The 144179-nt window shown below is 37.0% G+C and overlaps 7 protein-coding genes and 1 long non-coding RNA gene across 15 annotated transcripts in view; 7 read left to right on the forward strand and 1 right to left on the reverse strand.

Moving 5' to 3' along the window:
* The window catches only part of LOC116176107 (zinc finger MYM-type protein 1-like), a 2655-nt gene extending 1648 nt beyond the window's left edge, over positions 1-1007 (forward strand). Inside the window, exon 1 of the mRNA XM_031494581.1 lies at positions 1-1007. This exon is cut by the window's left edge and continues 1648 nt beyond it. Coding sequence (XP_031350441.1) covers positions 1-1007 — 1007 coding nt within the window.
* A 42195-nt stretch (positions 1008-43202) lies between these two features.
* LOC116176789 lies at positions 43203-44230 on the forward strand. The gene is made up of 3 exons (XR_004146522.1): positions 43203-43753; positions 43805-43898; positions 43946-44230. It is a non-coding gene; the product is annotated as an uncharacterized LOC116176789 (long non-coding RNA).
* A 19040-nt stretch (positions 44231-63270) lies between these two features.
* LOC116176108 lies at positions 63271-65887 on the forward strand. Its single transcript, XM_031494582.1, has 2 exons — positions 63271-63687; positions 63719-65887. The coding sequence occupies exon 2, from the start codon at positions 63740-63742 to the stop codon at positions 65885-65887; it is 2148 nt and encodes a 715-aa protein (XP_031350442.1). The 5' UTR covers positions 63271-63687; positions 63719-63739.
* Positions 65888-67678: 1791 nt separating this feature from the next.
* LOC116176274 (pyridoxal phosphate homeostasis protein) lies at positions 67679-69013 on the forward strand. Its single transcript, XM_031494760.1, has 4 exons — positions 67679-67973; positions 68023-68380; positions 68435-68676; positions 68852-69013. The coding sequence occupies exons 1-4, from the start codon at positions 67884-67886 to the stop codon at positions 68918-68920; spliced, it is 759 nt and encodes a 252-aa protein (XP_031350620.1). The 5' UTR covers positions 67679-67883; the 3' UTR covers positions 68921-69013.
* A 1731-nt stretch (positions 69014-70744) lies between these two features.
* LOC116175784 (myosin regulatory light chain 2) lies at positions 70745-72119 on the reverse strand. Its single transcript, XM_031494081.1, has 4 exons — positions 71986-72119; positions 71543-71722; positions 71233-71492; positions 70745-71179 (listed from the first exon to the last, which is right to left on the reverse strand). The coding sequence occupies exons 1-4, from the start codon at positions 71986-71988 to the stop codon at positions 71014-71016; spliced, it is 609 nt and encodes a 202-aa protein (XP_031349941.1). The 5' UTR covers positions 71989-72119; the 3' UTR covers positions 70745-71013.
* A 6204-nt stretch (positions 72120-78323) lies between these two features.
* Positions 78324-82866, forward strand: LOC116175783. Its single transcript, XM_031494079.1, has 14 exons — positions 78324-78563; positions 78807-79695; positions 79744-80012; positions 80060-80234; positions 80282-80618; positions 80665-80921; positions 80972-81146; positions 81195-81452; positions 81506-81631; positions 81684-81770; positions 81816-81950; positions 82001-82275; positions 82326-82606; positions 82661-82866. Exons 1-14 carry the CDS (start codon positions 78518-78520, stop codon positions 82753-82755), a joined length of 3405 nt encoding a protein of 1134 aa, XP_031349939.1. The 5' UTR covers positions 78324-78517; the 3' UTR covers positions 82756-82866.
* A 7599-nt stretch (positions 82867-90465) lies between these two features.
* Positions 90466-101689, forward strand: LOC116175621 (DNA-directed RNA polymerase II subunit RPB2). Its single transcript, XM_031493838.1, has 10 exons — positions 90466-90681; positions 90737-90960; positions 91014-91218; positions 91268-91916; positions 91966-92085; positions 95858-96359; positions 96407-96865; positions 100001-100462; positions 100509-100727; positions 100951-101689. The coding sequence occupies exons 1-10, from the start codon at positions 90663-90665 to the stop codon at positions 101617-101619; spliced, it is 3528 nt and encodes a 1175-aa protein (XP_031349698.1). The 5' UTR covers positions 90466-90662; the 3' UTR covers positions 101620-101689.
* A 40205-nt stretch (positions 101690-141894) lies between these two features.
* Positions 141895-144179, forward strand: part of LOC116176019 (uncharacterized protein K02A2.6-like) — a 4325-nt gene continuing 2040 nt past the window's right edge. The window contains exons 1-3 of one of the 8 annotated variants that reach the window (XM_031494445.1): positions 142516-142625; positions 143198-143220; positions 143277-144179. The exon at positions 143277-144179 is cut by the window's right edge and continues 2040 nt beyond it. In XM_031494445.1, coding sequence (XP_031350305.1) covers positions 143315-144179 — 865 coding nt within the window. In that variant the 5' untranslated portion in view covers positions 142516-142625; positions 143198-143220; positions 143277-143314. The other 7 variants (XM_031494450.1, XM_031494449.1, XM_031494443.1 and 4 more) reach the window with 7 other exon arrangements.

Here is a 144179-nt window from a genome sequence, read left to right on the forward strand (position 1 = left end):
AACAAGGTGTAAAGAGGCTCGTTGACACACGCTGGAGTTCTCGACACGACGCTGTTGCAGTGATAAAAAATCATTTTGAAGAAATTCTGGAGGTACTGGAAAAGTTGAACGAAAACCACAATGAAAACGCCAAGACTCGTTCAGATGCTGGAATATTGCTTTGCTCCCTTCGAACTTTTTCGTTTCTCGGGTATCTCAGCCTTTGGAGTACTGTTCTTTCAGAAATAAATGATACTCAAAAATACTTGCAAAGGCAAGGTCTAAACGTTAAAAATTGTGCTGAAAAAGTTGCAGCTTTAAAAATTTACTTAGAGACAAACAGGGAGAAAATCGTTACCAAAGCCGCCGAATATGCAACCTTGATGTGTGAAAAGTTCGATATAAGCGTTACTTCTAAACGTACAAAAAAGAGAAAGCAGATTCACGGAGACGGATCCGAGGGCGTTTCGCTCACCCCAGCACAAGAGCTTAGTCGAGAAATGTACGGAGCTGTTGATAGAATTATTGAAGAAATAACGACTCGATTTCAGCAGTTGGACGAAATTCGACAAAAGTACAGCTTTCTTTTTCCGGAATCGCTGCTGGACCCGCAGAAAGAAGACAATTTTGATTTTGAGCTTCCCGATGATGTGAACAGGGAAGACTTCAATGTAGAGCGTGACCGCCTTCGAAATTTTTGCAACGCTGCTAATCACAAAGTTGAAACGTTTTCAAGTGATCCTTTAAGTCTTTTGAAGTTTATCCAACGTTATCAACTTGAAATTTCCGTGCCGAACATTGTTATCATGCTGAAAATTTTCCTGTCTTTTGCTGTTAGTGTTGCATCGTGTGAAAGGAGTTTTTCTAAGCTGAAGCTTATTAAAAATTACCTTCGTTCGCAAATGTCTTCTTTGCGCTTGCGAAATTTAGCGATTTTGTCAATTGAAAGAAAGTTGACAAATGAAATTGACTTTGACGACCTTATTAAGGAATTCGCAGCAAGAAAAGCCAGAAGAATTAATATTTAGTTTTAAACGTTAACGTTTGTAATTATGATGACTTGTACTGGTACGTAATACTCTAAAGTTTGTTTCTTGAAATAAATAAATATTTATTTCTGACATATTATTTCCGTGCACTATTAATAATTAAATTGTAATGTTACGTAATATAACCTTAAGACAAAATTCCAAGAAATCCTTGAGACGAGGGGCGGCAAAATCTTACTTCCGCACCGGGTCAAAATCACTGACGCTACGCCGCTGTACCTAAGCAATAAAATCGGAATTGCACAAGTCTGCGCATGCGCACACCCAATTTTTACAATATGCGACATGCTTACCTTTCAAAAAACAAGAAAGATAGCATTTCACAGTGTGCGCATGCACACATCTGGTGTTTACAATATGCAATATGTTTGCCTTTTCTACAAGCCTCTTTGGTTAAAATTTCTCAATAACTAAGACAATTTACATTGCGCAGTCTGCTGAGCAAAGTTAAATTTTGACAAATGTTTGCACGTAATCGTCTTCCCATTTGTTTTTTGGTAGGCGAAGACCTACGATGATAATCACATGGTGAGGCTGGCTATGGGGACAATGTCCTCCAAATGTGGAATAGTGCGCTGGCGTAATGTACACCTGAACGCTGGTGTTCTGTCGTTAGGCGACGATCGTCAAACTAGAGAAAAGATGCGCACTGAAAAAGTTATTATTATGCTTTAAAGAAAACTAGGAAATTCCGATTACTTCCCAAGATATGCCAGAAAAACCGAAATTTGCCGATTTCGTTTTTCTTTTTTTCGGATATTATTTGAACAAGTATACAAAAAATAAAAAATAGTAGTTACTTTTTAAGCTCTACAAGGCACCGTTGAGATATTTTAAATACAACGTTTCGTTTTCGTTTGGGCGTTGTGCGCTGTTGCACTATACTATTTTTTTGTATGTTTTTGCATGCGCCGTATCTCGTTGTATTCGTGTACAGTACGTATTTTTTTACGGGCCATATAAAAAATTAAAATTAATTATGGTTTCTCCTAAACGAAACGTTGTATTGAAAATCTCTCAACGGTGCTTTGTAAAGCTTCAAAAGTGGCAAAGAGAAAGTATTTTTTAAACAACATTACCCATAAATAAAAATGAAATCAGTAAATTTCGGTTTTTCTTACATATCTTCGGGAGTAATTGGAATTTTCTGGATTTCCTTAAAGCATTTTACTGTTTAATTGCGCGTCTTTCCTCTAATTTGGGCATAGTCGTATCTTCTATGGTTTCAGAGATCCCCGACATCCTTGTCTTGGACACAGTGTATATTATAAAAATTGAAAACGTTTCAACAGAAAACTGTCATCATGAAAATAAATTAAAATGACTAATTATAAGTGAAAGTTGGCAGCTCTGATTGATCTAAAGAACCTCCCTCGCCAATATACCTACTTATTATGAAGCGTTTACCAGTCTCCAAACTTTCATAACTATCTACCACTTTTACTACTTACCTGCTTAACCAGAAAAATATGACTATTTTGAAGAATATTGAAGCAGATTTATCCCAACGATTCAATTAAGGGCTAAAAGCAGTTCCAGTTCTTCCAGTTGTTTCAACGTTACATTTCATTTCATTGTAATTAGGAATTAGGATTAGTAAGCATTCCACGAACGGTATGTCAGGTGAAATTTTTAAAACCATTTCGCATTTCGCGGATTTTCAAATCAGCTGTACAAAATTCGTTCGTATAAACCACAAAACTTTTCGACTAAATTACTTCCTAGCCTACTTTGCCTGAGATGTGTGCAATAATCCTATTACATAGCAAAAAAAGTGTACTTTCTACAGTAGGTATATATCGGTACTGAGATCCCAAGCTCTCTACTACACGAACAGACCAACGAAATTCGCACAGCATTTTTTTCATAAAAAGAAAGCAATTATTATTTGCAAGTGACCAGAAAATCCTGTAATACCTAATGCTAGTATGCCCATTAACTTTTTTAGTGGCGCTGTATAAAATTAATAAAAATCCCCACTTCAGAAAACTATTCCGGAGAAAAGAATGATTAGGAAACCCCTTCTCCACATTTAGAGTCAAACTAACTCGAGAATGACGCATTATATTAACCATCATCAAGCTTATATTCCTATCTGCATACGAGGGGATGTTGTATCCTAGCAACCTGGCGTCTCTTAGCGACGCAAGTGATCAATATCGCCTCTTTGGGACTGAAAATGGAGGAATATTAACATAAATGCACCCCTATTTTGTGAATCCCACCTCCCTTTTAAAGCTATTGGCGCGACTTAATGCTTCAATAATTATCGGCGGCGATTACAATGAAAACAAATGAGTCGGGCGAAATTAATTTCGAAATGTTTACTGTGGTAATGGATTTGATGGGGAATTCGTATATGGGGAAAATTTAGAAACGTACCTAACATACGCATTAAGAAGGAATTCCATATACTAAGTTCACATGCTTTTCTCGCGTTTAAGACCGTCTCATAGTCGATATTTAAATGATGGTTTGCGTATAAACATCGGTATTTTTTGCGGGGGTACAATAAAATAGCTATTAATTAATCACATTTGAGGTAAATATGTATATAAATAAATCAGAAACATACATATAAATCCTTGAACCTTGCTTGAATTTTTAAATCCAAACCAAAGTCAATAAATTTTTAAATTTGCAACTTATATTTAATATCAGAAATTTAAACATTTCCTTCAATGGAAGATTTGTACGTTAAATTTTCTACAAATTCGTTTTTTACATTATATCATAAGACTTGAGGACATTCAACATTTACTGTAACAGCTTACACAGAACTAAATAGAACTAACCCTGGACTACTATTGTATCGTTCATGGAAGTAGTTGTTCTTAACATCTAGGTACAATTGGATAGTATAATAGAGACGTTACCAGATGTCTTCTGTCAAGAAAATGTATTTGGAAACTCGCCGATAATGCATTCTTCAAGTAATGATTACTTCAAAACGAAATTTCTTTCCTGATTACAAAGGGTGGTTATTTCCGCTTGTAAGTGGAAATTTACTACTCAGTAAGCACTAGAACCAAATTGCGGTTATAATTACCGTCTCTAACAATAAGGTCAATCGAACTGAATTTATTATGGTAAAAATCGACTATTTTTAGTTATAATTTCTCCACTTGAAAGGGTTTTATTAAATCTCGCACGATTTATTTACTGCGTCATGCATACATAAATAAATACATAAATACGACGAAAAGTTGTTTATCCCGTATTGATGAATGCGTTCGGTCGGCGCATTCACTTCCGTATTCAAATTTCCGTATTTGTTTAAGTATACAACTCTTAAAGAATTTAAGTTACTTGTACAGTTTAATTTATAATAGGTACCAATCCTTTGTAGGTACACAGTGCGTAACTCTGAACATACAAATTTCTTGCATACATATATAACTCCTATGTTCAATCGTAAAATATACATTTCAATGTTTCGCAGATTTAACTTATATCAACTGTAAAACTGTCTTCGAAGTGATTTTAGGAATTCTAGGAACGTGGACAAGAAATAATTTTTTTCGCTTTGTTCTGATTTTTAGAAGCTTGTACAGAATTTCGGAATTTATTCATTACAATCTGTAAGTACTCGTTGTCTTAACTCTTCTGCGTCCCCTGCAATGTATGTATAAATTTTAAATTTCGGGTAACCCTAACGAAAGAAGTCATTTGGTGACAAATCAGCTGATCGCGGAGGCAACGTATTTCACCACCAGGCATTTCTTGCCTATGTTTGTAACGATTTATTTTTTCCATTATGTAGAACTCATAATTATTGTTTTATGGTATTTTTATTTGTCGGAGAACCCCCGTAACTTCTAAAGTTTTTTATAGGGAGCACCACTTGTCGATGCATATTATTCGCGTAAGCGCGCGCTGGTCGCAAGACGTTGTTTGCATCCTTTCCGGAATGTATTCTCTTTCAACAAGCATGTGAAGCGGAATTAGCGGATTATTTAATAGCGTCTTTAGTATTTGACCTTTTTCGTTGTACTCAGTTCATTGTTACTTGGAAGCGAGCTGAGGCACTGATCTCCATTTTTTTTTAGAATATATTACCCCATTTACTAATTCCTGAGCATTTCAAGAATGTCCGCTGTACACGAATATCAACGTGAGTCAATCGTCGCTGCGTATTAGAGTTTTACGAAACAACCCTCTTATTATTTTGAGGTTTGATCATTCCTTGTGATTCGGTTGCACTTTACATATGATTGTTTGCAGAGTTTTTGTTTCCTGTTGTATCTTTGGTTTTATCTTTTTGTCGGGATTTCTACACTAAATTCTTAAGTACGAGGGTAATCTCAAATCCAAGTTAAAACGACGCCTAAAATCAAGTTTGACACCAGTTCCTTATATTACATTATCGATCCACTTGGGCGATCAGAAATTAGGGCACTGAGTCAATCGAAATAACCGGAAAAATGGAATATAGGTAATGCATAACATCCAGTTTTGACAAATTTTGTACTCGTAATATTACAGCTACGAAGCCGTGCGTCCATCCCACACGAATCCCCGCCGGAAAATATACACTTCAACGTCACCATGTTAGATAGCGCATGGTTGGTTGCCTAAATGGCAGTAAGCTCCCGATTATCATTACTTTAGTCGGTGGTCGTATATTGTGATATAACCAAAAATTAGTATTTTGATGACTGTAATAGGGTGTCACGAAGAATATGACGCAACGAATAGGAGACGAAGTACCATCCAACTATACATCAATAATAATGTGTTAAGCTTTTGCTAAACCCTGTACACATATTCTTCAACAACAGTACAACGAGAAAATTTGAAATCCGCTCAAAAAATATTGAAATACTAGTAGGTACTACCATGTGGCGTCCCCTACTAAATGAACAAATCGGTATTTTTTAGAAAATATTCACATCACAGACGTTACCCAAAAAATATTGAACTTTCAACATCACAAAACAAGCAAGGTTTATAGCAATTTTCCGGTGAAAGTTATGGCTGTTTTTCAGAGATATATGAAAGGACAACGGACATTTTTGGTCTGTCTGTCTTGTAACGGTCCTAGTGGTTACAGGCCACCCTTTGCCTCTTCGTAACCCAAGGACCTCTAAAATCACCCTTTTAAACCACCTCCTGTTCGCCAAGACAATGTGTATGGTCGGTGGCCTACGTTTCAGGATTACCGGGAGTTGTTCTAGGTAGCACCACTAAACCCTGGTATAATACAAGAAATATATGTACACAAATTAAATAAATATTTACACTATTGTATACATAAAACTAAATAAAAATTGCTGAATGCGGCCCAATTGGAAAAGTCAAAACGGGTCCTTGACATTCCTTGTAGTTTTATTTATCTGTAATTTAACCTGGTTAGCATCCAGTATCAAAAACCAGCAGGTAGTTTCAAAGACAATTTTTTTTATAATTTAACTTGAACGGGATCAATACAAATCAAGTAGGTTTTACATTATAAGAGAAAACTAAAACATTATCCAGTGTTTATTACAGGAGGGACTGTTACGGGCAAGCGCGAATGTACATTCGCAGCGTCTACCGAAATTTTACAACAGATATAACTTAATTATGAGCGCGGTAATACAACCGACACATGTGCTTTACTGGAGGGACAGGTTCACAGGTAACCTTAATTAATGGCACGGCTATACGGCCGTACACTTTTAATTCACGGACGGTAACTGGGCAAGAGCGCGGTAACACAACCGACACGTCTGAGGTACTTTTCTCAACAGGACTGGTGTCAGAGCGCGATTTACAATCGGTAACGTCTGACCAGGTAACAGGAAGGAAGTGCTTAGGATCAGGAAAACAATTCTGAGACGAGTCCCCCTTTCTGGTCTGGTTTCTGTTTATATAGTGTTTGGAAGAAAGTGGTGGGAATGTCAACAAACATGATGTCTCCGAAACTACCGCCCTCTCCTGATAGAAATTTAGATTAATTCTAGATTCCTACAGGAGTCAAATTAAGAATTAATCTTATTAAATTTCATATCATTACATACCACCCGTTCCTGGGACTAGAACGGTTTGGCTATACCTAGTTCCACCACATCTTGTCGTTTCAGGTACAATCTTTGGTCTGGTGCAACGAGGATGGCTGTTCTTCTGTTGATCCTTCTCTCCTTCCGTTTCATTTTCCTACTTAATTTCTCCGTTTCTCCATTTCCAATGACCTTTCTTATCGACGTTAGTTTACCCCTGATTTTTAACATTCTATGGTTGTATTCCTAAACTTTCCATTTTGGTCCCCTCGTTTTCGCTTTGTATTTTCCCCCATTCCATTGTTGCTTCCCAAATTGCCTGTAGTTCTTTCTCAGAAGTGGGTAGTGTTGGCCAATCTACCATTGGGGATGGAGTGGAACCATGGTTGCTTGGAGATTTCTTGCCCAATATCTCTGGTGTTTTCCACTTTTCCTTTTCGCCTCCTTATATGGGCTGTAAGGGCTCCCAAATAACCTTTTCATCTTCTTGTTTAGCTCTTCTAAATCCACCTGTCTTTTAGGATTGCATTAATGGTCCACATTCTTCTTATATCTTTCTTTGATCTTCTTACCGGTTCCATCTCGACTTGGCCAACTTTTCCCTGCTTTGTTTCCTTCTCTTGTACTGTGTTCAATGCCCCTCCTTCTACCTTCTTCTGTTGCTATGGAATCTATCAGATTATCATCAAGGTCTTGACCCATAACCCTAATATCTTTAACGTGCACTCTTAGATATTCCCCTCTTTTCTTCTTAGCAATTCCATAATTACAGGAGACAGACAGTCTGTCCGTCTGAGTCACAAAGGCTGCGGAACTGCACACACCACTTACAGACTTGGTATTGTATTGTAAAAATTATTTCATTTTTGTATTCTCGTTAAGACATGAAATGTCCATAAGGGCTATTAAAATCGAAAAAACAAATTTGAAAGTGCACTCTTCGTCTCTTGTTCACAAGCGCCTTAACGAATTTGTTTCGTAATTACGATTTACGAAACAAGTACCTAACTATATTTGGTACCATTAGGTAGATATACCCATGATAAAGAATAGACTAGACAGTGTATTTCAACCTATTTACCGAAAGCTGTACCAAAATATAGTGGAATTGTGGCTATACATAATTAAAGGTGGAAAATAGTAATAAGAATGAAAGAATACAAATTTACCGTCTGGAACATAGGTACTATTTATGCTTATAGCTTTATAGAGACGTTTTACATGTAATACAATAAGGAACTTGAGAAGATGTGGAGACACAATAGCTTCATTTGCTATTTGTGGTCACTTACTGCCACTTATAGGCATTTGGGGTAACACATTTACATGGATAAACATAAATCTTATTGAAAGCCTCGACAAGCAGAAATCGGTTTTGAAATAATGCGGTTAGCTGTGATATTTTGGAGAGAAGATCATTTCGACAAGTAACTAAATAAAAAGGTCGTTTACATACATAATACGTATGTATATTTAAATCTGTCACCATAACCTGCGCTTGACGATCTTATTTACACCTATAAGAATCTGGGTTCGAATAGAAATTTTATGTTTTGATGAAATCTTAAAAACGTTTAAAGTGCGGAGTGTTAACTGACAAAAGCCGATACAGGTTTTTTGGTTGTCGGCGATTTGTTAAAGGTTTAATTAATTTGATTTGTATAGTTGCATACCAGAAAAGCTTTCCCAAAACAACGCCTGATACATCTCTGTTCACAATTTAACATAATTTATTTAAACGCGACCGATCTTCACGTAACAACATTTTTTAATAAGGATACGCGCAAATTATTCCCAAACTAGTTCAGATGATTGAAATTCATGTAGATACAAAAAACTCGTAGAATATAACAGATGCGCTGTAATTAATTTAGGTTTACTAATGAACGAAAATATTATGGTCCATCCACCGTCCCACAAATAACTTTATTAACTCAAGCAAAGCATTTCAAAGTACTAATAAAGCCTCAAATTAACTACCAACGAACAAAATGAACAAAATTCTCGTCCTAGTGACCACTTAATCACCAGGAACGTTTAGTTTTAAACGCTTAAATGGTTAGTTTTTTCTCGGAATCACGTGTAATCTGATATCTCAGTGGTTTAGTCGTGCTGTTAGGTTAAAATTAATGTTTATGTCCCGCTCGCATCGTCCATCTTGCCATAGCGCTCGACTTTATCAAGATGTTCACTTGTTTAATGGCTCTTGTTGCCTTTCATTTGTTCAAACTCTCTTTACCTACCTTTTCTATCGTAAATGTATAATGCGAGGCAAAATAAATGCCTCGCCCTTATAGACGGATAGGTATAATAATCTTGACTTTTGAAGAAGTTATTTATATTAAAAGAATGCGCGTTTTATTTACTTTTATAGTATATTTAAATCTGTGCTTTTAGGTTTTTATATCTTTCATAGTCGGCAATTTAGAAAATTTATGTTCAAATATTTTATCTTAAAAACATACCTGTAAATACTTTAAAGTTTATCGTTAAACTTATTAATTCACGGACGCTTAGGTAAGTTGCCAAGATTTCGTATGTATCCAATTGGCACTTATCGAAACAAGAACCCTTCTTGTAGGTACTTACCGGGCATAGTTTTAACTGCAACCGCGTTCAGAAATGTTGATCTGTGTTGTGTTAATCCACATGGATTGATGAAGATTAGTATTTGAAGGAATTTATCTTTAGTTGTTTCTTATTTTCCGTTTATTAAGAGTTTCTTTGGTTATACCGTAATCGTTTATATAACTGCATCAGTTGTAGGTAGGTTGTACATCATCTTTAACGTAGGTACGTTTACTCTTGTTGGTGCTCGGAATTACGCGTATTTCACTTGTTAAAATTAGGTATAGTTTACTAATGAGATCAGTATCAGGAATACGTTTATTACTATGGTTGATTTACAAAAAATTGGAAAAATTCGTAATTCAATAAATAATAGAAAAAATAGAGAACATGAAATCGAGCATGCCGTGTGCTGTCAGGATGCGCGATGTCTGTTGTGTTACACGCGCATCGTGCAAAAGTAAATCTTTGAAGGGAACCATTGGGCAAGTTAATGTATTACTCTCGCCAGGAAAGATTACCGGTCACAGCACACTTTGTGTCGATCTACAATCTATGTTTTTCTTAAGATGCGAGCGACTTCCGGAATAGCATCGTGCCAATGTTGAACGAAAAGTCTTTTCGTTTAACATTGACACGATACTATCCCGGAAGTCGTTCACATCTTTAGAAAAACATAGATTGTAGATCGGGATCAAGTGTTCTGTGACCGGCAATCTTTCCTGGCGAGAGGTTTAGGTCTTTTCTGTGTGATATGACACACGGCTTGCTAGATTTCGTAAGTTTTCTACATTTTAAATTTTTCCATTTTTTGTGTATCTCTATTAACCATATTATGCACATTGTATACCTATTTATTCAGTCGTACAGAAAATTGATTGCTCTAAAAAAAGATAGGTATTGCATTTGAACATTAAAAATTGTATCTACACACTTCCGGTCACGCGGGAAGTGAAATCGGAAGTTGCAATATGCGATCGGACAGATCGTAATGTCACATGTCAAATTATGGCTCTATTATATCGAACGCACTGTATCTATTGGGTTCGGGCGCGAGACATAAGGGCGCGTGGGCATAAGGGCAAGATGAAAAAAGGACGCGAGAATTACGGTTGTGATAAAGCCTCCTGCCAAATTTCAAATAGATCAGTAATATGGTCATACGCATAATGGCGGAGGATTACATACTCAAATCCATCATGCAAAAAATAGTCGAAATAGATTATAATATTGCCAAACTGCTAAACGGCTAAATCCGGTTGTACCTCTATTTTTTTTCATCGCTGTCACATTACTTTTCCTTACCCTTGGTAAATGGAAAAGTAAAATGTTACATTTTCATCTTTTAGCGAATTTTTGCAAATTCATTTGTAAAAGGGTAGCTTTTAATCTCACTTTGGCCGGCCGGCTAACGGGCTGGCTGGATGGCAGCGAATGCGGTACCGTAGAAGAATTATGCATGTAGAAAGACGAGGAGCGTACGTGTACCTACCGGGGCCGTGTAATTAATACTTTAGAGACGGGGCTACATGATATACCTATAGGTCGGCGACATCTGGGCGCCATCACCGCCCGTGTTATACTAACCTGGAGATTTTTCAGTTTTTTCCTATCTGCTTCTACAGTTTTGGTCCAATTGTTTTCAAATTGGTCGCTCAGTGTTTTGTATGTCGATGTTTCAGGGTCCAGCATTAGCCGATTAATTACGTAAGATAGCTTGTAACGCCAGATTAGGCAGAGTTAATGGGTTATACGTGTCAGTTTCTGATGATTTAGATCCGTTTCGTATGGCAGCCTGGTAACCGTTTACTCAGGTTTCTGGCTAATGACTTTCAAAACGTGGTATTGGTCAAAAGGTATGATGCTTATTGGTTGAACGAATAAAGATGGCCGCTGAAATCAATTAGTCGCCATTTTGATGGTGTGGTTGTAAAAGAAGAACTTATTGGGCCCTTAGTTAATTTGTGAAAAAAATTGATTTGGTCTTCTCTAACACATAAGTTTGGATCCGTTAATTTTATGATTTAAGATCACCAGGTACGATACCCATTTTCAATAGGCTTGTTATATGTGGCATATAGGTCAACTGTGCAAAGCGTTTGATACTTATCGTGTTCACGGACGGACAAACGGCTCTGCCGTGCTCTGCCGTTTAATAAATATATTTCGCCCACAACAAGGCGAAACCAGGGGAAAACTTAGTTCTGGACAAAAACCCCGGCCCACACAAATACATGAAATAAATCATCTACGGCAACACAATGCAAGAGAAAATACACAAATAGGTAAGTGGAAAACATGATCAATCAATTCAGTACAAATCTACGATCACTTTAGGCAAAGCAACTCGTAAAGTAGTAAATTGCATTTACATAAAAACATTAAAATGATGTGGGTCTAATCCAGCCTCGAGTACAATAAATTTAACACGAAAAGTACGTGTGACAATGTCACTAGTAGGTATTCATGTTAAGGTCCATTATCGCCCAAGCAAAACATATTTTACATAGAGGAAATGTTCATTAGAGGACCCCTTCTCGTATTGCTAAAATGCCAAGAGCTGCGATCCGTACCAAACGAGCAGGCAACATATAGAGCAAAGAATCGGACTATGCGGTCCTTACTCCAAGGAAACAGTTAAACCACTCATACAGAAAAACGTCAAATTAGATAACCCTCCCCTTCTCGTATACCTTACGCACCCTCCGGCAGCGCGCCACGAGTAAGACAGTAACAGATACAGCGAAGAATCGGACTGTATCCCATATAGCACACGACAACATCCTATGGATGTACGTTTAAGGCCCATTATATGTTCGAATGTCCATGGACCTAAGATGAACATCCATAAGATGTTCTTCACCGTTTTGGGCATGTTTTAAATATACGTTCTACGAATGTCCTTTAGTGGACATAACCATTGAATTTATAAACATAACTCTAGCAAAATACTTTGTATAAGTTCAAAGTTAAGTAAAAAAATTTTCTGTTAGAATTGGCAATACAGAAATGGTTGAGACGATGCGATGAACGTGCAAAGAATGAAGACAAACATGTGACCGTGTAATGTACAGATATGCAACTTTTTATAAATCTGACATGCCCGTAGTATTTTGTTTTAGTTTCAAGATTAATAGACGAATTGCTAGACAGAATTTATTATGCACAGTACATTAAATGGACATCTCTGAAACGCCCATTAAAGACGTCCAAGCAATGTTGAATATGGACATATTTTGGTTGTCTTATTTTGTGCCAAAGTAACATCCTGCGATTGCCCATGTTACATCCACTGTACTGGACATGGACAATATAACAAATTGTGACATAAAATTCAATAGTTAATAGTTAGTACCTACAAGCAAGAATAAAATGATCACTATCTGTAAATACACTTTTTAAACACAAGCACAACAAACAAAATAAACGCTAGACTCGCCATTATACTCCTATTTAACTCCGCATTAGAATCCCGTTACCCGCCGCTAATTTTTTTCCCAAGCTCCGCTATCAAAATCCCCTGGTCTTCGGCATCTCCCTATAGAACGGGCGAAATCGAAAACGTACCACGATGGGTGTCGGTGTATACAGAGAGTATCTTATTTTTGTTTCAAATGTAAAAGTGTGTTGCCTAACCATAGGGGTAGGTTATCACAAGTTGGCATTTTCGTAAAAATCACTCAAACCGTGAAATTATTAAACAAAAATTCGATTTTTACTCAAATCCTACATTTAGTTTATTTAATTATTCCGGTTTCCCGAATTGAAAAATAATAAATGATGGCATTAGCAAACGCAGAATTTTTCAAGCTACAATAAAAATATTAATTTTACTGTAATCCTCTCATTAATTACCTATATGGCCAATTGGAATAGTACCTACAACCAAAGAATGCGTGTAGGTATAGTGAAATCTTAAAATTAAATTCGGTGGTTCGAACCCAATTTTAAATAAATTATTGATCGCCAAATTATTTGCAGAAATACCATCCCATTAGTATTCGTGGGTAAGAAAGGTAAGATATTCAAATTACGCTATCAGGGGCCAATCGAAATGCCTCAAAAATACTATCGAAAAAATGCGACATAACATTGGAATCCTAATACCCCGCTTTTATAATTCCTAAAAACGGGTTGAATACAATAGTAAAAATAAAAAAAATTATGTACAATCAAGACGGCAAAAAATAAAGCAAAATTTTACATTCTTGCGGCATTCGTTTGTTTCAGGGAACGATGTTCACCTTTTTACACTGCCGTCTGTTTTGTATCAATCAAAACGGTTTCGGCTCAAGTTTTATTCGTATATATTTTATTTTGTCATTGTAACTCGTTTAGTTCGCAACAAAGAAATCATCTCAGCCGCTATTCTGACATTAATTAGATGTCTAATGGGCATAAGCTAGATTTTTGAGCGTTTTTCGTCGGCCATAATTTTAGTTAAGGTTACCGTATTACTGATTCAATTAATCCTTCGGGTTTTTTCTGTAAAGCGAAATTGCCTTTTTATTTGCTCTGTAAAATAACACCCTATCGTATTATTTAATGTTTTGATATCAGATCCAATATCGAATAAAGCAAATACTCACCCCGAGAAATTTTCCGCACAATATGTCGCCATAAACAAGGTCGATAAACTAAACAAAAATCATCTGCGAAACGATATTTTCACGATATAACCCTAGTTTGCCCCAAGCAAATCATAATAAAAATACAGCGGTCGCGTTACGTTTCGATGGTAGAAATTATTTGACTTCACAGAAACCTTAGAAAGGAACAGGAGCCATAACTATTTCTTATTTTATATCTCCCAATACAATACTTTCCTAAAATCGAACCGCATAAATTGAATGCATCGGGTAGACGAGCATCCCGGGACCGATTGCCGTTTTGAAACAACAGAAACCGAAACAAAACTCTGTGACAATTATTTTCAATCGGCCATCTTCTTCTCCTGAAATTTCCGTCCTGACTTTCTATCAAGCGGAAATTGGACTCTGGAGTCGATTTTACACCTTTAAAATAAATTCGACCCCGTTTAAAATGTTTTCAATTTATTTTTATTATTTTATTTTCTAATCCTGTTTTTCCCAAATTAAAAAGTTTGCGCATTACCTAATGCCACCAATAATAAAGTAAATCGTTGGGAAGTTTTTAATAGCTTTATTAGTTTGTTTTTCTACGCCTTTTAACGAAGCCCGCGCGGTTAAAAATTAAGATTATAAAATTTAATCATCGCGCGAGGATGTAAAGTCTGCACGGCATTGCCCTAAAACAACCCCTTACAGACATGTAAGCAAATTGCCAGAATAAACGGAAGCTAATAAAGTCTCCCAAACTAGATTCACTAAACGGATTACCGTCGAGCTAATAGCGTAGAACAATTACTTAAATAATAGCAACCCGCTAGAAAATGGCTACCGGATCTTATTTCCTCGGGGGAAAATCATCAGTAAACATCTACCCCAATAGTCTAAGACTGTGCGTTTTCCTCTCGTTCTACTTATAGAGTCCAATCACAGTCTTATAAACCGCTTAGGATAGTTTAACAAAGGGGTTGGTAACGAGCTATTACATCGAATCTTAGAATGTGAAAGGTATCAGTTAGTGGATGAACGATTTAAACCCGTCTCTTGCGTCTACGAAACATTCTCTTTAAGAGGGGTAACTGGGAATTGCTTGTTTAATATTATAGGGTGATTTTGTAACACTAACTATTATCTACAGGATATTTTGAGATGATGCATTGTTATCTTCCTTCTGAAATCGATAGAGATAATTTAGATATAATCGTTTGTTAAGAAACGTTTACAAGAGCTAAATTTGGATTTTTTTATTATTCTGATTACTTTTTTATCCTATAGTTCTTAGAAGAACATCAGCCTAAAGTATTTGTTGACTTGAACGAAATTGTTTATTAAGAATGTTGCTGCATCAATATATCGATGATAATATGTCACATAATGCTATATCACAAATTGATGTAAGGTGCATTCTTTCTAGTACTAGAACTATTAATTTAATAAATTGGCAACTTCTTGCTTCAGAAGTTTGTGGTCGTCATGACAACTCTCACGTTTGGTGCTCTTTATGAGTAAAGTTAAGACTCATACACAACATATGGCTTATTTTCTTAAAATTAATATTTGTTAGGGGAGACAAGGACCGTTTTCACTTAAAATACGATATTTCTTCATATTCAGCTTGCACTCCGTGAAAATGAATCGAACCTGAAATTTTGACAGTAAGGAGGCAATCAAAATGTATAAAACTCGAAAAATATGCATTTAAAAAACTGTGGGAACAAAATTGTAGATTGTAAACAAAAAAAATGTTTTTTCAATGACTACCGTATGGGCAATGCGGACCGAACTATGGCTTGTTAAAGGTAAGCTCTTGTTCATTTTCAGGCAAAACAAGATCATAAAAAAGTTTTACAAGGCCACGCCTACTATGGATTCTATACCCGGTTCGTGTAATAAACCTTACTTCACCGCAGGTTTATCACTTTTCGCGTTATGGAAGGCAACAAGCATCATAAACTATTTTATTTATTTGTTACTCAGTTGTAAACGTTGATTAACAAGACAAAACGCAAACGGGTAAACGTCATGTTTAAACGCTACTGACTTGTAAAACTGACAGCAGATATGTAAAACTGACAGCAGACCTGTAAAAATTTTACAAGTTAGTAATCTAGTAATTTCATTGGCCAGAATGAATGCGAAGTCTCTGTTACATGGATAACATGATATTTTAGACATTTCTTCAAGATCAATTTAAGAACTAATTATTTACGTTTACTATTGTTTACAAATGAGTAACAAATAAAATATTGTACATTATACGCCAGGTAATAGTTTTTACTGGCTCTAGGAGATGACAAGCTCGCCTAACGGCTCGCTAGTCAACTTCTCCTATCGCCAGTAAAAACTCACTTACCTGGCTAATAATGTAAAATACTATAACTTTTGATAAAGCCATTTGTTTGTCCTCATTTGAAGATATTGGATTGATACAAATACTAAATATTGTGGAGAATATTTTTCAATAAAGAAAATGGAGATCGACACATATTAAAAAAAAATATACAAATGCCATAAAAGAAAAATATATTGACTCTAGACAAATTTCATTAAAGATTTCTGATAAATAATAAAATAGTGCCTTGTACATCATAAACACTTGAAGAAAGTAATAATTGTCTAGTTTACTATTGTTTACAAATGAGTAACAAATAAAATATTGTACATTATACGCCAGGTAATAGTTTTTACTGGCTCTAGGAGATGACAAGCTCGCCTAACGGCTCGCTAGTCAACTTCTCCTATCGCCAGTAAACACTCACTTACCTGGCTAATAATGTAAAATACTATTAACTGCAGAATATTGAAAACACATATATGTTCAAGTGCTATTTTCTAAACTTATGTAAAGACGAGTTAACCAGCTACTCGCGATTTTGTATCAAACTGGTGCCTACCAATTGCCCACAGAAATTGTACACTTGCCCCCAAAATTCCTTAAGATATATTAACATGTCGCCCAATTTTTTCATTGTACAGTGTGTTTACGAAGATACAATCAATTTCCTTTTAGTACGCGATGGTCGATCATTATACAGTGTTTATTTTATTTACAAATAGAGTTAAACATTTCCTATCAATAAATACAAAGTGTGTTTGTATCAATGCATTGTAATATATCCTGTAAAGGTATTAAGTAAAGAACCTCTCAGTTTGAATAGTTTATTAATTATCGATTTAGTTGACAATCACTTAGGGAAGGTGCAATAATGTTAAGCCAACAGTTTGACCTCACGTTTATTGCACCTGCAATATTTCGAACTGGAACACATTACGTATTTTTTATATTACATTTTCGAATAACAACTAAACCCATAAAGAGCGAAAAAAAAGCGGCAGAGCACCTCGGTGTGACCCCACGGAGTCATTAGATTTGACCCATTTTCAATTGGCTTGTTACATGTGGTATATATGTAAGGCGGATTCCCACTACTCGCGGCTTGGCGACCCTATGGCTCGGCTCGTGGCTTGGCGAGTTAAAAGACGAGCCGAGCCATTCGTTCCCACTACACGTGTCAATACACGATCTTAGGTGGCGGATACTTGTTTTTTTAAAGAACTTGCAGTGGCGTAGTTAGTCTGTTCGAATATGCCAAGTCGACGACAGCGCATTGCCGCGTTGGCGGCGGCTTATTATTAACTTGCCGCTTTAAACGTCTTGAAAGAGAAGCGAAGCGTCGTGTACGAAATTTCTATTTTTGTGCTGCGGATGTCGTGGGTTCCATATCACTAGTTCCCCTTCGTACAACTCCAAAAGACTCGCCAAGCCACGGGTAGTGGGAATCCGCCTTTAACTGTGCAAAGTTTTAACCAAATCGGTCCAAGCGTTTGACAGTTATCGTGTTCACGGACAGACGGACACCATGGACTCCCCTATAAAGCTTGCATCGCTTTGCTCTGCCGCTCAATAACGTCACTACAGGATGTCTAATCCTTTACTTCACAGGGCTGCTTCGCCTTAAACCCCCATTTACTCATTTGCATTCTATTGCAGCCAGGGTAAATCTTAAAGAAAATAAGTTTCATACTTTAATAATAGCTTTTTATTATACAATTATATAAGACGATAAAGTGATATTTTAACCATTGAGTGAAAGATGTTAACTCCCGAGTAGCGCAGCTGCGGGTGAATTAACTTTCGCGAGATGGTTAATTTCCCTTTATCGTCGTGTATAATGTATATAATACAAAACTTTATATTATAGTAGAAGAAAATTCTGAATTTAGATTAATCCTTAAATATAGCAAGCTTAGGTTCTGACGTCGCCGTCGTTTCTATAGAAACAGCGTTGTGATATGTTCGTCATTAGAATGCATACTCATCTGTTTCACTGTATCTACCCTTGCGGTTATAGTGATCACATTATCTACCCTCACTATTAAAGAGCGACTTAACCTACTCATTCAAGACTGTTGGAATATCAATTTAACATCGACTATAAAATAAAGATTATTTACTTACCTTTATCCTTTTCCGTAATAGGCCAGAAGAAGATTAGAGGCTGACTCCTAGCCAAGGCACATTTACATATAATTGCATAAAAGAACCACCCCAATTTAGTTGATATATATTAAGACTAACGAGAAGTAGGACGAAATCGAATTAATTATAATGTCTCCGTTACATTCCCTACATTGTTCAGCAAAAACAACCGCCTAATTAAACCCTAATTTAAATTATTTGGTATTATCGTTCTAGCTAGAGGTTTGACTAGTTTACAATACTTAAAACGAGGTAGTTTTCACCCCTAAAAAATGAAGAGCGCCCATCAACAGAATATATATAGTAATTATACAGGGTGTCCATTATATATGGAATATACTACATTTATCGTCGACTAGCTCATTAAAGGGGATTGTTAAAGCAAACCTTTCCAGGAGAATAGTACCTTTTCCTATGCTTGAAAAAATCATAAATCGTCGTATCTCTGTTTCAGATCACTTGGTCTTAAATAAGACCGAAAATCACTTGGTCGTTCAAACTCGGAGTACCGATTGATCCACTATACTGATTCAAATGATTGAAAAGTACAACAGTCGATGCAAATACCTAGATCTCGTACAATGAAAGGCTCCTTTGATTTTGAAGTTCAAATACGATTACTAAAAATTAGATGATCCTAAGTCCCTTGTTCTAATTTTCAGTGTCACATAATTTAAATTTGGCGCTTTTAAAACTTCCGCTAGTGTTCGTATTTACCGTAATAGTTTCTAATTCGTAAACCATCTCTGTAATTTGAGGGTCACCAAACTTTAATTCACGCGTTTAAAATATCCGCTATAGTTCGTGTTTACCATAATACCTAGTTTCTAAACCGTAAATTATCCTTTAAATAAGGGTCACGAACTTTAACTTTAATTCGCGTTCAAATATGTACTCGTTTGTCTGTACCTATTTGCAACCATATATCTTTGAGAATTGTCCATTAACTTGTTACAAGAATTTACATCTCCGCTGCCTTCTTGATATGCTCAACCATTTTATTTTCAGGTTGAACCGAAAATAGCCTGGCTTTATACCCGATATTCACGTTTACAACCCCTTTTAGGCTTTTACAACAACCACTATTAGCATATTTTCTTTTCTTTTTGTACCACAAGTAGCAACACGTGGCACAAGCCGAATTGGGCTGCGGATTTTCTGTATCGTTTTGACATGCTAAATATTTAGAGCCGATGTAAATTATTATTTTTGTACTATTCTCCTATTAATATTCAAATCTCTTCATTTCTAATATTAATCAAAAGGATTTTAAAACTAATAAGTAATGTAGATTTTGTAATTGACACATTTTAATATCTTTTTGTTTGGTGATAAAATGTGAACTAAAGATTCCGCCACGCTATTAAGTGAATTAAATGCGTTAAAAATATACAATCATTATTCAATTCATCAGCTTTTGTCGAGACTTTGGAACGTTAGCAGCATTTATATATTACGTGCTCACTTTTTCCTTAAGCTTTGATGTATAACCAAGTCCGCTTTATTCGGAGACTTGGTATTTGCTGTGAAACGTTTTTTGAATTGTTTCGCTTTTGATGGTTCAATTGTAATTTAGACACGCTATTGGATATTACAAATGTTTTAATATTCAAGTCTACTGGGAGAAGCAGCAAAATAGCAACCTCACGTCTGAGTCTGACGATTTTAATACAGACAGAAACACGAGTTTTCTCACGAAGCTACAGCTGGCCATAAGTGTATAAAAACAATTGACTTGCCGAATCTGCGGACAAATGTGTTAAAATCACGTCAGCCTTGATATCGAACGCTATAGTTGCCTTAAAACAACATTCGACTGGTCGATTGTTTACAAGTGTCTTATTTAAATTTCGAATTTATACACATCTTTTCGTTCGCTTTACCGCCATTTTGTCGCCAAGAATGTGTTCGAGGAGTTTGAGTTATAAACGCGACAGCATCACAGTCGTAACACAAGATTTCTGTCAATCTTCTCGGAAGCGAACACATAAATTTGTGTCAACGCAAAATCGGATAAAAAACGATTTATTTGTTAACTCGAGCAGGTTTCCTTAAAGAATGTAACTCTTTACCACCATCGGCACGAGTACGTAAAAGATTCAGCTCAGTATGGTTACAGTCTAAGACCAAAAATGGAATTAGCAGCATTTTGCACTTTTATTTAAATAGAAATCGTTGTAAAAACGGCTAAGGTGCCGCTGACATTTGTTTTTACGCGATCTTCTCATGTCTCGTCTGCCTTTTGTTTCAGTTAACCGTCAATTGTTTACGCAGGTGTATATGATATTCATCTAATTTATGGAAGAATCTTCGTTTTGAAACTACAACTTTAAACTGTCATAATTGTTCTTAACACTTTACACGTTGTGATGTTCGCCATCCATGAGGAACTGACCAGCCAAAATTAAAGTTCATGCAAATAAATTGTCACCTGCCCAAATACAAAATATTCACTATTCATATTTATTTTTAAACATTTTGACATTAACACTATTTAGAGTTGCATTTTAATTAGATAAAGTCACAAGCACTTTTACTAATTTGCAAATGCAAACCAAAATTATGAATGAAATAAGATTGTGATCGCACTCGTAGCGATTTCGATGTTTTGGTGTGTTTCTTAGCCAGCAACCAGTCATGAAAGGGGATTAAAGGGTGTAGTAGTTACATTATACGGTGAGTTTTGCAGCATTGTATATTCACTTAAAAAACACGTCAACCTAATGATGTTCATAAAGTATGAACCTAGCAGAGCAAGGTCAGCAGAACACAATCAAACATATTGCATAATTAAGGTGCTAAAATAGGTGCTATATAAGTGCCCTAATCCCGAATTAAATGCTCCTTTTTTTTAAATTATTAAGTTCATGTTTTTCCAGGTTCATATGAACTCAGCAGAACACTACCTCAAAAAACCAAGAAAATGATAAGTGAACTAACTATAATTAGGTGCTAATTAAGTGCCCTATTCCCGAATTAAATGCTCCTTTTTTTAATTATTACATGTTCTGCCAGGTGCATATGAAGTCATCAGAGCCCTACGTCAAAAAACCAAGAAAATGAAAAATGAAGTAACTATAATTAGGTGCTAATTAAGTGCCCTATTCCCGAATGGAATGCTCCTTTTTTTAAATTATTGCATGTTCTGCCAGGTTCATATGAACTCAGCCGAGCACTACCTTACAAACAGAAGAAAATGAAAAGTGAAGTAGCTAATAATTAGGGGCTGATTAGGTGCTAATTAAGTGGCCTGTTTTCAAATTCTGCGCTCTTCCTTTTTTTTATTTTTACTTCTACTATTTATATGATTTAAGCAGACAGGCACTGTGTTTACAAAAACAAATACGGCTTTAAGTGTAATTTGGTGTATTAAATGGTGCTAATTTATTGCCTTAAATGCAATAAGTTACAAAAATTGTTCTTACAAATGTTACAAAGGCTTACTTCGAAAACAAACTGCTATATTGTGCGTTGAATTATGAAAAGTGCAAGCGTAGCACGGGCACGGGACGTAGGATGCTATGTGATACTTGATAAAACTAATTATCAATTAGTTCACTTTTCATTTTCTTGGGTTTTTAAGGTATTGCTCTGCTGAGTTCATATGACCCTGGCAGAACATGTAATAATTTAAAAAAAAAGAGCATTTAATTCGGGATAGGGCACTTAATTAGCACCTAATTATCGTTAGTTCACTTTTCATTTTCTTGGTTTTTTGAGGTAGTGTTCTGCTGAGTGAACCTGGAAAAACATGTAATAATCTTTTAAAAAAAGAAGCATTTAATTCGGGAATAGGGCACTTAATTAACACCTAATTAGCACCTAATTATGCAATATGTTTGATTGTGTTCTACTGACCTTGCTCTGCTAGGTTTATGGGCATAACCTAATGTATGATTTAGTACTCTTAGGTTAGCTATGGTACTAGTGCGCACTGAGTTTAACTGAAGTTCCTTGGACAATTCTTGAATTCAAAAACACAACACAAGCGACAAGCACAATTTCAAATTAATTAAAAAACTGTCATTAAAGTTAGGTGATTTATAAGTTTATTTCTTATAGTTATATTAAGTTCGATATGGACACAATAACAAAATGCGTGTAACGTGAAATCCACGAGTCGTAGCCGAGAGGTTTTTCTATTCTATTCCTAAGGGGAACCCGACGAGGCAGCACTTAGTCACACTGAAGGCCCATTGTTCCCATCCCACTCCTTTTGAAACTAGGTTCAGAGCCCGCTCTCCTTAATAAAGTATAGGATCCTGTTTAGCCTAAGTTGCTTCATCCTCCCGGTTCCAGATAACTATTGCCAAGGAGCTGATGTCTGTTTCTGATCAAACCGTCACAGTTACAGACCACATACTCACACTGCTGATCTTCCTAATCTGGCTTCTATTCAGTCGATCTGGCTAATTCCACTGATCCTGGACCCAGGCTTTAATCCTGGCCCTAATGACGGAGGGAGCAATTATTCCTATAGTAGGACCATATGCCATATGTGAAGATTATTATTATGATTATTATTTTGTATTATATTTATTAATCTTGTGTTCTTTGTTCGGTACATCCCAAGGTCATTTTAGTGTGTCACATCACATCATTCAAACTTTTGCATTGTTTTCAATCCAAGGGTCTCTACAAGCAAAGAGTAGGTATTACTTTTGCTACAGGTTGTTTTAATGTAGGTAAACAGCACTTGTTGCCATTTGGTACACGTCTATACATGCATCTTTTTCTCGCCTGGCAACAAAAAATCTTTAGGGCCGTTGAAAATTTCAAAATCATAGCGATTCTTAAAGGGTGTAGTACCTAAGATCACTCGGATCATAACTCACTTACCATAAAAGATACCGAAAAAAGTCTTAGAGCAAAATTGTACACAATTGCCGGCATGTTTCTAAAATATGTTGATACCAGGGGCGTGCTGCATTCCAGTGGCGTATCAAACTTGCATTTTTTTAAATTGAAACCACATATTTTATTACTGATTTGGAGAGTACAAGAATAGTACTTATTTTTTTATGCAATGACATTTTTTTAGAGAAACTAAATGGCGCAGGCGGCTAATTTTTGGACTGAAGCACAGGTTAAGGCCTTTTCCACAATCATATAATTTTTTTAGGTACTTTATCGAAAAAATAAAATTCGCTAAATGTCAATATTTTCAAAAAATTTCAAATGGCACCCCCCGTAAACAAATTATACCTCTGGGTAGCCAAAACTACAAATTTTCCACTGATATAAACAAAACCACATATTCCATAAAAAAAATTTCAGAGAAAACCAATTTGTAAAAGAAATTTTCTTTTCCGAATAAGTGTGCCATGATAAAACAAAATATATACAATTCTCACAATTAACAGTACACAGCCGGCAATGTATGATTGTTTTTTAATCAGCGCTTCGAAAATGTTCCAAACACAAACAGAAATGGTTTAATTGGTGTTTATTCTTGGAGACTGTTACCGCGGAATTGTTTGTTGACGTCACAAGCGTACGCTGGGAGATATCCTGGCAGAACACATCCAGATCCGCACGCGTTTCAAAAGGATAAATTTACAACTACTGGGAGTACTAATTTCACGCACACTAATTTTGGCGATTGTCAACAGCTGCTCCCAGAACTTGCAATTCACAATATTCCACCAAAACCAGCGTCCGTTTAATTCTCCTTGGTCGTTTTACATTCCCTGTAGCTGTAAATCTATCCAACACCTTTTGAACCGCACGTGAATCTGAATGTGTGCTGCCATGATATCTTCCAGCGCACACTCCTGCCGCCAGCAAACAATTCCAGTAAAGGTCTCTAAGAATAAACACTATATATCAACCATTCCTGCTTGAGTTTTTGCAACGTGGATTAAAAAACAATCATACACTGTCGACACTTGACTGTTAATTGTGAGAAGTCAACATCTTTTGTTTTATCATGGCACACTTGGGTTCGGAAAATAAGTTTTTTTTTACAAATTGGCGCTTCGACCCTTTAGGGGGGTGCCATTTGAAATTTTTAAAAAATGTGACATTTAGAGAAGATCAATCAACAATTTTATTTTTTTCGATAAAGACGATAATGTACCTATAAAAAATTATGTCATTATGGAAGAGGTCTTAACCGAGGTCTTAAAAATTAGCCGCGTGTGCGGTTTAGTTTCTCTCAAAAAAATTTCGAAAAACTGTCAAATTTTGACGAATAAAGATTATAACAGCGAAACCGTTAAAGTTGGGGGTATAACATGTTATATCAAAAAATTAGTACCTACTTTTCAAGTACTCTCCAAATCAGTAATAAAATATGGGGTGTTCCATTTAAAAAAATGCAAGTTTGATACGCCACTGGAATAAAACACACCCCTGGTGATAAAAAATTTTTGGAAACATGCCGGCCGTAATTGTGTACAATTTTGCTCTAAGATTTTTTTCGGTGTCTTTTATGGTAAATGAGTTATGATCCGAGGGATGCTACACCCTGTATAACACCTTGGTCTTTTAGCTCTTGTTCAGTTCTCCTATTAGAACATGCCTCGAATTCCATGTATGATGATCGGTACAACTCCCACCTCTACACCTTCCCTTAGGTATACAGGGTGGTGACTTGCGTCACGCATCATAGGGATTTCAATGTAAAATTCATAACATGCGATTATTGGCTCCCCAAATTATTTTAGAGCAAAAATGTATAAAGGTTTTTTGTAGAAAAAAATTTTTTACGTCAATAAACCGTATTAATTTTGAATTTTTTACATAGTAAAGACGGAAAATTGAGAAAATAAAACCCGCATCTTTTTGAATAATCTGCGATGCCATGGAATTTTCTAAAACAAAAAGATGTCAAGTTGTCAATTAGCAGCTGGATTTTATGATCGACTTGGTTACTGTCTTGCAGTTAATGGTGACTTATTCGAACATTTACTGTCAATTGTTGTATTAGCAAACCGTTTTTAGTAATTTGGTCTTTCTTTATGTTGAATTCGCTGTTCTAAATATAATACTTTTTGATAGAATTTGATTTGTTTTATAGCAGACATTCCATGGCATGACGGATATTGTAGTTTTTGTATTATAAAATTCCATGGCATCACAGATTATTGAAAAAGATGCAGGTTTTATTTTTCCAATATTCTGTCTTCATTATGTAAAAAATTGGAAACTAACGCGGTTGATTGACGTAAAAAATGTTTGTCTATAAAAAACCTTAATACATTTTTGCTCTAAAATAATTTGGGGAGCTAATAATGGCATGTTATGAATTTTACATTGAAATCCCTATGATGCGCGACGCAAGTCACCACCCTGTATATAAATAGGTATATCTAACTTCTTAGGACTTATTCTTTAGTTTTTACGTTAATTGCTATTAGTGGTCCTATACCTACCCATTTTCTTTATTTTTTGGAGTTCTTTTTGTTGGTATTGAACTTGGCCTTTTTTTATGGGGTGTGTCATCTCTTATGTTTTCCATTGGACAATTGACTTGAAAAAGTACTATTTTAGTTTCTCAAAGTTTTTCAAGAGTAAACACATTGGTTTGGTCCACAGAACGAATATTTTTTAGAGAAAATCCCGTTACTCTGTTTTAGAGAATGTACATGTTTCGCCCCTTTGCGCTTAGCATGAACTGAAAACAGTGTCCACCTCGCGGTTCGCCATTTTCGTTTAGCCACATTTATGAAAAAAAATGTTCTTAGTTGTCTTACTGATGTAGCAGCCCGTAATTCTCCACCCTGTCCAGTGTCCACTACAGAATTAATAAATCTATTGCTGCGCTACCTTTATTATTATTACTATTAATGCTCGATGGTTTACATTTTATACTTGCGTTACGACAGACAGCGGTAATGAAATGATAAAAAGACATCACATATTGAGATAAAAAAGTAATAAAGCAAATAATTTATCTGGAATCAATGTTTTATAACTAATTAACAATACCCATCAGTCTTAATCTTGAAATTCTGTTGTATGTCACAATTATACAAGTGTATTGATGTATCAACGATAAGCAGTGACAGGGATGACGGCTACAGATAATTAATGCGGCAATTGGGATTTTACTTAATTAGGAGACAACGGCTAAATAAGCACATTTACTAACACGCTAATCGGTTGTTCAAATCTGACCACTAATTTAATGGCCACTAAAACTCGAAAGAAGGATACACTGTTAAAATTTTATAACCACAAACCTGTTCAACTCGCATTATTTTCGTATTACTTAAGGTATAGATAGAAGAGACGAACAGTTTATCTTTTAGCTGAGGGAAATAATTCTTATTAAACTCCGTATATTATTCTCGCTGCCGCTCTCGGCGAACCTATCGCTTTCACGAATAAATGTTTGCAATTATAAAAATTCGTTACATACCAACAATGGCAATAATTTGAAAATTATTATTATAATGGTTTCCTGTGTCGAATAGGTAGAATGAGAAGACAAAATAGGACTATTTCGTCAGAAGATAGCGGTTAATAACAGATAATGACTAAACCTTTCAGAGATGTGTCATAATTACCTATACTATAAAATGAACAATTGAAAAAGAAGATTAAATTGGTAAGAATTAATAATAATTGGGGAAGTTGAAGCACGAAGTCGGAGAAGCACCCCGTTGAATTTTCGTTACGCAAAATAGCTTTGCCTTTTTAGCGCACTTTGACTGGCTGGCTGGCTGGCTGGCTGGCTGGCTGGCTGGCTGGCTGGTCGGCTGGCTGGCAGCAAATGTGGGCGCGTAGAAGAACTCTTGTAGAAAGGCAACGGGTGTACGTGTATCTACAAGGCCGTGTAATTTGTAAACCTTGGGACAGGGCTACATGATGTGGGGTTGGCGACATCTGGGCGTCGTCCTCGAGCGTAGTATACTAACGTGAAGGTTTTTCAGTTTTTTCCTATCTTCTACTACAGTTTTGGTCCAATTCTTTTCAAATTGGTGTCGTCGGAAAGATGTTGTAAACTCGCACAACTCCTGCGTGGCGGAATTTTGTTTTTTGGTCTAGGGGCGAAATTAACGACCTTTTGCATGGCGCGCGCGCGCGTCTTCGAGAGGTAGTCAACTTCGGGCACCTTTTACCTTCCGTTGCGAATTCTGTCACGCGTTTTAACGTTTCTCTCGAATGGCTGTCTCTCTTTCTCGTGTCGCGAATAGAAGCTCGAGCAATGAGAAGTGCCCCCAAAAATTAAGTACTATCTTGTGGAAGGTTTTTAGCGAGATCCACCAAAATGTGGGTGTAATATAAGTATGCACCGAAAAAGGAAATGTGGTAGCCTCCGACAAGATCTAACTGATGGTGGAGAAAAATCTTCAAACGCGAATTGCGGGTGAACGGGACGTCGGAAGTGGGTACCGTCAAAGGGAATGTGGTAGCCCCGACACGATCTTACTGATGGTGGAGTCAAATCTTCAAACGCGAATTGCGGGTGAACGGGACGTCGGAAGTGGGTACCGTCAAAGGGAATGTGGTAGCCCCCAACAGGATCTTACTGATGGTGGAGTTAAATCTTCAAACGCGAATTGAGGGTGAACGGGACATCGGAAGTGGGTACCGTCAAAGGGAATGTGGAATCCTTCGACAAGATCTTTTATTCATGGTTGAGTCAAAAGTGGCTAATAGAATACTGATCTGCCACACAAAAATGCGCTGAACTCCCTTCGATCTCACACGAGGACTTTGATAATTTGATGTAAGGAAAGTATAAATAAGAATCAAATCGGAACAAACTATTGACACAAATATCACAACAATAATTTAATACTTTCCTCCATCTGCGAAACCTATAACGCTTACTGAGATACATTACACATACACATGTTGATTGCTCCAACAGAGTAAATAACGTTTCAGGTTGCAGCCATCCCATTCTCATGCTTTTTACTTTCATAGTTTCATCCACTTTTCGGCTAATACCTCCGCAAAAACGTTGTCCTGCGGTCCAAAAACTCCATCCACTGAGAATACTAGATTTATTTTTTATTTATTGGCCCTCTCTTGATCTGGGCCCTCAACAGGCTTTCGCCCAATTACAAAGTGACCCCCATAATGCTTGAGATAGCTCATTAAGGCCATGGTAGACTTGTTGGCCACCAGGGTGATGTGAGGCTTCCAACTCCAAGTTATACGTAAGTTGTCCAGCATGATTCGTAAGTATTTGCATTCTGGAGTATACTTACTCCAGCTCCTGCATGCCCAATCGTACCTTCGGAATGCTAAGTCTTGTTCTCTTCGCAAAGCTTACTGTTTGTATCTTGTATCTTGTCCAGGTGCACTTGTAGCTCTCGAGCGATGTACCGTTCCAGCACTGTAGCGAGGGCATACTGCATTCGTTCACACAGAGTGGCCTTGTGTTCGCTTTTCACCGGAATTGCTAGGTCGTCTGCATACACTATGAGTATGTACTCAAGACCCAGACCGGCCTAGCGATTTACCAGTCCATCCCATCACTCTGTTCGCGGCCACAAGGGCTGTTTCCGATCCTAATCTGGTCTAAATCGCTCTGCTTTCTAACATGGTTTTTGTGAAACGCCTTGTGCACAGGTCGATATCTTTGTCTCTTGCTGCTTGATTGAGGGAGTCATATGAGGAGTAGTTCCCCTCAATGTACGTAAAGATGTCTCAGGGCTATTCTTTGTCCAGCATGCTTTTGTCAATCTTAGAAATGATGGTACGAAGGGCGGTCTACGTAGAACGTTTTGGTATGCGTGTTGATTGTTGTGAATGGGATTCTCTTATGAACTCTTCCCTTATGTATTGCCCTACTTTTCTCTCCATCGTTTTAAGGATTAAGGATGATAGACTAATGGGTCGGTAAATCTTCCTCCAGTCCTTGGGAAGATAGCTTAGGGAGTAGCTCCGCCTAATAAGTTTTACTAGAATGGGCATTATTGCCTCAGTCCCTTCTGCAAGGTGAATGGGGAGAATCCCATTTCCTCTGATGTTTTGTGATGTGACAGCCTATCGTCGAACGGACCCTGTTTGGTGTGAATATACGGTCACTAAGACCGTAGTCAAATTTGTTGGCAGAACGGGAAGATAACTGACAGATTTCAGAAACAGCAGTGGCCAACTTAAAACAGGCAACACTGAGCTCCAATGTGCCATAAGATTTACATATCCATATGCTGTCTGTACTGAAAGGTCACTGTGGAATGCACTATAGGTGACTGAGAGCACCATTCCTGCTTATTCCAGAACCTACGCCGTTTTGCCCTGACTTTTACTACCACCCCCACCCACCCCAGAACTTACAAAATGGAATTGAATTGCATTAGTATGTTAAAGATACTCAAGAAGACTAAAAGTTTGAGATTTAGAATAAATGTATAGGGATGTAGTACAGTGTGGTGCAATTTTGATGGGATGAATGGGTAACTATCTTATTAGCGCAGATAAACAACAAGTTAAAAAGTAATCGTAAACGATTTTCATAAAGCGCATTTCCACTTGCATTCATTTCCCATTTGTAAGATGCAACTTCTGTTAAAAACGTAAAAATCCGGCCACAAATATCAAAGATAGCGTTGCACAAGGGCAATTCATTTTTGACGTGCTACGGTGCTACTTAAATTTCAGTTTATAAGAAGAATTTCATTTCAATGCTTTTCTAAATAAGAAAGTTGGAACTGCGCATGTGCAAACTTAATTTCGATACTAATGTTAGATTTTCCTTTGTTCCAAGCGCCTAAGTATCAAATTTCACTTAAATGCTTCGATAGATAAAAAATTTGGCACTGCGCATGCGCAAAATAAAATTTTGAAACTGGCGTTAGATTTTCCTTTAAGTGCCTATGTATCACATTTCATTTAAATTCTTCCATAAATAAAAAAGTTGGCACTGCGCATGCGCAAAACCAAATTTTGAAACTGGCGTTTGATTTTCCTTTATTCCAAGTGTCTATGTATTAAATTTAGTTTAAATTCTTCCATAAATAAAAAAGTTGCCACTGCGCATGCGCAAAACCAAATTTTGAAATTGGCGTTAGATTTTCATTTATTCCAAGTGCCTATGTATCAAATTTCATTCAAATACTTTTGTAAGAAAAAAAGTTTGCAATTCGGTTTATAAATGGTCGAGATGCGAAACGGGCACTGTGAATTTTGAATCGATTCGACTCAACTTTTGGCATTGTGTATTATGCGGCTAAGGCTATGGCCATATTGAATTTCATGCAATTCAGTTCATAACTGACGGAGATGTAAAAGCGATGGGACATTTCTAAACAAAGTTATCGTTCACACGGACAGATAGAGGGACAGACAGGCAAGGAACAGACGGACAGACCAACAGACAGACGACAGACGACAATACAAAATTATAAATAATCTCTAGGCTCGTTAATAAACGGCAAATTTATGGAACATGTAAAAAACGGTTTCTTGGTTTTTTTACAATAACTTTTTTAGCAATAAACGCAGAAAAAATTCCTTCCTTGGTGCAAGCCTCGACACCATAACGAACCAAATAGCGAAAAAAGTAGAACAATAGCTCTTAAGATAAAGAACTAGTAGCGTCTCAAAACGAGCGGACGGACGGACGGACAGACGGACGGACAGCCGGACGGACGGACGGATGGACAAAGTGGCTACAATAGCGAATTTTTTTATTTTGGAAATGCGCTAAAAACGGCTTTGGTACTCGTGACCTTTTTTTTCATGCTTATTCTATTGCCGTTGCCAGAAATAAGCTGCCGTCTTTTGTTTTTCTCTTAGAGTGAAAATCTAAAACATGGCCGATTCCTCCAATTTGCTGCAACTCCTTCATTTTAGAAGCTCGTTAATATGAGCGACAAAAGCGAGTTTTGTTATTTGTTCCTTTTTGTGTGCTCTTTTTGCAGATTTTGATGTTTTGCAATTTTTTCCCTTAGAACAGTAACTTCGCGACAACGGCAATGCCTCGTTGAAAACTCCGGTTCTCGTCAGAAGGCATCATATAATTAATAATTGTAATTAGAAATAATTTAGTTTTGGTGAAAAAAAAATTTTAGTTTTTTAACTTTTTTTCTCAGTTTTTTTGTAATAAAACCTAGCATAACACAGTATTTGTACCCTAATAAAACATTTAGGTTGCTTTTTGAAAAAAAGAGTTCGATGCCGTTGGGGCGCTCGAAAATTTTGTTCCAAAAATCCGGACCGTTAGTTTCCGTTTCCGTATGCCTAATATATATATCCAAAATTTGAACCGAATCCGTAGATCCGTTACCTCGGAAAATTGCCAACATACGTACGTACGTACAGACGGAAAAAAATTATTCTTTTGAAGTTGCTTAAAATGATGTAAAACGTCGATATTTAATAAAATTTTGATATGTCCAAAAAACATCGATAGCTGATAGCTTATGCTAGGAAGCTAAAACTTCCCCTATACTGAAAATCGTATGCGATTCTTCGAATCCTGTATGTACACACCTCCACCTCTCGTGCTTGTAATTCTATCCTTTATTATAAGCTCATATCCTACATAGTATATGTCGACAAAATCATCCTGAATTAATTTAAAAAGTCAGTTTCGATAACTTCCTCTATCAACACATGATGCCTTAAATCAGAAAACATGATACTTAAAAAGAGGGCACATTTAAATGTCACTCCTTCAAAGTATTATACCGGGTGGTGCCTAGTGCGACGCAGCATAGGGATTTCAATGGTAATTTCTTTATAGTCAATTACTAGCTCCCCAAATTATTTTAGAGCAAAAGTCTAAATAAGTTTTTTTTAGAGAAAAAAATACTGAATCTGTTCATGCTATTACTCATAATTTTCCGTTTTTCAAAACCGTAGAAATCGACAAAATAAAAAGGTCCATTTTACAATAAATCAAATATGCCTTGGAATTACCTAAAAAAACAGCGATCACGTTTCATTATAATTTGCCTTTGACGTATATTAAATTTATACTTGTTTATAAATTAGTTAAAAAACTGCAAGTGCAATAACGTTCAAAATGTCCGTCAAAACCATCAGGAAAACGAGAATACATTCAACATTTTGGCTGCAGTAGCGGAAAATCTGAATATAAGTTTAGGAACAAATCTTCTTCAAATCAGTTTTTTTTCTTCGATTATGTAGGTAGGTACTCTGATTCCGGAAAATAATAAACAAATAGTATCTGATGCAGATGCAGCATACATTCTCTAAAATAACACTTGCCGCTTTTTCTTGCATCGGATAGTTGTAACAGAATCATAGAACAAGTTTTTTGTTCTGGGAACAGAATTAAATATGAAAATCGTTCAACGTCAAACAACGATAACTTAGATGCGATGCGCTTGTAGTTTGTTATAAAGATTGCAAAGCATCACTGATTTATAAAAATGTTTTTTTTATTTTATCGATTTCTACGGTTTTGAAAAATGGAAAATTATAACTAAAAGTATGAACAGATGCAGTATTTTTTTCTCTAAAAAAACTTATTTAGACTTTTGCTCTAAAATAATTAGGGGGGCTAGTAATTGACTATAAAGAAATGACCATTGAAATCCCTATGCTGCGTTGCGCTAGGCACCACCCTGTATATAGACACTACTATTAGTACAGTAAAGTTTGATTTTGACTTTTGATGGCGAAGTATACGGGTAATGTGGCCATAGTACTTCGAAGATAATTCCTGTAAAACCTTTTGGATACATTTGAATGTGTTTGATTACCTCCACAGCCATGCACAGTTATATAGACCTTTTTGTAAGTATGCTGCGCGTTAACGCATTACAGGTGAGTAGGTATGTACCTTAAAAAATATTACCTAATCATAAATCATGTGTTCTAAATAGTAAAAGAAGTAGAAAAACTTGCACCATCATTTTCATAATAACTGTGATTAGACGGTTTTGATTAATACAAGATTAATCTGCATTCTGCAGCCCATCAAGAGTTCCTTCATTTAAAGCTAAAAATAAAAATTTCATCACACCATTTGTAAGAACCAAAATACCCCTAATTAATAACATTCGAGATATCACATTACCATAAATTATTGGACCAATAAATTTACACGAGGCCCAAACCTTTTGATAAACAAAATGTCTCGTGTTGTGTTAAAGATCAGATATGATTTATGCCTTGTAACTTATAAAGATATAATTTCCTCTAAATCATTGTAGATAAAGGATTTAAGAAGAATAATGATCATAACGTAAGCATGGGGTGGTTAATTTTTTCTTGCTCAGATATAACCCGGTGATTATTAAATGGTGATTAAATGAATATTAAGATATGAGAAGATTACTTCACTTGTCATGTTAAAGGTTTCGTGTTTAAACACAATTAGTAGGGTGTGTAATCATACGACCTCATAAATTCCTTTGTAATCTATTTAATTATAGTTAAATGTCCGAAATGGAAGGATTAATTTTAATAAGAAACCTAGAAATTTGAATTTACACTCGTAACGGCGGTAATTAATCGTCCACACACTTTCACGTGTATACAAATTGATTGGGAGTCAGCTGCGCCGCCCCTCCTTACAGGAGCCGTGCAAAAAATTTCCAAATAATGTTTGTAAGACGCCAGTAATTTATGTTGTGCCAACACTCGCTCCACAGCGGGACAAGTTAGAAACCGAATGGTTATCTATTACTTCCAATTAAAATCGGAGTTGGTGTGACTATAAATCAATCATTAAAATTATTTTTAAGTACCTTCTGGGATTTTTTCACGGCACGCACGCTGTCTTTTAATTGATAAAAAATGCGTAACATCTGCAGTTCCATTTTAAAAAGGGAAACTAGTAAATTACGATCTCCTTAAAATTGTGTTAAAACGTTTTATAAATTTTAAAGCGTATTGATAAGATAAGATTTTTGCACAGCCGGCCGACGGATGTTTAGCGTTTTCGTGTGGGTGGTCTGACTGGACGACTACAAATCATTCATGTCATAGCCCCCTCGAAATTTTGATTTAAAATTTTTATGTATAAGTATATTAGTGACATTCAGATAAAGAGGTGTTATAGAGCTGAGCTCTTTCAGAATTAATTGTGTCGCTTGGGTAACATGATTCATAGTATTAATAATTTGCAGTACTTGGGACGGTATCTTTTGTTCACTACCCCCAATCTCTAACAACGTTTGTCGCAACTCGTTCCCCTAATGCACTTTTTCTTAGCTATTAAATCCACAATTCATCTATTTAAACTTTTTTTATGTTATTATTCGTTCCACTCAAACACCCTGTGATATTATCGTGTCTGAAACAATAATAAAATGGAACTGTTGATGCACAAACACCAAATATAACGAATTGGGGCATTATAGTCTATAGCTATACGAACAGAAACCGCTAGCAATTACGATATACAAGAAACTAGAAAGTAAGTTAAAAGTTTAAAACCAAATGGAAGATTTGCATTTAACAATTAGGGGAAACTGGCCTAAAATGGTATACCTCAGTTTATAACTGCTGTATAATTTTTCTGAGGCGATTGTTTTAAAAGGGGCTTGCCGTTTGATCTATAGATAGCTTATTGTTTACATTATTATATTTGCAACAAAGAAGACATCAGCTAACAGCTTGAATTTTTCTTGAACACGATTTTTTGAAGGAGTTGATGCTTTATTCATTTTACCCATACTAGTTTTCAAATTTGGTACCGTCTGATATTTTTCCTTTGGGTGCTTTTCTTCAAACACAGTACCACCTACACTACGAGTAGCTTCTAATAATGAATGCGGCATAGTCACTGAAATACATATAAACAAAACGAATCGTCCGAGCAACGTTGTAAGGTAACAATATGGACGTTACTTTATTTGTAGAGCATGTGAACGCTGTCCACAGAGTTGTATACCGGGTGGTGCCTAGCGCGACGCAGCATATAGGGATTTCAATGGTAATTTCTTTGTAGTCAAATACTAGCTCCCCTAATTATTTTAGAGCAAAAGTCTAAATATGTTTCTTTTAGTGAAAAAAATCGGTTCATACTTTTAGTTATAATTTTCCGTTTTTCAAAACTGTGTGGTGGTGTGGTAGTGGCTATACGTCACATTTTTGTTTGTTCATTTCAAATAAACAATGGTCACACCCAATGTACCATTCGCATACTACCACTGACACTGACGGGCCGTGTACAGAGTTGGACTGGGTCACTGGGTCACTGGGTCAACTGGGTCACCTGGGTCACTAAATTAAACTGGGTCACTGGGTCGCTGGGTCACGTCATACTCTTTTCAGTTAGACCCAGTGACCCAGTTGACCCAGTTTGACCCAGTGACCCAGTGACTTGACCCAGTGACCCAGTTTGACCCAGTGACCCAGTGACCCAGCCCAATTTCACCCGGGGACCCAATTCGACCCAGTCACCTAGTTTGATTGAATAACGCAGTTAAGTCAGTGCCCTCGGTTCAAGTGTACAGATTATGCAATAAATGAAATGCTGGTTTGTTGAAAATAATACTCGATTGCTTGACAACTGCCATTTCTGTGATGTTTGCTTTAATACTGCCGTAAAAAACTTTCCATGTCCCGAATTGTATTAGAATAATGTTATTTCTTTGCTTCAGGGCTTTCCAGTTTGCTTACAGGTGTTCATTCACATTTAATTTTTTTCTACTAGTTAGCTTAATCCAAATAAATCTTTTCTCTAAATACTTTCATTGACTACTTGACTACAAACTATAAACAAATGCATTTGATTTTTTTAGGTATTAGTTCTCTTGAATGAAATTGGGCTACGTGCTTGTTGCCGAATATTATTGAGGAAGTTTTTTTTTAATTAAAAGTTACTTGAAATTGTTTTGGATGATAACTAACAATAATTTAATTACTGGGCTACCGGGTCAGGACGGGTCACTGAGTAAAGCTGGGTCAGGATGGGTCACTGGGTCAAGCTGGGTCACCGGGTCAAGCTGGGTCACCGGGTCAAACTGGGTCAAGCTGGGTCACCGGGTCAAGCTGGGTCACTGGGTCAAACTGGGTCAAGCTGGGTCACTGGGTCAAGCTGGGTCACCGGGTCAAGCTGGGTCACTGGGTCAAGCTGGGTCACCGGGTCAAACTGGGTCACCGGGTCAACTGGGTCACCGGGTCACTGGGTCACTGGGTCAGTAAACTAACTGGGTCACCGGGTCACTGGGTCACTCTATGCTTGACCCAGTCCAACTCTGGCCGTGTATGTATATAAAAGTGGTGATTTCATCCATATACAACACACGGCGTTACCCGTTACTTGATAACATATACAGTGTGTCCCAGATCGCCTGGGATTGCATGGGTAACTTTCTTATTATCAAAGATAGAGAATTGGTTAAATGGACAATGTTTTACAGTTGTAGATGCTTATTTAAAATTGCCTTGTGGAAATTCAAAATGCCGAATAGCTGAGACGTCATCGAATCATCGAACGTATAAAAGATCTTTGATACGCTTAATTTAGAATTCATGTCAAACAAATTCAAGATGGCTACTTTTGAGGAACATTTACCAACTTCCTAAAGTTAAACCCCCTTAACCCCCCAAAAATTAAAACTTTTTTATAGTTGAACGACGGTATTACATAGTACTTCGATTGTGCTCAATTATGCTTTTATGTTCACGGCTTGCGGCTTTTTCGTTTCGGGGATATTTGTAAAATTCAAATTTTAACTTTTGCTTATCTTATACAGTGCAGAATTTACTATAATAGTACATATTTAGCTCTTGTTTTGATACTCACGATTAGTGCCATTTTCTTTCCTGATATACTTGCCAGGTTTCTTTCTAATGATGATAGAAACGGTAACCTATTTAGGATGTTACGTTACCGCAAAAAAATGTGAGTATTAGAGGACCAAAACAATCATTTTTTTCAAATAAACTGAGGATGGACAACGTTTCGTCTGGGAGCTACCTTTGAAAAAATGCTAATTTCTACAAAGAAAATTATTAGAATTGCACAATTTTTTTTATCCAGATTCATTTTAAGATGAGAAAATAGAATCTCATATCAGACCTAAGTCCCAGAGCATATGCATCTAGAAGCAAACATATAATATAATTGATATAAAACTAATTAAAGTTAAACTTAAACCGAAATCAACAAATGAACAAATGAATGAAGCTTAAGAACTGTAACAAAAATCAAAGAAATGCAATTGGTATTTTACCTGGACCCTGCAATAATACAAATTATTGTTTTTGAGCAATAAAAGCGACTTAAATTGTAATGCGTAACAAATAAACAAAGAAACTGCCTACTTACAATGAGAAAAACAAAAACAAGTATACCTACCTGGCAATTTGCATTTCTTAAAATAGTATGAGATAAGAAGCATTACTTATAATTCTCATTTCTTCAAGAAGCGTGAATACGATGAGGTGGATTAAGTTAGCACCCCTAAATCGGCACCCCAATTTGTTACATTGCTAAAATATTGTGCTCATTTGTGCGCCAATTACCAAATTTTGTGCGCTTCTCGTTTACGAGAAAATCAAAATTTTCCATTAGGGGTCCAACTTTATGCTTGTTTGGTGCTTGTTTTGTGCTGATTTGTGCGCCAAGACTCAGGTTTCGTACGCCTTTCGTTTTATACAAATTTAAAATTCTACCTAGGGGGCTAACTTAAAGCAGCACCCCTCATAATTAGAATGACTTGAAACCTATGTCATATAGTTTTGTCATAAAATCATAAATGAACTACCTTATAGTTGTGTATAATACACGTTAGTATCAATTATTGGGTGTCTGGAAGCCGATACCCAATAATTGATACTAACGTGTAGTAACCTAACGGCAAGTACTCCTTGTGGTGGTTGTGTATAATGTATATTATGTTTCAATCAAAACCATTTCTTACATTACACGTTCGATTGTACTTCATATAGAAGTTGCACCATCTATCACAAAACTGTATATCCACTCCATAGGAGATTGGCAAAAATTGTTTCAACACGACGGTCCTGCTTACCTTTTCAAAGACCACAATCAGATGAAAATAATCATGATCACAACTGCTCACTTTAAATCACTATCAAGTCACTATTCAAATCGTATACTGTGCGATCAAAAATGAGATGCTGTCGAGTCACCTTTGGAACTTTTGTTTACATGGGAGATCGTATTTAACTTGAACTTCCAAAGGTGACTCGACAGCAACTCATTTTTGATCGCCCGTTATTTACATTAAGGCTGTGGAGATAGGGTAGGCAACGCCAAAGATGGATAACTTATGACCCATACTACAGCCCCAAAAATTAATTTGATGAAAATTAAAAAGCAGCCTTATATTCCATTTAATAATAATCAAATTAGGCGTTGGCATTTTGATTTTTGAAACTACTTTTGAAATTTGTAGAAAAAATGGTTAATATTTTCTCTATTTCACGCAATATTGTGCTGGCAGTAAATAAATGTAGGAAAAAATGCTCCCGCCAGATTATATTTTCACACTGAAATAGACACGGCTTCCCAAAGGAGTCCGTCTATTTAGGCGCAAGCGCAATAGTTATTTACATAAAAGTCGAGGCGAGGAAATATTGAAGTGCGAGGCCCCAAGGGCCGAGTACTTTAATTTCTTTGTCAAGTATGTCATTTTACTGACGAGTTTTGTATTAAATTTTACCCGAAATCGTATTTTAATATAAAATTTCAATTTTTATATAGAACTTTTGATTAATGTCAATCTGTCAGTGATGACAGGAGTCATTATAGACATTTGGAAATGTCAAAAATGCGGCCGGTAAAGTCACAAGTGCGGTCAGTAAAGTGACAAGCGGCAGGAAACTCTGCCTCTGTCATGGAAACTAAAATTTCCTGACAGAAAGTAGGCATGAAAATGAAGGTTTCAGAACGATTTTGGATAAAAGTTTTTTTTTTAATTTCTGAAATTGGTGTGAATCAGGCCCACAGGGATCCCACTGGCTTTGTTGTAAATCAAACAAAGGTAAAATTCCATCGGCTATTAAAGAGGCCAAACGTGTTGGTAACCTTTATTACCTATAGAAGTACGTAATAATTAATAGTATCTATTGTCAATTAATAAACAAAACAAAAGCAAAAATTAGGTGTTATATTTTTGACAAGCGTGCATGATCTAGTTAGGTCTCCGAAACGAAAAAGGCACAAACAGTGAGGCATAAAATCACAATTAAGAACAATCAAAGTACTACACAAAACCGCCGTTGAAATATAAAAAAGTTTAATTTTCGGGGGGTTAAGCGTTCACTTAGCCCCCATTGGATTTTTCCTATGCTCTCCGAACCAAAAAGGTACAAACGCTGAGCGTAAAGGCGCAATTAAGCACAATCGAAGTACTGCGCAAAACCGCCGGTGAAATATAAAAAAGTTTAATTTTTGAGGGGGCTAAGCGTTCACGTAGCTCTGATTGAATTTGTCCTATATTTATCTTCGAAACCAAAAAGGCACAAACGGGGAGCATAAATGCAGAATTGAGCACAATTGAGGCACAGTACATTAAAAAAATTGGTTCATTTTTGAGCTAATGGGGGGCTAAGTGAACGAACCTAAACAAGTTTGTCATTTTAATTGATGCACTCTAGTATTCAGGATTTCTAACATTTGTAAACGTGCCTAAGTCAAAAAGTCACAGTATTACCACGAATTCTAATAATAGAACATTAATGCCAATTTAATATTGGAAACGGTAACGAAATGACATAATGGACCTATTTTAAACGGCCCCCGACATAATTATAAAACGAAAACTAGGGCATAGTCACGGTAATAAAAACCGATGCGCTTAAATTAACAATACCAATAGCCCAAGTCGTTGAATGTGTAAAATTTTATCGTGATGGTATCCCGATGTGTATTCCAACACATGTTCGCCATTGTAATATATCTCAGATTAGATTGAGTTAAGTGAGACTTTTTAAGAACCGATATTTATGGCACTACCCAAATCACCGGTTTCTGGAATGCTTAAGTTTTAGTATTTAAATTCGTTTGACGCGGCAATATATTTTTCGGCAAACTTCTCTTTTCGTGCTTCGCACCTTATAGTCAGTTTTAATTTAGAATGGGCGGAAATTTGACACTTATGACTCTTTAAAATCACTTCTTAGGATTATTTGTTCCGCCCCGCTTAGGTATAAAGAAGCGAAAAATGGCATGTGTGGTGTCGAATTTGTCACGTATCGGTGACGGTTTTAAATTTCCGTGAATCGCCCCGAAGCAAACTTGAGCGGTTATATCTTATACGGTTATAAAGCTCAAAATTTTGTTAACTTACTACCTTTAAAATATCGTGGACGTTGAATGAACGATTGGAATGGAGAAAGTGACGTTATAACAAAACGGGGGAACTCTTGGGAAATATCTTAGATCTCTTCCCATTTCCTCTCTATTTACTATTTGTCAAGCGAAATTGACTTCAATATAAAATAAAACGATTGGATTTTGCATAAGATCAATAAAAGACAACTTCCAGATTTATGCTCCGTATTTCCTGATCATACGCAATAAAAATATTCGACAGGATCGAACCCTTATATATACAAAGTTTATACCCTCACTTCCTTATGCTAAAGGATGTAATATGAATTTTCTTCCTGCACTCGGAGCCTGCTTCCTTTTCCCTAACGACAGTTTATGATATTTATAAACTGGCGTTCATCTTTATATAAAGTTTATGCCGTCCCATTCTCAAAAGTTCGAGGTAGAATGGAACATTTCGGAACTTAACAGATGCTGTTGTTGAAAAGTTGGATCAATAAAATAATGAAGAGTGACATTTTAAACGACCTTTATATGCTGATAAACCTGAATTACAAGAAAATTTAACAAAGCTCTGCTATATGCACCCTATTTTAATATGACGAAATGTTTACTATAACAGTCAGTACCGGTCGCATCTGATGATAATCTAACCTCAACTCGGATTATATTAACATTCAGGACACGAAACAACAAATTTTCGGTAGAAATTGTCATATAAAACCAGTTTTATGTGTTGTAATAGGTAAAAATGTAACAGCTTCTCGTTAAATCAAAACATTTGGCATTCTTAAACCGGTGGACACGTGTGTAATCTATGTACCTACGTTTATTTTCGCAAGTTACATAACGACGAGTACGTAGTACGCTCGTCGCTCATTAAAACTAATCGGCTTTGTAATAGAAAGAGGACGACCTCTTTCGTAATAAATTATCCTTTGCGTCTAATCCCGGTGTCCACGTACGTATCATCCGATTTTGTGGTATAGGTACCTGCATATAGGTAATAATGTTAATGATCTTTGATCTGTACGCATGTATCACAACTTATGTACAATGAAGTGTCTTCTTTGAACGGGTTTGGTACGGACAGGATGTTTTCATGCACACCAAGTTTAGAGAGATATGTCTTGAATGAAAATAACAAAAAAGATACCCTGAAGTGCGCAGGACAAGTATGAGATCATAATGATTCAGTGTTTAATTATTTTGAGCTTTTCAACGGTACCGTTTGCAATTTCCAATAGTTTAAATTTTTAAGCAATGCTCTGCTAACTTCACGTCAACTTGATAAGTACGAGCTCAAAAATTATAATTCGATCAATATTTATGAGTGTTTTTTGTGCATATCAACGGTTCAAGTTTCAATTTCTGAGCTCTCATGGTCATTTCACAAATCAAATTTATAAATGACCTGCCAAGTGGATCTATTAAAGCGACAGAGCACCTCGGTGTGACCCCACGGGGTCATTAGATATTACACATTTTCAAAGGCCTGTTCCGTGACATGTGGTATATACAGTGCTATTTATTAAGAAGTAGAAATAGGGATTTATGGGTATTGTTTTTCCCTATGTCTACTTTTAAATGACGAAATCCCTTCTGAAGGGCGCCTAATTTTATGCAACCAAAATAACTTCTTAAACCAAATAAAGATCTGGCTGTCACATTGATTAATTTGAATATTGCTGCTTGGGCTTTCGTATTTTTATCTTCGTTCGTGCGCGATGTATTCAACTGAAGAAAAAGGTGATAATGTCAATTGATATACAGAGTGTCCCTAAAAGGTCTGTACAACGCGCTACCAGGGGTTCTTGGTATCAAAATAGGACGATTTAACCCAACTTACCTCTATCCAAAAGTGCTTCGGTAAGGCGCTATCTACCGCCAAAGATTAAAAAAAAAACATCACAGATAGCGATATTCATCAAGAGACAAAAAATGCTTGCAAGTAAACTGTCTATCAGTGTCTAAAAATTCAGAATTGTCAAAATAGTAGTTAAAAAGTTTTAGACCTCTTCAGATGTGGATGGTCAGTATTTTACCACCTACATAGCAACTACAATCAAAACGATGACATCACAAAGACCCTTTTTACATTAGACATTCACATCCCGAACTTCATTTTAATCGGCAAAACCATTTTCCGATAAAATAAAAATTACGATTTTTTTTTTAAATCTTTGGCGGTAGATAGCGCCTTACCGAAGCACTTTTGGATAGAGGTAAGTTGGGTTAAATCGTCCTATTTTGATACCAAGAACCCCTGGTAGCGCGTTGTACAGACCTTTTAGGGACACCCTGTATAGTGCCAGTAACAGTTTAAGGAGCGTAAGAGATTTATTTTCTGTTAAGCCAAAGCAACAATATATTCAAACTAATTAATATGACAGGTAGATGTTTATTTGTTTTGAAATAGTATATTCTATAACGAGTATGGAATAGAGTGTATTCCGCGCGAGTGGAAAGTTCGTCACACGAGCCGAAGGCGAGTGTGACGGTTCCACGAGCGTTGAATACCTATTCCTTACAAGTAATAGACATAATTTTTTCTACTACTACGACGAATTTTTGCAAAATATGTAAAACAAGCAGGGTTAACGATAGACAATTCACACATTAGTAGGTACGTCTATGTACGGTGGGTTGGTATAGCAGATCCCTGTGGCATATTTGACAGATTCTAAATGGCTGTATAAACAATTTCCTCGACAATTTCTCTTCGCTCAATATTATCCCAGAAAAGGGATACTAACTTTTCTGTGATATTAATTACAAATGTGCACATTTGTTGAATGTGTCCTGTCCTGCGCAGTGTATGAATCGGCGTGGATCATTTAGATTTAGATAAACGTAAACGATAAACGTATTCGATGTGTGCGACCGGTATGTAATTCATGATGTGCATTCAAATACAAAATGCTACAAAGAGGACGTTATGGATGCAAATCAGAAATAAACTCCAAAATTTGTATGTAAGTATATCTACGAGTGTAGGTAACATTTTAGTGAGCATTATATTTTAGGTTAGTTTTAAAACTTCCTGGAGGAAATGTGTTCTCGATGACCAACAACGTTAACTGTTTGGATCTGGATGTTCTTTTTGTATAGTGCAGTGAGGTATATTAATTCATTGTAGCAATATGCAACTTGATGTTTGGTTGTAGGTATACCAACGTGGGTCCCCCGTAATTGTAAACTTTCGTTGTACGTTAGTTTTCGTATTGGGTATTCTAATTACAGTTCTACAGTTCCACCTAAGTCTTGTATGTGGTCGATTTTTATGTTCCACGAACACGATTCGTGCTTACGACAAGCACCACTAATGCCAACTATAAGAGCAACCTTTAAATGTAAAATAGATATGATGTAACGAGTAACGATTTGAATGTGTAATGTTATAGTAGATATAAACTGTCGAGGGGGCTTTTTGAATAAACATTTTTACTTTGCTCGTTGATAGAATTTTTGAGCCGCTGGATTGCATTTTTAAGGCCTGCAACTTAGCATGCATAGCTGCTTATATCTACATAAATTGTTCAAAAGTATCGTAGACCTCACCATGGAATACGTTTTCCACAATGTGAATGCTTTAATTTCCTGTGATAGTTCGCTAAAGTAAATTAGCACTACGTTCTCTGAAAATGAGTTGGTTTGTTCTTGATCCTCCACTCCAAAAATTTGCTGTATGTATTTTCCTACACTTTTGGTTTGTCAGGAAGTAAATTTTTTTGCGTGTTCTGCTTCCGCGGTGATTTCCGGGGGAGTATTTGAAAGTTCCATTAAATCCTCACTGGCCACTGCTATTCATTTTCGTGCTACCGGCCCTTAAAATTCAAAATCTGGCGCAAGCGTAATTAAAATTTTGACAGTTTAAGAATTGTGCTTTAGGATGTCCTGTATTAGATGTCGCCACATGTGCTCATTCCATCACAAGAGCTAGAATGAAATTATTCCACTTTACTAGCAGAGAATAGGCGATATTCTGTTGTTCAAAATGAAGCAAGTATGACGTCATTCTAAGGTAGTAGTAGAAAAAGTTATTTTGGATGCATAAAATTAGGCGCCCTTCAGAAGAGATTTCGTTTTTTGAAAGTAGACTATAGGGAAAAACAATATGCATAAATCTCTATGACTACTTCTTAATAAACACTGTATATGTCAACTGTTGAACTGTTTGAACCGAATCAGCGCAAGCGGGTGGTGGTTATCGTGTCACGGACGGACAGACAGACGGACGCCATCGGCTCTCCTATTTAGCTTCCATCGCTTTACTGTGCCGTTTAAATACTTGCTACATGAATACGAAACATTAGTCCGGTGGCAAAGCGAAAATGGAAATATCGAAGGCGCACAGTATTAGTAGAAAGAAATTTGCTGTGGCTAGCACAGATACCACCTACACACCTGCGCATGCGCGATTCTGCCTGAAAACTTTTCAGCCCTTCCGTTTATGTCTAAGCAAATGTGGTTCCAATCGGCTGTTTACTCAGATATGAGAGTACAGATAGACAGACCGAGAGACTTCATTTAGATTTTGTTTGAATCGGATTCCTGGTGCTCTAAAACGTGTATTTCCTACAATAAAAGTGGGGGTCAGTTTTTACCCCAATCCAATATCTCCCTTACTAACGTGAGGGTGGTAAAAATGACTGCGTTCCCAGACCGACAGTTTCAGGACAGCGCCGCTGGAACTATCTAGCAAAATGACAGAAAATCTAAAGGTAGTCATCTAAATCGTTAAACTGGGGGGGGGGGGATATTTAATTTTTGAGATGCGACCAAAGAAAAACGTTGCATAGAATTAAATCGCAGTTTTACTATAACCTGATCACCACAATATTCACAGAGTAGCTTCAAAGTGACTTGCGTTGCTTGCAATGAGATGTTGCTTTGTCTTGCTGGAAGTAATGTTGCTGAAGTTCATCATATAACTCTTCGAGAAATGGTTGCACGATACCTTCTGGATAGCGGAGCGTATTGAAGTTCCTTAGAACCTACACACTTTGTGTTGATGTTAAATAAAATTTAAAAAATGTATTGTTATTGTTACCATAAAAAATATGAGTGTCTGGATGTTTTTCCACTAACTGCTGTGCAGAGACCTACTTTTCAGGATGTCCAGATATCCCATGGCGATGGCGGCGCTCAATATCCTCATATTGTAGCAGTTTATGTAGCCTCGCTTAATGTTACGCCCAAGAGAACGCAGGGGAAGATCTGGTGGTTTCAACTCTTGCACTGCTGTCATCTTATAGGCATGAAGTTTTCTTTTAATCATGATATGACAAGCCCGCAAGAACATTTCCAGAGAAAGATGGCGAACTACTGTTTGTTTTCACTTCTCTAGTTCGCTCAATGTTGAGTAATCACCTTACAGATCTCCCATCCAGCACTGCAATCGTGACTTGCCCTCTACTTACAATTGGCCGTATAACGGGTGGTCGCTTTAGAACTAAAAAAGTATTTTTTCGTCAAATTTGTATTTTATTGAGCATGGGAAAATTTACACATGTACCGCTTCATAGAGAACGTGAGCGAAAGTATGTCTGGCGATAACCAGCGATAACAAAAAACGTATTGCGAAAAGCGAGCGCGGTTGCCACGATCTCTTGGGACCTAAAAGTTTCGCTGCGGACATATTTAATCGTTAATTCGTTGCTTAATATTAAGAGACAAAAGTCTGCAGAAATCAAACGACGTGGCCAAGAAGAGCTTGATTTTCACTTCCTTTATTGGCAATTCTAATTTTCATACCCCTATAAAGTTTCTATGATATATAATTTTTAAACTACTTTAAGCTCTAAACTGCCAAAAGTTCTAACTTCACAATGATATTTTTTATAAAAATTAATGCAAATGTAGAGCTACCGTTACAATCCGGTATTTCTTTGTTTGTTCTTCTTTCATAGTCGCCATTTATTTTCATTCCTCCATATACCTACTCGTATTCTTCTTTCCCTCCACTTAGCGCATTTTTTAAGAATTAAAAAAATGTGCTATTGTTTGCGTTTTGTCCGTCCGTCCGTCCGGACTCACTTCTACCGTTTTGAACTACTTCTAGGGGAATAGTCCTAGAGTCTTGGAATTGTTTGCAGTAGGTACCTTGAAGGTGTGCCAGACGGCCATCAAATTTCGCTGTCTAAAAGGGCCCTCCCCTCACGAATTATTTCCTGAGATGCTGTTTTGGAAAGTAAAACGGGCACAGCTTTTAGATACGACAACCAATTGGTCTCAGATTTTGCATACGCATGCAGTGGTGCTAAGTTAAACTTTAGGAAATGGGAGGGGGGGGCATGTTCTACCCTTCATGGTATTCTAATGAAAGGTCTCATCGAAATAAATTGGTTTGTACAAACTATAACTTTCCCGCGCGACTCTTTTTCGAGATCAGTGAGCGACGGGGCCTGAGGGAGGGGGGGCTTATTTTGTAATCATTCTTTCCCAATTGGTAGTCTTCACCAAATATTTTGCAAACGGAGATTATACACAGGGAAGAGAAAGAGAAAGACAGATTACACTTTGATATTACCATTGTATTTATAAAATGCAATGATATTACCTAGACACTATATTGAATCCTAGGATAAGGTGCCACCCAAGAACAAAAACTTGCGTTTACCATTTCATTAACAATTCCTTTAGATTTCAAAACCGAGCGCATTTATTTTCACACAATTCATCTAATCATTAGGAAAAAACGCAGCACGTGCAAATATTTAGGAGAAGTGTATGTACAAAACATACACGCAAGCAAAAGGTATCGCTGCGATTTTAAATTTACCAAGTTTGGCGTTACGTAGACAGAAATACAGCAGCAAAGATAGCAATGATTTTATTGGTGGCCCTTAGAGTACCATATTCCGAACAGTTCAACAGTGCAAAGTACGCTTTCAGCTTTTTAAAGTGGCCCCCTTAGCCCCAAATGACGTTCGATCTACCGCTAAATCTGTGAAATTGCTCAGGGCTTTTGGGAGATCGTTTGTTCGTGCTATTTTACGATCGGTAAGAAAGCAAAAATACTTCTTTTAAGCCGAAATTTGATTCTAAATTACGTGCAAAAGGAAGCGAGAGAGCGATAAATAATCCGTACATAATCGAAGTGTAACAAAAAGTTTACGGTTGAAAATGGGAGAGAGTTTGTTGATTGTAAATCATAAAAGTAATTACTCAAATGTCATAACAAATTCGGTATTTTAGTTGTATTTTTGCTTCTTTAATGTATTACAAGTGTTTATTGACGCGATATTCTCGAACTGTCATCACATAAGTAAAGTGGCTCTGCGTTAAAAATAGTTGTAACTTTAAGCTTCTGTTTAATGTTGATTATTAATACAAATAGATCTAATTCGCGTTGCTTACGCATTTTCCAGGGAAAGGAAAATAAACCGGCTTTCTGTTTATTTGATTACTTTAATTCAATTTAAATGGAATGTCGGTCGTTCATCTACTTCAGACTTTTTGAAGGAATTTGGCAGCAATTACTTTTTTTATTATGTAAAAGTTGTGATTAGACAAACAATCACATCTACAAATAGCAATAAGCTTTATCTGACTTCTGGATAAAAGCATATATTAATGGCTTATGGTCAATGGCAATTTTAATTTGTGAACCCTCAACGAAATGCCGAATGTATTTCAATGCTTCATAACTGGCCGTGAGTTCTCTTTCTTGCGATGAGTACCTACTAGCGAATTTTATGGAAAAGTGCCATTGTATTGCGTTTCACAGCATTGTTCGAGGAGAGCGCCCATGGCTGGATCAGAAGCGTCAGCGCTTATTCGGATCATGGTGCCAGGACAAGGGTGTGCTAACCGGGACGTGTGTCATTCTTCTTTGATCCGATGAGATACACGCCTAATAGAATATGAAGAAATTAGAATATCATCAATATACATTGATATTTATTAAGAAGTAGACGTAGACGTATGCGTATTGTTTTCCCTAAAAGGCAAACTGCATCCAAAATAACTTATTAAAACAAATAAACATCTGACTGTGATATTTTGTTGCTTACCGGCACTATACCAATTGACAATATCAACTTTTTCTTCAGTTGAATACATTGCACACGAACGAGAATAAAAATTCGGAAGCCCAAGTAACAATATTCAAATTTTAGTGTTGCCGCGAGACGATACGAGACGAGACTTTCGAAGGTCTCGTCTCGTCTAGTCTCGTTTGGTCTCGCGTGGTCTCGCCATACTATCCAAAAATGGTGTAGAGCATATAAAAGGCACCACGAAGGCATGACAAATAATAATGATCTTCCTTATCTATTTGCTAATCACGAAACATAGTTATGCGTATTTTAAGGATTTTCTTTACCATTCTGCAGCTAAAAAATTAGCTTTCATAAAATGTATCTGGTAATGTAACTAGGTAGGAAAGTCTCACTGAATTGTTACTTAAATACTTAAAGATAATCTGTTATTTTGTAAAATCTTACTTTTATGGTCTTAACTACGCGTAGATATGTACCTATACCTACAGTCACTGTATTTGGATATGTCATATGTCCACAATATACATTTTACCTTAAACCGCGCCTTTATTCACAGAATTTCACAAAAACACAAAGAAAAGTGTAAACTCATACGAAAGTACCCAAAGCATTTTAGCCCCAATATGGCGACCAGAGCGAACTACCAATCAAAAACGAGAGACCCGGTTGTAACCACTGTTCTAAATTGAGTCACTGCACCTATACCTAGAAACAATAAATGGATGTAATGCCATACACTTGTGAAAGTACAATGAGAGCATTAAGGGCTTTTAAATTTAATATAAAGGAATCCGCGAGATCATCCTATTAAGTATTATAACCAAATCTTGTTTTTCCCGCATAGACAATTTCCATTATTTCAGTCAGGTATTAATACTGCTATTGATGAGAGTACAGGTTTAATAAATCAATTGTCCGCCAATAAAATAAAATAAAGCTGTCGAAGGCTTCCTAGATTTAAGAAAATAGTTATTTGTGTACCAAGGCCGTAAAAGTGATCTTTTTTGGCCGAAGCTGCTGTTTGTGGCCGAGGCGGTAGCCGAGGCCGCAATTCAGATGAGGCCTAACAAATCACTTTTGGCCAAGGGGCACACAACATTTTTTAGGCGATCATCAAAAAAGAATTCAAAAATTTGCTCATAAACATATTTTTTCTGAAAATCATAGTTATCTTAGACAATTAAAAACAAAGCAATTCCTGTCATATGTAATAAATTATAATTAGCATCTTTGCGTGTGTTTTGTGCGTATCAAAATGGGTGATAGCGACAGTTCAGGATGAAATTTTGGAAGCTGCAAGCTTGCGAACCTAAGCCATATACCTATGATATAAGAGCTGGCGTTTGAGAGTAAAAGTACAATCGCAACTTCCTCCATTGCACAAGATTTTAATAATGTCAAATGCAATAGGTCCTTCGTAACTGTGGCTTCCAAGACCTTATAGTTAACATGCTGTACAATTATTAGAAACCTGATTACCTACTTTGATGGCAGGTATAGGTAGCTACTTGTGTTCTCGGTTAATTATTGCTGGTGATTCTTCGCATAATAATGTAAGCAATAACATCTTCCTCATGTTTTGGTTCTACACTTCAAAAAGGTCTGCAAGCAGCAAAGATTGAAACGTCAAACATAATTTTAAATGTGAACGTTGCGATTATGCAAAATAGTGTGAAACATTCCTACAAGTCCGAAAATGAAAAAAACGCACGTGGATGGCCCAATCCTTGATGGGGCTAGACCAGATAGACGCTTTGTATTAAACAGATTACTGTTTCTCAAACATCAGTTTCAAATAAGTAGGTACAGTTTGACAGATGTGTACAATAAAGTAAAGTTTGACAGAAGCGTACAATAAAGTTAAACTTTATGGCCGCAAAAGCGTCCACAAAATCAACGTTTTTGTGATGATAGCCTAAAAATTACAGTTGTATATAACACATATGGTAATTAAGTCCTAAATCAGTAAGGTCAGGAACGGTTTATGTAAACAATTGTAATTCGTGCTACTTCAATGGACTTTCTTGATTATAATTTTAAAAAAACAGTACAAATAAATTCAAAAAAAACTTCGAGACCAAACGGGCGTCTCGTCGAGACTGATGGGTAGTCTCGCCGAAATGAGACAACGTATAGTTATAGCACAGATATACGACGTATATCTGTGGTTATAGTGTTGCAAGGCAGGGTTATAGATGGCCAGCAATCTACTAGGAGACGAGCAAATCCTTCGTGCCGTTTTGGAGCCTTCATAAACCGCATATGAAGGGGTCAGTACAAGTCCAAATGAAATCGAGAGCACTCAGCCAGTATCAGTTATAGGTTATAGAGATACTTGTGTTAATTATTAGTATACGAATAATGTACCCTAATTAGATTCGAAGAGAAGTTTGGTTGTGGAACAATTTCACTACAAAGTTATTACTCGCCGAGTATTTCAAATTTGACATTCGTCAAAGGGAGGCTGAAGTAATACTGTTAAAATATATCTTCTTTTTTTGTCTGGCAACTTTGTCGTGGGCAGTGTACGTTCGCAGTTTCTTGCGTTTTTACGGATTAACAGCACCATTTCTTGATAGGAAAAAGCTCTATCAAATGACACAAAAAGTAAAAATGACTTCCATAAGAAAAAACAAAGCTGATGATGGTTAACCGGAGACGAAACGTCAGACTAAAAATTTAAAACTAGCATCTTGTATATGGAAAAAAGTGGTCACAATTATGTGCCGTTTATGTTGAAATATCCTTTTAAATAACTTAGGTAACAAATAAAAACGATAGAATAGAAGATATTCTGTCATTTAGACATAGGGAAAAATAGTACACATAAATCCCTATGTCTACTTCATAATGAATAGCACTGTAGATAAACGCGAAAGGGAGGTCTCCGAAAATATTATTTGTTGATCGAACGTTTAAACGTTTGACTGGTATTTCAGAGTCCAAATAGCATGAATCAGTATTCAAATAATCGGCAAGGCGTTATAATTGCTGTCTTTTTAATGTCCTATACAGCGTTTTATTATCAAGGGTGTGTTAGTGTTTCATATACGTATGTAAAAAAAATTGGGGTGGTAGACGAAATTTGGTATCTGGTGGTTTTTGAATATGAAAACCACGCATCTGAAATTAGTTTTTGAAAATTCGAAAAAAAACAATTCCACTGCAATTCTTGGCCGGACAACGAAAATGGAGAGAATTCCACGAACTTTGTTGTATACACACTTGATGAGTTAAGGAACAACATTGTCGAACAAAAGTTATACTCATTTGAAGAGTGGGCCTTCGGGTCACAAAGTGTCCCTCGCCTACTATAGAGTGATCTAATTTCGCATGTAGTTAATTGAAAATGTCGCAAATAACAAAACAATAACGATTTAACTTGATGATTTTCATGTTCAAAAATCCCCAGATAACAAATTTCGTCGAAAGCAGAATCTTTTTTCGCACACACATTTAGGGGAAAAAATCGGAAAGGGCATACCAGAAAACCTATTCAAAGACGTGCCACCAGTCTTTCTAATTCTTATGATTGCTAAGAAAAAAAATTATCAAAGTCCTGACTTCAGCGCATTTTTGTGTGGCAGATCAGTATTCTATTAGCCACTTTCGACTCAACCATATAAAAGATCTTGTCGAAGGCTACCACATTCCCTTTGACGGTACCCACTTCCGACGTCCCATTCACCCGCAATTCGCGTTTGAAGATTTGACTCCACCATCAGTAAGATCGTGTCGGGGGCTACCACATTCCCTTTGACGGTACCCACTTCCGACGCCCCGTCCACCCGCAATTCGCGTTTGAAGATTTGACTCCACCATCAGTTCGATCTTGTCGGTGCATACTTATATTACACCCACATTTTGGTGGATTTCGCTAAAAACCTTCCACAAGATAGTACTTAATTTTTGGGGGACACTTCTCATTGCTCGAGCTTCTATTGGCGACACGAGAAAGAGAGACAGCGATTCGAGATTTACGAAAGTTAAAACGCGTGACAGAATTCGCAACGGAAGGTAAAAGGTGCCCGAAGTTGACTACCTCTCGAAGACACGCGCGCGCGCCTTGCAAAAGGTCGTTAATTTCGCCCCTAGGACAAAAAACAAAATTCCACCACGCAGGAGTTGTGCGCGTTTACAACACCTTTCCGACGACACCAATTTGGAAAGAATCGGACCAAAACTGTAGTAGAAGATAGGAAAAAACTGAAAAACCTTCACATTAATATACTACACTTGAGGATGACGCCCAGATGTCGCCAACCCCACATCATGTAGCCCTGTCCCTAAGGCTGTAAAATTACACGGCCTTGTAGATACACGTACACCCGTTGCCTTGTCAGCCAGCCAGCCAAAGTGAGATTAAAAGCTACTTTTTACAAATAAATTTGCAAAAATGCGCTAAAAATTACACCATTTTTTTGGGGGTGGCTCCCAAACTAAACACGTTGGACCCTCGGTTAATTTGGAGAAAAATGCTTGTTTTGATCCCCTGTACCACCCAATTTTTATTACATAGGTACTTATATGTAACACCCTGTATCGATTTGTGGAAAATCAGGTAAGTGTGGCGTCGGGTAACGATCCGGCCCAATAATCGCATTTAACCCCCTATAACCGCCACATACCCTCAGAGATCCGTCTTTCTTTTCCATAAACAGTATTGGCCTGGCCCAAGGACGACAAATGCCAGTCTCACATAAAGTTTTGAACTGTTTTTCAGCTTTTAGTTTCTTATGACTTAGACGACGTACGCCGTACACGTCCTACACGGGCGGTTCTTTTGCCAGTATGTGATGTCGAACGCCATTACCTGATAGTGTAGGACTTGAAGAAACGGCTGTGAGCTTAGGGAATTTGTCAGTCAGTCAACAACGTAAATGAAGAGGATGGAGGCCTGACGGAGAACAGTGGAGACCGTGCAATGAAGATCTGGCTTCTACTAATCTACTAATAATCCAAAATGAGAAAACAGGCGTGCTCCTATTATGGGATATGGAATATCTACAATGCAGAAACCCCAAGAAAAATCACAACGCAAGCCCATGTTCAGTGTGTAATAGTGCATTCGTTGGCAGTAAATAGTTTTAAGTCAGCCTGCTTCCCAGGAAGTTTATTGTCCACTGGGAATAATTAAATGTCAGTGCCAGAACCAACAAGAAACCACAACCGAGAGTTTTTGTGAAAGATATAGTATTTATAAGTACATATATGATACAGGAAAATGGCAAGTCTCACAAAAATATTGATTTGACTACTATAACTCACACCACGATTTACGGTACTTATTCCCAATCAAGCTTCCTCCTTCGAATTGAATTTTATCCGCTGAAGCAATGATGATCAAATCGAAAAGGGAAAGCATCAAGAAGAAGATCGTGCGTGCTTACTTTAGGGTTAGAGTTTTAGGTTAATTTTTCATGAGTTTAAGGAGTGGTGAAATAATAAGCATTGTTTATTAAAGTTAATGTTTACATTAAAACTTTATATTCTAAGTTGTTAAAGAAAATGTACATCTTGATGGATACGAATTAAAATTAGTACGCTGATATAAACAAGAGTCGATTAAAATTCATCGCATCTTTTGTAAACAAAATTTAAATTAACCGTCCAAAAAATTTGCTACTAAAGATAAATTTAGTGGGATTATTATAGAAAGCGTTTTCCACTTAACGTTAAGTGCATCAATTTCCGTTCATAAACACCCAAACTGATATCTCCATCCATCCTCTTTTCACCTTACAATTTATTCAGTGGGAGGGAGATGTTGATTTTCATCGCGGCGACACGTGCAGATGTTGTTAGTTCATACTTCGACACTAGATTTTTTAGAAGCCATAAATTTATTATAGGGGTTGATTATTTGTAAATATGACAAAGTGCACTCTATGTTTTACAAGCCGCGAAAAGTTTTATCGCGTATTTTATGTTAAATTTATTTCGACCCGCCTTAACAATCAAACATTTTTGCAGAAAATTAGACCCTTTTAATGGCATCCCCTTTAAACGAATAAACGTCAAAGGAATTGTTACTATTACAATTTAATAAAAGTTGAATTGTATTTAATTTCGTATTTCCTACGGGAACCGACCGCATCGCATGTTATTAAGTTATAACGAGGGAAACCAAATTTAATGAGGTTTTTATGCAGGCAATGACAGTCTTTTGTTACAATAATGAGTTTAGGGCTGTCAATCGTCTGGGGTATTGTTGTTCTCTTTTGTTATGCTTGTATGTAACACCCCTAGGGTTTACGCGTGGCGAAACCCACCGCTTTTCATGCTCTCGATATAGAGGTTACTTTTCAAAGCTCCCACGATAATGGGTAACGTTGTAACCTTTTGGGTATTTATCGGTGATGGCCGTAAAATAAAGTACTTACTGTACTCTATTTTATTCATACAAGTTTCATGGCTCTATTTCAGTATAAACTTTATGGTTTCTTTATCTTTATATCCCTCTTAAAAGGATTCGTTCACTATGTGAGGAAACAGCTAGAGTGTGCAGACATTTGTAATTTGATCTACACTTTCGATGCTTTTGGTATTTAATTAAATGTACTTACAACCCTTTAACTCTGATTGCAAGCCATTAAGAATTTAAGCGGAATTATTCTGAATCCATTAGCGAAGTGAAACGCCTTTTTTAATTGTTTGGAATATTAATTCTGAAATCTATACAAAACTGTCATCAGGAAATAATATTTGGAACGCATTCTCCTACAAAAATGATGGACTCTAATTTTTCGCAATCGAACACTATGCTCACGATACAGTATCGATTAAGAAAGCAGCTAGTTAGTTAGAACTTCCTAGAGGGAGACTAGTATCAATCCGGTACAAACAAGTATGAAGGATTAAATCCATGTCTACCTCCCACCCCTTCACCCCGTCAGTCACTGAAATCGAATAGGAGTCGCGCAGGAAAGTTATTGTTTGTACAAAACAATTCGATGGGGTCTTTCATTAGAATACCATGAAGGGTAGAACATAAACTCCCCCCCCCCTCCCCCATTTTCAAAAGTTTTACTTGGCAACGTTAAAGGCATGCGCATGAAAAATCTAAGATCAATGCTTGTCGCATGTCAAAGTAGTTTTACTTTCAAAAACAGTAAGTATCTCAGGAAATAATTCAAGGGGGGGGGGGGCTTAAAATACCAAAATTTGAAGGCCGCCTGCGGCCTGACACCTTCAAGATATAGGCTACCTATTACAAAAAATTCGAGGACTTTAGGACAATTCCCCTAAAAGTAGTTCAAAACCGCAGGCGTTGGTCGGGAGGACAGACCGACGGACGGACAAAACACAAACAATAGCACTTTTTTTAATTCTTAAAGAATGCGCTAAAAATATAGAAGTAAGAGTTTAAAATTAAAAAAATAATACGAAAACAAAAACAACAAACTCTTGAGCTTGATACCAATGCGCAACTACGTAAATAAATTTTTCGATAGCTTCACCAAATGTGTTGACATCAATCGTCGACACACAAATGGTATCTACAATACAAAATACTACAACAATATACATGGAAAACAGAATGGGCTCCAAAACAATCCCCTGTGGAACCCAAATAATTATTGCTCTCATATTGAAAGTAATGTTACCAATCTTGTATCCATCGATGGGCTCAAAACTTCAAATTGGGATATCTCAGAAGCTGAATGTCAGAGGAGGGTAAGCAAGGGGAAAATAGAGGTCTGGACAAGACATTTCTGTCGGTTACCGAGTTACCTTGATTATAGTGTTTTCTGGAATCGATGATTTGCCTATGATAATAGGCAATATAGAACGAAACCTTGATCTCCGGAAGGAATACTGCTGAAGTTTTTGAATTTCTCGTACGACTACCCCTTCTCGTACAATTGATAGGGCAATAAACCGTCCATTTTTGTATCGTCTGCTGTCAAACAGCTTTCCGCTCTCGCAATATAATTTTAATAGCGTATTGCAAGACCAACCCAAAAATGATTTAATTTTTTTCTTAAAACATTCGCTTTCGAAGTGGAGTTTTTAAATGATTAAATGCGCCACTCTAAATTTCTGATTTATTCGTTGAAAAAGTCCGCCAGTACTTTTATAATTTTCCGATAGTTTTATATACTAAATCGATCGCACGTTGGTTTAACCAAAAAATTTTATTTTTACTGAATTTCCACGATAATCCTTTCTGAGGGATTCACGAAACGTCCGGGTAATTTACCTTCCAGAATACGTCGGTGTCTCCATATCCCTAATGTGTTACTTAATCTTTCGTAATGTTTATTCCACGACCTGAAATGAAGTTTCGTGCACGTTATCAATAATATGGTCTTCTCTCAGTTTTGATGGTACGAAACGGCACGTATTTGATTTTGGTTTAATCAGCGACACTTCCGTATGGAAAATTTGCGCGGTTTTTTTCGAATTCGCATATTTACAGTCCCTCCATTTTGGACTGACACTAAGTAATAAGAGCGTGCGACCACCCAATTTTACAAATAGCTGCTGCCTGTCAAAGAAGCAAATCAGTTGTTACTTAGAGAATATTTTAATTAGTCGATACCTAAATATAAGTTATAATTAAATTTTTATATTGTATCAAAATAGGAATCGACTGTTTTTGGGTATTTTGTAAGAGAAATTTACACTTAGTCATTTAGACATTCCTAAAAAGGTCGATTTCCGCGGATTTATTCCGTGAACAAATTGGTGTATTTTTTGCGATTGTTAAGGGAACCCGGCCAGACCAAAGTACAGTTTTTTAAATCATTAATTCTGAAAGTGAATCTTAAGATCATTAATAGGTACCATTTTTGTGTGGGTTTAATTTTTGTATTTAGCAACCAGAGTAAATTTAGAAGAAGGCAAATTAATATTTTAGAATTTCGGCCACGTTATGACATAAATAGCAGGTTTTTGTTTCCTATGTTCATTTCAAACGAGCAATAAAACTGCAAGGTCATGACCGTTTACGCCGTTATCAGTTTGATAGCCCCGACTCCGCCGGTTGATCCCAACATTGAAATTAATAACAATGGGTGTTAACTGGACCACCGATTTTAGAAATTTCAATCCGACCAATTAAATAAGTGAAATTAACAGTAGCTAAATAAATGTGTTGCAGTGAAAACGTCATTTCACATAGTCGTGTGAGGTGTCAAAGGAAGCGTGCTTAATTAATTTGAAGTTTGGGACTAATTTACAGATTTTTAGGACGTCAGCAGGCCTCTCAATTCTTTAAAGAAGTTGTAATTTTTTGAGAGATTTAACTTAATACTCCGCATAGCCCGGAATTTTTTATGTTCCCTATCCGTGTTTTGGGAAGTCTATAATAGGTAAACGCTTAGTTTAGAGGGGATCTTTTGCATTTGGTAGTTAACCGAAACGTAAAATCTTATGCATCTTTTGAATTTGATGTTTGACCTTATCTAAATTTTTTGCTTTCTGTCTACGTTTTGTAAGTACCGTAATTTTGAGCTTTTCCGTAAATTTATTTTGAAAAAATGGGAAAATATCTCGCTTTCTTGTATGTGCTTTTCCGTAGAAACAGCTACCAAATCCGATTATTCACTGTTTTCGCGTAGGGGAATTGCTGTGCGTTTGTTTTACCATTCACCAGTAGCCGCCCATCGCTTGCCCTTTAGAATTCCCGGGCCTGCCGTTCTCCATTTAAGTTACCTGTAGCTTACCATCGCCGACCGCATCTTGTCCAGATGCAAGAGAGGCCGAAAACTTCTGGTGGTCCCCGAAGCACTTCCGTTCCGCTGTTTTCTGCCACCGTTCCGCCGTCACCGTCTACAGATTTTCACTTGTAAATTACCGCTGGATGTTCTCACCATTGATTCTAACACACTAGTCAGCATTTATGCATGCTAAGCACTTTTTCTGGAAATCTCATTGAAAGATATTCTCGAAAGGTTCTAGAATTATGTGCAGGGGCACCATCCTGCTCTATCCAACAGTTGCACTATCGCTAGGGACATGGTATGGTGGTAAATAAATGATCGTATAATCCTTGTACCGAAAATACCAGCCCACATAATTATTAAAACCGTTGAAACCAACAACAGTATGTTGCACTTTGGTTTTTTTGTGCCGTAAATCTTTGTGTTCGTAATAAAACATGAGCCATACGAAAAAATAAAGAAATCAGAAAAATATAAAAACAAAAACCGCAAATTTGGGTTTTTCTGGCATATCTTCAGAAGTAATAGGAATTTTCTTGATCTTTTTTTAATTTGCAGCATGTTAGTTACCCTAATTTGACCATCGTCGTATCTTCAATGGAGGTTTCCGAGATCCCCATGATAGATATTCTTACCTTGGCCACAGTGTATAAAAATAATTTTTAGGTGATATTATTTTCTTTAATTTAGTTTCTGTCATATTGAACAAAAACAACTTTGGGTACAGAAAATCCACCCTGTGTATAAGTACATGTATTATGACGATTAACTCTTTTCAGAACTAATAAGTTTTTATAGCAAAAATGAAATGAAATTTTAACATTGTTCTCAGGCGAATTTGACATAATGAATTCTGCGGCCAAAAGTAGAAATATTTAAAAGTATTGGTATTGTATAGATGTTGGTGATTGGTAGTGTACGCACATCAGTTAACAATGCCTAATGGAAAGCAACGTCAATTACAAAACACATTACATTGGTCGCAGACAAACAGACTAGGTACAGTAGATACGTAGAAAGCAAGCCAAATCAAAATGATATAAATGCGTCCATTAACTACCAAATAAATTTATATTTCACAAGCGATTAATTTCGGAGCGTACAATATAGCGTATAATGTCAGTGCATTATCCAGTCTATTATATGGTAAGGGCTGCATTGTGTCGCTAAGTTGCCTATAATTGTTAACAACAGATGACTTCTTCACGCACCGTTGAATTCCATTGGCATCACTAACCCTCCACATACCACATGATAATGTAAGTTAGGCGCAAAGTAGTCCACATTATACTTTCGCAAAGATTTCGCAGTAAACTGAACGTGAAACGATCGATGATGTATATTTCAAAACACAAAAACAGTACATCCGAAGGCGACCTGCAGCAAAAATGTTAAGCAAAAAATTGTAATTTAATCTAGATACGAAATCCATCCCTGTTCGAATGGTTATTACAGCGATTCGGTATCAGTTACCTATATATTTCGTTGAAATAATCTTGCGAAGGGCGGTTTCATAATGTTTTTACAGTGCTTTCGTGGTAAAAATGATGTCTTTACAAATGCGTTATCGCTGTAAACGCTTTTGTTATAGCTTTGTTTTCTGGTTTGTATAGAAAATTAAAGGGCATTTAAAGTTATGTTTTAAGCTTTTCACAATGCTTTAACAAATAGGCACCCTTTGCCATCTTTCATGCATTAGCAAAATTTTCTCTGAATTTGCTCCAAGGGATGATTGGTAGGTATATAGACTTTCATTTCCTATCAACGAGAAACCGAAGGATTGCTTTTGCAAGACAACATCAGGTTACATTAAAGACGCCTTCATTTTTAAGCGAAAACTTCAAATTTTAATGTGCAACTTTCAATAACTACCTACCTACTTAATAAATGATCTCATTTTGTATTCATGATTAATACCCAAAAATTAGATTCGTCTCTAAGTGGTCTTGCGTAAAATCCCACCGTAGAATATTGGATTTCAACTACATCTGAGCGCACTCTATGAATGAATAGTGTCAATACTAACTTTCCCATGAGGAATACCTACCTTTGCAAAGAAAAGGATGTTGTTTTCGCTTCTTTTAACATAGGTATCTTTTCCTTTGAGCTACTAAAAATAAATGGTTGTCTTTTGTACAGTAAAAAAAAATACAACCGGCTACGGCTGCTAGACCTAGTTTCCAGGTTATACCATAGATGTATGTAGCTGTATTTTCCAAATGAATTTTCTGAAAGGCTTTGAATATTGTCAAGATTATGGCAAATTGTGTTGCTTTCAGCCCTACGTGTAACCAAAGAATATTAGTTACTTGAATTTGGTTGTAGTTATTTGTTAGTTTCACCATTGAATTTATAACTATCATTTCAATGGTTTCACTATAAATGTTGTTAATTTTATTTAATGTTACTCATTTAGATTGATTAGTAGGTAACTTCAATCTTTTGGTGTACGAATCTGCTTTTTTCGAGTGTTACTAATTATATTCTCCCTTGTAGAGGTAAATACCGGAGTTCTAAAATATATCTACTTAGCGGCGGCCATCTTGAAATATAACTTTAATCTAAGAGCACAGATTTATAAATCTGTGCTAAAAGTTTTACCATATCCAGGACCTTGGTACATTCTGGATTGGAGAAGATTCGGTTAATTAACAATTGATTGATGTACTTCACAATCTATAAGTGGGAAAGGACGTAGACTTTTAATTCTATTTGAGTGGGCCACTCTTAAACCTCTTAAATGTTGTATTAATGTTAATGTTAAAAGTATTCAAAGAGTGATATGCTATTAGATTGTTCATTTTTGCATATTGTAGGGTAGAGGTGATGTTGAAGGTGTTTCGCGTTGTCCTACAGTTAGGTACATCTCTTTCTCCATATTTCCACGATTCTGGCAAATTATGTCAAAATTTGCATTTTAACAAATTGTTCAATAAACGTTGTTGATTTTATATCAGATGTTAAATTAATATTTTGATAGGTTTGGGTAGTCGCTCTTTAACCGTGAGGGTAGCTCAGGGGATCGCTTTAAACGCAAGGATAAATTCTAATGACATTTGTCATTTTTATTTCAATTGGGACGGGGAGCACGCTATAAAATGACGTTCAGAACATATGACAATGCTGTTTGGACAGCGACGGCAGAACTTAAGTTTGCTGTTTTTGACGTCTAAATTAACTTAAGAATTGTCAGAAGCTTTAAAATCATTTATATGGGTTCTGCTATAAAATAAAGTGTATTATCATTGAATAAGTATAATCATACTTATTCAATGGTATTATACACGACGCGATAAAGGAAAACTAACCACCTCGTGAAATTTACTCGTGTCTGCGGTACTCGTGATTTAACATCATTCACGCAATGGTTAAAACCAGCGTTTTATTTGCATTTCATCTTTCCGATAGTAAGCTTGGGTGAGATGTGTTGCAGATCATCATTTTAGCCTTGACTGTTAAATAATTGCATTTTTTATTAATTTTGTCAGCTGAAATATTTAACGTCAAATATTGAGCTTTTTTTTGTATATTGGTGAACTGGTTTTAAGGGCACCAAATTTAAATAAATCTTCCCTTACTTTGACATGGTGAATATTAGTTTGGGGGATTAAATTATAAACAGTGCCACCTGAACCAACCAGTACCTAATCAAAACGACGACTGGTCGCGACTACGACCAACAACATTTTTATTCTTAAATTTGACATTCTAATAGTCATTTATGCCAAAGAAGAGTGAGCGGTTGAATAATGGGCGTCCACCACCTTACCTCGAGGAATTTGTTACTGGAAGTTTATCTGACGATTCAAACGACGACAAAGACTTGGATGTAACAATCAAAATGGAAGATTCTATGGTTACGTCACTTTTGGAAGGACTTACGAATCAGATTACATTGATGCAAGCACAGCTGATGCAAAATACAGAGGTACAGACAAGGATGGAAGAGAAGAATAATGAACTTCATCAGAAGCTGGAAGCTACAAATCGACAACTAGCTGAAGTTCAGCGAACGATGAAAATTGAAGTCCCTACTACAACTCGATCATCAGCTATACTGAATAATACAGTCCCAGTAACATTACCTGCACAGTTTGATACGCCTTCGCCTTCGATAACTCCGACAAGAAATTCTACGCACCAACAGTCAACACTTTCATGTTCAATTCCTAGTTTTTCTGTTTACCCAAATAACCCTGTATATTGGCAACAGCATCCATCGTTACCTGTCAGAAAGTATTTAGTAGCATTGCCAAAGTTTGATGGAAATCCTTGCGACTGGCTGGTTTTCAATGCAGAGTATAAAAGAACTACGACAGAGTTTGCAGATACTTCTTCAGAAAATACAACGAGACTAAACAGTAGTTTGCAAGGGAAAGCTCGGGAGCTTGTTGAATGGTTATTAATTCACGACGACATGGCGGAGAAGATCATGGAGAGATTGTATAGCAGGTTTGGTCGACCAGAACTTTTAGTGGACGCACAAATTACTATGTTGAAAAACATTCCCGGAATCTGTGAAAATAGTGTGGGACAGATTATTCCTTTTGCTGACAAAGTGATAAACTTTAGTCACTTTATGTTGACTTGTTCTAGTCAACATCAGCTTGCCAATCCCACACTGCTTAATGAGTTGATCCTAAAGCTCCCAATGAATATGAGAATTGCATGGGCCTCTCATATTAGCTCACTGACTGGTGTCCCGTCTATATTAGATTTTAGTAACTGGATTGAAGTTAAAGCCGACAACATAGCCAGAGTTCCTGTGTGCAATTCTTTGATTTCTCCGACAGAGAAAAAGACGACACCCAAGAAATATCAAATGCTTCACACTTCCAACGTTACAAGTAAGAAAGAAATGAACTGTGTCTTATGCGAAAAGAACCATTTCATCGCTAACTGCCCGGATTTTTTGAATAAATCTACAGATGATAAATGGAAGTTAGTAACAGAAAAGAAATTGTGTTTTTCTTGTTTGAAATTTGGACATTCTACTAGAATGTGCCGCATTAGAAAGTCTTGCAATAAGAATGGATGTAACAGAGTTCATCATCCTCAATTACACAGTGAATGTCAAGATAATAAATATACGCCAACGGTTTTAAATATGGAAGTATCCTGTCATGCTGCGTTGAAAGCAAATCAATCCAAGGTGTTGTTTAAAGTAGTTCCAGTAAAATTATACAATAGAGGAGAAGTTGTTTCCACGTATGCATTGATTGATGAGGGATCAAGCGTAAGCCTTATCAAGAGAACCGTAGCTGTACGTTTGAAGTTGAAGGGACCTATGCGAAAGTTGAATCTCCAATGGTTCGGAGACCACTGTAGTTCTGAAGAAACTGAAATCGTTAAATTTAATATATCTGGAGTCCATAACAATGCCGAAGTGTTCGAGATGAGGAATGTGTGTACTGTAAACAATCTTTGTCTTCCAATGCAAACTGTAGACATGAATCAGCTTCATTCCAAATATGACAACTTACAAAATCTTCCTATTGCCAGCTATACTGACGCCCGACCAGAGCTATTAATAGGATTGGACTTTTGTCATTTGGGATTATCGAACAGAAAGATTCAACAAACATCAAATGGACCTATTGTTGCAGAAAGTCCTCTTGGTTGGATAATTTATGGAAGAACAGTTGACAATGAGATACAATCAAGTCCAGGAAGAATGTTTCATGTGAGAGGGTATTTTGACGACATACATGCTATTGTGAAAGAGTATTTTACCACTGAAAACTTTGGTGTTGAACTATCAACAACACCAAGAGAGTCTTCTGAAACGGTTCGAGCGCGTCAACTATTGGAATCAACAACAAAAAAGGTCAAAGGTCGTTACGAAAGTGGTCTATTATGGAAAAACGATGACATAGTTTTACCAGATAGTTACCCAATGGCAGTCAGTCGATTGAGAAATGTTGAAAACAAGATGAAAAAAGAACCTGTTTACGGTATGAAGTACAAGGAAACTATTGTCAGCGACGTGCAGAAAGGATATGCTCGTAAATTGTCATCTGAAGAGGTTGTTGAAATTACTCCACGGACTTGGTATTTACCACATTTCGGTGTACTGAATCCAAATAAGCCTGGAAAATTCAGACTTGTATTTGATGCCGCGGCTAAAGTTGGAGAAACATCCCTTAATTCATCATTGTTGACAGGTCCAGATCTAAATCAGCCACTCCTCACGGTTTTATCTAAATTTCGTGAAGGTCAAGTTGGGGTATGTGCTGACATCAAGGAGATGTTTCACCAGGTGATAATTCGTGAAGAAGACCAAAACTCTCAACGATTTTTATGGAGAAATGATAAAACTGGCGAAATTGAGGTATATAAGATGTTAGTTATGATATTTGGATCCACATCTTCACCGACAACAGCTCAATATGTCAAAAACTTTCATGCAACACAGTATCTAGAAAGTCATCACGAAGCGGCCAAAGCAATTATTGAACGACATTACGTTGACGATTACGTTAATAGCTTTCACACCGATGAACAGGCAATAACTGTATCCATGATGGTTAAAAATATTGAGATGGCTGGTGGTTTTGAATTACGAGGTTTTATATCAAATTCAAGAAAGGTTACTTCGATCTTGAATCAGGAACAAGATGATCAACTATATCAAGTGGATATGAACTTGGACAAATCCCCTACATGTGATAAGATACTGGGCATGGTATGGGACACATCCACTGACGAGTTCAAATTCGACTTGAAGTTTAATCGTTTAGAATCGACAGTGATCACTTGTGAAAGAATTCCAACAAAGAGAGAATTTTTAGCGATTGTCATGTCAGTATATGATCCGTTCGTATTCTTAGCGGATTTTCTTGTATACATGAAGGTACTCTTGCAACCTGTATGGAGGTCTGGTGTAGAATGGGATCAACCAATTCCTACACATCTTTACGAGCGATGGTGTGCATGGAGTCGAGAATTAACAAAGGTTAGCCAATTTCGTATTACACGTTGTTACTCAAAGGGACTGCCGATGCCAAAAGCTGTTGAACTTCACATATTTGTAGATGCGAGTGAAGTCGCTTTTTCAGCAGTGTGCTACCTTCGAGTTACTTCGCAAGATGAAGTTACAGTATCATTCGTCATGGGGAAAACTAAATGCGCACCTGTCAAATACCTTTCCATCCCAAGGCTCGAATTGCAGGCAGCAATTCTTGGAGTTAGAATGTATAAAACTGTTTTGAGATCTCACAGTTTTGTTATTTCAAAATCGACATTTTGGAGCGATTCGAAAACGGTACTTCATTGGATCAAGGATGACAGAAGAAAATACAAGACATTCGTTGCTAATAGAGTGGGTGAAATTTTGGATTCAACAGAACCCACTCAATGGAACTGGGTTTCAACACATGAAAATGCTGCTGATGATGCGACACGTGACATTTATCCACCTCAGTTCTCGGTTTGAATGAAGAAGATTCAATTTATTATTAACCGCGGCGGGAGGCAAATTTTTAGGTAGGTACCTAATCGATTTGTCGCGCACAATTTCACAGCGAATGCGAATCTTCCGATTATTTGGAGAAAACGGCGAGAACAATTTCCAAATTGCATCATATCAAAAAAAATTGCTGAGGTCGGCATAGATACCACCCGCATGCGTGATTCTGCACAACAGTTTTTCAGCTCTTCTTTTTAGGTACCTATGTCTAAGAATATGTACACCAAATTTGGTTCCAATCGGTTCATCCGTTTAGCCGGAAATAAGAGAGACTGCAGATCGACACCATCGAGATTTTGTTTCATTCAGATTCCTGATGCTTTAAAACGTGTTTGTCCGTCAAAAAAGTGGAGGGTTATCTTTTACTGTTTACTCCAACTTCCTTACTAACGTGCGGGTGGTAAAAACCATGATAGTGAATGGCTGCCGCGAATCCGCGATCCCCACCCAGATCTCTTAAGCTTCTTGACTATCTGAAGAAAAAGTCAGCATCAACAAACCTCAAACTTTAGAGGAGCTCAGAAACAATATTCGAGCAGAGATTTCAAAAATTACAGCCACCACACTTAAAAAAGTCATGTAAAATGTTATGAAAAGAGTCATAATGCGTGCATGAATTCTAATGCTGGCCACTTGACCGATGTCATTTTTCAAAACTAATGTAAAAATTCCAGGGATTCGGACCGGACCGAAAAAAAACCGAAAACCGGACCGAAACCGGTATTTTTTTCAGGGCCGAAAACCGAACCGAAACCGTTATTTCTTCAGAAATTGAATCTTATTGAGAACCGGAACCGTTATTATTTTTTTCGGTTCTTTTCGGTTTTTTTACGGTTCTGAACAGGTTATTGGAAGTTGAAGGACGCGCCGGCCAACGCGTTCTGAAAAAAGATAAAATATTACTTTAAGCCGTAGCCAGAAAGGGAAAGGAAAAAGGTAGCCGATAATTTAGCCACAACCATTTTAAAAATAGATTTGTTTTGTTGTGCAATGCTGTTAATGCGATTTGCGAAGTAGAAAATGGGACGAATATCATCAAACAATGCACATAAACATTTTGTTTATGATATTAATAACAAAATATCTACCTGCAAAATATGTGATGCAAAACTAAAAGTAGGCGACTTAACCTGAAAGGTCATTTACGATATGTTTGCTTTTACTACAAGCATCTGTGGTTAAAATTTCCAATAAATATCTTAACAAATAAGAATGTTGATAATGCGCAGCCTGCGCATCGCACATTAATCGTCTAGATTTTTCTTGGCTCAGGTGCTAGAGCCATAAACTACCAAATGCAAAAACAATGAACTAAATATCTTTAAAACTGTAGGAGTAGTTAAGGCCTCGAACAGAGAAAGTGGCTACAATAGCGCCCCCTTTCCTTGGAAATGCGTTAAAAAGATTGAACACAATTACGTTTAGAACTAGAACCGTTATAAATGTGAACCAGAACCGTTATTCCAATTGGTCCGGACCGTTTGAACCGAAAAAAAAAATCGAAACCGGAACCGCAATTATGTTTAGAACCGGAACCCGGACCGGAACCGTTACAAATATTTTCCCGCTAAAAATGTCAGAACCGGAACCGTTATTTGCAATAGGTCCAGATCCCTGAAAAATTCCCCATAAAATATACTGTCATTTGCTCTTTTTGTTCAAAAGTTATTAAGGATTTGCATAAGAAACTTGTGGACCACTCAGTATATTAATAAACAATTACAAAAAGGTGTAGAGTGGAGGACCGGGCCAGTAATCACGACAATGGTTGGTCGGTTGTGGCTATGATATCTACTTATTAATTTATTTATGTTGTGTTATTAATTTAACGACTTAAATAAACATAATAGCTCTGTTATCAGGAACATAATGTGAATGCAGACTATTACACAATAGATTATGACCACAGCGATAATTCACAGTAGCAGTGACAGGAACACAAAAGTGAAATACACTGTAGGTTATGTTAAGAAGAATGGCTGATATTGATGTAAAATTGGGGTTGAGAACAATATTAGAAAAAATAGAAATAGCAAGCGGAAAGCGAATACCCGTAAAACACCCATTTCACACTTATCCAGTTTTATACGAAATTGTTGTAGGAGTTACAGTATGCGAAACCTCAATTGGTAGCAGTGAGTAAAACGAAACCAACAAATTTGATAATAGAAGCATACGAAGAAGGTCAAAGACATTTTGGAGAAAACTATGTGCAGGAATTAATAGAAAAGTCAAATAGCACCGATATATTGGAGAAGTGTAAAGAAATCAAATGGCATTTTATTGGACACGTGCAAACAAACAAAGTGAACAAAATATTAGCTGTTCCGAACTTATACATGATTGAAACTGTCCATACGAAGAAGCTAGCAACTGCTTTAAATCAGAAATGGCCTGAGTTTCGTAAAGATGATGGGAAACTTAGAGTTATGCTTCAAGTTAATACAAGTGGAGAAGATGGTAACTGGTCATTGAGTATGTTTAATACATAGGTTTATGTGTAATTTGTTTTAGCCAAAAATGGGGTTGAACCTAGCGAAATTGTTGATCTTACAAGACATGTTAGTGACAACTGCAAAAATTTAGAAGTGGATGGTATCATGACGATTGGACAGTTTGGTTACAATCTTGATAACGGGCCAAATCCAGATTTTATATGTTTGAAAAAATGCAGAGATGAGATTTGTCAAAGTTTGGGATGGGATTTTAAAAATGTAAACCTATCGATGGGGATGTCCGATGACTTCGAACATGCGGTAGGTACACGCCCTTATACTGGGTGTCCAATATGTTGATATCCCAAACCACGACTTAGGTTAAGTTTTGGTGGGAAACTTGTTTTTCTACCATCTTACCAGTTTGTGACAGTTCCATATTGGATGTCTATATTTATCACCCTTTAAAGCATAGCTTTAAATTTTGATTTTTCAGATTGAAATGGGAAGTACAAACGTACGAGTCGGTAGTTCAATTTTTGGATATAGGCCGAAGAAGAATTGAATGTTACAGTGGTCAGTTAAATCAATTTACTGCAAATGTTTTGTTAACATTTCATTAGTTACCAATATATTAAGGACATGAACTTTACCGTTATTAGACAATAATTCTTTTCATATTGTTGTAACTAAACCAAATAGGAGCCTATCACGTTCCTGTACCCTGGCCCTTAAGACCTATTGTATCCTCTAGTATTAGTCTCACTAGGACCCTGCTGAGAATGCATTTTGGTATTCCTGGGTGCATCCTCATTTCGCAAGGAACCTGTGCTTCAACCTGTTATATGCCACCCAGTACACAGAATATGCAAAGGACTCCTCGCACTTTCTGCACAGTGAGGGTCTTTGATGAGGTGTCAGTGACCCATTAGGAGGCCTGTCAATTATTGTTTCCTTATTAAGTCAACAAACCTTGGAATTGGTGTATGACAGTTCTCCCTAAATAGATTAGTTTATAACACGAGGACAAATTTTAACATTTATGACTTCTGCATCGATATTGGAACTTCTATTAAACAGAATTCAAATTTCTTATATAGCAAACGCTTCTAGAGTATTTTAAAGTCAGCATACCAGTCTTCCTGGAAGGAACACGACTTGACTTGATCGCGCATTGATATCACTCTGAAAATGTGCTGCAATAAATTTTATTACGTGATTTATTTATGTAGGTAGGTACAATTAAATAATTAATAACTTTTAATCGTCCCTAAATAGATTAATTTATAACAAGCGCAAATTTTACCATTTATCACTTCTGCATCGATATTGAAACTTCTATTAAACAGAATTCAAATGTCTTATATACTTAACGCTTCTAGAGTACTCTAAAGTCGGCATATCATTCTTCCCGGAAGGATCACGACTTGATTTGATGGCGCGTTGATATCGCTCTGAAAATTTGCTATATAAAATAAAAGAAAAAATATGTAGTTTATTTTATTGGTCAACATTAAAATCTTTGCGTTCAAAATCTTCAAAAATAATTCTACCTTAGTGCCGAGCCGGAACCTATGATTAAGTTGAAAAACAGACGGCGGTAGTTTCCGATGAACTGAAATTCGCCTTGTAGAAGTTAATTATTTAATTTTTCTTGCTCTGCGCTATAATGACCCCAAGGGTTCCTCAACGGACACTGAAAATTATTTCCATTTGGCAACTCTGGAGGAACAATTGCAAGCAGCGCCATCCAACTTGCGTTGTCAAAAATGTCGGGCGTTTCGCGCCCTTTGATTATTCGCACCACTTTCTAATCTCGGTAGGGTTCGGTTGGGACGGAGATGCACGAATGAAACTCCTACATTGTGTAATCGATGCATGTTGGGGCGTGAGAGGGTCGAACATTTTTTGAAACTTCCCGATATCTTCCCTCCCATACCTCTGCAGCAAATATACCTAAATTCGTGATAAGCTCTAAACATCATCATTGTAGCTTTGATTCAAAACGGTCTACCAAATGGCCTTTTCCGACTTTAGCCTTCTCTTTCAGTCTTCTTCATAGTGTTCTTGTTGCGAAGATGACTCAGATGGCTGCATACCTCATTTAATAAATATTCAAAGCTATATACTATTCGTCTTTGATTATAAAATAGTAGTCTATATTTAAAGCTACTCTTATATCATCAGTAGGTATAGGATGGATATAACGATTTGAGACCTGTAAATTTGCCGGTCTAACGCACATTTTCTTGTGGTGTGTATAGGTATAAGCAAAGAGTAACCATAATTTACTCTTTGGTATAAGTACACTTTTCTATAAAAGAAAGGAAAAGCAATAACGACTCAAAAAGATTGGATGCAGTTGATGTACAGTAAATTAAAAAGTAGCTAATAATAGATGTAATGCTTTTTTAAATAATATACAAACATATACAGTCACTTGGATGGAAAGGACCAAACGTTTACATTAGTTGCATTTGCATATTATGATGGAAATTTCATTTTTAATTAATAAACAGTTTCGGTAGTGAAATTAATATTTACTACACAAGTTCTTCGAAGAACTGCATTAGACCTCGCGACAAGTGTATCTTATGATGATGATATTTGGTTATAATGGACGATAAAAAATGATAAACTATTGAATGATGAGATTGTTTATGCGGCCGCTCCCTCTTCCTCTTCTTCTGGCGCAGCAGTGAGAAGTTGGATAAGCGCCAACGTGTCAATTCTTCCTTTATCGTCAATTTCCATGGAGTCAAATGCATCATCCACTTCCTTGGCGGTGAATTTTTCTCCCCACGTCATTAACGCGTGCCTGAATCTGAAACGCCTATCATAAGCATCTGTTACGTGTGATCAGTATAAATTGCAAACCTTTCGCTGTCAATTGTGCCATTTTCGTCGAAAGATTTGAAGGCGGCAATGACAACATCATCATCGTCGGTACCACCGGAGTCTTGCATACGAGTGCCGAATAGACCCAACAGTTGCGTAAAATTAATTGGTCCGGGAGCCTCATTGAGCATCTCGTCTAATTCTTTTTCATTGGCTAATTTACCGACGGCATCGAACGTCGCTCTCAAATCGCTCTTGCTGATAATACCATCTTTGTCTTGATCCATAAGTTGGAAACCCTAAAAATGCGTTTAGACACACTTGTTCACTAAAAAATGACACTGTATACTTCTTTGAACTCAGCAACTTGGTGCTGCGAGAACATGGAAAATACATTAGAGCCGGAGCGTTTTGCTTTCTTGGAAGAGCCTTTTGAAGATGTACGGGTATCTGCAGCTGGTGCAGGGGCAGCGGCCGCCGCTGGTTCATCTTCCTTCTTCTTCTTCTTAACCTTCTTCTCCTTATCAGCCTATATGCGAAAAATTAGATTAACATTGGTCGAAATTGCATTGCATCGAATTTGAGACGAGGTTAAACTTATCACTCTGGCCAAATAAGGCATCGCCGCACTGATTTAAAAATAGAACTCAGTTGGCGCGCGAAACTTTCGCTCACAACTCATACTAAATTTTTTCAATATAGAATATAAGTACGGAACGGAACGAGCGACTATTAATTATTACTTAAATAGGTAATATTATCACATCACATTTTTAATTTTATTCCGCTTACCATTATGTCTTACGATGTATGAGGCTCCAGAAAGACACACTCGCGACTGACCGGGATAACGACGCCTGCCGTCTTAAATAACTTCGTGTCACAGATTTCCCAACCCTTCCCCAAACCTTATATAGAGAGCGCTTATAATTAGATTTTGCTCTCTTCAACTTCGAACTAATGAAACATTATAAAGGAACTTAAATACCATAGCCCAATTCTTGGGGCGAGGAATAGGTGACTAATGGAGGTCAGAGGATTGAAATTGAAAAAAAATATTTACTTACCGGGTTATTTGTTTTTGTGCTATGACTAAGTTTTCAATATCAAGTTATGTGGAAAACTATCGCTATTTTGAATAGAAATTTACACATATTCATAATGTAGCTTCGGTATAAAACTGGCGTTCATTCTGACCATTTTAAAGTGATGGGTATAGGTCGTTGGTTACTTAACAAGTTAGGAAATGAATGAATGAAAATGAAACTGATTTTGTAAAACGGGCTCTCAACCAAGAATTATTGTTCCCATTTAAAATAATACCAAACGCCATTGTGTCTCAGTCTGAATACAACGAAGGAAATTTTAATTGTCCACGGAAAACCCAGAGGTGGAATTTGGTCATTGGGTCACGCGAAATACCAATTTCCCGTGTGACAGTGATCGAAAATTCTGACAAGAAAACCCAATTTTGTCCATGGAACCTGCCTGGTCCACCCGCGAACACAACTTTAACGGTGGTTGCGAATTGAGGTATTTTGACATACGACAGAAAAATGAATAATGTATGAATTAGTTATGTGCTAGTTTTGCGCCGTTTTGCGAAAAAAATGAAATTTTAGTTCTTTCATTTTTAAAACGTGTGTTGAACTTAATGGATATATCTAACTTGTTAAATAGACCTAAACAGCATGCTACACCGGGTGATCCAAAATAACTGCATACAGTTTAAATTTGGCGCGTAAAGTTTGTAGTGTTTTTTTACTTAAGGCACTCGCAAAGATGTTTAAAAAGTGGTTTTATGCAGTAATCGCCATCCATTGACGTCGTTTTTATGTGAATTTTTATTTTCTTGTCTGTACCGCGATGGCGTATTTCCATGTTTATTAAAGCAAACAGTTGTTTTCAAACATTCAAAGGTTCTTTGCAAGTGCAACAAAGGTAGGTACGTACCTACATTAAGAGAAAATACTTAATAAGGATCATGTAACTTTACTTTTTAAAGAGGATGGATATTGATTTATTCATTTTAAAAAAGTACTACCAAGCACCACACGTTTAGAAGATACTCATAAGTCATAGTTGACTTGGTTGTGCATACAGCAATTAAACGAAAAATATGCTAGGTAGCTGTTAGTAGACGTTATCGAAAATGTAAGAGAAAGTAGCTCCAAGAAATTAATACGGAAATTATCTATACAAGTTGGTGGGTATAACTACAGATTATAACATAATACGCACGATAACTATTTATTACTATTACCACATAATACGGAATATCGAAATGTTTTAATGTAGTTTCGAAGACGAAGCATGGATTCATTTATGAGAATAAGTTGATAGTCGGAACTGAAAAGAACAGTGATTGTTTAATTAGCACCACAGCTTTTAAATAAATGACATTTGGTATATTACCAACTTTACAAATGTTTAATTTTGCGTTTCCTTCAAACTGTCCGTCTAGTCATTTTCGATCGCCCGGTATTACAGCACAATATAAATTACGGATTGTGCTATTACGGATTTGCGGGAGCGCCCTTTTGTTGTTGTCGTAGCAATGTGGATCCGGACACTTCGGCGCCGCCAACTCGGTTCCGGCGCCAGGGCATCTCGGTGCAAGGACAACTTCGCGCGGGAGCAACTCTGCACGAAGAACTCGGCGCGGGGACAAGTCGGCTCTTTTGCAAAGAAATCTCCTCGTAAAACTACTTGTACAATTACAGAGAAACAATTACTACCTGATTCTGTTGGCAAACATTCATTAACCTATTAAATTAGTTTTAATTGATTAATTAATTAATTAATTAACTTATTTATTTATTTATTTATTTATTTATTTATTTATTTATTTATTTATTTATTTATTTATTTATTTATTTATTTATTAACTTATTTATTTAAATTAGTTATTATCCCTCTATTGTGCGCCCAATTACAGAGTGACCCACATAATGCTTTTAAGATGTGCCCCTGCAGAATGGTCTTAAAGTGTTCTATACTACTCCCATCTCTGTCACAGACGAAAAATTCTTACCACGACCCAGGTTCGAACGCCCGACCTCCAGCTATGTAGCCGAACGCTCTACCACTGAGCTACATAGATGTGATAGACGCAAAATAACACAAAAGCATTCTACTCTCAAACTGCGCGAACAAATCCTTTATTAAAGGCACCAATCATGCCTCTATCCCTAGATATTACATATATTATATGTATAATAATAATAATGTATACAGTGCGCATCCAACGAGAAACCACTCAACTACGACACAATAGTAACTCAAAAAAGAAGATTGGTCATATTCGCCAATAAATAACTTAAGACTGAATATATAAATTGTATGAGTTCGTAAGTCCCGTCTGTCCGTCCGTCCGTCCATCCGAGACCTTAACTGCTTTTATAGCTTTAATATATTTAGTTCGTTCTATTTGAATTCGGTAGCTGAGCCAAGAAAAATCTTGACGATTAATGTGCGCATGCGCAGGCTGCGCAATATCAACTTTCTTATGTATCAGATATTTTTTTAAAATTTGAATCACAGATGCATCCGTTAAAGGCAAACATATCTCATATTGTAAAAATTGGATGAATTTTGACCATAAATGCTGTTTACTTGTTTGAAATTTTACCCACAGGGCTGCGCAGGTGCGATAGCATATTGCAAAAATCAGATGTGCAACTTTCTTACTTATGGAGACATTTCTTTGAAATTTTAACCATAGACACTTTTCGTAAAGAAAAACATAGATTACATAGTTATGCCATTTTGGGAAGTACTCTAGTCAATGCATGGAAAATGCGCTAAAGTCACTCGCCTATAGGGCGAAAACCTTTATACTTGTGGTTACAGCGTTTGTTATACGTTTTGGCGATTGTGTCGTTCAAGCAATTATTCCTAATCTAGAAAGTTTGTTGCGAGGTTAGTAATTATAACGCATTTTTGCCATCAGCAAGGAACAACTTTATTTTATTAATTGTCTGGTTATTCGGGCGCTTTTTAGGGCATTTTTTAAGAATTACAAAAAATGTGCTATTTTTTGCGTTTTGTCCGTCCGTCCGGACGTCCTTCCGTCCGGACCCATTTCTACCGTTTTGAACTACTTCTAGGGGAATGGTCCTAGAGTCCTGGAATTTTTTGCAGTAGGTAGCCTATACCGTGAAGGTGTGCCAGCCGGCCATCAAATTTCGCTGTCTAAAAGGGCCCCCCCCCCCACGAATTATTTCCTGAGATGCTGTTTTTGAAAATAAAACGTGCATAGCTTTTACATACGACAACCAATTGGTCTCAGATTTTGCATACGCATGCCTGGTGGTGCTAAGTTAAACTTTAGGAAATGTGGGGGGGGGGGGGGACATGTTCTACTCTTCATGGTATTCTAATGAAAGGTCGAAATAAATTGGTTTGTACAAACTATAACTTTCCCGTGCGACTCTCTTTCGAGATCAATGAGCGACGGGGCCTCAGGGGAGGGGGGGGGGTAAAAATTACTTTTATCTCTCATGTATTCTAATTAAAGGTCTCAACGGAAGGAACCGTTTTCTACCAACTACTGCCCTTCTTTCTGTCCCTTATCAAAGTACGGGGTGGAGGGGGAGGGGTGGAACTAGTTTTATCCTTCATGGTACTCTAACGAAAGATCTCAACGAATGGAATTAATTTCTAGCAATCATATCCCTCTTATCGTGATCGAGTATATTCCCTCACACCTCAAGAACGGATTGTCGGAAAAAGGTACTCACAAAGGGCGATTGAGACGTCTGCAAGAAATATATCCATTGGTGATGTCAAAACAAAAGCTATTTCGGTTAAAAATGCGCTTTATTTGCACAACAGTTGTACACAATTTATACTTGTTATAGGTATATTATATCGCATGAAATCTCGGCAGCGCAACATCGTAAAGCTTTCGCATTTTCAGTATTCGATTCGTATTAGAGTGACGCATCGCCTAGTTTGAAACCTACCGACCACGTACGTTTGAGAAAAAGGTAACAAATCATTATTAATCAATTTCGTTGGGGGCAGGGCTCGGAATGGACCGGAACGAGCCGGAACGCTGTTCCGGTTGGTAAAAAATATTACAATATCGTTCCGTTTCGTTGAAAATATTTGTACACTGTTCCTTTTCGTAAAAGGGCCCGCAGCGTCAGATCCTCTCCGCTTTCACACAAAGAAATTTTACAGAACCCTACATATTGTAACGGAAATGCTCCAGACATGACGTCGCCTTTGGCGCCCTGGAATTTTCTACGCGCGCGATTATTCGAGAATGTACTGGATTTACATTGCTTGCGTGTATAAATGGTTGCGGACCGAACATCGCGGCAGTCTACTACCGAACGAGTACGTAAACATCGAGCACGGAAAGATAAATTGCGAAGTGTGAGTGATATAAATAATCGATATAAATTGTACGGATTTAGTGTTTTAGTTCTGTTTAATAAATATTGATATAAATCGAACCCGAATTTATAAAACACGTTACAATATTCTTGGATTATTTGTAATTAATGCGATAAAAATCACATGGAAACGATCATACGTCTTTCAGATCATACCAGCACACGGAACCTATTAGTATCCACTGGTGTCCACACCAAGGGAAACAATAAAAATGAAACATTTAATTTTTGTTACGTTTTCTCGTTATTTTTATGTACGTACTACATGTTTTCTATGCCCCCCCCCCCCCCCTTCCTCCTGATGGGCTGATGCTTGCGTTCCGGCTCGCGAAAATTTCCATTCCGAGCACTGGTTGGGGGAACTTATTATCGTCACTTGTGTTTTGACGGACCAACAGCTGATCATTCGTTCTTACATGTTTCTGTATGAAAACCTACAGACTACTGAGAAGCTTGATTCAAAGCACCACTGGAAGCTTTACTGAAATGATGCTCTCTTAGTCTACGTTCAGACAGGAAGCATGCAATTAATCGCAAGTTTCTAGTCATATTTGCGAAAGTAGGTAGTCGCATGTTAGCCTCTGTTTTAATCCTGGTTTTAATATACCGAACTTCGAAGGCACATACCTACTACCGGAAAGTTCTCTATTAAAGTATATGGTAGTATCCGAGGTTGTATCCAAATTAACTAGACAAAAACCTAAATTGGTAATATTCAAAGCTTGGGGCAGTTTTCCTGTTCTACAATTTTCATTATAGGTATTAATTAAAATTAAACAGTTTTAAAGAGTAGCGATAGGACAAACATTTATATTTTTCACGCATCATTCTTGTCAAAAGTATTCATCGTAAAGAATTGCATAAATTCCATTCAATATACTTATTCAATAATTCAAGGTGTTGGAACATTGCCAAAACTTTCCAAGATTACGGTGATCTGCTACAATATTTGGTCTGGAAACCTAACTTTTTCACTAATCGTATCTATGGGATAGCTTTTGTCCTATTTTCTTAATTTTGTACCAAAACCAACGCATTTTGGTGCGTACCCAAGAAAGTTGAGAAAAAGTGACCCAAGACATAAATACAGTTTTTCTACTGTACCTATAGCATTGTTTAACGGTAGGTAGGTAATATAAGAGTCGGAGACGAGCTGAATCAAAAAGTTTGTAATAGGTACCGAATTATCATTTTGGAAAATGCACTAAAAACTACTCATAAACGGCTTTGGTAGTATGATCTTTATTGAGTCATTTTATGTTTTCACTATGGTAGGTAGGTACTTATTTGGGAGACAAATGACAATGCGTTTGCTCTCAATTCTGAAAGGTTCACTCACACCTCATTTTAGTTTTACCTAATTACGTGTGACTATTATAATTGAACATAGAAAAAATTGATAGATAGATTTCAATATGAATCGGTGTTCATTTGAGGTACCTATTAAGCGAAGCGAAGATCTTTTCGATAGACATTTACACGCGGGATACATTTCTTGACAATAAAAGAGTAAATTTAAAAACTAATAACTGTACCATTCAACAAGGAATGCGCCCCTAAACCCTAATGCCAACAAAGACCTCCACATAAATGATTATAAACTACTTGTAAAATTACCATTCTGAGCGATATTCAGGTAGCCGTTGAATTCCATCCTTGTCCAACACTAGTAAAATACTTCGCCCAGGTAACACAGGTATAACGGACACTCGAGGAAGCAAGTATAGCCTTCATTGAAAGTACTTTCCATTCACTTTCCATTCCGGTTCGTATCAAATTTTCTTTCGATGTTTTCAAAGCAATCCACTCACTAACAATAAAAGCATCTGGACAGTTGCATTAAAGAAGTGAAAACGCGCAAAATGTGATCTCAGTTTGTTCTAGTTTACCTACCCTTAACGTAAACCAAAGATATCATAATGGACATGATTTGTTTAAATATTATCTTGATATCTATTTTTATACGTGAGTAATTTAATTTTAAATGTCTAAGGTATTTCCCTCACCTTTAATTAAAACTGCATTATTTTCCATTAGATATTTCAGAATAATCGTCAACCTATGACCAATAATGCGCTAAAAGTTTTAAATGTTGGTTTACTTTTAAAAACTTGAAATTATATTAGAAACGTTCTAGTTAAACATAATTACCTACCTACATCCTTGCGATTTCTTTTCTCTAGCTGCTGTAATAAATTATAATTCCAGATTTTTCGACTGCCTCATTTGAACTCAGGGCCTACATATCACAAGAAGGGCTTCACGGAACAGTAACATTTACCAAAGTAAAGGATGCCATAAAAATTAATACTAATCTCAATGCGACACTGCAATATCCAAACCAAATATGGTCATGGTCCATTACAGAGTTTCCGACAGATTATTCTCATTTGGAAAATCGATGCGAATCATCAAAATTGGGCAACACGCTGGTGAACCTGGACGACGTATTCGGATTTTTATACATCCCCGAAAACATGACCGCCGAATTTCTGACGACAACTTTAAGGGTTGGCGGCGAATCTGGCATTTACGGAAAATCGTTGTTACTTCGCAACACCGAGTCGAACAAATTAATTTGCGCTTCAATTGTACTTCTTGATAAAACTATGGAAAAGGTGGCAGTGGCGAAGTTTAGATCGCCAGTTAGCGGATCGGTTTTCTTTAAGTGGTTCGCAACGAAAGATAATGATCAAGAAATGCTGATCACCACCGACCTGTACCGCGTGTCGAAAACGGGCGGTAGCTTCGGATTCACGCAACACTCTTGGAAAATTTACGCCACGGATCTTTTGCACCACGACGATGAGCGCATCGAAACGAGCTGCAATATCCTACAACTCGTGTTTGACCCCAATAACAAAGGGGACGGATTGGCCTCCGGTGATATCGACACCAGGGTGGGGAAAGTTAAAGTAGCAACAAATTACCGAAGACAACAATATAAAACACTGTTTCGAGACGAAGAGCTGATCTTACTTCCAAGCGATTTGACAGGACCACAACGCCGACTGTATTTGGTCATCTTCGACGACAAGCACGAGAACTCCTTTTTAACGTGCGCAAAAATTCGATATGAAACTCCAGTTACGGCCAAGTACTTGCTGTTGTTCTGCCCAAGCATACTCTAAATCAATTCTTTCAGGATTATAATCCAATCCGGGGGAATTAAAGGTGAACTGCAGCTAACCCAGCGCACCCAGTTCGAGCCCACGTTCCTGAATTTTAATTTAAGTACAGCAAAAGGAGATCTAGAAACAAGTTTAGTATACAGCTCATCCGTCGCTGGTTACAGAATTCATGAACTACCAATAGCTGCTGCAAAAACCGTGGGACAAATGGAGAATTCGTGTCTAACCACTAAATTTTACTACAATCCCTTAAAAATTAATGTCAACATGCTTCCACCCAATGGTACGTAATCGTTAGCACTGTCAGTGGGTTATTAATCGATTGTGTAGGATATGGAACCCAAGACCAGTATCCTGTTGGTGATCTGTCTGGAAAGCTTCTTGGTAGGAATAAGTTTGTCAGTTTAGTTGAAGGAGGACAAGAACTTAGTGGGCAGTATTGGGATGTATTTCTACCGTTGCAGGGACAATTCTCTGTCATTCATAGATCTTTGGTCATATACAAGTATGTATACCCGATTATGGCGTGGTTTCCCTTAACTCAAACTACAGGAACACCCAGTATCCAACGTACGCCATCATGCCAGAACCTTGGATATGTGGTGCCATAGTGCTTTATGAACAAAACTTTAAGTACCAGAAGCAGATGTTCACAGCAGAAGTTCTAATCCGCTACCCAATTGTTGCCAAAATCCTATTTAGGCAGCCAAAAGATGAACCGTGGTCAGACACCTCGATTTTAACCGAGTATCTCATACACGCCGATGGCTCTCAAGTTAACAACTCACTCGACCACCGCTGGGCGATTCACGAATTTCCACCTGGCAAGGATTTCTATAACTGGACCGCCAGATGCGTCAGCGCAGGTTTGGTGTACAATCCATACAAGGTTGTTTTAGCCTACCTTTTCAATGTCTAACGGTTTCTACTTTTAGGTCGATTTCGACAACAAATCATCAATTAACAATTGCAGCACGGATACGATTGGATACTGCAGGGCGGGCGATTTATCCAAGAGACTTGGCAATTTGGACATCTCCGGAACAAAGGCGAACAGCGAAAGGATCTCGAGAAAATTATTCACTGACCAGCTTCTGCCGCTTAACGGTCCCAATTCAATTGTGGGAAAATCAATCGTCCTATACGATGACTTCGGGCCGAAAGCAAGAGGCGAAAGGCTCGCTTGTGCAAAGTGTGTTCAATTAAATGGTCCTGATTTCTAAATAACGTCGTGTTTTACAGAATTGGAGCAATTTACAGGCGGAAAGCTGTGGCGAAGGATTGGTTTTCGAACGGGGACGTTACGGCAACAATTCAAGGCAAAATCGAGTTCTTTCAGCAAACTGAACATGACATAACAAACGTTGAGGTTTCACTAGCAGGTCTGCAAGATAACAGAGGTTACCATGTGCACATTGTAAGTGAGAACCGCATAGTTTTCCCTGCTCATTAGTTTTCGTTACAGACTCCAATACAAGAAAATTTGCAATTTCCGTGCGAAGCATCGACCCTTTATGATCATTGGAATCCTTTAAATGTGGATTCCAAGTCATCACCAAAAAATTATTACGGAACTCCCGATCAGTATGAAATGGGCGATCTCAGTGGAAAGTTTGGTACTTTAGATAATCATACAATTTTCAAACAAGATTATAATGACACTATGTTGCCACTCTTTGGTCCGCGGAGTATTTTGGGACGATCTATTGTGGTCGAAAAAAGGGTATATGATGCGATTATGATTGAAATTGACGAATTGCTGAACATTCTGTGCAGGTTAAAGGTAGCAGATGGGCTTGTACAACAATCGAGCGTGGATACAGTCCCTCCGAAGCAAGGGAGATTAGGGCAATTGCGTCTTTCCATCACCCCCAAGGGCATGCGTACGGATACATGCGAATGGTTTGTGTAAATACATAAGTATCCGACGGTTAAATGTAGAATTCCATTTCAGAAGCAACTAATTTACAGTGACGGCAGCCAAAGCGATACCATAATTGAAATCAATCTACGACACCCAGGAAAGCACGACAGCAATATTGTATGATTCACTAGGATTGATAACGTTTACATCTTGATCTTGCAGACTCGAGATCATCACTGGGCGATTTATGTCAACCCAGTGGGCGTTGATGCAGCTGTGAAAACTCAAAACACCAGATGCGTGGCTGGAGGATACGTGTGGAATCCTTACTACACACAACTGGCAGATCCTTTAAATGTAAGTTATTCATCAGTCCACTAAGTTCCTACTAGCTGTTCCTTTTATAGACCGAATTATATCGCCAAGAGTGTGGCCCGGATAATCCACTAAGGTGTTACGTTGGTGACGTGTCAGCCAGAGTCGGCACAATAGACTTAGGGCTCAGAAGGTCGGTTGTGGTTGATACCAATTTTCCTTTAGAGGGCCAGTGGAGCGCAATCGGCCGATCCATTGTAATTTTAAGCCCAAATAAGCAACCCGAACGCTACGCTTGTGCCAACATCGAACCAGATTATGACATAATCAAATACGCCAACATTGACAAACCCCCAAGATTTGTACTGTAAGTCCCCCCTTATCACCGCTTTACACGCGTCAAAATAACCCTTTCAGAGCGCAATTTATAGAAGACGTTTGCAAAGTAATGGGCATTCCAGAATGGATGTTAACTGTAGATTCAAGACAAACGAAAATATTACACGGAGGAGCCTGCATGCAGATTCTGTTGCATTTCAAAGGACCTATCGCTAATAAACTGGAGCAGGACTTTAGCAGGCTAATTTCGACAGGTAGATTGGATTCCCCATCGTTGTATATACATGGATTTATTGATACAAAACGAAAAGTGAAGATATCCTACAAACAGTGCGGCAAGAAGGATCCCAACGACAACAGTAAATATACATTAATATCAGTGTCTGCCCAAATAACCAAATATTTTCTTCCAGAATCGCGATTTGGGTGGTTTGGAAGTGGTTCCTATAAATTTTCTGCATCACAAATTAGTTTAGTTTTTGTAATTTTAATCCAGTCTTGTGTTTAAGGTTTACGCAGTTTTTAAGTGTAACAAATTGTAATTTTGTACATAATTTACAATCTACCTACCTTAATTTATTATAATGCGCTAAAATATACCGTTTTGTTATCAGTAAGAGTCAAAGTAGGTAAAGTGTTATTATTTTCGAAGGTGTCAGATAAAAAAAAGCATCTCTCATCAAATTGATTTATCTACATTTGCACAGAACCACCTTCCGTTAATGTTTATGATCCTCGATTTTTATTGTGCCTACATGATGTATGATTTTCATAAGTAATTCTTGTCGTAAAGATAATAAGTGATTCTCTACTTATTATTTTATGGCATAAGGTAGCTGCGCGCACACGTATCCTAGGTACAATGTAACCCAAATAAAGATCCACCATGTAATAGCAGACAGCACCTCAAAATAAGCATAAATTGTTCCATAAACATATTACTTTGTTTTCAAGTTATAGCAGCTTTTGAAGGTAAAAAAGTGTCATCTCTAACCTTATATTGTTCAGAAAAAACTCGTGGTTGATCCATACTCTAAATGGGGTGATGAACCATAAATAAACAAGTCAATTCCTCAAAACCTTCCCCATGGATATTTAATTATTGACGAACAGATATTATTGTGAAACGTTACATGTTTCAATTGTTAATCATCTTCAGGTAAATTATACAGAGTGGTGCACGGTAAGTAGGAACTTAGGGATTTAACATGGCAAATTAGTTTTATTCAAAATCCTGCTCTCCTGTACGTTTTACAGAAAAAACTGTAGAGTTCAAACTTGTTCATAATTAAAAGATGCATACAAAACTGTTACATGTTTTATTAAGCTTTTCGTATACCCGCAAACTTAAAAATAAGTTTCAACATTTCTGTTATTAGTTGCAATAGCCATGACATTTGTTGTTTTATGAATAGGGAATATGCATGTGGTTTAAATTTACTTGATTCTTTCTCCAGCAAATATTTATTGTCCTGACATTATACTTAAACCATTAGTTTCTTATTTAGTTTGTTTTTAATTGCTAAAAATGTTAATTCAAAAGTGCAAAATAAGCGAACGAAATTCAAATTTGCGAAACGCTTCACTATTGGACGAATGAAAGTAACGCGATCGCAATTTTGTTGTGTCATTATTCATAAGTACTTAGTGCAGTCAAATTACAGTTTGGGCAGATTGAGCTGGGTGTTGTCATTTCACTCAACGAAATAATGTGTCTTCTATGTAAAAAGATCCGCTGAATCCGAAAACCATAGTCCCCCTAGCCGAAAACTCCCGGAATATATTGTTATGTATAAACAAAAACCGATGAAAAAATGGCAAGATGTCGTTTCTTGTGGCATTTGACTTCAATTATCTCGTTAACTATTACTCTAAGGGAAAAAATGAAGAGAAATGAATTGGTTTAGAATTGAATTTTCTATAAGATATAATGGGTATGAAACGTTCATTTTCAAATGTTATTGTTTTTTATGGAAAAATATAAAAAAAACAACCCCGAAGATGATCAATTGGTTATTACTAAGTAAAATTCATCCGATCTTTTTGAAAAGCCGTATTTGGTCACTTCTTTTGATAACAAAATAATATGACAAACCCGATCACCGTAGATTTGATAGTTATTGCATAATTAATAAACAAATTTACAAAACGATAGTCTTTAGTCCTTTAAACTGGGTGACTCCCAGAGCGTTCTACATTTGTTTACAGATGGTGGAATCCTAAGACAACCATTTCCAAAAATTGTCCCGATGATTCTTGCAAATTGATGGACTGTGGAATTTTTTTTAGTTATAACTAACAAATTGAATAACTCCCGAAATACAAGGTGGCGCAAAAAGAACGCATGTATTTGAGTAACGTAGTACCAGTGGAGGGGAGCGGTCAGTGACCGCCGAGCGACTCCATTTTGTTGGTTGGAGCGTCCAGTTTTAGTAGCAGTGGAGCAGTGGAACGTGCAGCATCGAGTGTTCGCTGTTGAACACTATTTCAAATCAAATGAATCTGTCATCACTGTTCAACGAAAATTTCGTTTACAGTTTAATGTCGCGCGTAATGATTGTTCGGTACCTGATCGCAACACAAAATTAGTTAAGTGTTTTATAATTATTAACACCCAACTCTCAAATTGGGTTGTTTGATGATTGTTTTGGTGTAATTAAAATTTTGGTGTGATTAAAATTAACCAACTTATAGCCGTGATTTATGTAGAACTCCATGATAGGCTTTGTCGTGTTAATTAATAAATCAAAGTAAAATAAAAAACCTATAATTTTTATTGTTTTTCTATGGGCGAAATCGATAGCCCATAGAAAAACAATAAAAATTATAGGTTTTTTATTTTACTTTGATTTATTAATTAACAACTTATAGCCATTTAAAATCCATGCGTTCTTTTTGCGCCACCCTGTATAACAAGGAATTAGGAAGGTAACTCTATAATAGCCCCTTGGCGTTCTGATTAATAAAAATCATACATTTTGGTAAAATAGAAGCATTAAAAAGCTCACCCTTTAAAGAATCGTTCGATGCGACCCGATTTGCAAAATTGTGTCGAAAACAAGTCGGAAGTCAAAAGATGATTCCCCGTGAACTCTGATTTGGACGTATTTGTTTAATGTAGGTCTTTCCGAGAGCTTTCCATTCGCCTACTATAGATTTACATTTCTTGTGGTACCTATAGTATTTTGGAAATTATTCCACTTGTTAACTAAGAAAATTCATCGGATTTTGAAACAAAATTGCATAGTCCGTCGATTTGCAAGAATCAACGGCACAATTGTTGAAAAAGGTTGTTTTAGGGTTCACTAACTGTAAAAAAATTGAGAACGCTCTGGAAGTTGTCCTTTTGGAACTGCAAAATACACTTTATCGGGAATATTTCTAATAGTGTGTAGTGTACTTAACCCCCCAGGTTCTACGCTAACTTCACACTACAAGAACACGGAAATAAAATAAACCTGGCAACGTTTAAAAATGGTCACCCGAATGACTATACCCTCTAAAACTAAACAAGATCCCGCTTAAATTTGAAAAGTGGCACGTGATAAAACATCTAAGGCAGGGCCCCCCTTACGTTAGTTATAGATAACGCTTTGACCTGAAGCACAGTAGGGAAGGAACGTTAAATAAAACACTGAAATGGTAAAAAGTTTGTTTAATAATGATCGTAATTATCATGATTGTGAAAACCCGGAAATTTAGTTGATGTACATTAATATAAACAAAACAAACAAAGCCAAAAGGTGTCGTACTCTCGCAAAAGACACTGCCAAGGATAAAAAGAGTACGACGTAAGAAAAACCTTGCAGTTTGATTAAAACAGTCCAAAAGTTAATTAATAAAATATTTTGTAAAAGTTTAAGCAGTAGTTAACAAAGATAGTAAATGCATATACACAATGTTGGTTACACTCAAGGTTAAAGCAAGTTTTTGGGGACAATGGGTCAGGTAGGAGCAGGTACCAAGATTCTGAGAAAGGGTGAAATACACAGGATGTGACTCATCTTTGGTGCAATAAAGTCCTTTTGTTGAAAGCAAGATGGAAAATTACATGGCAAATTTGACTAAAAACATATGTGGAAATTATTGAATCGCCACTCATTTAACGCACATAGATTCTAAACTGAAGAGCTTTGATTAGCGTAATCTCGCTCCTGCAAGATGGGTAGTCCGCCCCTGGTTTCGGGGTTTCGAACCTACAGTTGGATGTCGAAGACAGTGCACGGAATTAGGTGCCCTAACACATAATTATAGACTACAGTTTCTTTTTCCACCTCCCGTGACTGCTTCATTCACGGAGAAAATTGTTAGTAACAAACAACAAGTCAGTACATACATCAAACGAATCAGCAATTTCCACATATTAAAATAAAATGAAAACTTACATGAATGTAACTTCAGGGACAAAACCAAGTAATCAACATCAATAAACATAAATTAAGCAAACATTACACCAAAAACGTAAACAATTACAAACAATAGCATAACGGTATCACACATATGATTGCATTGCGGTTAAACCAAGTAAATTTCAAAAACAAATATTGAAACACACAAAAAATATAAAATGAGGCAAACAAAACACAAATACGATATAAAGAAATGCAAAAATTACTACCTGCATTAAATAACACAAAATAACAACAAACATTTATGGAGCGAAACGTTCGCGACCGCCATTCAAGACAAGATGCCAAACGTAACTCCCGTTCGTGCTCTCTAGGTGGCGCATGCAACTTTTTTCCCACCTAGAAATTGCATGGTTGCCAACTCTCCAAAATGTATGTATCGTCGTAAGTTGTATATACAGGGTGGAACCTCTCAAGTGTTTTTGCACTTTTGTACAAGACAATACCTATGAAATGGTTTTTTAGCTTTTTCCATGTATTTGAATAGCTATTACAACCTCAGAGTAAGAAATAAACTCTGAGATTACAACCGAAAATCTGTTTAAATAAATCAACACTAAAAGTAAACAAATACAGCTGGTCGTGGCTTGTGACGTCATCCAAGGCCCGCTGAAAATGTGGCGGCGTTTAAACACATCGAATAAAGTCAACGTTTTAAATATTATTTTACAAGTTAAATTGAATTGTTCTAACAGTATTTACTCTTTTTACTATGTTAGAACGATGTAAAAAAGCGATTAAAAAATTTAAAAAATTACATGTATATTCCCTATTGCCATTAATAACAGAAACGTTGAAATTTGAGGGTATACGAAAAGCTTAATAAAACATGTAAAAACAGTTTTGTAGTCATCTTTTAATACTGAACAGAAACTCTACAGTTTTTTCTGTAAAATGTACAGGAGGGCAGGATTTTGCATAAAACTAATTTCCCATGTTAAATCCCTATGTTCCTACTTTCCGTGCACCACCCTGTATGTACGGTGCGTGAGAAAATTACATTAATGAAAAGTTATTTTACATCAACTATATGTTATTCTACGTTTAAATCTATCCTCCTCACCATGGTCCGTTAACTCAAAATCTAATTTAAATAATTTAATTTATTACTTATAATATTTCAATGTAACGTCAAAACTTCAATAATGTAACGTCAAGATTTCAACAACTTTTCAATAATGTCATTTTCTCACGCACCGTACATATAATTTGTTACCTGCAGATGATTAACAATCGAAACATGTCGTAACATTTCACAATCTGTTCGTCAATAATTAAATATCCATTTGGAAGGTTTTGAGGAATTGAGTTGTTTATTTCCGTATATTGTTTTCAGTTTAGTGCAAAATAAACATAACCGGTGGGGTGTATACTCTGTTTCTGCTATTACAGGGCGGACCTTTAAATATGGGATACCCTGTATCCAGAATACCAGTTTATTTGAATTATAATAGGTGGATAATTTATTAGAGATTTGTCAATCATAAATAAATCTAAGACACAAATTTTATATTCTATTTGTCAACGCCATCCAAGGTCCATACGCCATAACACCACAGTAATTAAACCGCGAGGGGCCTAGGGAAACAATAATGGTCATTGGTCTTTAGATTAAACGAAGATATTCATGGTGTAATTGTGACTCAAATGCGAAAAGGATGCATAGCAAAGTGCCTAACATCTCTTTGCTAACGTAAGACCTTGTGGAACCCCACAATAGCCATACAGAAACAGTTTTAGATTTATGATCAATGTTGTCATTCTAAGAAACTTGATGATCAATCAATAATAACATATATAATCTTATAATTAGAGGAAAAATTTAAAAAAGAAACAATTACCTACCTATCCAGTCTGTAAAAAAAATTAGCTTCATTCATCCAACCGTAACCTAGTTACCTATATCGGTAGAAAGTTCGTGAACAACGGACTAAGATTTGTTTTTTACGGAGTTTTTTTAAATATTTTTTTAAGAACTATTATCATCATTTTCATTAGGTGTATAACTTATTTTCTCAAAAAACAACAATTTAGAATTGGTACAGCAGACGGCCGTTGATTTAGCATACTCTGATATGGCAAAGTGGAACTCCATCGGTTAAAATTTTGATCACTCGTTCAATGGATTTCGAGCTAGCTCCCCTACTAGTAGTACAAAACCTCAATTACTGTTTGTTTTTTATTTTGTCGTTTAATATTATTACCTGTTTCTGTTTGTTATACAGGATTCTTTTCATATATTTAGTTTTTTTATTATACCAAGTATTTAGTGAAACTACCATAACGAATCGTTAATAGTAAAAAGATTTGTCTGACAGGTCTACTAACGCTTTTATTTCAAAGCGTCCTTGGGAAATGTTGCATAACGGTTACAATTTTAGAAAATCTAAAATAAAACGGAAAGCATAACAGATAGGTATAGAGAGTGTAATTTAATGATCAATGCAGAATTTTTTTCCACATTTGAAAGTGCAAAAAATAAAACACGTTTTATTGGAAAAAATCCACCTCAGTTTTTAAAATTTTAAAACGCCCAAGGACGATCAAAATTTAAATCATTTTCATGCAGCCGTCAAGTCGGTTTTGTTGATTTTGGAAAACTTTTTTTTGAAATCCAAGTTAACGAAGTCATAGGGCAGGACCACTGATGTATATTGTTACACTTATGAAATAAAATACGAATAAGTTTCACTCCAATCAATTTATTACGATTTACAAAATAATCGGTCCAACTCTATCGTGGCTACAATTAAGACTAAACTCTAGTTTTACACACCCTTCCGATCCTGCTACCCAGACGGGTTTCATATAACATTTAGTTAAAACAAAGACAGTAAATAATCCCTTATGTCAGTATTCTAATTAAATTACCCTTAACGAAAAATATAAAATGCCTAGACGAGAATAGGTCCTTTGTTAACTACTTACATTCTAGTTTCTTAACTGCTATTTATTACCTATACTAATACTATACTTATTTATATTAGGAGGGCCCAGACTAGTAATACTATGTATAATTAGAGTTGAGTGGACAAGACTGAAAAGAGGAAAATGCAATAAAATACAGGGTGTTCTATTTAAAATAAGAAAGTTGCTATCCATATCCGGTAGAACCGGAAGAGAAACAATATTTTTTTCAATAGATCGTGAAAAACTATGTTGGTAATTTGCTACCTATGCAAATTTTCAGATCTAAATTATCAATGATAGCCTGAATACTTTTAGGTAACGGTTTGCGTAAAAAAACCTGTATAAGTACCATATATTTATCGCAGTAACAATTTAATAACAATACAATTTAATTATGTTATAACAATCACATAGATGGGTAGGTACCTACTATCATTGTTTAAAATATTACTATCAATTTTAGTACAGAATTTGTGCTAGATAAGCCATTACAAATACAACATCGTTCGACTGGGAGCGTGGCGCACTCCTGTAACCTAGCGTCTAGGGGTCAGGTTTAGTGGATGACTTGCGGTGGGGAACCACTATCGCAGTATTCCTCACGTTGACTGGATGTCCGCACTAAGCTTGGCATCAATATGGAGACCCCGAAGAAGTTTGGGGTGTCCAGGTTGCATAATGAGGGGCGCACCGGGCCAGGGGGGCAACCCAGCAGCCAAAAGTCCCCGTGTCGAACAGTAGTGGGATCGCATCCGGGAGTGAGAATTCTGTGGTAGCCTTACCAATATAGTTAGACCTAAATCTTTTTTGTCGTTTTTTTTAATAGCTTGATATTTTAGCATTGTGGAACAATCACCACCAGTCGGCCACGTTACAATTGGGGTTAATTTTAAAATATTATTTAAGTAAAGGCAAAGGCGTCATTACCACTTCCATTTTTCATACAGAGGGAGCCACTTTTATATTTATTATGAGTTTTGACATGTTTTGATGAGGTTGATTCGGTTGGACAGTAGAAGAAGTAGGTGATTATTTGTCCAAGATACGGAGGAAAATTAGCTCATTTAACAAGATTTAATTACTTGTAATAAACAATATGTATGAACAAGATGAAGGTAAGTTTAACTAGCAGTGTTAAGGAACATCTCTCAACGTAACCTCAAATTTTAGATCAGTTCGAAGATGAGGACGCCGAAGAAATCAGTTCGGAATTGTGGCAGGAAGCCTGCTGGATCGTTATTAACGCATACTTTGACGAAAAGGGCCTGGTTCGACAGCAGCTTGATAGTTTCGACGAATTTATTCAAATGTCCGTACAACGGATTGTCGAAGATTCGCCACAGATCGATCTTCAAGCAGAAGCACAACACACAAGTGGTGAAGTCGAAAACCCTGTACGCTGTTTAACTCAATTTCAACTGATTTACTTACGTGTATCGTATTTTAGCCTCGGTACTTGTTAAAGTTTGAACAAATTTACCTTTCTAAGCCTACACATTGGGAAAAAGACGGTGCACCTTCGCCTATGATGCCTAACGAAGCCAGGCTACGTAACTTAACCTATTCTGCCCCTTTATACGTTGATATCACAAAAACAATAGTAAAAGATGGCGAAGATCCCATAGAGACCCAACATCAAAAAACATTCATTGGTAGGATCACCCATTTGCTTTCGGTTGTATATTTGTACTTTCATTTCAGGAAAAATTCCCATTATGTTGCGTTCCACATATTGTCTACTAAGCGGATTAACTGATCGTGATTTAATGGAACTTAACGAATGTCCCTTAGATCCTGGTGGCTATTTTATTATTAACGGCTCAGAAAAAGTCTTAATTGCGCAGGAGAAAATGGCAACAAACACTGTTTATGTATTTGCAATGAAGGACGGGAAATATGCCTTCAAATCGGAAATTCGCTCATGTTTGGAACATAGTTCCCGTCCCACATCGACACTTTGGGTCAACATGATGGCGAGAGGTGGTCAGGCCATAAAGAAGGCGGCCATCGGTCAACGGATCATCGCAATTTTACCGTATATCAAACAAGAAATTCCGGTCATGGTCGTATTTCGTGCACTCGGTTTTGTGGCCGATCGAGATATATTGGAGCATATCATTTATGACTTTGAGGATCCCGAGATGATGGAAATGGTTAAACCGTCTTTAGACGAGGCCTTTGTTATTCAAGAACAGAATGTCGCTTTAAATTTCATCGGTGCAAGAGGGGCAAGGCCGGGTGTCACTAAAGAGAAACGTATTAAATATGCTAGAGAAATTTTACAGAAGGAAATGTTGCCACATGTTGGCGTTTCTGATTTCTGTGAGACAAAAAAAGCTTATTTCTTGGGGTAATTAGCTTTTTTTTTGTTAGAATCTTATATTTTACCAATGTTTTAGGTATATGGTTCACAGATTGTTACTTGCTGCTTTAGGTCGTCGTGAGTTGGACGACAGAGATCATTACGGCAATAAACGTTTGGATTTGGCCGGACCTTTACTTGCATTCTTATTCAGAGGGTAGGTGATGGTATAATTTTAAATAACGTGTTTTTTACTGTTAGCATCCTACACTTTTCTTCAATCATAGTTATCCACCATGGCACTCTTACCCTCCAAAACGTTCATTATATGCTCCACCCCCATGAGTCACCAATACCTAGAGTTACATGTGTACACCTGTTCTAAGTTCCATAATTTTAATGTTTTAAGTGTGGTTCAACCGAAGTCACTAGAATTAGAGACTCGACTGTAAAGGAATACTTGGGTGATTTGCAGGAGTAACTGCGACTCCCTCTTTATCACTTTTAATAACTTGTAAGTGAATGCAGTCGATGGGTAGTTCCAAACTTATGTATGTCAATGTTCCTAGAAAGTTGACCTACTTTTAAAATTCTGCAGTGAGCATTGTGTCACCGTTACTTAAAAAAATATAAATTAAAGTAACATATGCAAATAGTCATTCATTTGGTCGGTTCTATGTGAAAATCGCTTAGGAAAAGTAGCCATCTCACTAATCACGATTATTGGGGCTATCAACGCTACTTGGGACCAACTGCACTGGTTACATTTTTGTTTACAATGTATTTCTTATGGCAACAATTCCAGGGACGTGTCGAGGGTGACTATGCGAGACAATAAACGAACGAATTTGGTTTCAATCACAATCAGCCATGGAATTATTGCCATAAGAAATACATTGTAAACTTCGAGGCAAAAATGCAAGGTTGATTCCCAAATGAAATACTAAGTGTTTAGTATCAGTATCACTGGTTTTTGTCTATCGAGTGACTTAAAAATCCAATATGGCGTCCATTTAAAATAAGGAAATTGATGTCAATATCTCGCAATCCGCCATTTTGAAAATTTTATTTCTAGGTCCATTGAATTTATCCCATCGGATCTTGCAACTTTTATTTGAAACTTTTTTCGATAGCTCTCTTTGTTACTGAAATATTTGAACTTTTTTAAAATAGCAATTTTCACTTTTTTCCAATTATCTACAAAACGAATTACTTTTTTCAAAATATTGTATCGGAATATCCATTAGCATCAAAAACTACACAACTTTGCCAATTTAACCGAATAATAATAATAATAATACCGTTTATTCCATGAGACTTGTATACAAGCATTGGAACGTCAAAATTATAAATTACAAATTATATGATTAAGTATAAATTATAAATAAGTAAAAAATAAATAAAAATACGCTGTTCAAGTATTCGTCTAACCTATAAATGCACATCTTTACCAACATGTTTTTTATACTTTGTTTAAACCTAGATGGATTATGGATACATTTTACGTTTTCCGGTAGTTTATTCCAAAGTTTAATGGCAATGGCGGAAAAATGATTGGCAATATAAGCATGGTTGTGCTTGGGTATTCTCAAATTCCGCTTGTTTCTTAGATTAACATTATTAACTACCGAGTCGGGCTGATGTAGATCTTTCTTACTATGTATGAATACAAGATTGTTAAGAATAAATAAAGATACAGCTGTAAGTATATTAGATTGTATAAAGAGTTCTCTACATGAATACCATGCTGGTTTACCATGCATGGCTCTTAAAACTCTCTTCTGGCTAATCATTACCTCGTTCATTCTGCAACTAGTACCCCAACAAATAATACCGTAATTAAGAGTAGACTGGACATGAGCATAGTAGTAAGAAGTCAGACAGTCATAGTGAACAACATCGTCTAGTTGTTGAATTAAGTAACAATGAGTAGCTAACCTCTTAATAACTGTGTTTATTTGGGTATTCCAAGAGAAATTGTTGTCCAAGTGGAGTCCCAAGAAATTTTATACTATCGCTTTGCCTGATAGTGTGATTATTTAGTCTAATTGGGAGACTGGTATTAAGACCACTTTTTGAGAATTGAATCGCTTGAGATTTATTCCAGTTCAAGAAAACCCCATTATCTGCACAATACCTGCTGATTTCCATGACACTCTCGTTGGCACGGCTACACAGGGTGTCTGGCTCGTTACCGGTGATTATACTAGACGTATCATCAGCAAATAACGTTAAAAAACTTTGATTATTATTATTAAATATATCATTAATAAAAATAATGAATAGAAGGGGTCCCAGCGTACTGCCCTGAGGAACACCATGTGACACCACTTTTTTGTCTTAACCACTCCTCCTTGCCAAACCATTTTCACTTCCTGAGTTCTTCCTACCAGGTATGAGCTTAACCAGTCGGCAGCGATACCTCTAACAGCATATTCATACAGTTTGTTTAGTAGCAATTTATGATTGACAGTCTCGAAAGTACGGGTGAAATCGTAAAAAATACCAACTACTGATTCATTGCGATCCGTGTGCTCTAAAATATAAGAGAACACATTCAATATCGCATGTACAGTTGAAAGGTTCTTGCGAAATCCAAATTGGTTTCGAGACAGTATCTTACAAGCGTTAATAAAACTAAGAAGCCTCGTATAGTACACTTTCTCGAAAATGTTTGAGAAAACTGAAACTATAGTTATACCTCTATAGTTATTGAGCATATCAGTTCGACCTTTTTTATGTATGCGGATAACCAGCATATGTTTAAGAAGGTCGGGAAAGATACCTTCCCTGAGTGACTCGTTGCATAGGTATGCGATAGTAGGACTGATTGACTCCTTGATTACATACAATAATGAGCATGGGATTTAGTCAAATCCAGCCGTGTGTTTACCCTGTACATTTTGAATGATAGCACGGATTTCAACGTGGTCAGTTAGAAACAGAAGCAAAGAATTAGGATTGGTGGACAACCTAGGTTTAGATTGATTGTCCGAACTAGCGCCTGTGAGGTCATGTATTGATTCAATGAAGAACGCATTAAACGCTTTGGCAGTGTCTACTTTATCAACTAAAGAACCTCCATGTGCATCTTTAAATTTATGGGGGTACTCTTTATTCTGATTATTGATTTCATTGTTTATAATTTTCCAAGCAGCTTTGCTTCTATTTTTGCATCTCTCAAAGTAATGACTATAATAGTTACGTTTGGCAGCAGCTATCCGTTTGCGCGGTGCCTCTTTCGTTGATCTTGGTAAAAAGTACGTAGGTCATGATCATTGGTCATTTTTATTGTATGGTAACTTTCCATAATATCTGCGGTTATCCAAGGTTTATTTGAATTTATATTTCTACCTTTTTGTTTAATAGTGATTTTAGGGAATGCCATATAAACAATTTGTTTAAATCCGAATCTGTAAGTATAATAATAACAAAGATAGCCATGTTATCCTACTCAATTTAAGACACCCTGTATATGGGTAGGTAAAGTATTGTTTTCATCACAGAAAAAAGTCCTTTGTTGTTGTGCAGCTTGTTAACCAAATTGCATACATTTTTGCAGACACACCTATTAATTTTCAGACAGGTGTGGGGCATATCCTTCTGCGCATGTAACTTTCTTATTTGTAGACCGATCCTGAAATTTCAACAGTAGCACCTTTTAAAAGCTCACTATAAAATAAAGGCAAATTCATCGATTAAGTATTATTAACATGTGAAAAACCAAGTGCGCGCATATGCAGAAGTAAATCTCTTATTTGTGGACTAGACACTTCGCTAAATAAAACGCGAAGCGATGTGTGAGAAGTAAAAAGATGGTTATCATTATTCCAATCGGTACAAGTTTTGAAGAAACTCATCTGTTCTCTTTTTAGTAGATTATTTTTTTTTTGCCGAGATTAATAACACTCGCGGTAACTATAAGTATTAGTGGCTAAAAATATTTATTGATAGTGACAATTGTGCCTACCAATCATTGTGTTTTACAGGCTGTTCAAGAATCTTATGAAAGAAGTGAGAATGTACGCGCAAAAATTCATTGATCGTGGCAAAGACTTTAACCTAGACCTTGCCATAAAGACAAAGCTTATAACAGATGGGTTACGTTACTCTTTGGCTACCGGCAATTGGGGCGATCAAAAGAAAGCGCATCAAGCGAGAGCGGGCGTATCTCAAGTATTGAATCGTCTAACCTTTGCCTCCACCCTCTCTCACTTACGACGCGTCAATTCGCCCATAGGAAGAGACGGAAAGTTGGCGAAACCGCGTCAATTACACAATACACTATGGGGAATGATATGTCCCGCCGAAACGCCCGAAGGTGCCGCCGTAGGTCTGGTGAAAAATTTGGCCTTAATGGCTTACATTTCTGTCGGGTCTCAACCATCGCCAATCTTGGAGTTTTTGGAGGAATGGTCGATGGAAAATTTGGAGGAAATTGCACCGTCGGCAATTGCAGATGCTACAAAGATTTTTGTGAACGGCTGTTGGGTGAGTGCAATGTTTTCTAGTACAGTTAGCTATTTTTTAGGTTTTAGGTTGGTATTCATCGAGATCCTGAGCAATTGATGTCAACTTTAAGAAAATTACGTCGCCAGATGGACATCATTGTGTCCGAAGTGTCAATGATCCGTGATATTCGCGATCGGGAGATTCGTATTTATACAGATGCCGGGCGAATCTGTAGACCTTTGCTAATCGTCGAGAATGGGCAGCTTTTGTTGAAAAAACGCCATATTGATATGTTGAAGGAGCGCGAGTATAACAACTACGGTTGGCAGGTGTTGGTGGCACAGGGTGTTGTCGAGTATATCGATACCCTTGAAGAGGAAACCGTTATGATTGCCATATCCCCAGATGATTTACGGCAGGAGAAAGATTACGCTTACTGTACTACATATACACACTGTGAAATTCATCCGGCAATGATTTTGGGAGTGTGCGCTTCTATCATTCCATTCCCGGATCACAACCAAAGCCCGAGAAACACTTACCAAGTAAGTAATAGTATGCTAACCTGATACTGTGTCAAAGAGTAAAGATGTGGTATGAACAAGGAATGAAATAATGTTGAATTGAGAGTCTATTAGTATATGCAACTACTCTTATCTTTATGTTTGGGGATCGGATTCTTTTTTTTTCTGTTCTTGCTGTATATTAACAAAATGATTCTTATTTTCCTAATTATCCTGCTGGAAGAAAAATACAAGTTAGTAAATGGGAATGAGGCATCTGAAATGGATAAGTGAACATTTATTCCTTTGTTATTAAAGTGGGGAAATTTCCATTTCTTGCCGCTGAATCGGCAACAGAGAGCGTTAGTTTCGCGAATTAGAAAATAAAATCTATAAACCAGGCAACAGACAACGTTATCACTTGTGTTGATAAATCCAACCAACAAACATTGAGAGGGAACATAGAGGCGGCGAGTTCTCGTGTGATATCGACGGGGCTTCAGCGCATTTTTGTGTGGCAGATCAGTGTTTTATTAGCCAATATTGACTCCACCATCAATAAAATCTTGTCGAAGGTCACCACATTCACATTGTCGGTACCCGCTTTCCATTTCTCGCGTGCATCCGCAATTCGCGTTTGAAGTTTTGACTCCACCATCAGTAAGATCTTGTCGGGGGTTACCACATTCTCTTTTTCGGTATACAGTTCCGACGTCCCGTTCGCTCGCAATTCGCATTTTGGTGGATTTCGCTAAAAACCCGGCACAAAATAGTACTCAATTTTTGGGTACTAAGTACTCATAGCTCGAGGTTCTAATGGCGACAGGAGAAAGAGAAACCGCGATTCGAGATTTAAAAACTTTTGGGCGCCCAAAGTCGACTACCCCTCGAAGCGCGCCGTACAAAAGGGGGTTTATTTCGCCCCTAGGAAAAAAAACAAAATTTCATCACGCAGGAGTTGTGCGCGTTGACAAGATCTTTCCGACGACACCTATTTGAAAACAATCGAAGAAAAACTGTAGGAGAAGATAGAAAGAAACTGAAAAATCTCCAGGTTAGATCGATGGCGATAGGATGGCATTCAGTAGTCGCCGACCCCACATATTGTAGCGCCGTCCCTAAAGTTGTTACTATATGGGTCCGATATAGGTACCTCACACTCTTAGGCTCTTTACAAGCGTTCTCCTACGGGATCGCATTTACTGCCAGCAAGCCAGCCGAAGTAAGATTAAAAGCTTTACAAAAATGCGCTAAAAAACGGGACGTCATAAAAAATCCATAGCTTTTGGCTTTTCATTATAGAACTTTTGTATCTGAAAGTACAGGGTGAGTCAACGATTGCGCGGAGTAACTTAATGCCTTGAAGATAAGATTTTTCGGTAGAGCGCATTTGTATTATGATATGGTTGAATATTCTCCACATTTTAAAAATATTTGGAATTATACAGGGTGCGCCCACTAAGTAGGGCGCCAAAATGGTACCTATATTGCGCCAAAATGGTTAATTTTTTTAAATAGAACCCCCTGTATTTAAATGCATTTTTGAATTCTAAGTATAATTGTACGCCTTTTTTATTCTATGGTTAATATCCGAAAAACTAGTAGTTTTAAAGATAATTCGATTTGTGAGAAAAATTGAGCGTTTACAAGCGTCAGTATATTGTCAAAATTATTACTTAAATTTTGATTCCAGGCTTTATATCTTTTATCCTGGGTTAAATAAAAGTCAAATAAATACATCTATACTATGAAACATTAAAGAAATAGTTTACAGGGTATTTTTTTTGTAGATCCAAAGTTACAAAACTTCATGTTAAAAAATCTCACTTTTGTTAAATGGAACACCCTGTATATTTTTCTGTTTTTTTTAATGTTTCATAGTAGATCTATTTATATTTATATATTTATGTTAATATATTTATATTATTTTTCTTACAAATCGAATTACCTTTAAAACTACTAGTTTTTCGGATATTAACCATATAATAAAAAAGTCGTACAATTACACGTATAATTCAAAAATGCATTCAAATACAAGGGGTTCTATTTAAAAAAATGTACCATTTTGGCGCCCTACATTATTCAACCATATCATAATACAAAAGCATTCTATCGAAAAACCTTAGCTTCAGGGCATTAAGTAACTCCGCGCAATCGTTGACTCGCCCTGTACTGTGCGAATTGTTTTATGGGCGCATTTTAATGAGGGTGATTTTAATTTGTGAAATTATGGTGGGGAGGTATTACCTTGTGAAGATGTCCAAAATTGGTCCACCAGTATACAACATGTACAGCGGAGTCGCGGGGGCCATTTGGCTGAAATTATTTTACATACATAATGTCATCGAATATCCTTTAAAATATTATAAAAATTGTGGTAATATCACTTAAAACAGGTTGTTTTATTCTTTTATTTAATTTTCAAGTTCGAGCACTCTTAATGAAAAACCCTTTATAAGCTCCTTTTTGAGAATCATAAATGCACTGTAAACGTTACTGGTAGCCGTTATTACCGAACGGACTCGGTTCATTTTCATATTTCTTTGCGTGAAATTCGGAATAACCAAACACTTTGAAGGTTATGTTTTGGATGTATCGGGCTGTATCTACTAATGTAGCTGATCCATAAGTTGTGGATCTGATACATGTACTGGATACATTCGGTATAATTGCCGAACACGGGTAGATCTTCAAACTTTAATTAACGAACGCATACGATACATACCGCTCTGGAGCGCTCCAATTATCGTAAACGCCTAATGTGTCGTTGAATACCCATCTGTGAGATAGTAGTGGAACTAAAATTGTACGCTAAAACCATAAAATCTACTATTTCAGCGCAGTAAATTTAAAATGCCCATTTAAATTAAAATTCAACTCCCACTTCTAAAATTGATAAATTTTTAGTACTTTTTCTTGGTGACCCTTAAGCAACAAATTCTAAGAATCGCACAAATAAAGAATGTTAATACGTCTTTAAAGAAAACCCGTTTTTTGTACAAATATTAATGTAGCTTAAATGAATATTGGCCTTGGCAGTCAAAACAAACAGGTTTATATGCCAGTAAGGTAAACAAAATCTACTACGCAAAAATATTAACTACGCGGCAGACTACAACGCCAAAATTATTCCGCTCTTACATTGCTATTTCACAATTAATGGAATTATTTTTTTAGAGTGCTATGGGAAAACAGGCCATGGGTGTATATATTACAAATTTCCACGTTCGTATGGACACTCTCGCGCATGTGTTATATTATCCTCACAAACCACTTGTTACAACACGCTCTATGGAGTATCTACGGTTTCGAGAGTTACCTGCTGGAATTAATAGTATTGTCGCGATCGCATGTTACACGGGCTACAATCAAGAAGATTCAGTTATTTTGAACGCCTCCGCCGTAGAAAGAGGCTTTTTCAGATCTGTCTTTTATCGTTCGTACAAAGATTCAGAATGCAAAAGGATCGGCGATCAAGAGGAACAATTTGAGAAACCTACAAGACAAACTTGCCAAGGCATGAGGAACGCTCTCTATGACAAGCTCGATGACGATGGCATTATTTCCCCTGGTATTCGTGTGTCCGGAGATGATGTTGTAATTGGTAAAACTATGACTCTTCCTGAAAACGACGACGAGGTAATTTAATTTTATCGGCCTTGCAGTGTAAACCTTTTCATTTTAGTTAGACGGAACTACGAAGAAATTCTCTAAGCGGGACGCGTCAACTTTTCTACGTAACAGTGAAACTGGTGTTGTTGATCAAGTAATGTTAACACTGAATTCTGAGGGATATAAATTCTGTAAAATTCGTGTGCGATCAGTGCGCATTCCACAAATTGGAGATAAATTTGCGTCGAGACACGGTCAGAAAGGTACCTGCGGTATTCAGTATCGCCAAGAAGTAAGTGAACCGCACTAAAACTTGTTTTTTTTTTCATTTTGAGGTAGTAGAATTACAAAATCTTTTTATATAGTTACTTAACAAATTTAGGGTTTTTAAGAAATAAGTGTTCTAATGTTACATGCACTGGAAGAAATGTATAGCATAACTGTAGAACTTTCCTCTTGCGTTTTAGCTATCAATTTTCAACTGAAAAGGTCTAAATACTGATATCTATTTCTAGGATATGCCGTTCACATGTGAAGGTATTACGCCTGACATTATCATTAATCCTCACGCTATCCCGTCCCGTATGACGATTGGTCACTTGATCGAGTGCATTCAAGGAAAGGTATCCGCAAATAAAGGCGAAATTGGTGACGCGACACCTTTCAATGATGCCGTAAATGTACAGAAAATTTCCACTTTGCTTCAAGAGTACGGGTATCACTTGAGAGGAAACGAAGTTATGTACAACGGCCACACAGGTCGCAAAATAAACGCACAAATTTTCTTGGGCCCCACTTACTATCAACGTCTCAAGCACATGGTCGACGACAAAATTCACTCGCGTGCTAGGGGACCAGTACAGATCCTTGTGCGTCAGCCTATGGAAGGTCGTGCCCGTGATGGTGGATTACGTTTCGGAGAGATGGAGCGGGATTGCCAAATTTCGCATGGTGCTGCACAATTTTTAAGGGAGAGACTTTTTGAAGTATCAGACCCATACCGCATTCATATCTGTAACTTCTGTGGATTGATTGCCATTGCGAATTTGAGAAATAACACATTTGAGTGCAAGGGATGTAAAAACAAAACTCAAATATCTCAAATCCGTTTACCCTATGCTGCTAAATTATTATTCCAAGAACTGATGAGCATGAACATTGCGCCCCGATTGATGGTTATGTAATAAGTGTAATTAGTTATTTCTGAAATGTAATGTAAGTACTAGTATTATTTGAATAAAGGTTTTACACAAGGTTGCCTTATATGATTTAAGACTTGTCAAGGAATGTGTTTATAGAGAGCTTAAAATACAATTATTAATGCTACCATAATAACTTCTCTCCAGATTTTGTTGGTTATTGAAAGATGTTCTCATTAATTGAATTGAATTGGAAGTGAAGGCATCTAACAAGCTGGAAAACTATAACATGGCATGTGCAAAGTAAGACGAGGTTTTATGAAAGAAGTAAGTCCACGTTCTAATAAAAGTTTACTAGGTGTAGATATATCTAACAAATTTAACACAAAGAGTGTAAATGAAAGTTCGTTTGTGTTAGGCGGTTCACCTTAACACAACGTATTAGAGAAAGGTATTTAACTCTACATGTGCAAACTTGTATTAAACAGAAAATTATAATAATATGATTCCATTAACATTATGAAAGTTAATAAATGACGGTCAATTAGTTATTAAATAATGACGTCGCGATTAGTCTCAATTGCAAGCCAGCAACGTGATACTTTCGCATAACCTATTATATCATAAGGATTTATTAGGTTATGCCATTTTAGGCTCATTCATAAGACACAATAGTTACCAATATGCTAACTCGTAGCGTATCGGTAACAGTTGTGGTCTTCTGTCACGATCCATACTTTGCCATGTGTATCGCTACTGAAGATGGCCGACTACTCCGTAAAGAGAGTAAAAGTAACGATGTAAGTATAAGACGTATCAGTAACTGTAAAATCACTAAATATAGAAAGTACCGCAATCCATTGGGCTCGTGTTAGAGAGAGAACGCATAATTTTTGCCCAAAAATGGCGGAAGTTACCAGATTCTAGTAACTTTAATGTTAGGGATTGTTCCACCTGTTTGGAGATATTTATAAAACATGACAGTACTACATATGAAGTTAGGTTATAAAAAATTACAGCTATTCAGATTTTATTTGTCAATTTTTTTAAGTTGGCAGCAAATTTGCCAAAAAATGGCGGATGATTGCGGTACTTTCTTATATCTAGTGACTTTAAGTAATTGTTGTCTTATGAACACACCCATTGTTTAATTACTTGTGTAGTATAGGTAACATAATTTCGTCATGCCAGTTTTGTTTTCGCTATCTTACAGTATAGCCGCTTTACATTAGGCAATTTTAGTGCAATGCAAGGCTTGTGCTATGCAATCTAAAATTGCCTTGCATTGCTTATTACGGTTTTACAACAATGCAATTGTGTTGCAACTTTTGTGCAAGTTCAGAAAAGTGTTGCAGTTGAAACTTTTCAGTTGGTTTACACAGAAGGTTATTCTTGCAACTTAATAAAATTGACCATTAGGTATGAGCAAACAAAAGGAAATTAAGCTGGCTACAGCTTGTTATGTGGTGGCGCTTGCTATTAAAAAAAAAGACACACGCGAAACCAAATAAATTGTGGTATTGACAAAAGTACTAGAAAAGTTACTAGAACTTGCGTCAAACTTGCAAGTGAAATAGAACTTTCTCTATTTATTTTTCTTGCACCTGAATTGCGTATGAACATGCGCAGTAACGTATCTCTAACTTGCATTGCACGAAAATTGCCTTGTAAAGCGGCTTTAAAGATGTGCGCCTCCTATTTTTGCGCGATCGCATAAATCAAAAGCGAAAGTCAAACATGTTTCACTATTGTCGCTATAGCAAAATATGAGAACAGTCGTTGATCAGAGCTGGGTACTTACTGCTCACGAGTATTTCGCTTGAAAAAGAGCTCCAAGCGGAAAAAGCACCTCTCGCGAGTACTTTTCGGAGCGGCCGCTTGGTACACTCGAGCGTTTACTTAAAGTGCTCGTCGCTCGAGCGTGTTTTTCTGCCCGCGAGCGGCTTTTCCGCTACTGAGCGTTTTTTTTTCGCTCACGAACGGATTTAACCGCCCTCAAGCGCTAAAGGATTAAAGGCTTGGGCATACAGAAAGCGGTCAGTCGCGGCAGGCTGAGATCTCAGACCGAGGCGGTCTAGTTGTATTACACTGTGGTGCATCATCTGTCACACAGAACGCTGTCTACCGCGATCTACTTATATCTGGATCGCCGCGACAGACCGTTTTCTGTGTGCCCAAGCCTTAAGGCTGGACAGTACATACAGAACGGAGTATGTAAAGTTGCCTATTGTCAATCCCCAAATTTGGTTATTTATAATATTAATTTGTGTTCGATGGTAAAAACATAAACTTAGTCCAATTATAATGCATATTTTCTACCTGTATAAAACCAGCCACGCGGCGGAAGCTATCTTTTCGCGCTTTTGAGGAAAACTTTTAAGTTGTTTTTCCAAGATAACTTATCTATAAATGAAGTTGGAACAATTTCCAAAATTAAGATACGTTCGTAAACTTAATATCTAGGCAATAACGCCAGGAAAATTTATTTCCTTTTTTCTTTTCCAAAATATGACACCCTAACAGCCCTCGACGTTGCCCTTAAAAAAAAGATTATTTTAAAACATTTTAGTAAACCCCGGCGTTATTGTCTAGCTAAAGCATTCACCTTTCACAGGAATATTCGACCCCTTCTTCAACTTCACTCAGAATTAAGATATCGTGGAACGAAATCACGCGTTTTCGGGCAACGGAACGGGTGTACTGTCCAGCCTTAAGCGCCGTTTTTTCGGTCCCGAATGTTTTTTTCCACTCCCGAGCGCTTTTTCCGCTCACGAGCACTTTTCCCGAGCGCTCGCGATAAACCGCTTGAGCACTTTTAGAAGTGCTCAGAATCCGCAAGCGATTTCGCTTTGCACCGGCATTATGGCTCAGTGGTAGAGCGTAGAGTTATAAATCCGGAGGTTGGGTGTTCGAACCTGGGTTGGGGTGAATTTTTCATCTGTGGCAGAGATGGAAATTACCTTAGACCACTTTCAATCATTCTGCCGGCTACTCCGAATTAGGTTTTCCTAATTCGTAAGATAAATACCTTCTGCAGAGGCACCTCTAAAAAGCATTATGCGGGTCACTCTGTAATTGGGCGCAAGCCTGTTGAGGGCCCAGAACAAGAGGGGGATAATAAATAATAAAAGCTGGCGAGTGACGAGTGAGTGATATGTTTCCGCCCCTCATGCCCCATGGCATTTCCTGTCAGGATCTTTGTCTTTCAGCGGGCAGTTCATTATTAAAGATGGAACCAAAATTGTTTGGGTTACCTACTGAACTCTTATAAGCATCTAAAAATCCATTTAGATTACTCCAGAAGCATATTGTAACGGAAATGCTCCAGAATTCTCTGGAATGTTCTACGCGTATTCGAGAATGTACTGGACTTACATTGCTTGCGTGTATAAATGGTTGCGGACCGAACATCGCGGCAGTCTACTATCGAACGAGATCGAGCACGGAAATAAATTGCGAAGTGTGAGTGATATAAATAATCGATATAAATTGTACGGATTTTATAGTGTTTTAGTTTTGTTTAATAAATATTGATATAAATCGAACCCGAATTTTATAAATAACGTTACATTGGTGTCAGGTGTGGGGTTAATTAAATTAATTAAAAGTAAGATTAAATTAAGTGCTTGTGCTTGTGTATGCCTGTAACAAGATCTGCTGCCGCTAAAATGGAAGAAACGATGCTCAATTTGCTCCAGCAAATCCAAAATGGCCAACAGGTGTTGCAACAAGAAATGAAAAGCACCCAAGAAAATTCTAGAAATATTCAAGAGAAGTTGGAAGAAAATTCTAGAAATTTTGAAGAGAAGTTCGAGAAAATGGAAGAACATTCTAGAAAGATTAATGAAGAAAATTCTAGAAATATTCAAGAGAAGTTTGAGAAGTTGGAAGAAAATTCTAAAAATTTTGAAGAGAAGTTCGAGAAAATGGAAGAAAATTCTAGAAAGATTAATGAAGAAAATTCTAGAAATATTCAAGAGAAGTTCGAGAAGTTGGAAGAAAATTCTAGAAATATTCAAGAGAAGTTCGAGAAGTTGGAAGAAAATTCTAGAAATATTCAAGAGAAGTTCGAGAAGTTGGAAGAAAATTCTAGAAAGATTAATGAAGAAAATTCTAAAAATATTCAAGAGAAGTTCGAGAAGATTGAGGAAAACTCTAGAAAAATGGACGAGAAGTTCGAAAAGATGGAGGAAAATTCTAGAAAGATTATCGAAGAAGTCTCTACATCAATTGAAGAAAAAGTTGAAGATAGAATTACGGAAGTTTCCAAAACATTTAAAGCAACATTCGTCGAGATTGAGCACAAGTATGAAGAGCTGCGCGAGCAATTCTTGCGACTGACTACGGAAGAGCGTACTAGTAGTGCCCTAGATGAATTACTGATGGACCGTCTTCTTGAGGTGCCACAGTCTACTCATTACAAGAAGGTCGACTCAGAAACAAATACAAGAGTAGAAGGCGACGTTCAGCAAGCCCGAATAAAGCCACCTACTTTTGATGGTAAGATTCCTTGGACCACGTACGTTCGACAGTTTGAAGCAGCGGCTGCGGCAAATAAATGGACTCTTCAAGACAAAACTACAGCCCTGATTCTTGCTCTGAGAGGAGATGCTCTGGATGTGTTGCGGACTCTCCCCGAGGATCAACAGAACTTCCAACAAATAGTAGCGCGACTCGAAATGCGATAAACACCTTCAGCAAGTTTACTATGCCCAAGTCAAGAACCGAATGCAGAAATCTGGAGAAAGTTTGCAGGAACTTGAAGCGGACATCGCTAGACTGATTCGATTGGCATACCCTACGGCACCGGAGAGCTTTCTTGATCAACTGGCTGTACAAACATTTATCGATGCCGTTCGTGATGGAGATGCCCAGCAGGCTTTGAGACTGGCTAGGCACGACAAAATTGAGAAAGCTTTGGCCCATGCGTTAGAATTCGAAGCCGCCAAGAAAGCTAGTCATGGAGGTGCGCGAGTACATATGGTGGAACCTCGCAGTGACAGCCGGGTAAGAACCATCGAAGAGGAAGGTGGTTCTGAAAGTTTTGAAGAAAAGGTCAGTAAAGTAGTGGAAGAAAAGGTCAATAAAGCAATACAGTCACTGGCAAAGAAACGTGAACCACGATGTTGGAATTGCGGCGAGATTGAACACGTTCGCCGCAACTGCCAAAAACCATTACAGCAATCGGAAAACTAAGAAAGGTCGACAGGAAGGGGCTATCGTCGACCTGCAGAAACAAAGCCCCGATCTTCACTGTAAATATTACGTCGTCTGGAAAAGTTCTGAGTCTGTACATCGACGGCCGAGTTAATGGAGAAGACAGATCCTTGCTGGTAGACACAGGTGCAACAAGAACTATTGCAAGACCAGAGTTATTGAAGAATCATTCTCGGATCTCATCTTCGACCGTGCAGTTAAAAACAGCAACTGGTGAAAGAATAAGAACGCACGGAGAAATACAAATGTCTGTCACCATCGGAAAGACCACCATCAATCACCAGGTGCTAATTGCTGATATTTCTGATCAATTCATCTTGGGGGATGGATCTTCTTAAGAAACTCGGAGCTGTGTTAGACGTGAAAAAGGGCGTGTTAAAGGTCGGCGATGAAGAATTCCCTTTCCATGAAGACAAAGAAGATGTCATCCGCCTGTTAACCACTCATGACGTCATTATACCCGGACTTAGTGAAAAAATTATAATGACCACTTTAGATGGATATTGTCGCCAGGGAAGCCTACGGATAGTCGAAGCACTAAACCAAAAGGAATTTCTAGTGGCTAGGGCTCTGGTAAAAGTTCAAAATGGCGTTCCGATTCGAATTATGAATTTGAAAGATAGTCCTGTTAAGCTAAGCAAACGAACTGTAGTTGGACAGTTTGTGCCCATCTCGGCTATTCGCTCTGTGAGATCGGAAAATCTATCTAAAGGAAAGTATCCAAGAGAGCTGATAGATATGGTCATTAAAAACACTCCAGATTTGGACAATAGACAACGACAAAAGGTGAAAAATATGCTTGTGGAATTTCGGGATGTGTTCGCGGTAAACGACCAGGACAAGGGCAAGACAAGCATAGTCACCCATAAAATAAATACTGGCAATTCCCAACCGATTAGACAACAGCCAAGGCGACTCCCATTGGCTAAACGAGACGAAGCGGAAGAGATTATTAGAGACATGAGAAAACAAGGTGTCATCGAGCCATCGAATAGTCCTTGGTCATCACCGATAGTGCTTGTAAAGAAGAAGGATGGCTCCACAAGATTTTGCGTTGACTACCGTCTATTAAATTCGGTCACCAAGAAAGATAGCTATCCACTGCCAAGAATAGACGACACCTTGGACACTCTATCTGGAGCCCAATGGTTTTCCACACTCGACCTAAAGAGTGGTTATTGGCAAGTGGGAATGGAATCGACAGACCGAGAGAAGACCGCGTTTTCTATAGGCTCTGGACTTTGGCAATTCACAGTAATGCCTTTCGGATTGTGTAATGCCCCCGCGACGTTTGAGAGACTTATGGAAGCAGTTCTAAGGGGACTAACGTGGCAGACATGTCTGGTATATTTGGATGATGTAATTGTCGTAGGAAAAACTGTTGAAGAACACCTAAAGAACCTGAGAGAGGTGTTTGGACGATTACGAGAGGCTAATTTAAAACTAAGTCCCAAGAAATGCTTTATGTTCCAAAAAGAAGTTAAATATTTGGGGCACATCGTATCTCGTGATGGTGTTACAGCTGACCCAGAGAAGATTATAGCGATTCAAGAGTGGCCGATTCCTGAGAACAAGCACGATATTCGAAGTTTCCTCGGTTTGTGCACCTATTATAGACGATTCGTGAAAGGATTTGCCAACATTGCCAAACCATTAATAAAGTTGACAGAAGAAGGCAATGAGTACGAATGGAATGAAGACTGTCAAAGAGGTTTCGAACATCTCCGGCAGGCTCTTACTAGCGCACCTATCCTTGGCTACCCCAGAAATGAAGGAAAGTTTGTGCTAGATACCGATGCCAGTAACACCGCCATTGGAGCTGTTCTCTCTCAATTGCAAGACGGACAGGAAAGAGTCATTGCCTATTTCAGCAAAATACTGTCGAAACCCGAGAGGAATTATTGTGTGACTAGGCGAGAGCTCCTGGGTGTGGTAAAGGCATGCGAACATTTCCATAAGTACCTTTACGGCCGCAAGTTCCTGATAAGGACAGACAATGCAGCGCTAAAGTGGCTCTTGCAGTTCCGAAACCCAGAAGGACAGGTGGCAAGATGGTTAGAACGTCTTCAGGAATATGACTACGACATTGAACACAGGGCGGGAAAAGTTCACAATAATGCAGACGCTTTGTCAAGAAGACCGTGCAAGGACAACTGCACACATTGTTCTAAAATAGAAGACAAGATTGGCCATCTGCGACGAACAACTGTAGAGAGTGAGGAGTGGAAGCCAAGCGAAATCAAAACGGCCCAAGAAAACGACCCAAGTATAAAATCTGTTCTGAATTGGATGCGCCACGGACAAAGACCAGACTGGCAAGACATTAGTGCCACAAGTCCTGAAGTAAAGAGTTATTGGGGCCAATGGAATAGCCTGACTCTGAAAGACAACCTGTTGTATAGGACCCTTGAAAGTGAGGATGGCACCGAATCGACGCTGCAATTAGTAGTACCTAGAAGCAAAGTGTCGGAAGTATTGCGAAAATTGCATGACGGCGCTTCCGGAGGACACTTTGGTATTACTAAAACGTTGCAAAGGGTACGTGAGCGATTCTATTGGGTCAACCGTAAAGAAGATGTCCGGCGATGGTGTCAAAAATGCGAGTTATGTGCTACTGGAAACGGACCAGTTTCCAGAAGAAGGCACCCATGAGGCAGTATAACGTTGGTAGTCCGATGGAACGAGTTGCTATCGATATCGCAGGACCGTTTCCCGAGACAGATGGCGGAAATAAATATATCCTAGTCGCTATGGATTATTTCACAAAGTGGACTGAAGCTTACGCCATTCCAAACCAAGAGGCAGCAACAGTTGAAGAAGTGTTGGTAAAGGAGTTCTTTACACGTTTTGGTGTTCCTATAGAAATCCATTCAGACCAATGAAGGAACTTTGAATCGGCTTTGTTCCAAGATGTTTGTCGATTGGTAGGAGCCAATAAAACCAGAACAACACCTTTGCATCCTCAGTCAGATGGAATGGTGGAGAGAATGAATCGAACGATGGGTAAATATCTTTCAAAAGTCGTGGCAGAAAATCAGAAAAATTGGGACCAGTACCTCCACCTGTTCCTTATGGCATATCGATCAGCCGTCAACGAGACCACGGGTCAGACTCCTGCGTGCCTTATGTTGGGTCGTGAACTACGCCTTCCATGTGATCTCGAGTTTGGGCGTAAACCCCATGAAGAATATGTCGCAGGTGAAAATTATGTTGACTAAAGGCGAAGATGAACGATATTCACGACTTGGCTAGAAGTCATATTCAGATTGCCAGCGATCGCATGAAAAATCAATACAACCTCCGCTCGGTCAATGAAACTTTTGAAGCTGGAGATCTGGTATGGCTGCACAATCCACAGAGACGAAGGGGTCTTTCTCCCAAGCTACAAAGACAATGGGAAGGTCCGTATGAGGTGATCAAGAAAATAAATGACGTGATATATCGTATCAGAATGAACCACCGGAAACCGAAAGTTGTCCACATTAATCGACTCGCACGATATGCCGGATCCAACAACAACGAAGAAGTTAGAGGTATTCGAGAAGAGGAACGCAGCTTTGGGATCGAGCCAAACTTTAACGATTTTATGTCAAATTACGCCCAGCGGAAGAAAGCTCGATTTGGCGTTACTCAGGAAATTTGTCAAAATATTTTTGAGCTTCCGGTTAACGTTTCCATCGCCCATTGTGTCGCCGAAGACCTTCGCATGAGTAGAGGTATAGCTTCCGTATTCCGGAAAAGATTTGGAAGAATCGACGAGTTGTTAAAGCAAAGACCACGAGTGGGTAAAGTACTGCGCTTGGAAGATAGTCAACGCTCTTTGTTCTACTTGGTTTCAAAGAAAACGTCAGAAGGCAAACCCACCTATGAAAACCTCTGGTCTGCTTTAAAAAGCTTAAGGAAACTCATGGCATACTATGACATAAATAGCTTGGCGATCCCGAAGATTGGATGTGGTTTAGATGGGTTGGACTGGAAAATAGTGCGAACCATGATCGAAGTGATTTTTAGAAACACTAGCGTTCGAATTACAGTATGCTGCTTCAACCCACAGGGGACGACCCTCCGCAAAACTGTGGACTGTTACTTTTTCAAGAAAGGTGTTTGTCGAGCAGGCTCTGACTGCAGATTCCGACACGAGGCATTAAAAAGTAATACTAACGCAGTTTCTGAACGAGACGTCCAGAATTAAGAAGGGGGCAGTGTAACGGAAATGTGCTGCAGACATGACGTCGCCTTTGGCACTCTGGAATTTTCTACGCGTATTCGAGAATGTACTGGACTTACATTGCTTGCGTGTATAAATGGTTGCGGACCGAACATCGCGGCAGTCTACTATCGAACGAGATCGAGTGCGAACGAAACATAGAGCGCGAAAAGCTGATATAAATTTCGAAGTGTGTGATATAAATAATCGATATAAATTGTACGGATTTTATAGTGTTTTAGTTTTGTTTAATAAATATTGATATAAATCGAACCCGAATTTATAAGTCACGTTACATTTTGTTAAAAGAGCCCTCCACCTTCGGTGTCGGGCTCTTTCGCCAAAATATGAAAATAAACTCATGCAGTTTTTAGACAACATGCTTTCAAAAAAATTATCGGTAATTTTGATGCACTTGTGCAATTACCTGTGCAATTACCTACGATAATTGATCACTTTTATTTTTTTAAAATGTACGCTTGTTCTTCTGATGTAAAAAAGTAACATTTTGTGATCTAAACCTGGGTTAAAGAAATGACCAGCGGAGTTTTTTTTTTGTTAAAATCTGTATTGTTTAAATGTAAATTGAAACATCTGCGGAGAAAGGATCTGAATGTTGCAAGTTTGTAAAATAATATTTCTGATGTGTAGGTTTTCTGTATACTACTATTACAAGGTTTTGATTGGTTCCTTCAATGGCTAAGTCTATCCTAGAAATTTAAAATGTCGACAGGTTTTGGTGTATGTGATATGTTGTTAAGGACTGAACAAGAAATTGAAAAAAAAGAGCTGTGACGGCGGCGTAGGGTTACTACTACCAAAGAGTACTCATTTACTCTTTGCTACTACTAAATTTGACAGAAACAGTAAAATCTGTTAGCCCATTATTAACGACTGGCCATGAATTAATACCAAAATTTATTAATACAATTTAACCATATTGCACGAACACGCATTATTAGTAAAATTTGTGAGCAATAAAACTTTATATTCCCAATAAATTGAACAGCTTTAAATAAATGGAAGGTAAAACGAAATTGGTTTAAACATATTATTGCGGAGCGTTTTAACTGTACCAGCTGCGGTAGATGTATTGCCTGTACTTGGCAGTTAAAGTGTCTATTTTATAGACACACTTAAATAAAAATTGTGCAATTGCGAGTAACAGTTTGCCTTTGGATTTACGTTTATACCGAATTATACGGAAAATCTTAGGACCCGCATTTCTGATAGTAAAGGGGATTAAGATTTAGTGTTTTGGAATTTAATTTTCTGAGACACATAAACGTGTCAGAATTTAAATTGGGCTACTGAGAAACCTGCGATCTTAAGAAGGCATACATTTCCTCTTCTTCTCGTGAGACATAAACTGACACAGTTTTATTTAAAATGATGTACCTACAACCGTTACGATATTCAACCTCTGTCAACATAATAGTGATCGCCCTTTATTAATAACGCAGTACCTAAATGGAAAAACAACGAAAATTGAATTATCAACTGATTCAAAAATTATGTCTGTAAAAAGAAACAGGAAAAATTCTTTACGTCTTGAATTACATTGTTATAATTCTATGGTACATTGACCTCCATAGGTTCCACTAGGTAGAATCCTTGAAATATGAATCGTATTAGTTGGTATATGGGAATGTTTTGCGTCTTAGCCTCCGTCGCCCTCAAGGTGGTCTCAGATTTCCCCAGGTCAAAAATATGAACTTGCCTTGATCATCGTGTTTAGATTATTATGAGTCATCAATATCACTTTGTTCGGTAAAATTCGTCCCAGATGTCAATTTCATAGGTCATATGTGAAGTAACATTACTTAGCAACCTTTAAAGCACGTGTGTTTTAAACTGGTTTTAAAGGCCCGATTTCTGAAATAATCTAAAAAAACAAAGATGAATGACCATACGAGTTTCCAATGCTCCGGCACTTGTCTGAATAATCATCGATAGCTACCATATATAATCACTTAAGTTCAATAACAAACTATTAAAGTAACCAACCCCGTATCTTAGTAATATCAATACTATAACACTAAAGTACAGAGCAATAATTACAACAGCTGTTCCTGTAAGACTGTTTCAAGAGAACCAATACAGTAACGGAATCGGCTTTGGAACATGATCAATAAATGGAATAAAAAATCTTTAATAAGTAATAAACAAAGACAATAGGTCCACAAGCGGAATTCGCTACAATAAATACATGCAAAAATACAACAAGGGCATAAAGATACACAAAGAATGTACGATTAAATTAACGTTGGATGATGAACGCATATACGGTCATTAACGACCAAGGCCCATTTTAAAATTAGGAAATCAAACATGCTGATACGATTAACCGTGCTTAGGTGATAATAATCAACTTCGAATTTGCCACAAATGAAAAATATTGTAAACAACGGTTTTATGAAAAATATCTTTACCTAGATTGAAGATAGCATAACCCATTCACTTCAATACGTTTAAATAATTTCGACAATTATAACTTGATACCTCTGGAATTTCATGAGATTTCCACATCTTTCGGAAAGTAAGTACCTGCCATTACAACGACAAAAGCCAAAGCGAAATTTTCCGCAATCCCAATGGTATCAACTCACACTCTCTGTTAGCACACTGAAGGCGCAATCAGTCAGACCCTATCAACGCCAAAACCTTACAGGGCATCACATATATCAACTTGTCCGAAAAAAATGGATGGTACGTATAACGAAATTAACTTGGGATTTCAGACAAGTTATTGTAGTTGTTTTTAACGACTTTAGCATCTGTTTGTGATTGGCAATTTATTAATCCATTCATTAGTGATCTCGGTGAATAAAATGGAAACTCAGATAAAAGCAAAAGTTCGCGCTCTATACTATATCAAGGTGAGGTTGGTAGGTTTTGACAGTGAACACGTGCGTCAGAAAATGTTCTTTTAGAGTGCGAACCATCAGAAGCATCTCGTTTGCGTTTGTCAATTCTTTAAGTGGACGGTTTCACGTAATATACAAAAAAAATTGTGACGCGGTGTAGGAACGGAAAGTAGAGGCCAGCGCAAGTCTGAAGTCAAATAACAAAAAAAGAAACACATTTTTGCGTAAAAGCACAGATAATTGTGGATAGCATTTGAGATATCTGTTGCGCGGTGTATGGAACAGAAAACCAATTAGGTTACTAGAAGCGAAGAGAATCTATGTCGGGCATAGTCTACATAAAAAATATCCGCGTGAGCCATTTCGCCTAACAAAGACGCAATCAAGATAAAACATACCCCTGAAAAAGTCACCTTAGGGGAAGTTCTCGTACTTTATACCCAACTTATGGTAATCAACGGGTTTTTGTTTCGTGCAAGCCCTGTGATACCTTAATTCAACGTCTTCCGAACTGTGGTCATCTTTCACCTGGGAAATTCTCGTAAAATACTACCCGTGGAATTTTTCGCGTCTCGTCAATACAAAACTGAAAATGAACTTGCAATGTTCGCCCTTGCAGCGTTCTCAAAATAAACATAATCAAATTTTCTGTGCGGGTTTGACAATTTTCCTTCCAAAATAATTAGATATTTAGCTATTCTGAGGGTATCCACCAGGTTTGCTTTTGTGGTATATATATTTCCGACGATGGTGACCTTGTTATTTAGAATGATTGGAGTTGGAACCCTCACTGCATTACACAAATAATAAGAACTGCTCAACTCAAATCCACATCACTTAATTTTTATTATAAACACAATAAAGTACTCCCCACAGGATATAATTCAGAATAGGCTTGAAGGAATCATGCTACGTGCGGTTTCCTTCATTAATTAACGATTCACTCCTCTCTGCTCTTTCTAAAATTATGATATTTAATCCAGTGCACTGACAACCGCATTAAGCAGAACCTGCAATATCAGACGTCATTTCCAGCGCTGATATAATTGACGTGGCAGTGTGGCTCATATACGTTCCTCGGTGCTCGTAATACTTTACTTCATTTTTCCACGTAAAGCGCTAAATTAAACGCCATAAATTAACCTCATTTTTAATTTAAATCGAGCCAAAGGATGAGATAGCACTCTTTATGACGAATGGAAGCTGCCAGCCTCGAAACATGTCGGCGTTTTACAGAGCCGGCGTGATTAATTCAGTCCAATTAAATTTTATTGTATAGACATCCATTGGAGAATTTCGGAAATTGGTGGCTGTGTAGTTGTATTTAGTAGCCGACCGCTACTAACGCCCCAATTTAGCGTTAGTACGTCTGTGGTGCAACTGATTATAATATGCTTATGTACCTACATGGACAGGAAATAATTAATTGGAAAATCTAATTTGGTTAGGCAATTTCAGTGGAGATAGTAATTTGAAACGTAATGCCGAAGGTATTAAAGTTGGAAAACCGCACGGGTTATACAATTGTAATAACGCTGTCATGTTCGAAGACTCTCTGTAACGGGAATAATTTGGAACAAAGATGAAAGCGGAAGACCACTCCTGCATAACCTAATTGTAATTTAGTATCGCATTTGAGAAAGTTACTGGACCTCTTTACACAAGAATCAGATGCTCTATAGAAAGGCCACTTAAATTCTCCACAGTTTCACTCTATACAGTTTACATTTCCGGAGGATTCACGTGAAGGCACAAAATCTTGTTGGGACTAAAGCAACAACAGTAAACTTTAAAGAGGATGGAAGCTTACTCGTAAAATTAACCTCGTTATTTTTATACATCGGTGCCATACCGCACAATGGGTTTCAGTGGATGGTTTTGAAAACGCATATCTCTACAAGTAAATATAGCCACGCTTCGGCGGAATTCATTTTCTTCAAACGACATTGGAAACTTTCAAAATACTACCTAATTTGGCAGGGGAAGTATGTAAATCTGCCAATGAATCAATCTACTTGAAAGCATAAATAAATTCTATGAATGTATAAAAGAGAATGTCAGATTTTCTTTTTGATAAATGGCCCCTCCATAATCTTAAAGGTATATTACTGGAAATATGATTTGGTGGTAGAGAGTTTTCGTTTATTTTATCCAATTCTTCAGAATTGAAATGTAAAACTGATATAGTGTCATTTCAAATACGATATCATCATGTATTTTGATTTTACGTTCCTAAATAGTTTCTTGGGAATAAATATTAAAGTACCAGCGTGCAAATAGCACAAACCCCTTTTTAGTTTTTTAGTGGTGTTTCGTGCTATGGTCAACTTTAGAGTCTAATAAAAACAAAACTACCCCATGAAATCTCCTCAATTTTTGTTTGTTGTAAACTGATCCTTATTAACAAGAAATCAACACTAAATTTTCTTGTATACCTACGGAAAGTTTAAAGTACATCGTCCTCGATGTAATGCCATTAAAACAAAAATAAAAGATAAGGTTGGGTTATTTATGATATACTTTTCAGAAATGATACGGGAAGTTTTAGAAAGATATGCAAATCGTCTTGTAAGCAATCTTCATTTATTAGGGACTGTGAATTGATCGAATAAGGAAGAATTACCTACTAGCGATAGTATGTTACAAGCTGCGAGGCAATAATAAAAGATGGTTATAATTATAAATAATGGGCGCCACTGGAATTACCTAGCTGATTTTGATGGCCCCTTACGGTTGACGATTTAAACCCAAAAGTAAACGATTTAGATATATCCAGTGATAAACAACTTCAATGATCGGACGCAATTACATTATGAAGAGTATTTTGAAGACAAAACTTACCTTCAGTGAAGGCACAGATAACGAAACTTAGCGCACCAACATTTGTATATTCGGCTAACTGCGGTTATAACATTAAGATAAAAAAAGACACGCTTATCGAAACGTGCCTTTCAAAGAATAACGCAAATAGCAAGAAGGCCTACGCCACTAGAGCGGACAGGCCCGAAACTAAACGAAACTTTAACACAATTGTTTGAAATAAAATGATTTTGATGTTATTTCCGATGTTATTTGTAATAAAGTGGTAACGTCAAAATTTTATTTGTAAGTACCCTATATTATTATGTGTTGTAAAATCCTGTTGACGTCCCCATCGTTTGAAATTGAACTTCTTATTTCACGACCTGTTCCTTGTCTCTATAAAAGATAACAAATAACGCTAAAAGTAAAATCTAAATAATTAAATAAACGCTTCACTAAGACGCATTAAAATATACGAATTGAAGTTCCATTGACTGATAATTCGAATAAAAAAGCAAGTGAAAACGTAATAAGCTGATTCCTTATCGTCCCTGAAATTTGTTAATGTTGAATCGAGTCGGATTTCAGCTACGGGTTATCGACACCTTGCAGACCTGGTTCATTATGTCGCTAGGATCATACTACTAATTTGTTCCAAATAGAATTCAATTACTGTTGCTGTGGTAGGTATATGGTTCTGAAGAGTTCACCAAAGCTCCGGATTCTCATTCAGATAGTCTAACCCTTTATTAATACACAAATGTGGGCACTTAAAAACAAATCGCAAGCAACAAGAACAATTCGCTACCCAAAAAAACAAAACGCTGCGCTGCTTCTTTGGACAACCAACGATAACTGGAAGTTTTCGATTAATGTGAAATTCGGTTCTTAACTATCGATGCACTTACTTTAGCACCCATTATGCGATATGAGACCAAAATACATGCGATTTCAATTGTGCAGGCGTTCAAACTCGTCTGGCCCGCGCCGTCAGCCGTACTTGTCATCCACGCCATTATACAGACCATCTTTACACACAACCTGCGTTTTTTAACTGAACACAATCATCTTATGATAAGCATATCGTTAAAGACATCTAGTCCTTTATATGTACAAATTTTTTTAAATTACAAAGATACAGACTAAAAAACAATTAATGTTAAATTGAGTAATAATTAACACCTGTTACATACTACCCTACCGGGAATAATTTTCTCTGTGACTAAGTGGCGCCTAACTTAATATCTGCAGTGTTGCTTATCATCTAAGTGACGAATCTTCGCCCTAATCTCTACCTCAACTGAACATTGTTGACATATCTTTGTTTGTGTAACCCTAAACTGCAAGTAACAATTTGTTCCGGTGGGTGGCTGACTTCTCAATGTTAATATAAACTATTTATAAGAATTACCTTTACTACTCTAAGTATTAAATGGTACTTTTTACCAAAGTTAATAATGATGCTATTATAATTGTTTTTTTGGAAAAGTGAGACATAAAAGAGAGGATAGAGTGACATTATTTGTGGAGTTATTTGATACCATTGATCTTAGTTTGGTCTGCCCATTTTTGACGTAAATATTTACATTATTTTGTCTTGGGATATTTTTCGAAGAATAGTTATTTTTTTTGCGCTCTATACAGAGTTTGTTTACATAAAAAATGACACATTACTGTCCAGAAAACGTGGTGGGCCGAGTAGCTTAACTTCCGCGTCAAACAGCATTATTTTACTGACGAGTTTTATATTAAATTTTGCACGAAATCGTCTTTTTTAATATACAATTGTAATTTTCATATAGAACATTTGATTAGTGTCAATCCGTCAGTGATGGCAGAAGTCATTACAGGCATTACCAATGTGGCAGTTGCTGCCGGAAAAGTCACAGGTGCGACCGGTAAAGTGACAGACGGCTGGCAAAGTAATCTGGGCTGCCTTTGTCATGGAAACTAAGCTTTCTTGACATAACGTAGGCATGACAATGAAGGTTTCATGACAATTTCGGGTAAATACTGCTGTGTGCACTGATCCGTAGGCCAGAAAGACCGTACCCAATACACCATAACAAAAACCTAGCTAGCTCTTTACCTTCAACTTCAACTTCAAATTGAGTCACGTTGAAAACACACTTACGGGGGCGCTGACAAACACCTCTCCTTGCAGCACGTTTGATGGCCAAAACTTCAAAACGTAGAACAATAATTAGCCACGATTTCGGCTTCCTGCTTCAGAAACTTTAATCTTCAATCTCACATTGAACGAATAAATCTTTGGATACTGAAAACAAATAACCAACGATGGAACTCGCAAGAAGCGAATGCATTCTTCAACGAAACGTAACTCGGTGCTGAACGTAGGAAAAAGCTGATTTAAATTTTTTAAAGGAACTGTAGTTCTGCGTTGACTGTGGAGAAAAGCGACGCTCTTCTTGTTAACGTCCTATTTAAGGCGAAACCCTTCTACCCCTAATCTACGAACAACATTACTACTTGGCGAATGGCACCGTGCCGCCGCCCGTCCAAACGTACTGCCCCCTCCGCTGTTACAAGCTGGCTACGCCACTGCGTAAATACAGACACAACCGTCACCCTCTGCATGCAACTACTATTTTATGTTGGTGTCAGCATATTATACGCGTGACAATAAATACATTTATCAGGCTGTCACATACATTAACAATTAAGAACGGGCACATCTGTAACTTACATTCGTACATAATTCTACCTTCAATAACTTTAATTACAGTCGCAACCAAATTCAAACAAAAGTTGAATAAACATTCAGGTTTAAAGTTACGGACGTAACTCCGCAAAAGTTTCTGAATGACCTGCGAACTGTATCTGGGGTGATTATGGAGACCGCGGTACGGCGGAATTTTAAGAACCCCCGAGTATTATAATTTTTATAACATTGGAACTGGAAACCCAAAAGTTTGTACAAAAGGATTATTGACTAAAATTTTGTATGTGCCTCGTGTAAACATTACATTTTAAATGGAAAGTACCACAGCACACACATATACTTCAAAAGTTTGTGATTTATTGGGAGTATAGATCTAGCTGATGGCTGCTAAATTACATTATTCAACAAGTATAGCATCGCATAGAGCACGTTGATCTCAATATTTAATTATAGTTAAACATTTAGTCACATTCACAATATTTCATGTTCGGGGTTGAGTAACTGATTTTTTTTAACTTGACACATATTACGACCGTCATATTTTTCTCACGTTTTACGATTACGAAATCTACACGAAGCCATAAAGAGAAAACTTGACGGCCCAATATTTCGCACTTATTCCGCCATAAATTGACTTCCTTACACAGAAACAAACTTTTTTCCTTTCGAAGGGCAGTACGCAACATGAAACAAAGACTTTAATTTCATAAAATTTATAGATTGTGTTAAATGAGGCTTAGCTTACTATTTTATATTCATTTGATTTTTAATACTGTTTTCATTAATATGTGATTAAAACGAATATTGAACCTGATTCTTTCCTCTTTGATATACTTATACCTGGGTGGCCCACTGAAAACTGACAACGCCAATTTTGAACGATTTAACGTTTTTCACCACTTCCCATTTAAAATGTTTGGGGTGAAATTTACTCCCTTCTCAGGGTATGTATGTATCCTATGAGTGGCACTCTCAGAATTGAAGTGATGTATATAGTACAATGAGATCATTAATCACCGCTCTTATGAAACATGATTTTAGTAACCATTTGCCGCAACTCATGTGATGCTGAACCAATCCTAAAGGTAACGTCCAAACCAAATGGCACCTCCCTTTGATCCATTTATTTCCACAACCATTTGTCTACATTATCTTTTCGTTGACAAAACATTCTTTGTCAAGGTTACCAATAATTATTACAAGGTGGGTAAATTACATTTTAAATCAGAAGTTCATGTTTTATCGTTTTATATTGTAATATTCTGCAACTGCGACATACCTTTTCCTTTGGAAGAAAATAAGCAGTCCTATTTCAGCAATGGAAGTAAAGACAGAAACGGAGTTTGGACGTATACGAGTTGACGATACAGGAAGTGTTGTTTGTGGAAAATCTCCTGGTCGCCCAAGAGTTGCTAACGAGTAGAAGATGTGCGCGCTCGTCTTGAACAACGCCTGCAAAATCCACTGCGACAGCTATCCAAAATAACTGGTTTGTCATATAACCTGTCAGAAAATAATGAGGAGGATCTTAATTTCATTATTAATAGAGTGCAAAGAGAGGGTCCATCAAATCTACCTCTCCCATGAATTTATTGTAAATCAGTATGACACTGAGACACTTGACTTGTATTAGGGATAAAAGATGATAGTAAACTGAAGCAAATTTGAGTTCTGTTTGCCACCAATAACATCGCCGCCTCCAGTCTTTTTTCGTAGGATTAAAACAGCTATTGTACCGTACCAACAACGTAAAGTCAATTTATATGAAGTAAAGAAGCTTGGTTTACCACCAAGCTATGCGAACATTGGCTTCAACCCGCAGCATTGCATTTGATTCACTATTACTGGTCCCCTCCTTCCATAGTCTAAGGTTGAAGTGCATAGCGAGCATTGTTCGATCCATTGGAACAAAATGTGCATAGCTTGTGGGAAATGGGGACATGATCGTGCAGTTTGTACACACAAATACAAAGTTTGTAGCATAATGTCACGTTAAATGCCATATTTGAATAAACTGTGCACGAGAAATCAAAGCATGTAAAATTTTATAGCGATATTCTCAGTATCAAGTATTCAGAAATGTTGGCAGTGAATGTTCTTTTATATAAAAGATCGATACTCACGAACTGGAAGTTTCAAGTGCATAATATCTTTGAGATGTCAGTAACATTCGCTGGATTGCTGGGAAAAGGGACCACAGTAACACAATATACGTTTCCGAACAAATGCGATTTGATCAGGTAGAACTTATAATTACACAATAATTTATTATGTAACTGAAAATACATTTCAATCTTTACAACTTTGTCGAAAGTAACTTCACTGAAAACCAAAATATTATTTGTTATAGGGTTGATGCCTCGTCTTTAAAAATAAAACAGATACGTTAGGAAAGAGTATCACCATATCACTCGTTCGAGCTAGAATTACTGGCAACAGTTTCGATTTTATTTGTTAGGGGCAAATTTTACTATTCTTTTCTTACTATTCTTACAGGATTTCCCCTTTAATATTTCATATATAATCCCTGTGGTCAACTTCAACATGACTATACATTGAATCGTAACATCGATTTTCATTCATTTTCATATAGAGGACGTTATGGTATTTTCTGGGAACGATTATTTTTGCTAGGCACAATCTATAGATGACCATATCAATGAAATCAAAAACTATTGTAATCATTACAAAGACTTATTTTGTAATTATGATTTACGTGTAAACACTTTATAATAGGGTAAGCGTATTCGGTAATGGTATAAATATTATGCAATGAACAGTTAATGACGCCTATTAAGACACGACTATGAGAATTACGAAACGAGCCTTGGAGAGTTTCGTATTGAATACGAGTGTCTTAATAGCCATTAAATGCGAGTTTCATACACTATTTTCTACGACTATGATGAGTGGTGATACAACGATGGCTTCAAAAGCGGTCCAAAATTTGAGATTTTTATTGCGTGCAGGCAGTGAAATCAGAGACCGTAAAACATGCGCAGGCATGTTCCAGCAGAGGTTTTTTTTGTGTTTCTTGGAAAGGTAAAACGTTAGACTCGCAATATTCGAGCACGAAACAGCACTAACGTAGCACTAACGATCGTATTGGTTTTTTTTTAAACGAGTCATGAGTGGGGCCAACTTCACACAATATTTGAGTTTTTCTTGTAAAGATGAAAGGCTGAAATCGCAATATTCGAGCACAAAACAGCACTAACCTAGCACTAATGATCGTATTAGTTTTTTTTTTAAAACGAGCCATGAGTGGAGCCAACTTCACACAATATTTTAGTTTTTTTCGTTTTTCTTGTAAAGATGAAAGGCTGGAATCGCAATATTCGAGTATAAAACAGCACTAACCTAGCACTAACAATCACACGTGGTTGCATTTAATTAAAAATGTATGGGCGGGGCTAACTTCACACTTGACTTGTTTAAGAACAGCGAAAGAGTTTGAGATACTGTTTGTCTGGCATTTAACAGCACTCACGTAGCACTAGCGCCGTGTGCGTTCATTATTTCGATAAATAAAAGTTGAGTATGAAGTTGACTCGCCCCGGTTTTTTTATTTTTCGCATATTATGTAGCAGCACTAACGATAAGCTTCGAGCACTAAAGAGCACTAACTGTCGACGCATTTTTGTCAAATTATTTCATGTGGTCGGGGCCAACTTCACATGGGTGCTGCATTTCTATTGGTCGTATACTTGTATCTTAATGAAAATCTGTATCGAAATGGCTGATCATTTAAGTATAGGTAGCAAATGTTTAAAATATCAATTAAAGTATAGGAGTAGAAAAAAGGTTATAATAGTAGCCGCCTAAAAATTGTAGATGGCAAAGCCAAACATTTTGCTTATAACAAAACTATGAAAGGTTAAAATATCGTTTTCGGTTTCACAAAATAAACAAATTTATCAAAAATAAGTATAAATTGTGCAAAAATCTTGTGAAGATAATCAATCAAATAATTACACCAAATCATGGTTATACAGTGTGTCCCCGGATGTACTGAACAAGAGGGAAAAAATTTTTAATTGAAACTTTACGCAAAAATATCATTCTTTATAAAAATTTTTGCTTGCCTCAAAACCACCTATTCTGAAAAAAATCTAGATATTTCTTTTAGCAGCTGAGAAAATTACAAAAATTATCAAAGTCCTCGTTTGAGATCGAAGGGACTTCAGCGCATTTTTGTGTGGCAGATTAGTATTCTATTAGCCACTTTCGACTCAACCATCAATAACAGATCTTGTCGAAGGCTACTACATTCACTAACCGCTTCCCACTTTCCGCGTGCACCCGCAATTCGCTTTTAAAGATTTGACCACCATCAGTAAGATCGTGTCGGGGGCTACCACATTCCCTTTGACGGTACCCACTTCCGACGTTCCGTTCATCCGCAATTCGCGTTTGAAGATTTGACTCCACCATCAGGAAGATCGTGTCGGGGGCTACCACATTCCTTTGACGGTACCCACCTTCCGACGTCCCGTTCACCAGCAATTCGCGTTTGAAGATTTGACTCCACCATCAGTGAGATCGTGTCGCGGGCTACCACATTCCCTTTTACGGTACCCACTTCCGACGTCCCGTTCACCCGCAATTCGCGTTTGAAGATTTGACTCCACCATCAGGAAGATCGTGTCGGGGGCTACCACATTCCCTTTGACGGTACCCCTTCCGACGTCCCGTTCACCGCAATTCGCGTTTGAAGATTTGACTCCACCATCAGTGAGATCGTGTCGCGGGCTACCACATTCCTTTTACGGTACCCACTTCCGACGTCCCGTTCACTCGCAATTCACTTCTATTGGCGACACGAGAAAGAGAGACAGCGATTCGAGATTCACGAAACTTTAAACCGCGTGAGTTCGCAACGGAAGGTAAAAGGCGCCTGACTACTTCTCGAAGACGCGCGCGCCGCCTCGCAAAAGGTCGTTAATTTCGCCCCTATGACAAAAAACAAAATCCCGCCACGCAGGAGTTGTGCGCGTTTACAACATCTTTCCGACGACACCAATTTCAAAAGAATCGGACCAAAACTGTAGTAGAAGATAGGAAAAAACTGAAAAACCTTCACGTTAGTATACTACGCTCGAGGATGACGCCCAGATGTCGCCAACCCCACATCATGTAGCCATGTCCCTAAGGTTGACAAATTTCACGGCCCTGTAGATACACGTACACCCGTTGCCTTTCTACAAGAGTTCTTCTACGCGCCCACATTTGCTGCCAGCCAGCCAGCCAGCCAGCCAGCCAGCCAGCCAGCCAGTGAGATTAAAAGCTACTTTTTACAAAAAAAATTTTTTGCAAAAATGCGCTAAAAATCTAATGATTCCCGCTTATTGAAGTTACACACCTCAAGCATCAGTGATTGCGGTGGGAAAGAAAACGAGTTACCAGGTTCATCAACCACAGAAAAAGGTATACCATTTCCCAACTCCACTACCATCATGCTCTTCTGTGAAAAAATGCAATAGGACAAAGAAACAGAAATCAGAAGTTTTAACTGCAACACCAATGAAAACGATACTAGAAGAAAAAGAAGAAAAAAGAAAGAAAAAGAAATCCACCCAGGCATCTACAAAACAAAACGTAAAAGCAAAGACAACGACAACGTCAAATAATAAAAAGAAAAAAAACCGGAGAAATATGGAATTGGAATCTGAAACTTCCGAAGAAAAAATTTCCGAGAAGGACCTTGTTGATGATGACGAATTAGATGACATAGACGTGAACTCTAAAGAAAATGAAAAATGCTTGATTTGTGAGGAATTTGGCATGGATGGAGAAATGTGGTACAGATGTGTTCAGTGTGGATGTTGGGCCCACGCCCAATGTAGCGGATCGGATTCTCCGGACAACTACAGGTGCGATTTTTATCGAAAAAAAAAGCACTTACAAAAGGAAAATTTTTAAAGACCTTTAAATAATTCACTCCTTTGCTACTTTAAACCTCCATTTGCTTGTATAGAGTTAAAAAATGTTTATTTTTATTACATTGTTTTTGTTTTGTCGCTACCATCTAAATCAATATTAGTTTATAATAAATTTGTTCATGCGCACCATTACCCCACGACCTGCTCCACAATATCCGCTTTGGAGGATAATGAGCCGCATTCATCAAAATTTGTTTAACTTTTTTTTATAAAAAGACCTTCAATATTATTAAATTTCGACATGGCTAAACTTGAGTTAACATATCAATGAACAATATGACGAAAGCTATTGCTTCTCATATATAAGGTTTCATTTTTAGGCACAATTCTGCTTAGGTCCGCCACATTACCCACCTTTCACCTACTTTAAAATGTATCAAAATATGGATGCACCGACTGGATCATTGGAACAGAAACTATTTAACTTACCTCATGATTCTCGCATGGATAAAATTGATTTCATAATGCTCTTTGACCCAGGATAACCGATTCCAATCTAACTTTCCTTAATTCAGAGAGATACTACTCAATCTGGTCGAATAATAAAAACTAAAGGTTTAACTTAATGATCGAATAAAAATAAATGGTCGGTTTCGGTAGCCTTTGGGGTAAACTAAATCAAAGAAACGATAACTAAAAACTAAAACAAACTTACGGCAGACTCCCTATCGGGAGCGAAAGCAAAATAAGGCACAAATCGGCAGATGCGGTGGAGAAATAATTCAAAATTTGGGTACTTACAAAACTTGACGGTGAAAAATGCAAAAAATAAAACTTATGGCAATTACAAACTGCAAAAGATTAAACTACGATACGGTTTCGCAAAAATTTACTCAATAAATTACAGCGAGAATCAAAAATGGCAAAATATAATTACGGAAAATGGCGGTAAAAATGCAAAAGATCTAACTTACGGCAATTACAAAATGGCGAAGACAATAGACTTACTTACAGCAAGTACAAAATGGCAAAAGCCCACAAAAGCCAGCCTTTACCTTATAAAGGGATCAGAATTTTGTGAATGTGGAAACGGGAATTTCCAGCTCCTCGCAGTATTCAGTACTAAAACGGTGCAAATTAATTCGGTTTTTAATTTATTACTCGACCTGTAGTTATCAGAAAAATATAAGATGGACATCGGGTTTCCCGTCTTTTAAGCGCGCTCATTTTGATATAACTCTGGACGCCGTCTTGCGGTTTTTCTACAACTCATTAAAAGATAATTCATTAACAATACTTAAGGGCATCGAAACTTCAATACTCATTAATCCAATCAACACCTACTCTAATTGGAATTTTCCGGCGGAACAACAGCTGTTGTCGTTATTTATACTCCAGCATGTCTGCAAGACTGATAACGTGTAAACAACTCGATTTGCAACTCGTTTCTATCCTGACTGAAGTCTCGTTGACTATGACTAGTAAGGCGCGTAGCTCTGGATCGTCTGACTGATCTCTTGTCAGCTCTTTGAAGTCGATACTGTGTGTTATCGCTTCGACGGTGTACTGTGATATGAAATCCAGGTGGTGTGATTGACTAGGTATGCTTTTCTCCGACTTCTGTTGAATTATTGTAATGTTTGACGGTTTGCAATATGGCGAGTACCTCACCGTCGTCCGTGCCATATTTCTATTATGGCGAAATTTTCCGTTTACTATATATGTGAAATTAGATCACTCACTAGTAGGCGGGGGACACTTTGTGATCCGAAGGCCCAATCCTCAAGTGAGTACAACTTTCGTTTGAAAAGTGATTTTAAACTGTTCGACAATTTTGTTCCTTAACTCATCAAGTATGTACAAAACGAATTTTGTGGCAATTCTTGGTCCGACAAAGAAAATTTAAAGAACTCCATTTTCGTTGTCCGACCAAGAATTGCAGTGGAATTTTTTGGAACTATCGAAACTAATTCCAGATTCGTCATTTTGATGTTCAAAAACCCCCAGATGCCAAATATCGTCGAAATCAGAATTTTTTTCGCACCCTCATTTAGGGGTGCTCCCAAACGAAACTCTTGGAACCCTCGGTTTATTTTGAAAAAGTGCTTGTTTTGATCCCCTCTACCACTCAAATTTTGTTTTACATGCGTATATATAACACCCTGTATAATACATCTTAGGGTTTATTTTCTGAACAGTATTTCAACAAGTTTTACCTGAAACCGTTAAGGAAAACTAAATTTCAGGGCTATTTTAATATTAGAAAGTTGATCTTTACCTGACTAGTACTGTAATATTTTTGCCTGATTCCCATTACAGTCCTAGTACATACAAAATAACAATTAGATCGTTCATTGAATAAGTTATTCAATCAACGATTGAATAATTATAATGCAGACTATGTGGATATTTTTAAATATTATATCATTAAAAGGTTTGTACGCCTTTTCGTACCGCTTTCTTGACTTTGTGGGGAGCGAATATTGCACTACGGCGGCCGCAGCTTCGGCTACATTATAACAACGTCTCGCGTAGTTACTCTTCTTCACTGATACCTGCTAGTTATAAAGACTGTATAGTTGAAAAGTACAAAGCATAAACTGCATTAAAAATGACTCTGATTGTTTTAATTATTTTGAAATCTCTATGAAAACACTTAAATAGTGATTAGGTATCAAAATTTCACATATATGAATAATTTAAGTTGGAAAAGTTATCTACATGTTGCGGTTTCAGGTAAAATTTTATACATAATACGTCATGAAAGTGAGTCCACCTGACTTGGAGGCATTAAAAAATATACTCGGACCCTGCGCGTCCTCGTACTTTTCAATAAGCCTCCGCGTCATGTGAACGACCACTTTTATGACTTATTATGTAAATTACTATAAATAAAAGAGACTGATTATAATACCGGTGCATATCCAATAGCAATTGCATATCAGATGATCACTCGTTGGTTTGAATTAATAATCGCAACCTGTAATATATATAAAATTAAGTCTAGACGGATTACATTTTCTACATCGATTCGTGCTGTACCAGGAATGGAATCCATTTGGTTTGGTTAGGTAATATAATACTCCAACTCCATGATATCCAACCAAAATAGAAATAAATAACCTAAGAAACTAACGTAGATAGCATAATTGGTTTCCACAGATTCTCCTGGGAAACGTGACATTTAATATAATTCAATAAAGTGAAAAGTACGGAAATGAGTGAAGAGTGTAACAAGATATAACTCGCGTTAAGATACAACGAAATTGAATACTTTAGTCGTTTGAAGGATCATAAGGATGCCTTTAAGTATAGGTACAAAATAGGACGAGTTCAATCACAATTTTAATACAAGAAGGTTGCATCTCTTTGACAGTATTAAGATTAAATACAAATTGCATTTTGTAAACTGTTAAGAGGTAATTTCGAGAGAAAAACTGGGACGAAAGTACGTTATAAGCGCAGATAGCCGACGTAATGAGTTTCGTAAAATTAAGATACTTTACATTTAATGTATTGAAAAGGAGGTTTAAAACAGATCTTGAGATGGTCCGCGTCTACTGGAAGAAAATGCATATACCATTCCCTGTAATATAAGTAGACATTTTTTTACGATTTATGTGAAACCAATAGAAGGTACAAAATGTTGATCCTTCGCACTAGGTATTATTTCGTTATGGATTCTTTTCCTGACACTATTGGTGTCATGGCAACAAAAAAAAACTATTAGAAAAAATGTGCCAAATTCTTGACAGAAAAGCTTCCTAGCTCAGACCAAAAAAGCGCTCTTTCGTCTTTGTACGCTTTTTTTTACTTTTTTTGTGATTATTACTAATAATTCCTTATCTAAAGTCAGTAAGTACAAAGCTCCTTATTCAATAACAATGACTGTTGTTGGTCGTAGTCGCGACCAGTCGTCGTTTTGATTAGGTACTGGTTGGTTCAGGTGGCACTGTTTATAATTTAATCCTCCAAACTAATATTCACCATGTCAAAGTAAGGGAAGATTTATTCTCTACAACATGTCAAATTCAAAATACAACTTGTACTACTAAAAAACACGTACTAAATTTGGTGCCCTTAAAACCAGTTCACCAATATTCAAAAAAAAGCTCAATATTTGACGTTAAATATTTCAGCTGACAAAATTAATAAAAAATGCAATTATTTAACAGTCAAGGCTAAAATGATGATCTGCAACATTCCAACCCCCGTAAATCAATTACTGGGTTGATTTACTAATGACATCCAGAACTGCAAGCTTAGATGCAGGTCTCTGAAGAAGTCGATCATTTGTTCGTATTTCTGCTCTCCGTACTTGACCGTCTTTACCAGGAAAAACTTTCTCTACTATTCCCCGTATCCATTGTTTTCGATGAACATCGTCTTCACAAATGATTACTAGATCTCCTACTTTGATCGGCTCCTTCTTTTCAAACCACTTTGTTCTCCTGGTTAGTATAGGTAAATATTCTCTTATCCACCTACGCCAAAAATGATTTTTTAAAGCATTTGCCACTCTCCATTGCTTTCGAAACGTCCATAATTTTTCGTCTGGCGCATAAGGTGATTGTATAACATTTGTATCTCCAATTAAGAAAGAATTTGGTGTTAAAGGATGTTCTTCTAATGCTGACACAGGTACATGAGTCAATGGTCTAGAGTTCACCATGTTTGCTGCTTCAAGCAAGTAACTGCGTAATGTTTCAACCCTCGGAGCTACTTCCTTTAACGAATGTTTGAGAACTCTTTCAATAGATCGCACTAGTCGCTCCCAACATCCACCCGCTGATGGATTGGAAGGACAATTAAACAGCCATTCTATTCCTTTCATTGTGGATTCCGATATTATTGCATCTTTATTATACAAATTTTCAACTGTCATCAACTCACCCTTCACTCCGAGGAAATTAGATCCGTTGTCTGATCGGATTCTAACTGGAACTCCTCTCAAATTCATAAAGTTTCGGAGGCATATGATACAAGAATCTGTCGATAAGTCTTGTGCAATTTCGAGATGTACTGCACGAATCGTCAAGCAAGTAAATAATGTCACCCACCTCTTTTCACGTCTTCTTCCAATTGTAACATGAACAGGTCCAAAATAATCTAGTCCGGTGTACGTAAACGGTCGAATGTTTGGAGTTAGGCGATCTAGTGGTAACTGTCCCATTTGTGGCACCTCTGGTTGAGCTGTTTCATTTTTACATTGCTGACATTGGCGTTTAGATGACCTTACTAAAACACGTAAATCGTTAATCCAAAATTTTCGCCGAATTTCACAAATGATCAATTCTTCGTTTTGGTGGTGACATAAACGATGATAATGACTGATGACAAGTTTTGTGACTGGATGTTGTTTTGGTAAAATTATAGGTCGCTTGGTCCTCATTGGTAGTGTAGGAGCGTTGTCAATTCGTCCATTTAATCTAATAATCCCATCTTCATCCAAGGCTGGTGTCAACTTATATATATCGCTTGATTTGCTGATAGGAACACAATTAGTCAGTGAATCGTATTCTTCGTGAAAAGTTTCCATCTGTACAGTTCTGAATATCAAAATTTCAGCCTGTCTTACTTCCTCAACTTTTAGTTCACCTGTATGCAAATTCATGTTGGAAGCTTTAGCTTTTAAATTCTTTACAAAACGTATCATCCAAGCAGCTGTACGTAAAATTGTGAAATAACTCGAGCTATTTGCAAAGTTAAATTGAATCATATTTTCACGAATCATCATAACTACATGTTTTGGTGGTTGTAGTTCTAGGTCTTCATCATTTACTACATGACAATCTGTTTGATGAGGCCATTTACTTTTGTCTTGCTTCAACCATTCTGGTCCGTTTATCCACCTTCGAATAGGTTTGAACTGAGGTGGATAAATGTCACGTGTCGCATCATCAGCAGCATTTTCATGTGTTGAAACCCAGTTCCATTGAGTGGGTTCTGTTGAATCCAAAATTTCACCCACTCTATTAGCAACGAATGTCTTGTATTTTCTTCTGTCATCCTTGATCCAATGAAGTACAGTTTTCGAATCGCTCCAAAATGTCGATTTTGAAATAACAAAATTGTGAGATCTCAAAACAGTTTTATACATTCTAACTCCAAGAATTGCTGCCTGCAATTCGAGCCTTGGGATGGAAAGGTATTTGACAAGTGCGCATTTAGTTTTCCCCATGACGAATGATACTGTAACTTCATCTTGCGAAGTAACTCGAAGGTAGCACACTGCTGAAAAAGCGACTTCACTCGCATCTACAAATATGTGAAGTTCAACAGCTTTTGGCATCCGCAGTCCCTTTGAGTAACAACGTGTAATACGAAATTGGCTAACCTTTGTTAATTCTCGACTCCATGCACACCATCGCTCGTAAAGATGTGTAGGAATTGGTTGATCCCATTCTACACCAGACCTCCATACAAGTTGCAAGAGTACCTTCATGTATACAAGAAAATCCGCTAAGAATCCGAACGGATCATATACTGACATGACAATCGCTAAAAATTCTCTCTTTGTTGGAATTCTTTCACAAGTGATTACTGTCGATTCTAAACGATTAAACTTCAAGTTGAATTTGAACTCGTCAGTGGATGTGTCCCATACCATGCCCAGTATCTTATCACATGTAGGGGATTTGTCCAAGTTCATATCCACTTGATATAGTTGATCACCTTGTTCCTGATTCAAGATCGAAGTAACCTTTCTTGAATTTGATATAAAACCTCGTAATTCAAAACCACCAGCCATCTCAATATTTTTAACCATCATGGATACAGTTATTGCCTGTTCATCGGTGTGAAAGCTATTAACGTAATCGTCAACGTAATGTCGTTCAATAATTGCTTTGGCCGCTTCGTGATGACTTTCTAGAAATCATGAAAGTTTTTGACATATTGAGCTGTTGTCGGTGAAGATGTGGATCCAAATATCATAACTAACATCTTATATACCTCAATTTCGCCAGTTTTATCATTTCTCCATAAAAATCGTTGAGAGTTTTGGACTTCTTCACGAATTATCACCTGGTGAAACATCTCCTTGATGTCAGCACATACCCCAACTTGACCTTCACGAAATTTAGATAAAACCGTGAGGAGTGGCTGATTTAGATCTGGACCTGTCAACAATGATGAATTAAGGGATGTTTCTCCAACTTTAGCCGCGGCATCAATACAAGTCTGAATTTTCCAGGCTTATTTGGATTCAGTACACCGAAATGTGGTAAATACCAAGTCCGTGGAGTAATTTCAACAACCTCTTCAGATGACAATTTACGAACATATCCTTTCTGCACGTAGCTGACAATAGTTTCCTTGTACTTCATACCGTAAACAGGTTCTTTTTTCATCTTGTTTTCAACATTTCTCAATCGACTGACTGCCATTTGGTAACGATCTGGTAAAACTATGTCATCGTTTTTCCATAATAGACCACTTTCGTAACGACCTTTGACCTTTTTTGTTGTTGATTCCAATAGTTGACGCGCTCGAACCGTTTCAGAAGACTCTCTTGGTGTTGTTGAAAGTTCAACACCAAAGTTTTCAGTGGTAAAATACTCTTTCACAATAGCATGTATGTCGTCAAAATACCCTCTCACATGAAACCTTCTTCCTGGACTTGATTGTATCTCATTGTCAACTGTTCTTCCATAAATTATCCAACCAAGAGGACTTTCTGCAACAATAGGTCCATTTGATGTTTGTTGAATCTTTCTGTTCGATAATCCCAAATGACAAAAGTCCAATCCTATTAATAGCTCTGGTCGGGCGTCAGTATAGCTGGCAATAGGAAGATTTTGTAAGTTGTCATATTTGGAATGAAGCTGATTCATGTCTACAGTTTGCATTGGAAGACAAAGATTGTTTACAGTACACACATTCCTCATCTCGAACACTTCGGCATTGTTATGGACTCCAGATATATTAAATTTAACGATTTCAGTTTCTTCAGAACTACAGTGGTCTCCGAACCATTGGAGATTCAACTTTCGCATAGGTCCCTTCAACTTCAAACGTACAGCTACGGTTCTCTTGATAAGGCTTACGCTTGATCCCTCATCAATCAATGCATACGTGGAAACAACTTCTCCTCTATTGTATAATTTTACTGGAACTACTTTAAACAACACCTTGGATTGATTTGCTTTCAACGCAGCATGACAGGATACTTCCATATTTAAAACCGTTGGCGTATATTTATTATCTTGACATTCACTGTGTAATTGAGGATGATGAACTCTGTTACATCCATTCTTATTGCAAGACTTTCTAATGCGGCACATTCTAGTAGAATGTCCAAATTTCAAACAAGAAAAACACAATTTCTTTTCTGTTACTAACTTCCATTTATCATCTGTAGATTTATTCAAAAAATCCGGGCAGTTAGCGATGAAATGGTTCTTTTCGCATAAGACACAGTTCATTTCTTTCTTACTTGTAACGTTGGAAGTGTGAAGCATTTGATATTTCTTGGATGTCGTCTTTTTCTCTGTCGGAGAAATCAAAGAATTGCACACAGGAACTCTGGCTATGTTGTCGGCTTTAACTTCAATCCAGTTACTAAAATCTAATATAGACGGGATACCAGTCAGTGAGATAATATGAGAGGCCCATGCAATTCTCATATTCATTGGCAAGCTGATGTTGACTAGAACAAGTCAACATAAAGTGACTAAAGTTTATCACTTTGTCAGCAAAAGGAATAATCTGTCCCACACTATTTTCACAGATTCCGGGAATGTTCTTCAACATAGTAATTTGTGCGTCCACTAAAAGTTCTGGTCGACCAAACCTGCTATACAATCTCTCCATGATCTTCTCCGCCATGTCGTCGTGAATTAATAACCACTGAACAAGCTCACGAGCTTTCCCTTGCAAACTACTGTTTAGTCTCGTTGTATTTTCTGAAGAAGTATATGCAAACTCTGTCGTAGTTCTTTTATACTCTGCATTGAAAACCAGCCAGTCGCAAGGATTTCCATCAAACTTTGGTAATGCTACTAAATACTTTCTGACAGGTAACGATGGATGCTGTTGCCAATATACAGGGTTATTTGGGTAAACAGAAAAACTAGGAATTGAACATGAAGGTGTTGACTGTTGGTGCGTCGAATTTCTTGTCGGAGTTATCGAAGGCGAAGGCGTATCAAGCTGTGCAGGTAATGTTACTGGGACTGAATTATTCAGTATAGCTGATGATCGAGTTGTAGGAGGGACTTCAATTTTCATCGTTCGCTGAACTTCAGCTAGTTGTCGATTTGTAGCTTCCAGCTTCTGATGAAGTTCATTATTCTTCTCTTCCATCCTTGTCTGTACCTCTGTATTTTGCATCAGCTGTGCTTGCATCAATGTAATCTGATTCGTAAGTCCTTCCAAAAGTGACGTAACCATAGAATCTTCCATTTTGATTGTTACATCCAAGTCTTTGTCGTCGTTTGAATCGTCAGATAAACTTCCAGTAACAAATTCCTCGAGGTAAGGTGGTGGACGCCCATTATTCAACCGCTCACTCTTCTTTGGCATAAATGACTATTAGAATGTCAAATTTAAGAATAAAAATGTTGTTGGTCGTAGTCGCGACCAGTCGTCGTTTTGATTAGGTACTGGTTGGTTCAGGTGGCACTGTTTATAATTTAATCCTCCAAACTAATATTCACCATGTCAAAGTAAGGGAAGATTTATTCTCTACAACATGTCAAATTCAAAATACAACTTGTACTACTAAAAAACACGTACTAAATTTGGTGCCCTTAAAACCAGTTCACCAATATTCAAAAAAAGCTCAATATTTGACGTTAAATATTTCAGCTGACAAAATTAATAAAAAATGCAATTATTTAACAGTCAAGGCTAAAATGATGATCTGCAACAATGACATTTTAGAACTTATCCCTTAAATAGAGGGCTCGACACACTCAAATGACCCTTTTTGTCGGCGGCCTGGTGCATATGTTATAGATGGGCCAGTTCTACTTTTCAATACAGTATTAATATTAAATTAATACAGATTTTAGTATTTAAATTTGTGGTATTAATTAATCATTATAAAAACTGCAGTATATACATGGTTTACGCACCATAGGGATTTCAATGGTAATTTCTTTATATTGAAATATTTTCTCCCCTAATTATTTTACAGCAAAGTGGTAAATACATTTTTTTGTAGACTGTAAAATTCCGCATCTATTCATGTGCCCATTTGTAATTTATTCTTGTGGGAAATTGGAGAAGTTAAGCAAATTATAAATTTACAAATCTAATGTTTGTTTCAATAATTTCACGGCATGAGTGATTTTAGTAAAAATCATTCCGTGAAATTATTGAAAAAAAACTAGATTTTTACGCAAATACTAAATTCTAATTTATTTAATTTTTCCGGTTTTCCGAATTGAAAATTAATAAATGACATAAGCAGAATTTTTCAAGTTACAAAAAACCTATTTACAACTTTACTCTAAATTAATTAGGGGAGAAAATATTTCGATATAAAGAAATTAGCATTGAAATCCCTATGGCACGTAAACCGTTTCTACATCCTACACTGATAGTTTAACATAGTGGAAAATTTAGGGCTTCTTCCGCAATTTTTTTTATTCAAAACGCGTGTCCTCTGTCCATTTTCATTCATTTCATGATCATACCTGGGGAAATGATTAGCGAAGTGTCTCATTTGACGTATGCATAGAAGACATGGTTTATATGGCTACATACACAGAGTGAGAAGCTAACACTCTAAAACTCTGCTCCACGATTGGAAACTTCAAAAGGTCAATACCGCATGCGTTTGAGAATATTATTGTTACAGTCCTAGTACCTGCAAAATTGCGAAAGGTAAAATGAGGAATGTGTTTTCCAAAGTAACAGAGACCTGAAATTAGAAGGTAGCGAATAGGAGACTAATGATGTACACGTATCTATACCTTTTTCGATCAGAAGTTAAACACGTAAAACTCAAATATCGGCCCTTGTCAGTAGTATTCTTGTCAAAAACAAAGCACAATTTAGACGTTTTCAATTTAATTCGCTTATAGTTGAAGGAAACGAGAAGGAAAACATTAACGTTAACCTTCTGAACCGTATTTTCTAATGAATGTCATAATTTAAGGCGGTAGGCGAATTGGAACCATTTCTAGACATTTCGTTCACCTTAATGACTTTTAATATCTGGCGTATTTGAGCCAACACCGTATAACATCGTTTAATAGGGTTAGATGTAAATTAACTTATAATTTCGTACAGTAAATCTCAGTTGCGCTTACATAATAACTGATGATTTTCAAGATAACGGAGGGCCTTTAGCCAAGTTAATAACTTCTGAACATCTATCTACCCGAATCATTGACGATTGCTGTTGTTGGAATGGCGTGTAAATGAAAGTCCTTGATTAAATCGCTATGAAAATAGATTCCATTGCAAAGTAAGCGATATTTACAGGTGCATCGTGCATCGTGCATGCGTTTCTTAAGTATAGACACTTGATGCAGTGCTGACTATTGACTTACAGTACAGCTGAACGTGTGGAAATAATATTCATTTATGGCTCCGAAAATCGATCATATTTTAGAACAGCTAGAACGTTTAATGAGAAGCATCCCGGGAGATGTTGCCAATCATAACGTCATTCTGGTTCCCCCTCGATACCCCCGAAACGGTTTTGCGCGATTTTCAATATCTCCTTTAGTTTGGAAAATATGGCCTACTGCAAGTTTTAAAATTGACACCCCGTATAATTCACACATTACATCTTTAACCCTGTTTATCTTTCTACATGATTCAGAAAATGTAGTAGAACAGCTTCGCACATCACTGAAAAGTTTACTCATGTATTCCTTCACACGAAAGTTGTTTTCGGTGGAAACATAAAATTAAACTCACCGTCTCGAAAAAAAACAGGAAAAAAGTGAGCAGTAGATAGAGTTGATATTTTGCAGGTCTGTTGTATGGACATTCAAATACAACATTTCACATAAACTTATAGACGTGTGATAGGTTCGCTAGCCAGAACGTGATTCGTTTGACTATTTTGTGTGCTTTGTACACTTTGTTTAACTCCCTCGTCGACTTTTGCTCTAGCCACCGTAACGGGTGGTCGTTTTAGAATCTCAAAAACATTCGAATTTGTATTTTAATCAACATAGAAAAATTTACACCGCTTTTTAGGGAACATGAACAAAAGTATGTCAGGAAAAGCTAAAACAACGCGTGAATTTTTGATAAAGGTGTGTCGTTTTATAAAAATTTGTAGTGATAAAATGTTGAAAGTTTTATTTTAAGTGAAAAATTGTAAACAAGGATGTGGTTGGGATTATTTGTTCATTCGCGTCTTCAAGAAGCGTTAATTGGATCGGTGACAAAGTCATTTTCGAGCCGCAGAGCCGCTTTTGAAATAAAAAACGGTATTAAGTAAACTCAACACACAATTCATTGTGGTAAACAAAGAAGTTTTCCTTTCCTATCGCGAAATGTAAGAGTTGGTGAAAAGCAAGTTCCCTAAAGTTGAGTGAAAAAACATTGTAGGTACAATAAATAAAAATTTCGATACAACAGCCTAAAGGAATCGACTCGCGAAAATAAAAAAAATTGGTATTGTATTTCTTTTTATGAATCAATTTTCTATCCAGGAACTGGTGAAGTACAATGGAAATTGCTCGACCTTTGTTTTTATTAATGTATCCCCCCCTCTCCTGCTTTACATAGCATTTTCCGCCCTTAAATTGAACGTAAACCATAATGACATTATTACCCGCCTTTAAGACAAAATAAAACCATAGGAATTATGGATTTTTATTCCATTTACCAAATGAACTTCTTTTAATACCGGGGCTTGCCTTGGACATCCGGACTCGATCGCATAAAAACAAATCCCTAGTCAATTGTCAAGATTGTTTTAATTTTTCTCCTCCCTTATCTAACTCCACCCTAGGTATTTCTGGAAAGATCCCAAACATTAAATAGTTCCTCAGTTACAAAAATTTGTTTACCCTTTTCTCTCTTAATTAAACTACTCAAATAATCAAGTCCTACACTTTGCAAAAACTCCTATAACATTTAATTTAATTTCATTTAATTTAATCTTACTGAAATTCTCACCTATTGCTAAATTACACAAAAGACCTTTCCCCACAATCGCTAAATTTAAAACCGAATCTCCTAAATCCCTCTCACAATAAAAAATCTCCCTCTGGTTACCTCAAATCTTATAATCTTTTCCTAACTCCTTCCCCTCTATTCCTTTCCTTCATAAAACATCAGCAACAAACTTACTTTTCCCTTCTAAGTACCTAATTTAAAACAAATTCCCCTGTAAAATTCCACCCCTGCAATACATCCTATTATCCGGAAATAAAATCCCCTATTATCATCTTCAAAAACTTCCTACAATTCACACAATAGAACTTTAACTTCAATTCGATTCTTCAATTCCCGTAAAATTCCTCAAAACACCTAGATAAATTGCGACTAAGCAGCGCTGCTAAATCACCCAGTGTAAAGGGGCACCAACTTAGAAGCGCTGCTAGCGACTCAGTTGCATGTTCAAATCCAGTCACGAGACGAAGCCGCTGAATTTTCGCTATTGATCTAAAACAAACTTTCTTTTTTTTAATCAACACGGAACTATGTTGAAAATGGCAGCTCGGATACAAACTTTAAAACTGATGAAATACCTCCTTCTATAACTTGTAACTGAATGTGTGCACATTAACGCTGGACAGAAATCGTATAGGTAAACTAATTCTTGTATCACTTCTTCTTAAATTTAAACGACAAAAGAAGACTTGAAAACACCGGCTGACTGCCGGAAAAATGCGTATTTGAAATTAACACGCAACGGACCGTTACGTGCGCTAAGTTAACTGACCGGACACCCTTTTTAAGAGCTGACCATCTCCAGTCTATTTTTCTTCTTCGGTAAAGACCGACGAAATACGAGCATTTGTTTACAACTCATTTCCTAAACTGCAATCTTTGCAGATGGGCCATTGCGTATCTTAATGAATTAAACTTTACTTTGATAAAGGCCCCGAACCAAGCATTAGGTTGTTAAATAGTTCTCGTATAGACGCAATACATCCTTTACTCACATGTTGCTTGACTTCTACGTATTCAATTACAAAAAACAATTAATACCTACTAAATTATTGAACAATTTGTACAGCAAAAATACAGGTAAAACTAAAGTTAAATAAAACTCATCAATTATGTGCCTATTTGTAACAAAATTCCACAAGGTTTCCTGATCACTTTAAATTATGTTAAATACAAGGTGTAGAGGTTCAATTTTATTTAATGTTTGTTTTCGACCCTTGTAAATGTAACTAAGCCCGTTGCACCACTGAGCTTAGTAGACGACAAATTACGCACGCGTACAGAGAAAGAGGTCGCCAAAAGGGCAGCGTGATTTTTCTATTTTCTCAATTGCTGAACATTAAATTGCGAGGAATACCATGGAGTACGTATATTTCGAGGACTGCTTTATGCGCTGATGCAAGCTACGAAGCACTAAAAATCGAGTGGTCGTTATTGCTTGGAAAGGATGTGGATAGTCAGGACTCAGGACTACACAAATGGGTTTCAGAAACAGGTGTGTGCACTGACGTTACGAAGCATCAAAAGGCACTAACAAAGCACTAATATAACGATCGATATCGGTCGTATATGTACTTTCAGTGCTACCTTCTTGGACCTGCTAATTACATAAATTTGTTAAATTATGAACTTTAGCCTAAACTTTACTTTTGCATTTTTACCAAACAGCGCAAATAAAGTGTTCGTCTTATTAAAAAAAAATGACGTGACTATCCATTTGCAAACATTTCCTTCCTTGTAACGAAAGTCAAACAGAGGCAATCATTCAAGTAAAAATTATAACCTTTCTAGTACATAAAATGTAACAAGCAAGAAAATCTAAAAGCGTGTGCAAAAGTGACGTCCTACTCTTGCATACGAAATAAACGGTTGTAAACAAAGGGAACTAAATCAAGCGTATCTAATATTCCTCCTAACTTTCAACATGTAATTGAGTATGAAATTGTACACGCTACAGAATGTGTAAATAAGCCCGAAAGCTGAGTAAAATAATAGTGACGTCAGTCGAACTGTAATCACAAGTCTTCGTAAGAACTCTGACAATCTGACTCCACCATTATACTCCGTTCCAAAAAAGAGAAAGTGGATCGAAACATAATCATCCGTAACAATGCTAAAAAAACTCAGGTGGCCAACGAGAATAACCTTTGTGATAGATTTCCAATGCGCATTTATCACTAATGACGAATGCCCCAGGCTAAATAACTTTTCGTTGGTAACACGAGGCCTATTTCTCAGTAATGAATATTCTTTCAGAACTTCCGAACGAACAAGTCTTCGGTATGACACAAAGGTATTCAGATAGGTTCGATCATGCCTTTAGCTCATTGTGTTTGAATGAAAACTTGAATAATTTTGCTTTTCCTTTCAGGTGTTTTTTACCAACTTTATCGGTCACTTAACGCCGAGATGTTCAAACAACGAATTTTAATATTTTCGCTAAATGTACTCGTAGAAATTTGAAATATCCTTAATGCATCTATCCTCCACGGAGTTACTGACAAGGTCAGTCTGCTACAGGGTGGATGGGTGTAATATTGCCTGGCATCTTAACGAAAAGGGTTAAAGGTTCAAAGACCATTCACAAAACCACACTTCGCATTGATAGGAAATATTCAATTTTATTTATATATGAATCAAACTAAATGTATAAATGCTAAATATATAAAATTAAGAAAAATTTCATCGGCCGCAGCATGACGGTGGCTCGATGGATATAAGATATAATTTCTCGCGCGTGACTGAATTTCTATCTTCGAGATTCACCCATGCACGGATTTGGCACTGCGTAACGCCGCTTAACGAATGCCCCTTTCCTACTATTTTCACTCATATTTATTGGTTCCCCGTTTCTATCTGTATCTGTGCTTTATCTTAAAACGACGAGTGGTATAAATACGCGAAATCATAAGCTTGTTGTTCTTTCACATTCGATTGCGATAGACGTATCTATCTCGGCTCTTGTTTTAATTACAATGACTCGCTTCATTTACCTCTTCCCGAATATACACCCGTAATGCAGTATTTATTATTTTGTTCTATTTACAGCTCAATTACAATTGCATTTTTAAATCGCCATATATTGCTAATTCCCTTTCAGCTTCTTTACGGTTTAATAAACTTGGGTTATGAATAAATAAAATAATTGATTTCCTTACAATACCCAAATCAACATTCACACGCACAAGATTATAGTTGCGTATAAAACACTTTCAGCAGTTGTTGTACTCACCAGCGGTGAAGATTATTTTAAATTGAAAATATTAGTTATTATTATGAACGCTATGTAATACCCGATGTACAATCTGGCTTCAGACCATTCCGCAGCACAAACTCGGCTCTTCTAAAACTAACCAACGACTTCGCAGCCAGTATAGATAAAATGGAAGTCAATGTACTTATACTCCTTGACTACAGCAAAGCTTTTGATGTAATTAATCACGAATTGCTACTTGCGAAACTTGCATATTACGGGCTTTCTGATAGCGCTTTAAATTGGTTTAGAAGCTACCTGTGTAACTGAGATGTATGACAAATGCCATATACAGTATGGGAAATGGACTGTAGAAAAGTAAGGAAATAAAAGGACATTCGGTACTCGAGCGAGCATGAAGAAGGTGTTTCATTGCCCATAAAGAGAATATGCTAAACGCGTGCAAAGTGTACATTACATGGCGACGAGGAACAAGTAACTGTTAATTCGGGTCCGAAGAAAGAAAGTATATCTAAACAGTGGAAACACATCAGCGAACGATAGGCTCCGTTCTATAGCAAAGACGTGTAAAAACCTGTAAGCGAAATGGCGACAGTTGAAGATAAGCCAAGGTTAATTGGACATATCAAGGAATTCAACATGGGTCAAGACTTTCATATATATGAAGAAAAATTTGCGCAATATTGCGAAGCAAATGGAATTGAGGAAAAGAAGCGAATAGCAATGTTGATCAGCCTAATATGTGACGACACATACAAAACATTGCGAGATCTATGTTTTCCCGACAAACCACACAGTAAGACGTACGAAGAATTGTGCAAGATATTGCGGGAACATAACTCACCGCCAAAGAATACGTTCCGCGAGCGAATCAAGTTTTATCAGGAAGTGCAAAATCCAAATGAAAGTTGTAGTGAATGGTACGCGCGGATTAAACGACTAGCCATTGACTGTAAATTCGTAAATATATCAGACGTGCTCAAGGATAAGTTTGTAGCAGGTTTAAGACCAGGTCCGGTACTGGACAAAACTGTAGAATCCGAAGTCACCATAGAATTAAAGGCGATCGTCGACATAGCTGTTGCGAAGGAGACCGCGATTAAATGTTCATCCTTGACCACAAGGGACATCAATGCCGTTACAACACACAAACAGCTGCGAGGAAACCGTTTTCGATCAAATGGACCGTCTAGAATGTCAACCAGCAGTGAGCTGAACCGAAATCCTTCGGATGATCATAGTCAACGACGGAAGCCCAAATGTGCATGCTGCGGAAGGAAACACACGGGAGTATGCAAGTATAAATCATACATGTGTAACCGATGTAATAAGGTGGGTCATCTAGAAATTGTTTGTAAGCAAGTAAAGCCAATATTGAACGTTAATGAATGCGACATTCAGCCGATTTGTAAAGTAGGTACTAATGTTAAGTTAGATAGCAAACCTATAATGTTGAAGGTAAATATTAACGGAAATGAGTTGGACGTATTGCTAGATTCAGGTTCCCCGATTTCAACAATTAATGAGGCAACTTATTACAAATACTTTAATCAGATTATTAAAGTTACCGAGCATGTATTCTGTGGATATCAAGGCGATCTTATCATTCCGGTAGGATATATCGATGTAAATATTAGGTTTAGGAATAGGGTTAAGTTACTAAGATTTTTTGTAATCAAAACACGGCAAGCTAATTTAGTAGGCAGAGATTTTATGCAATTATTTAATATTAACTTTTCAGGGTTAAATGTAATTGACATCCATGATCATGCCTCTGTGATGATAACACGTGAATTTCCCGAAGTTGTGAATGGAGGGTTAGGCACATTTAAATATGCCAAGATTACGTTAAAGTTGAAAGTTAACGCCATTCCAAGCCACAGTAGACCACTACCAGTTCCATTGGTATTGAAACCTAAGATTGAAAAAGAATTGGATCGTTTAATTGCTAATGGTATTATTACGCCAGTCATTTCATCTGATTGGTCATCGCAGATTATTCCTGTCATGAGAAGTAACGGTACGGTAAGAATATGTGGTAATTATATTAAGTTGAATAAGGAGTTAGAGGACGTGTTTTATCCACTGCCACGCATTGATGACATTTATGCGAGTTTAAGTGGGAATTCAAAGTTTTCTAAAATAGACTTGTCTGATGCTTATTTACAGTTTGAGCTTTCGGATGATTCAAAAGGTCTCGTCACAATTTCAACACATAAGGGTCTCTTTAGGGTAAATAGAATGCCATTTGGAGTGAAATGTAGCGGATTTTATTTCCAAAAGCACATTGAGCAATTGTTCCAAGGCATACCCAATGTCTTCATCTTTCAAGATGATATATTGGTAGGTCATAGGGAAGAAGAAAACGAATTGGAAATATTACGAGAAGTTTTTGATAAATTGGCAAAAGCAGGGTTAAAAGTCAATGTCGATAAATGTAAATTTCTTCAGGGAGAAATCAAGTACCTGGGGTTTGTGTTAACAAAACAGGGACTGGCTAAGGATAAAGAAAAGCTACAAGCCATAAATGTAATTCCTTATCCAACCAATATGAAAGAGTTACGTTCCTTTATCGGGATGGTAAATTATTATTCGAGGTTTGTTCCCAAAATGTCTGAATTATTAGAACCCTTATATATATTGT

This window comes from Photinus pyralis, unplaced genomic scaffold (assembly GCF_008802855.1).
Source record: "Photinus pyralis isolate 1611_PpyrPB1 unplaced genomic scaffold, Ppyr1.3 Ppyr1.4_LG7, whole genome shotgun sequence".
Lineage (NCBI taxonomy): Eukaryota > Metazoa > Arthropoda > Insecta > Coleoptera > Lampyridae > Photinus > Photinus pyralis.

Coding starts and splice junctions, on each gene's coding strand:
- LOC116176108 (XM_031494582.1), top strand. CDS start 63,740: ATGCGAAAGTTGAATCTCCAATGGTTCGGAGACCACTGTAGTTCTGAA.
- LOC116175783 (XM_031494079.1), top strand. CDS start 78,518: ATGGACATGATTTGTTTAAATATTATCTTGATATCTATTTTTATAC. Junction 79,696..79,743: donor GAAACTCCAGTTACGGCCAA/GTACTTGCTGTT, acceptor CAATTCTTTCAG/GATTATAATCCAATCCGGGG. Junction 80,235..80,281: donor AGATCTTTGGTCATATACAA/GTATGTATACCC, acceptor CTCAAACTACAG/GAACACCCAGTATCCAACGT.
- LOC116176274 (XM_031494760.1), top strand. CDS start 67,884: ATGTTAAGAAGAATGGCTGATATTGATGTAAAATTGGGGTTGAGAACA. Junction 67,974..68,022: donor CAAGCGGAAAGCGAATACCC/GTAAAACACCCA, acceptor AAATTGTTGTAG/GAGTTACAGTATGCGAAACC. Junction 68,677..68,851: donor CCGATGACTTCGAACATGCG/GTAGGTACACGC, acceptor TTGATTTTTCAG/ATTGAAATGGGAAGTACAAA.
- LOC116175784 (XM_031494081.1), bottom strand. Junction 71,493..71,542: donor AAGTTGCTGAGTTCAAAGAA/GTATACAGTGTC, acceptor ACGCATTTTTAG/GGTTTCCAACTTATGGATCA. Junction 71,180..71,232: donor GGCACAATTGACAGCGAAAG/GTTTGCAATTTA, acceptor TAGGCGTTTCAG/ATTCAGGCACGCGTTAATGA.
- LOC116175621 (XM_031493838.1), top strand. Junction 91,917..91,965: donor AAAAAAGCTTATTTCTTGGG/GTAATTAGCTTT, acceptor CCAATGTTTTAG/GTATATGGTTCACAGATTGT. Junction 100,728..100,950: donor GTATTCAGTATCGCCAAGAA/GTAAGTGAACCG, acceptor ATCTATTTCTAG/GATATGCCGTTCACATGTGA.